A 144,179-nucleotide genomic window follows, 5' to 3' on the forward strand; every position below is an offset into this window, starting at 1 on the left:
GTAGAGAGCGCAATTGCACAGATTGTGCTAGCAATCTGGCCCCCATCTGGAACAAAAAGGTGAGTGCATAGGAAGGTGGCAGCTGCAGCAGCAAGCTGCCTCAGGTGGCAGAGGGACCAGGATTGCCCCTGGTCTCAAGGTAAAATATGTAAAAGTGCAATATTTATTAAATATATATTCTAATTTGGTAAGATTCTTTAATATTCCACTTACTATTATAAAACTATCTGTTGTATCTGTTGTATGTATTTTGGGGGTATAGTTTTCCTTTAAGGCAGGTTTTACATACCCCATAACTAAAATGTTCATACTTCTCAGGGGCCCTGACACCCCTCTCAGGTCCTAACCCCGCCACATCCCACCTGCATTCCCCCTACACCGCCCCCCCTCCACAGCTGCATCCCTCTGCTATGTCCCCCTGCCCCAGACATGTCCCCTCTCCCCTCAGGGTCCCCCATCCTGCCCATACATGTTTTTTTCCTATTACTGTACAATCGGTGCCAGTGGGGGAAGTCAATGTGTAACGCCTGGGGTCACCAGCGGAGTGCAGGTCTGGGTGCAGCAGGTTTTTTCCCAGTATCCCTCCAGCCCAGTCCGACCCAGTTTCTATGCGTGAGATTCCTATATGTTTGCTGAAGGTACACGAGATGCAACAGGTAGTCATTACTGAATGAGCCCTAAATGTTCTATGCCGTAAATTTACATACCAGGGCCCTTAGAGGTCTAGTTACACCACTGTGACTGAGACCAACTTCTAACCATTTAAATCCTCTAGCAACCTATCCTATATGTACAAATCTGCCTTTGCTACTATTATTTTGGTGAGGTCTATTTGCTTTTTCCAACTAACTTGCCAATCTTCTATTAAATATTCTACCCCATGGGTATCCCCTGCCACCAAAACTGAGGGTGCCCCTGGGGTGTCTGTCCCTAATTACAGGCAGCTTCCATGTCAACTTATATTCCTAGAAAAGACAACTAACTTTTTTGATGGTTCCACTGCTTCCCATCTGCAGTAGGGATACCAAAATGTTTTCACACTTCCAGGTGACAAAATAACTCCTTACCCACCATTGGCCTTTTTGACCCACTACTATAAAGTCAATTAGTTGACTATGCTGCTGCAACCTGATTTAACTTCCAAACACCAACAAATAAGAGTGCTACAGCACTCAGAAATGCACATGATATCACACAACCCATGGGTAAATATTTGATTACAAAATAACTACCCTGAAAGAAACAACCTGCAAATTTGAAGCTATACTGTATGTGTGTAATGGCAGCAATCGTAAATCAGAGTGTATATGGAATTTACCCATATTTTGCAACCTTGCTGTTTATTTTCACTTACAGAAAAGCTTGATCAAGTGATTAATACTATCTGCCCACAGGGTATGATAAATGCTGCATTACTCAAAGTTTACTTCTCTCTTTTTTAAATACAAACCCTAATGTGAATATCATGAAAGCTCCTACTGGGGGCTCTATTAATGGACCAACATTCTACCCAGAGAAATTTCCTTTACAGTTTTGTTTTATTCCCTTGGGGTTGTTGAATGCTGGCTTTAAAAAGTATTTAATATAATTAATTAATACATTTAGCAGTATCTCAAGATAACTGCTTAGCTAAGGATTTAACTTATCTACTTCAATTGGCTTTGGTGCCATTTTTACTTTGAAAGGAGTTACCCAGAGGTCTCTGAGGAAGTGCAGTGATACGAAACGCGTCAAACCTCATGGCGCTGGGTTTGCCAAGTGGACTCCAGGGGGAACATTTACTTAGCTCAAGTGAAGGATTAGAATGAAAAATACTTTGAATTTCAAAGTTTTTTTTTTGGCTACTTCGACCATCGAATTGGCTACTTTGACCTTTGACTACGACTTTAACTTCGAATCAAACGATTCAAACTAAAAATCGTTCGACTTTTTGACCATTCGATAGTCGAAGTACTGTCTCTTTAAAAAAAACTTTGACTACATACTTCGTCACCTAAAACCTACCGAGCACCAATGTTAGCCTCTGGGGTCCTTCCCCATAAGCTTTCTAAGCTTTTTTTGATCGAAGGAAAATCCTTCAATCGATGGATTAAAATCCTTCGAATCGTTCGATTCGAAGGATTTAATCGTTGGATCGAACGATTTTTCCTTCGAACGTTCGATTGAAGCATTTGCAGTAAATCTTTCGACTTCGATATTCAAAGTCAAAGGATTTTACTTTGAGGGTCGAATATCGAGGGTTAATTAACCCTCGATATTCGATCAATAGTAAATGTGCCCCCAAGAGTGCGCCGTCTAAACGATTGTGTAGCTGAAACGCTCTCCTTGGTGACGGACTCAGGGCTGCAGCACCTGGGTCACAGCGGAGTCCGGGTAAGCCGCTCCAGTGTAGTAGCGATAGGTCCGGGGCTGGATGCACCCGGGCCAAGAAGTTGAAACGGTGAGCGTGAGTACGAATGTTTGTATCAATTGACAAAGTATTGGAATAGGCTGCTGCGGACTCATGTTTAAGAATAGGAACCCTTGATTCAACGCTGGATGCATAATTTTGAAAAGGACTTTAATTATACAGCTTTTTATGTCAGGATACCGGTCCCCTTTAAAGGAGAAGGAAAGCTACTGAGGCATTTTATTGCCAATGCAATAGTGCAAGCTAGAATACTATATTTATTCTGTAGAATTTTTTACCATACCTGAGTAAACAGCTCTAGAAACTCTCTGTATGTTTAGGATAGGAGCTGCAGTATTAATGTGGTGTGACATCACTTCCTGCCTGAGTCTCTCCCTGCTCTGGGCTCAGATTACAGTAGAGAAGGGAGGGGTGGGGGGAGAGGAGCAAACTGAGCATGCTCGTGCCCAGGGCAATGAGGTTTAAGCTGAAGGCAGGAAGTCTGATACAGAAGCCCATGTGAACACAATATAAGGAAAGAAATGCAGTGTTTCTTTTGACAGGGGACTCAGAGCAACATTCATTTGGGTGTTTACTGGTGTATTTATAGAGACCTTTCTGATAAGGCTTACTTAGTTTTAACCTTTCCTTCTCCTTTAAGAGCTAGTAAGGGCTCAAAGTTTAGGTGGCTGTATCATTTGAAACTGTGAGTGTCATTGATATAGCAACATTATTTTAAAATGTTTCAATATCCTTTAAGCCTTCTGTAGTTAAGTAACAAATGATTTTGAGAGTTAATAAAAGCCCATCTTGACTTATGACAGGCAGAGAATAGGTTCAATTATTGACCCAGTACACTCAAGAATGAGCCTGCATGATGTCTACTGAAAGCAATTAGGGAATGCGGGATATAAATTTCAACATAAACTATAGATCAGCAAGATGGATAGATCAATAGACACAGTTCTGTATTGTGTTATTAATTAATATCAATACAAATAATGAATAAAAATATTAATACAAATCAACATTTCCACGAGCTGTTTAACAAGACTGCACAATCATGCAATTTAATTTTTTTTTTTATTATTTCAAATGAGAGGCTTGAGAAAATATTTCTTCAAACTAATGATGATATTGATTGGGACCCATCAGCTACACTCGATATTCGACTGGGAATTGAAATCCTTCGACTTCGAATATCGAAGTCTAAGGATTTAGCGCAGATAGTACGATCGAACGATCGAAGGATTAAATCCTTCGAATCGAACGATTCAAAGGATTTAAATCCAACGATCGAAGGAATATCCTTCGATCAAAAAAAGTTAGGCAAGCCTATGGGGACCTTCCCCATAGGCTAACATTGACTTCAGTAGCTTTTAGATTGCGAACTAGGGGGTCGAAGTTTTTTTTAAAGAGACAGTACTTCGACTATCGAATGGTCGAATAGTCGAACGATTTTTACTTCGAATCCTTCGATAGTCGTAGTCGAAGGTCGAAGTAGCCCATTCGATGGTCGAAGTAGCCCAAAAAAACTTCGAAATTCGAAGTTTTTTTACTTCGAATCCTTCACTCGAAGTTAGTGAATCGGCCCCTTAATGAGTCCTTAATATGCCTGATATTGTTATATATAACCAAGCATTTGCTTTTCTTTATAATTCACATGACAAGTCATCTATTACAAATAGAAATATGTTCCCTCCAAGTTGTTCTCTGCGATTCAGTTTGTTCTGCCCTCGTTGATTTACAGTGTATATCAAGTGACATGTTTTTCCTTTTTCTCTGTCAACTTTAATGTCACAATTCTACTATCTAGCTTCATTTTTAGATCAGACAAATTACAGTATATCTGGCCTTTTGTACAAATGTAACAAAAGCTTTGAAGAAACTATAAACAGCTTAAGTTTCCATTCAGCAGTCTATATCTGTTTGTTTTTGACTTTGCAGACTGTAGCTAAATCAGTTTAGCCATAAACCTTACATCACCTTGAATCAAAGATAAAGAGCACATAGGGGCCTGAAACATATTGTGCTCTATAAGTTTGCAATACATTCACTGAGCAGTATATCTGCCTTATGGTACTATCTTTATCAATGCAAGTGAATAACCTAATTACCTCATCAAGTGTATAACCTAAGGCAAATGGCTCAGCCATTTGGGGGTCAATGCACCAAGCCTGAATGCAGTAAAGCTGTGTGATTGAAGACTAGTATATGAACCAAGGAGGTTATTACCATCAATCATCTTTCTATACTACCTAAAAGGAACATTTCTTTGATGACTGGAAGTAAACTTTTAGAGGGATGTAAAGGCATGCAATATGATGTGATATATTTGTCAAGAGGAACAAGAAGGTTCTAATTGAAATTCTTATTATAGTTACACCCAAAAGTGAAGCAAATGCATGACCCCTGCTATTTTGGCTAAAGGTTGCAAATTCTTCAGGGGTCAGTAGATATCGTAATGTCACACACATATTCTGAATTCTTCTTGATGGGTGGTAGATACAAAAGGGTAGAACAGTACTGACTTCACTAGTGCTTGAAAAATGAAAAACATCAGAAATCCTTCATGACAGCCCTTTTAATGAGCCTTGGGGCAAATTTACTTACCTCCGAAATTGCGCCACAACGGCTTCGCTGACATTTGGCCAGGCGTAGATTCGCCAGGACAACGATAATTCAAGAAAATCTGAACGTTTGCGAAGTTGCGCTAGCGATAATATGATAAGCAGTTCGAAGTTACGCTATTGATGCCTAATTAGCATACAGCGTGAAGTTAAATTACAATGGAAGTATATGTTGCAGCAACTACATTACACTACAGAAGGCCAGGGAACCTTAATAAAATGTGAGGTGGCAAAGGCAAGTCTGGCGCAAGAGGTAACGTTCAGTAAAATGCGCAAGTTAGTGAATTAGTGTAGTTATGTCGTCCCTTCGCCATAGCGCAACTTCACCTGGCAAGGTGCAAAGTAGCACTAGAGTAGGTCCACTTCGCTAGCGAATTTGTGCTAGCGTTAGCCGTTTTGCGCTTTAGTAAATTTGCCCCTAGTGCTTGTCATGAGCAGTGCACAGATTGGCTTACATGAATTATATAAGGTATAGTAATATCATCCCCAGTCATTTAATCAGTAGCAACCAATAAGTCAGTCCTTAAAGTGATTCTGAGCAACAATCAACACCCTAGTATCAAATATGAGTTGCAGTTAGGGGAAACAGAAGTGTTGATTACTGACATAATATAGTAGGGTAAATGCATATAAAAAACAATTAAAGTAAAGCAATTGCAATGTATAACATACCAAAAGTTAACTTCAAGGTGAACCACACTTTTAATGTTAAAGGGGTTGTTCACGTTTGAGTTAAATTTTAGTATGATAAAAAGAGTAATATTATGAAAAAATTTGCAATTAATTTTTTAATATTTAAGGTTTTTGAGTTATTTAGCTTTTTATTCAGCAGCTCTTCAATTTGCATTATAAACAATCTGGTTGCTAGGGTCAAAATGACCCTAGTAACCATGCATTGATTTGAATAAGAGACTGGAATATGAATAGGAGAGGACCTTACTAGAAAGATGAAAAATAAAAATTACCTATTACAATACATTTGTAGCCTTACAGAGCATTTGCTTTTTAGATGGGGTCAGCGATGCCCATTTGAAAGCTGGAAAGAGTCAGAGGGAAAAGACAAATAATTATAAAACTATAAAAAATAAATAATGAAAACCAATTGAAAAGTTGCTTAGAATTGGCCATTCTATTACATATTAAAATTTTACTTAAAGGTGAACCACCCCTTTAAGTCAGATTTTGGGGTATATATATTCCACCTGTTACTTTGTAGTTTTTGGGGCAAATTTACTAAAGGGCGAAGTGACTAACGCTGGTGAAAATTCGCCAGCGTGACGTCATTTCGGTACTTCGCCGATTTACTAACGGTTGATGGCATAGCTTCGCTAGCGGAGGAGGTAGGCTCTAGCGGTACTTCGATCCCTAACGCCTGGTGAATTTGCGATTTGGCAAATGGACATAACTACACAAATTCACTAAGATGCGGATTTTACTGAATGTCACCTATTGCGCAAGACTTGCCTTCACCACCTCAGACCAGGTGAAGTGCAAGAGTAGATAGGACTTCCTCAAAATTTAGTTGAAAATTTTTCTAAGTCCCAAAAAACGCTGGCTTCTTTTCCTTTTTCAGGGTGATAGGCTGCAAAAGAGCATACCATTTTTTGGGGGTAACCGGCTTCCCCCCTACATTTCCTAACATATGGCACATAAACTATACACTGGGCTCATGTGTAGGGCAATATAACAACTCTATCTTCTTTTATTAGTTTCCAGGGCTTGTGTAGTCAGTGTAATGTATTTGCTGCAACATATACATTCATTGAACTTTAACTTTCCGCCATATGCAAATTAGGCAATGCTAACGCAACTTCGCTTTGCTTGGCACAGTAACGCTAGCGCAAATTTGCCACCGTTCGGCGACCTGGACGCAACTTTGGATTTTAGTGAATTACCGATGTCCTCGCGAATCTACGCCTGGCAAAGTGTTGCACTGTGAGTTAAGCTGTCGCTGGCGAATTTTCAGAGGTTAGTAAATTTGCTAGACAATTTAGGCATTGTCTAGCAGTCTGCTACAATAAACCTTTGTCCAGAAGTGCCGTCCATTTGTGGAGTTTGTCATATTCTAAATATTTCCAGCTTTCCAAAAAATGCTCTGTAAGGCTACACATGTATAGTTATTCCTATTTTTTATGACTCAGCTTGCTATTCAGACTTCTCCTATTCATATTTCAGTCTCAGGGGTGTAACTATTGAGGAAGCAGACCTTGCGGTTGCAGGGGGGCTAGGAGGTATAGGGGGGGCCCCACAAGGCCCTACTTAATGAGCAATTTCAATATATATTGTTAAAACAGGACAACCTCTTGATATTTTGGGGGCCCTAAAATAAATTTGCTGTGTGGCCCAGTAACATCTAGTTACACCACATACCTCCCAACTGTCCCGTTTGAGTGGGACAGTCCCTCTTTTAACAGCTCAGCCCGCAGTCCCTCATTTGTACTGAAAAGTCCCTATTTCTCTGCACTGAACAGCCAAAAAAGATACAATGTTTCTAACTTAACTGGCTCTTGGCAGAGAGCCTAGAGTACCTACTTCATATACATTTGTAACAGTTTTAGATAAGATAAGACGTTAGACCCACAGCTTAAAGGGCAATTCACTTTCATTAGTAAAACTGTAATACAATATAAAAACTACAGAAATGTATTCAAACTTTCATAAACTGCCAAATTTTGTAAAATGGGCATGGTAATTAGGGGGTGTGGTTGCAAAAAGGGGCAGGGGCAATATATTTTTGCTGCGTTGGAAATCTTTTTGTCCTTCTTTCCGTTTCCAAAATTTTGGGAGGTATGAGTCACCAGGGCCAGACTCGCAATCGGTGGGTTCTGGCAAATGCCAGAGGGGTTGCTCTATGATGCCATAGAAAGTTACTGTTCAGTGGGCTGGTGGGAGGCTGTTTGGTCCTCTGTGTACTTGGATGGCCAGGGCCGATTTTGACTCCCAGTCAGACCTGAGTTACACCACTGTCAGGGGTGCTCCAAAAATGCTGCTCCTGGTAACTAAGAATCAAATTTCCATTTGTCAACCCAGAAATTCAGCTCTTCTAGTGCAGAGAGCACAACTGCGCTCTTTGCAGTAGAGACGTGGAATGCCCCCAACCCCCTCTGGTGCGTTGTGGACCGACCCCCTCCGGTGCCACATGGACCCCCCCGACCCCCTCTGGTGCTGAAAAGGTGAGTGCCGTGGAGAGGGGTGGTGGGCAGCAAAAGGAAGGCTGTCTCAGGTTGCAAAATGCCCAGGATCGCTCCTGACCACTGTCCAATCTCATTTGCAGCCTGGTTGCTAGGGTAACTTGCTAAAATTGCTGCTGAATTAAAAGTAGGGATGCACAGAATCCAGGATCCGGGATTCGGTCAGGATTCAGGCTTTTTCAGCAGTATTCGGATTCGGCTGAATCCTTGTACCCGGCCGAACCGAATCCGAATATGCAAATTAGGATAGGGGAGGGAAATTGCGTAACTTTTTGTCAGAAAACAAGGAAGTAAAAAAATGTTTCCCCTTCCCGCACGGTTCGGATTCAGTTCGGTATTCGACTGAATCTTTCACGAAGGATTCGGGGGTTCGGCCGACTTCAAAAAAGTGGATTCAGTGCATCCCTAATAAAAAGCTAAACAACTCAAAAAACACAACGAATAAAAGTTAAAAACCAGTTACAAAATCTCTCAGAATATCACTGTCTACATCATACTTAATTCAACGTTAAAGCAACAGTAACATGAATTTGTTCTGAGGAGAGATCGAGCGCCGCCCAATGGATCGTCGCCACGTAGCCTTTTCAGAAAAGCGGAGTATCTGTAAGATATTTCTTAATAAAGTCTTTGCTAATGTAAAGTTAAATGTGTGCTGGCGTTTTTTTTTTCCGTTAGGGGCAAACAAATTTTTTATAAAAAAAATGTCATGTTAATGTTCCTTTAATTCAAGTATGGCACGATTTTGTGCGCATGCGCGCGCCGTGTCACAATTGTTAGCCTCAGCATGGCACGATTCCCTTGTGTAACATTTGTGTGAGCCACAGATTGTAGCTGTACCTGAAACATGGCAACTTGGCAAGACTCCGTATATACTGTACATTGCACAGCGCTCTGGGGAACCCCCCCCCCCCTGTAGTTTGACAGCTGTGAAAATAACAACAAAAGCCCCTGTAGGTGGCGCAGTGTGAGCTGAAATCAGGCTACAGGGAAGCGCACGATACGGACGGAAGAAACAAAAGCCAAGGGATGTGAGGCCGCGCCCCCTTAGCTCTCAAGCTGCCGCCTCCTTTCCCCCTATTACGAGGCTGCAGCGTCTACAGGGGGAGATGCATGGACGCGTAGCCCAGTGGGAACTGACAGCGGACGCCGGCTTGTTTACGTCTCCCTGAAAAGTCCGGGTGAGTGGGACACTGACAGATGCCCATTGGTGTTTGCTGGAATAGCGGGACAAGAGTAAACTGGCGAGTCAGGAGAATGGGAGAAGCTACGAACATCTGGCAGAGTTTGTTGCATGTGGCTGACGTGTTGTGTGTGTGTGTCTAACGTGTTGTGTGTGTGTGTATATGGGATCACTCACTCTGGGGGAGTTGTACGCGAGTGCCCTATAGGATCAGTGCCAGGGAATATTTTCTTTAGTGCCCACTCTGCGCTGCTGCTGCTCTTCTTGTTCTTCATGTAAAGTTCTTGGGGGTGGGAAGTGTCAGCAGGATGTTTTTCGAAGCCATAGGCTGAAGTTTCTTCTCTTTCCTTCCCAGGCAGGACACAGATTTGGCGCAGATAAGAAGAGACTTTCAGCAGCTGCAGAAGGACTTGTATACTGAGCACTATTTCCATAAGGGATCATGGCATCATCTGTTTGTATCCCGGCATGCCTCCTCCTCCTCCTCCTCAACCTGCACTTGGCATCTTTAGGTAAGTCATACTAAAGCTGCCCATAGATTTTTAAAAGATCTTTTCGTTATCGTTAGACCGAGCTTATCTTGAAACGAACGTTTAAGCGATGTTGTCTAGTTGAAAGCCAGGAAAACTGAGGGTAGCTGCCTGCTTGGCCCTGCAAACAGTTGGACAATAGATCGATTTCGCTGTGACCGATGAATATTTTCTAACCTGGCCGATCAATTTTCTGACCGATGTCTTACGAAAAATCATTAGATGCATGATCGTTTCATTCCCACTAACCTCACGATAATTTGACGGATTGCACTAAAATTGGTTGTTTAAAATCTTTGCGTCTATGGGGACCACCTGACACTTTAACAGCAACCAGAGAGCAATCTCTGCAAGGTTAGGCGGCTCCCCTTATTATCACCCTATGAGAGCTTAGATTTCTAAGGGATTGTTCACCTTAAAATTCATGTTCAGTAGGATATAGAGAATGATGTTTTGATACAGTTTGTAATTGTTTAAAATTTTTGTATGATTTATGTTTTTTCAGTTATTATTATTATTTACCTTATTATTCAGCAGCTCTCCAATTTGCAATTTCAGCAGTCTGCTTGGTAAGGTCCGGATTACACTAGTAACCATGTACTGATTTGAGTGAGAGACTGGAATATGAACAGAAAAGTCCTGAATAGAAAAATGAGTAATAAAAAGTAGCAATAACAATAAATGCGCTGCCTAACAAAGCATTTAAAAGCACAAAATGAGTGCTAATTAAAACGTTGCTTAGAATAAGCCGTTCTGTAACATACTAAGAGTTAATTTAAAGGTGAACCACCCATTTAACGCCCACAATAAAATGATTTTCCCTACTTTGATTATAATATCTCTCCTGATTTGCTGTCTTTCTGTTTTTTGTACTATTATTATGATTATTATTGCTTTGTATGTACAGTTACAACAATTTATATGTAATGCTGTGCACACAAAACTTCAGGCTGCCGTTGATGATTGTTTTATCAGACAACTGGAATATCAGTTAAGAACTATTGAGAATCATGTACTTGCACGTTTCCAGATTTAATAATATTCAAGCAGAACCCTCAACCGCTTTTCCCTTTCCCCACATAATGTTTTATGCACTATGCTATTATTTGCAATAACAATAAAATATACTTTATTCGAGCTCGAGCACCTTACTGGTGGTTTCACAATTCAAGCTGTGTTCTGATATCATCTCGTGCTAGTTGTCTGCATTACTGCTTAATATTCTTTTGCAGTTTTTTTTCTATTAATTGACAAGCTCATAGAGCTAGAATGATTAAAGTTGCCTGTTGCCTCACCTGTTTCAAAGTGGACATTCTTAGTGCTAAGGGCATCTGCTTAGTGTAATACACAGCTCGCACCAACTGCTGTTCTCATGTATATCATGATGTAATTCTCCTACCGCACACCTGTAGTTCACTAATCCTGCAATTGGTGGTGCGTTCCTTCCGTTGACCCGGCCGGGTCCCTTAGCAACCAATGTGTATAAGAAACGGATCCGCACACACACTGATTAATGCAGTCGGGATATATCCCCTTTTATAAACGTTGAATGTTTGGTGGCTGAATAAAAGGGGATATTCCCCGACTGCATTAATCAGCGTGTGTGCGGATCCGTTTCTTATACACATTGGTTACTCATGTTTATCATGGTCATCCACAGCTGCATCCAACTACTATTACAGGTATGATACCTGTTATCAAGAATGCTTAGAACCTCGGGGTTTCCAGATAACAGCTCTTTCTGTAATTTAGCTCTTCATACCTTAAGGGAGCTAGCACACGGGCAGATTCGGGGAGATTTAATCGCCTTCTGCGGGGCGACAATCTCCCGGAAGTGCCTTCCGCCTGCTATAATGCGAAAACGCCAGCGCCAATGCACTCGCGGCGCTTAGATTTCCGAAGTCGCCCTGAAACTTTGGGCGACTTTGGAAGGTCCTCATAGGCTTTCTAAGTATTTTTTGGTCGAAGAAAAATTGATCGATCGATGGATTAAAATCCTTCGAATTGAACGAATTGCTGTAAATCCTTCGACTTCGATATTCGAAGTCGAAGGATTTCCATTCGGCAGTCAAATATCGAAGGTTAATTAACCCTTGATATTTGACCATAAGTAAATTTGCCCCTAAGTCTTCAAGACAATCATGTAAATTAAATAAACCCAATAGGCTGTTTTTGCTCCCAGTAATATATCTTAGTTTGGATCAAGTGCAAGGTATTGTTTCATTATTAAAGAAAAAAAACAAATCATTTTTACAAATTTGGATTATTTGGATAAAATGTAGTCCATCGGAGACAGCCTTTTTGTGATTTGGAGCTTTCTGGATAGGTTTCCAGATAACGGATCTATATCTTCACTTCTGCTTTGTATTACCCTGTATGGATTTCAGCACAATTTATTGTTGCTTGTAAAGTAGGTTAACAACAGTATTCTGAGCAATGTCTTGGGAAGAAGTATAACTTTAGTTTTAGCTACCTGTGTCAGCAGCACTTATTGCCTGCCTGTGACATTTGTTTTTAAGAGGGAATGACAGCATGAAATAATGCTAATAAAGTCTGTAGATTGTAGATTTTTTAATTAGTCTGTAATAGTAAACATGTAGAGTTGTCATTGCACTAAACATTAAAATTGTACATGGCTAGAAATGCTATATTTTATACACTGAACTTCAGCCTAAAGGTTTAACATCTCTTTTACAGTAATGATCCAGGGCTTCACAGTTGTCACAGGAGCTCCCCATCTTGGATTCTGTTAGAAGTGTCTGTGACACACAAATACACAAAGTGTGCTTTTAGCAGCTAATCGTAGTGGTTGTTGCAAATCATCAAGCAGAAAATAATGTTTGCCTGTCATAGAAGCTGCTTTCATGCTACCTCCCAACTGTCCCATTTTGAGTGGGACAGTCCCTCTTTAATAGCTCTTTTGTACAGGAAAGTCCCTATTTCTCTGCACTGAAAAGCCAAAAAAGATACAATGTTTCTAACTGAATTGGCTCTTGGCAGAGAGCCCAGAATAGATACTGAAGATATATTTGTTACAGTTTTGTCCCTTGGGAGAAGTTAGACTCACAACTTAAAGGGCAATTCACCTTCATTAGTAAAACTGTAATACAACATAAAAAACTACAGAAATGTGTTTAAACTTTCATAACCTGGCAAATTTTGTAAAATGGGCATGATAATTAGGGGGTGTGGCCGCATAAAAGAGCGTGGTCAAAACAATTTCGTCCCTCTTTCTTTTCCAGAATGTTGGGAGGTATGTAAATTATATTGGTTTCAGAGCTGCCATGTACTAATAATCTGAATTATTTCTTAATCAGCCTTGTCATGACATTTATATCCTGTATACACTTTATATTGTGGGTCCCTAAGCAGCAGCTCAGACCACATGCAGTGATTGAGCAGAAAAGAAGATGGGGAGTTACTGGAGCAGTTTTGGGGTCATAGAGCTTCACTACTACAGGGCTGTGGTTATCTTATGCTGGTACAGAGCCCAAAACCTAATGTACAAGATTTATGCCCTACTTTAATTAAGCTTTAGTACTAGCCCAAGGCAACCACTGGCCTTGAGGAGGGAGAATTTGTGGCTACAAAGATGCCCCTGTAGCCCCCCATCTTCTTTTCTGTCGATTCACTGCAGATGCTCTGTGCTGCTGTCGGTTACTGAGTTTAGGGACCGACCGCCGGGGGGCCCTGAGGGGGTGCAGGCCCTGGCCCGCTCGCACCCCCTGCTCCCCCGGTAGTTCCCTCCCACTGTCCCCTGTAGTTCTGGAAGTTTTTTGTTTCTATTTTTGTGCAGATTCTGGGCCAGATATCCCTTCTGGTTCAAAATGATGTTACTACCTGTTTTGGGTGTCCCCAGATAGGGAGGTTAGTTTGCCTATTGCCGGTCGATTCCGGTAGCGGATCAGTGTGGGGATAATTGAGGGTTATGGTAAGCGGGTATGGGTCGGGTACAGGTATAAGAAAATAGAACCACGGAGGACTCTAACGTAAGAAAGTGTGCTCTTCTGGCAAAGTAGTGCAATTTAGACTTTAAACCCAATTTTTCACCATCCATTTATCCATATAAAGAGAGGTAAGTCACAGGTGGTAGTGAAGCGAGTGCATGGATAATGAGGCTCCTGGTTTGAAGTACATTATCGGTGCAGGGTACTGTTTTATCAAATGAAGATTCTATGCTCATCTTGTTTAAATTAGGCAGAGCATGTTTCTGGTCTAATACATATTGACAACTTTAGACTGAAAATAAGATATTTTGTATATAAAGAGCTTATGCACTGTATGTACACAACCTAAAGGAGGTGACGCCCCTGTAGTGGAGCTCTCCTGCATTCCATTGCAATGGTGGAATACAGTAGAGATCCACTGTAGGGTAAAATGCCCATGTGCAAGAACCCAGGGGGGAACATTTATTAAGGGTTGAATTTTGAGTTCATGTGAGGTTTTTTTTTTTTTTAAAACTCCCATGAAGTCCCATAAATTTGACCAATCAAAATTTATTAATAAAATCCAATATTCTCAACTCGGACGAATTAAACCAACCGAAAACTCTAATCGAATTTTATTAGAATTAGAAAAACTTGATTAGAATTTAGAAAACTCGATTTGATTTTTCTCAGAAAAAAAACTCAAATGTCGGGAAGGTTGCAAACATCACCAAATTGATCCCTGGAGCTCTCCCATTGACTTATACAGTAATTCGGCAGGCTTTAGGTGGTGAATACTAAAATTCAAGTTCTTAAAGGGCCAGAGTATGATAAATCTTGAAATTCTAATTTGAATTAAAACTCAAATTGAGCTTGGATAATTTACAAATTTGTGAGTTTTGACCAAAAAAAAAAATACTAAAATTTGAATTAGAATTTTCACTTCGACCCTTAATAAATCTGCCCATTGGAGTCTTTGACCCTCAAACTATTGTTAAAACTGTAAGTCCCACCAATCATTGTCTTTGGAAAGACAATATAACCTGTTATTATGGTTGCCACCTGGCTGGTATTTCACTAGCCTAGTCGGTAAAATACCAACCAAGGCCGGGGCCAGTATTACAAATTTACCAGCAATGTAGTTGCCGTTAAATTTGTAATCATTAGTCAATCTGCTCCTGGCAGCCTCTGATCCACCACTAGACACCTCTTCTTCCCTTTTTAGCTGCAGTACTTACCAAATCACTTCATGAAACCATGCTCCACCCCTCTATTAAATGACCTTAAGCCCCTGTGACATAACTGAACTGACAATCCTCCCACGCATGGATCGGCCCTGGCCAGTAAAGATTTGCTAAAAAGGTGGCAACCCTACCTATTACACAGCTATATAACCTATTACACAAGTCTCTTCTTTGGCTAGTGCCACACAAGTGCTGAAATCAGCCTGCTAAAATACACAGGCTGATTTCAGCCTCGAGGCGGGCAGGACCCTCCTCTTCTTTTCACATTAAGAACCGCTGTGTCATCTCTGACTCAAACACACTCGGCTGATTTCGGTGAAGACTTTGTATTTTCATCTAAGCGGTTCTGAATGTGAAAAGAAAAAGTAGGCTACTGCCTCCATAGGGGCTGAAAACAGCCTGGATATTTCATCATTCTGATTTCAGCCCTCATGTGGCACTAGCCTTTGAGCCTAATACAGACTGTATCAGTTGCATGATTGTTTTTGAAGCATAGCAAGCTTAATGGGACCTCAAATGGCACTCCCTGTAGCATTAAAGCTCCTTCACAAGGTCCCTATGGGACTAAATCCTTCAGGGATCATCTTTGGCATCCTTTGGAGTATGGGATGTTTTGGTAGCCAGTGCCAGTTTACCTTCTAGTAGAGGGAAATCTCAATGTCTTCCAAAATCCTACAGGACACAGAAATGTGGAAACTTTAGTATAAAAATACAAGCTATTCAAAATACAGGATATCCTGAGATAACACACATTTCAAATGGAAACGTGTGTCTTATGGAAGGGTGTGCTCAATCCAGCACTGCAACTTTGAAGCGGGAAAGTTCTCACATGTTATATTTTGTGAAGTCTAATTGAGCTTAATTAGACTTTGTTTCTAACAGTTTTCAGGTGAATCATGCCAACTCTTAAAGAGCCTTAATGACCTTTTGGAGCTTGTTCCAAAACAGGGCACGTCAAAAGTAATTTGATAAACCCCATTGACACTTAGCTTTCAATCTTTTTAGTGTGCTGTGTTTTTTGGTTTTTTTTTGTTTGTTTTTTTACCTATGAGCCTGCGTCAAGAAAAGGTTCTTCCAGATGTAAGTACCTGGCACCTACAATGGTAATTATTATAGAGTGAGCAGAGCTCACCATTATTGAGTCAACATACACAGTGAGTCAGAAATAGGGTGTAAAGTCTTGTCCCCCATTATTTTGGATAGTGCTGGGCTACATGTGTTGGGTAATGATACAACTCTGCCAGATATGGTGGCAATTTTGTATTATAGATGAAAAAACTCAAAACAAGAACATAATTTATTATTGACCAATATGTCGTAGGGAGCAGAAGGTTTTAAGTGTGTTTGCTTTATATGTACAACCTAGGATTTTGTCAGTTTGTAAAGTGAAAAACAATCATTGATGATCTCATGGATCAGGCAATGCTGTACAACAGTAAACTTTTCCACTGGTGTACATAATGTTCAGCCAACTTATTTTTTTGTGCAGAACTCATCCACTGACTTTTGTATACTGATGAAAAAAACAAAATTGTAAATCTGTGAAATGTGTTGTTTGGATGGCCAAAAGGCAAAATGCCCATTCTGGATTATAAACTCTACAGAATATGCTTCTATGCCCAATGTAATTATCATTTTGTGGATGGTGAAAGTGCGTCTATTTCTAGCCTTAGGCAACCTGTTGCTCTCCAGATGTTGCTGAACTCCCAACAATTCCTATTGAACTTATACTGCAGAGAGGCATCAACACATGGTTCATGAAAGGTATATTGTGTGGTGTATATGATGGTATGAAGGTGAAAAGCAAGATAACAGATAAGAATTGCAGTATAAGTATTTTAGGAGAGTGTTAGTCCTAGTCTTAGGCGACTGACACCTCTATTTAAAAAGAATGTGAATGGGAACATAGTATAGAACATAGGCATCATGAGACTGTGCAAATGAATAAATAACGTAACTATTGTTTTGTTGCATGCTTCTGTTTCCGATCCCACTGTAAGCATTTACAGTCTATATAGTTACAAGTGATTATTTTAGTATATACTGTGTGTCTTGCTGACCAAGCAAATGCAACATGAAAAAAATGTACGTCCACTACTGTGCATGGGAATGTCTTGTTTAGACTGAAATTATTGCCAAATGATTCCAAAATACTTGATTGCTTATTGACCTAAAGGAAAACACAGTCTATACAGAAGAAATGAGCTGCTGTCTTTCCCTACATTACACATTATATACATTCCTCAGCTTTGGGCTGGAAGTCACGTTAGGCACAAAAAAGAGTGTTCAGCCAGAGGAACCACTACATGCCTAGTGAATGCTGTTTTTTCCTATATCACAGTGTGATAATTCATTAAATCTTTTTCATGGAGCTGCCAGGTTGATGGAAAATAATCTTATGATTCTGTAACTCCATTGATGCCAGAAGGTTCTAGCTAATTACAAGAGACAGAACTGATGGTTTTTACTAGTACATTTTTAAGTAGAGCAAGACTTTTACAACATTAATACAGCTATTGCAACTATTTTATTACTTTTTATTTCGGTAGTTGAATTTTTCATCTGAAAGAGGCCCGAGTTATGTGCTTGGCTGGGTTGTACTGGGCCAGCAGGATACTGGGAAAAAAACCTGGTGGACCCTGCCGACCCAGACCTGATTCCCTGCCTCATAGCCCTTCCCCAATAGTAAAAGTAGGCATAAGGACGATGTGCGCCTGTGGGAGGGTTGGTAGTGGGTGGGCTGTGGGGCCCTAGGAGGGCCGGAACTAGGGGTATTCATAGTAGGCACATGCCTAGGGCACAAAGCTGGAGGGGGGGGGCGTGCCAGCAGCTGTTCGTCCGAACACGTCTGTTCGCGCATGCGCGCACGAAGTCCGCACTGCGGGCCGCCAGGTTGCCTAGGGCACCTGGCTGGCCCGGCTCTGGGCCCTAGAGTGGCTGTGGGGGTCCGGGGTAGCAGCCCTGGTGGACCTCGCACACCCCATTCTGACCCGGCTTCTTGGTCACCTCTCTGGGACATGATTACATTTAAGAAAAATGCTTTGTATTTAAAAGCTATGTACTGCATGACAAGCATTTGTTAAAAAAAAATTTCTACCAAGGTGGTTTGGCAGTTTTGCCATTAATATATTTCAGCTCGGAACGTAATAAAAGTAGCAAAGAGCAAAACAATTTGCACAAATAAGAATAAAAATGTACAGTTCACAATGTAACACTGTTCCTTAAACTGTTATTACATTGCGAATTTTAATTGCGCATTGCCAACTTTTAATAAGTGCTTAAAGGTGTCGTAATCTTTTGGAGCAAACATAACTTTTTCAGTTAGAAGTTTTACTACATTCACTGCGCACTGGTACAAACTAAAAACAAACCTTCTTCCACTGTTGGATGTGGTTTGAAAAAAATGTAAGTCTCTCTTAAATGGAATCCTAGTTTTGTTGTATTTCATGACCACGCCTCAAAATTATCAGGAACATTTACAAAATTTGGCAGGTTATGAAGATTTGAACACATTTCTAAGAGTTTTAGGGCCATGAACCAAATCTGAACCCGAAAATAATGTGCATATGCAAATCAATATTGGGAATAAAGTTGATTCAGTGCATCTCTGAGGGGTAGGACTCCACTGGCAATTTACGCGCGATCCAACGCGCTGCACAAAGATGCAGGTGTCACGTTGGATGCGAAATAAGGTATTTAATAGCATTGTTGGATGTTGTTGCATCGTTGATGCGACGCCCCAGTGGATTCCTACCCTAAAAAGAAGGAAAAGAAAAGCTGGCATATCCTTATTCACACATTTTGAAAGAATGAATTAGTTCTGATGTTGTTTGAGATCAATATGTAGTTCTTAAACTGGCCAGTAATTAACTAATTTGTTGAACTCAGCTTGATTAGAAAATTTAGTCTGTCAGTGTCTGATGATGGCTAAAGTTGATAGCTGTTTGTTCTTTTACTAGTAAGACTGACATCTGCTACAGCATCTGTGAATGTTACCTGTGTAGCTTAGCAATAGAAAACTAACAATACTAGCATGAGGGCTAACTATAAAACTTTTAACCGTTATGTTGCTTTTGGTGAAAATATGACAGCAGACAGTGGTATGTGTGCATGTGAACAGATTATCTATATAGCGCTCTAAGAAAGTATATCTTATGTTTGGATATTTTAAATTGTTCCTAAAGCATAGAAGTCAAATTATTGTGTGGGCAGCTTTCTTTGCAATTTGAACACATGAAAAATTCTCCCTAACATATGACCTAAGCAGCACTTAATAATTTAAATGTATCCCTCTCAATAACCTTTTTGTGTCATATAGAGTGAGTTCATATAGTCTTTTAGGCTGGGTTTTTGACAGCTTGGTATTCCTACTCATAAGAAATAAAAAAACAAAACTTGTAGTAAGATGTCATTCATGCCACATCAAATGGGGGCTTGTTATAAAGTGTTGTTGCTCTGCACAGGAGTTAAGCTTGTGTATAACTATAAACTATTGTGCATGACACAATCCCAGTTCCCCACACATAAGAAATAAAATAATTCTTTCAGATATTTAAGTTACTTTACACTCTCATTGTATACTTGAATTAATTTTTTTACTGTAAAGAATATTTTCTATTTATCCAACCAATAACCATATATGTTTATACTCAGGATGGCTCTTCATATGCAGTTAAGACATATTTTCAAAGTGGAAGATACTTCTTATAATTATTAAAAAGTATGCATTATATTATTAATGAGATAGAAAAGGGTTAGTGATAAACTTGCACGGGAATGTGAAAACTCTTCGTAAATGTGTTAGAGTTCATTACAGACAAATGTAATATGTATAAAACAATGGAATATGAAAATAATCATTTTGAGTGTTTAAATAAAAATATTACAGAACAAAATATTAGGGTAAGATTAATTAGTAAAACTAGAGCATTGTTCAAGGGCCTGGATGTTTTTGCAAATATTAAATATTACATTTTATATTACAAATATAAAAATGTCTGTTGTGTCATATAGTAAGTTAGTTAGGTTGAAAAAAGACACACATTTCTCTATTTGTTGTTGTTTTCTTATGCATTTGGTCACTTTATGACAAAAACACCCAACAGTTACTTCTTCTGACCCACACACTCACTGGCACCTTCTGTTATTTTACAAATATCTTCTATTAAAAAACTTAAATATCTGAGAAACTATGGATTGAAAGTAAGAACCCCCTTTTTTTCTATTAAAAACATTGGTATCAGACACCACTCAGAATGACGATGAAAGTCACCAATGCATTTCTGTGATTTTGAAATTATCAAGATTTTTAATTGTATTCCATGGCTTCCTGGATGATATATTTATTCTGATGTACTTTTTTATTTATTTATTTATTACCTGTTATATATATATATATATATATATATATATATATATATATATATATATATATATATATATATATATAACAAACAAGGGAAAGTTGTGCTCACCACTAGTTTTTAAAATCATTAGGCGGGGGTGCAATGAGGGTGTGACCACAAAATACATATAGACAAATACAAGATTCCTCTGCACTCAACCCATTATCAATATATTTAAGACAGAGACATTTTGTGCATACTGCTACTGAAAAATGCTTTACCCTTTAAACAAAACAGGGATTGTTTGTCCATATATTGCAATATGTGGTCACACCCTCATTGCACCCCCGCCTAATGATTTTAAAAACTAGTGGTGAGCACAACTTTCCCTTGTTTGTTATAGTTATACAAGAGCAGTGACCAGCTCCATGTTGTAGCTCCCACCCCTCCAACTATAGTCAGGTGATCCCACTGGTGTCTAATAAAAGGGCAGCCAAGTTTGGGAGTTTTACTTTGAAAGCAGCTAGTAAGTTGCAGGTAAAACGCATTCGTCCCTTTTATAAAATGTATAATGAAACCATAGAATTCTTAATGAATCAAATGAAAATTGAGCATAGGACTGGCCAGATATGAGATATTGCAATATATGGACAAACAATCCCTGTTTTGTTTAAAGGGTAAGGCATTTTTCAGTAGCAGTATGCACAAAATGTCTCTGTCTTAAATATATTGATAATGGGTTGAGTGCAGAGGAATCTTGTATTTGTCTATATATATATATATATATATATATATATATATATATATATATATATATACAAGGACCCTATCACATTTACACACTGTAGGCTAATTTAAAGGGATCCTGTCATTAGAAAACATGTTTTTTTCAAAACGCATCCGTTAATAGTGCTACTCCAGCAGAATTCTGCACTGAAATCCATTTCTCAAAAGAGCAAACAGATTTTTTTATATTCAGTTTTGAAATCTGACATGGGGCTAGACATTTTGTCAATTTCTGAGCTGCCCCCAGTCATGTGACTTGTGCCTGCACTTTAGGAGAGTAATGCTTTCTGGCAGGCTGCTGTTTTTCCTTCTCAATGTAACTGAATGTGTCTCAGTGGGACATGGGTTTTACTATTGAGTGCTGTTCTAGATCTACCAGGCAGCTGTTATCTTGTGTTAGGGAGCTGCTATCTGGTTACCTTCCCTTTGTTCTTTTGTTTGGCTGCTGATGGTAAAAAGGGAGGGGGGTGCTATCACTCTAAAGGTGGCCATACACGGGCCTATAAAAGCTGCTGACAGACCGTGTCGGCAGCTTATTGGCCCGTGTATGGGGCCCCACGACGGGCTTCACCGATCGAGATCCTGCCGAAAGTCGGCCAGATCTCGATCGGATGGGACAGAAAATCCCGTCGGATCGTCGCCGCATCTATTCGTAGATGCGGTCCCGCGATCCGACGCCGTTTGGGCATCGTTAGGATCCAATCCTTGGGCGCTAGGGCCCACGATCGGATCAGCCGATTTTGCCCACCTCAAGGTGGGCATATCGGAGGGAGATCCGCTCGTTTGGCGACATCGCCAAACGAGCGGATCTCTCCATGTATGGGCACCTTAACTTGCAGTACAGCAGTAAAGAGTGATTGAAGTTTATCAGAGCACAAGTCACATGACTTGGGGCAGCTGGGAAATTGACAATATGTCTAGCCCCATGTCAGATTTCAAAATTGAATATAAAAAAAATCTGTTTGCTCTTTTGAGAAATGGATTTCAGTGCAGAATGCTGCTGGAGCAGCACTATTAACTGATTCATTTTGAAAAGTATCCCTTTAAGAGGAGTCAGTTAACCTGCTTAAAGGGACCCAGATGATATTTCACCAGCTGGGCTGGTATTTACTGTAGTAGTTCAAAGAGGATGTTCACTGATTACTTTTTTTATGTTGGGGCTAAATGGGTTATGCCAGGTTTTTTTCAAGATTCTCTTTAAATTCCAGGCAGGCATGGGCAGTAAACATTCAGTAGGGAGCATCTGTGCATGCACAGGTAGTATTCAGCAGTTTCAAGTGAGCATTTGCACCAGCACCGGACCAGATTAGGCGCATGCACACGTGCAAATAGGCGGGTGCACCCGAACAGTCCTACACACAGCCGTCAGAGTGAGGAGAGAGGGGAGCGGTCTAGAGGTAGGAGGCAGAGAAGGTATGTGCGTGGCGCCCCCCCCCCGCTTTGTACCCTAGGCATGTCCCTACATCTATACTCTGCCTATCCCTAGTTCCAGCACCGATTTGCACATGCTGTGTGCGCAAAAGTGTGATGTCACTTCCGTTTTTTTACGTGCGTGGCGCCCCCACCAGCTTTGCGCCCTAGGCACGTCCCTACATCTATACTCTGCCTATCTCTAGTTCCAGCCCAGATTTGCACATGTGCATGATGTCACTGGCTGTGTGCGCAAAAGTGTGATGTCACTTCCGGTTTTTAATCTGGAGTTAACACCTCTGTAAATTACAAGCCTTTATAAATACCACAATTTAATGGATTATTTTCATTATATACTGTATATTTGGCTGCACTTTTTACACTCTTTTTTTTATATAAATCACTTTAAACACTTTTATAAATATACCCCTGTATGTGAGTCATTGATGCTAGATCATACACTGAAGGGTTAAATCTGATGGAGAGTTGTCTTTTTTTAATCTAAATTAATTATGTGACTATATAATTTTATGATCTACAATTTAAATGCCAGATAAAAATACCCATGTGGGATAGAATCATTATATGAATTATTGACTTAATTTAGTCATATCTGAGATCAATTATAATTTAAAACCCCAGCCAACTTCCAAATGACTTGTGCCAGATGATAAATTAGTTTCCATTTTAAGTTGTTTCAGATGAAAGCATAACATCTGATCTATTGAGTACTTGAGCAAATTGTCCGAAAAGTCTGCAGTGGGGCCTTATATAAATTGTTAACCATCCCTGTTGAAGAGGAGCCAGTAATGGGCTAATTATGTTACCCTGCATATACTGTGCCTATAGCCATGTTTTGTATACATTTTGTAAAAAAAGTTTCTGAAAGAGTTTTTCACTACAGGGTTAATGACAACTTCTGTTAACATTTATTAACAAAGACAAGTTTAAAACTATATCAAACACATGATATTCAAATGCAGTGATTTTTCAGATATGACAGCAAAAGAACAACTGCAGCTTGACCTTAATTGAAAATTAAATCTTAATAACAGTACTGAATATACAATAATATCAGTGAGTCTACCTAATTGCCATACTTAAAAGAATTGCTTTATTTTTCCTTTAAAGTTAAATGTGCTATATTTAACACAAGTATGTTCAGGATACACCTAATAAATTGTTTAAATTAAAAATATGTTTGCTGTGCCTTTTTTCAAAATAAAACATGCAATCATATATATATATATTTTTTAAGTACTAGCACAATTGGCAAACAACGCAGAAGAGTTGGGTTTTGATTTTGGGAAAAAGCCACACAGAAACAAATATTATTTTGTTCAATTTATTTTGAATGACAATCAATATCTGGACTGTTTTAATAAAAATTCAATTCCCATTGACTTCTATAGCAGGCAAACACCAAAAATTTATCAAGGGTCGAACTTCGAAGTGATAAATACTTCGAAATTCGACCCTCTTATTGAAATACTTCGAATATCGAAGTCGAAGTATTTTTCACTTAATTTGGCCATCGTACGATTAAAGTAAAATCGTTCGATCGAACAATTTTACTTCGATGTGTAAAGACTTAGAAAAATGGTCTAGAAGGTCCCCATAGGCTAACATAGCACTTCCGCAGGTTTAATTTGGTGAAGTATTGAAGTCGAATATTCTTACAATTTTACTTCGAATAGAAGTCGTAGTAGCCTATTCGATGGTCGAAGTATCCAAAAAATTACTTTGAAATTCAACTTTTTTCATTTCGAAAATTCACTCTAACCTTAGTAAATCTGCCCCTTATTCTTGAATTTTATTAAATATGTTGTCTGCTTGTACTTAGAAACAGGGCGTTATATACTCAGATTGCAAGCAATTGTTTTTTTTTTTGCTTTTTTAATTTGACAGCACAACTATTACAACACTGTACTGTAAAAATAATATTTCCAACATAACAGTTGACAGGGACATATGCAATTTAAGTTTTGGAGCTGTGAACTTTGTTAATTTTGTTTCTTAGGGGTAACCCAAGAAGAGATAGGTACCCACAAACAGCAGTAAATATTGGTTAAATAAATAAATACAGTTAATAAAAACCAGTGACCCATAGTGTCACTTCTATATCCCTAGAGCATATATGCTCCAAATTGCAGCAATTCAAAAATTGGTTAAACTGTAACACTTAAGGCATGTTACATTATAAATCAACTTAAATAAAGCTGCCTAGTGGTTGAGGTTTGGACACTTAATCAAGCAGTCCTCTGTTCATTTACTGGTAATGCTTCCTGTATTTCTATTTTATAAATAGTTGAAACTGAATTGAATTCAGTTTTCTGTATACTTCCACAGCCATACATTGCATTTACATTTTGTGGATTGCTTCCTTTATAACTTGTGCAACATCTGGCCCTGGTCACATTTTATGATATAGTCTATCACTGTCTTCTAAATACAAGTATAAATGTAATGTAAGAATGTTCTTATAAACATATTATATATCTGTAGGTGTATAGAAACTTGTTTGTATAAAGTCTTTGCAATTTACAAAGACCCCAAAAGCAAGTCTAGATGGGGAGCAAATATTATCCAGAACCTTATTATATTAAATTCGAAGAAGTGTGTTTGGCGTCCATCGAGTTACATGGTGGTCGAATTGAACTCGGAGCAAAGGATTGCCAATACACCTCAGCAATATTGAATCGTGTACCCCCTATTGTAAAATATTAGGATATTATAAGCCACTGAGTAGTTCCATAACCCTATAAAAAAGCACAAGGACAAAGGCTGTTTTTATACAGGTCAAGGTAAAATAGTAAGCAGACTTTGAGCTAAATTTGAGCTTTAAATGGTTATGGTTAATATATATATATATCAGAATATTCCCATCACAACTGAAGTATTTCAGATCAGTTAACCAGTTGATGGATACACTAAGTATACTAAAAAAGTATACTAAAACTTAACTTTTAATCATAATTGCTAAAAAAAAACACGCTGCCATGCAAAAAAGACTCACTACTACAATGCCTCATGGGTAGTGCTGGACTGTGTCCATAAAACAACATCTACTTTAAATTACATATAGTGGAGCAGTGGTATAATCTGATAAATTTGAAGTGAAATTACTGTTTAAATGGCTAATTACATAAATGCTGATGTTTATCACTTTTTCCTCCTTTCGCAACGTTCCCCAGTCATGCTGCCACCTAACTGCATAGTGAGCTAGTGGGAGCTAAATGCCCGCCATCTACATTTGCCACCCAAAGTAGATCAGCGGTGTAGAGTAACAGTAAGTACTTAATATAAATTATAACCGCAGCTTGAGTTGCTGAATAAGTCACTGTTGACACACTTTCCCCCCCATCCATTCCCCTGTGAAATTCTACCTGGCTACGTGAGGAGCTAGAGGGAGCTAATCACCCACCGTCCACCTATGCCGCCCAGTTTGAACAGCAGGCAGTTTTGAGGAGCGGTGGCTCATCTACACATTATAATCTGCTCATGCACCATGTACTGGGTGACATTATTCACCATAAAACCTGCTCGTTTTATGAACCAACTGATATGGGCAGTGGTGTGCACCGATATGGGCAGGGCAGTTCCCCCTCCCCCTGACACACACACACACAAGGAAAAAAAATTAGTGGGCCCAATGTCTGATGGCTGCCCCCCTGCAGGCTGAAGAGGCTAAAGAGAGGGACTACCATACAGGCAACCCCATGGCCTGAGCACACCCAGACCCCTTCATGAGGTTGCAACATTTGCTGTATAGTAGTTACACCACTCTATATGGCCTTGTATGGCCAGATTAACAGTAGTTTTAATATTACCCCGGATTGCCAGTGAGTGAATGAGAGAAGGGATGAGTGCTGCTGTGGTCTCCAGTTGAGAAGATGCAGATACAATATGCCTTAATTGCAGAGCATCATGGACTTGACAGCTGAAAAGGAGCAGTGACCCAAATAGCTCCTGTTTCGGGCGTAGCAAGATGTTGCTATTTGTACCAAATCGGTTACATGAAAATCAGCAATTAAGACTAAAGGAAGTATAGTTTAAAATACATTTATAACTGCAACTGCAGTGTGCAAAGTGCAATTTCAGATGCAAATCATGTCTTTTATTCATAATACAGTGTTATCTACATGTATCCACAACCAGTTGGAACTTGTATAACTTGCATAATATTACATCTCAATTACAACTATATACTATAGGTATACTTCAGAGAAAGAGAAAAACATTAAGTTGACAAATATTTCTAAAGGGCCAACATAGTATGTAGTGTAGGTAGCAAAGGGGCTACACATCAGGACATACAGATTACATACAAATACAGACTGGAACAGTAGGTAAAGAAGCCATGTGTATAAATAATGAGTGGACGAAAGATGGGCTTGGTAAGGTGGGTGTGATTTATGTGGCATTGTAACAGATGGCAGTGGTATAATGTGTATATTTACAATAGTTTTACTGTTATGTTCTAATCTAGATAGTTCAAACATGTATTTAGCACATTATATTTAAAAGTAATGTCTATGTTAATTTAAAAGCTAAAGCAAAAATTAGAAAACCTACGGATGAGCATTTAACAGTCTGACTTCTGTGCCTGGTCTGCTTGCAGCAGACATAATTAGAACATTTATAAATCGTGATATGTCAGTTCTTTAGTCCTTTAAGCGGGTTCCTAATTCCTATGCATGTGTGGACTTGAACTTTAACGCCTGAGGCAGCAGCAGTTGCTGCTGCCCCCCCCTCCCCCAGAAATTCGCTTTTAAAGTACCAATAGCAGCATTTTTGCTGCCCCTGGTACCTAGTGGGGCGCTGCCGCCTGAGGCGACAGCCTCAACTCGCCTCATTGGCGAAGCACCCCTGGCTATACCTACCATGCCATTTGTTGTTTGTGACTGTAACAGGGAGGCTCATTTTCAAATTTTAAATTTTCTACTGAGGGTGCTTATCTCGTTTACAACATGTTGGCCCTCTTTCCAGTATTTGAGACTTTTGGGTAAAGTAAGCTGAACCACTGATCTCTCCTTTTATGATGTAATTTCCTCTGGTTTCCACTTGACTGATGTTACATTTATCCAATGGGAATGACTTCTGTTATAATTGATTTCCTTCCTCCGCCCATTTCAACTGATATAAAGAGCATATTCAAGAGCCTGCTCTATACAGCACACCAGCACCCTTGAGAAAGTCGGGACACGACAAAACACATTGGGAAACAGATTTAACAGACTTTAAGTGAAATATGTCTTTCTTTGATTAAAGGTGCTGATACAATTTTACACGATGGGAGTGTGCCCTTTCTTTTATGTTCATTTGAATAAAACCTCTTGCTGGTAATAATATTGTATATAGGCAAACAGATACCACGACAAATAACACAAATTTTATACTGACTTCAGAGTCACCTTAAGGACCTTCTACCAGGATAACGGTAGCCTTCTGGACAAATGTAAGTAATCCATATTCATGAATATTAAATTAAATAGTCTGCATTCCCTGGGGTTGTTGATTCTTACTGCATACCTCCCAACATTTTGGAAATAGAAAGAGGGCCAAAAAGATTTGCAAAGCAGCAAAAAAAATTTGACCACAACTATTTTTGTGGCCACACCCCTGATTACCATGTCCATTTTACAAAATATGGCAGATTATGAAAGTTTGAACACATTTCAGTGTTTTTTATGTGTTATTACAGTTTTGCTAATGAAGGTGAATTGCCCTTTAAGATGCAAGTCACAGTTTCCCCAAGAGACCTGCTTATCTTAAATTGTTACAATTGTGTCTTTGCTTATCTTAAATTGTTACAAACGTATCTAAGTATCTATTCTGGACTCTCTGCCAAAAGTCTTTTAAGTTAGAAACTTTGAATTTTTTTGGCTGTTCAGTGCAGGAGATCAAAGAGAAAGTCAGGACAAGTCAGTTACAAACCCAGGACTGCGGTTTGAGCTGTCAAAATCGGGACTGTCCCGTGAAAAACGGGACAGTTGGGAAGTATGTAAATATATTAAATAGAATCTTTATAAGGCTTATTTCTGCTGCGTTTCTTATTTGTAGGGATTCTTCTAGTGCCATTATCTTGTGTTTGATGTAAAAAAAAATACTTTGTGGACTTCTATAATACATTTATTTGACAAATCTTAAATGAATATTCTTACTCACAGGGCTATTATGAAACCAGAATTTTCATATATCAGAGTGGCAGTGTCCATCCTTTTACTGCAATCAAAACAAAGTAAAAAAAAAAACTTTGATATTGTCTAGATTTGTTTTCCACCCCTGGGGTGAAATCTCTCTGAAATTCTTTTTTTCTGCAACAGAAACAAACACATAAGTAGCTGAAGAAAGCCAACTGGCTATGGCACTGTTTTTAAACTTTGGGTAACACCAGTTGTGCAAATTTGTTTGGAGTTGGAGCTGGAACATTGTCCTTGAACTTGCATTTAATTATCTGTCTGAATGATAAAAATGAGTAATTGCGACATAAGCATGGATAGATCAGACTGCAAAAATCTTCTAACACTGAGCAATGGACTGAACTTGTTTATAGTCTCTGACTAGGCTTGTGTAAAGTTTTTATATAAAGTTTAAGGTCTTTGCTTCCAAATTGGTCTGTAACACATTGAAATGCTTTGGCCTGTCTGGCAGAAAAAGACATAAGGGAAGCCATAGAGATTAATAACATTGTACAGGACCGTTATGAAAACAACATTTGTGAACCCATCTTTGCAGTTCAGTAATACTGTGGCCAAATGGGCTTGGAATGTTATGAGTTCCTGACTGCTTTTGAAACTTTTACCTTTTCCCTCATTCATATCTTTGTATCCTGTCAAATGCCTTGAAGGGAACATGCATTGCATAGTTATGCCACAAGATATATTTCATACTTCATGTGACTTTTGTGCATGATTTTTGTATGGAGGGACACAACACACAAAAACAAACATGCACAGAGTAACTGATTGGTATAGTAATTTTAGCATTTTGTCAGATCAAATTCTGGAAACGGTAGTACAGAGGACAAATATAAATGTTTCTGTCACCAAAATGCAGATGCACATTTAGGGGGTTATAGTTGTGTGTACCAAAAGCACAATGTATACTTATGCTTACTAAAGTCATACATTAGAGTTTATTGCTTATTGTGTTCATGGAAGATACTCTCCTGTGTATTTTGCTGCCCTTGGATAATATTCCAAACAAGTGCTGATCAGCTATGCCTGGGATAACAGTTCTTAATTGCAGTACCAGGAATAATAAAAGAAGAATATATAAATAAACTGAATTCAGGATAGATTTTAAGAAGATAGAAAACATACAGCTGCTAATATATATTTTTATGAATGCTACTTTTGTCACTTTTTTTTAGACTTTAAAATTAATTGTAAAGCCAATTGTCAGGCTCTGATGTCATTTTTGCATGACATCACTGTACTGTGAATGAACAACATTCAAATTCTTAGAAAACCTATAGAACAAATCTTGCGTCATTATTTAGCTATGAATAGCTATTTATTAAAATCCTATTTAGTCTTTATATTTTCTAATCTTCTCTTTATGGATAACGAATGTCAAAAATGCAGCAGTAACTTCCCTGGAGCTATGTTCCCCATTTAGACAAAGGCATTCTGTTTTTCCAAAAAAAAAAAAAAGAAGCTTACTCCCCAGAGCTGTGAAGTGTTTCTTTGTTTTATTGGTCTCCTATGGAATATAATATAATTATGGTCTTAGAATATTGATCTTGTTTTTGATTGTTCATATATTACTCCAAAGTACAATATGTTGTGAATGTCCTAAAACAATTATGCCAACAAATAATACTGCGAGAGAAGAATATATAGGGGTGATCTTTTTGAAATGGTTGAAAGCAAAATTTCCAGTGAATTGTCCGAAAAAAAATACCAAATGCCAATACATAACATCTAGCATGGTTATATTTTCTGGAATTGTGCATAACTGACTGTTTGAAAAATATGCCTGTAGCCAGACAGTTATTCCATGTTTCTAATATACCTTAATGATATTTCTGCTTTCAGCTTTGTTTTCCAGCTGTGCTTAGGACAATGTTAAATTATGTCACAAAATGAGTGTCTCTGAATTCGCTAACACATTTTTGTTAAGTTTTTGGTTGAGGGAGAAGCTGACTCTTTTACAGCTGGGATAGAACAATAAGGAACAATAGGGTGCAAAACTGGCTTGAACAGTTTCAATAAAGTAGGGATGCACCGAATCCAGAATTCGGTTCGGGATTCGGCCAGAATTCGGCTTTTTTCAGAAGGATTCGAATCCTTCTGCCTGGCTGAACCAAATCCGAATCCTAATATGCAAATTAGGTGTGGGGAGGGAAATCGCGGGACTTTTTTTTACACAAAACAAGGAGGTAAAAAAGGTTTTCCCCTTCCCACCCCTAATTTGCATATGCAAATTAGAATTCAGATTCGGTTCGGTATTCAGCCGAATCTTTCAGGAAGGATTCAGGGGCTCGGCTGAATCCAAAATAGTGGATTTGGTGCATCCCTACAATAAAGTAGGGAATGGGGTTGCAGAGGACCTAAGAAATCAACATTGTGCCCAATGGTAAAGGGGAGCTTGGTGGAGCAATGGTGTTATTAACAGGCAAATAACCATGTATTTGTGGTATTTAATAGACTGCAGGTGCACATTAACTAGTCATTGCTTCCTGACAATGATTATCTGCTCTGTAAACTTGGTTATAAACATTTGTAATGCTTTCTATCTTGCTTCAGTTCCTATTTAAACAAAACAGATAGACCATGCTTAGTACTGCACTTGCAGTTCATCCTATCTAGTTTAATTATAACTAATAGAATCGTATATTTTTTCGAGTGTTTATGGAATTTTTCATGAAAAGTGGTAAGTTATAATAGAAAATAACAATAAAAAAATCCAATATAAAAAATAAGAGGAGAGTAAATTTCAGAGGAGGAAGAATTGTATTTACAGCTGTGCTCTCACAGGTGGGTGGACTGACCCGTTACTTGAATATTTCCTGGTAATTTTTGGTATTAAAGCTGACATTTATTGCAGTCTGTTAGGGATATATGTACAGAGATGGGCCTTCAAGTCTAGTTTTGTCTCCTGTCAGCCTGTTTAGCCTTTCATATACTTCTGAGACTACTTCTGTCTGTGCACATCTTCTTTGTCTACAGTCTGATATATATATATATATATATATATATTTTTTGCAACCATGCTTCTCAGGAATTGTAGTATATTTCATTTATATACAAAATAACTTTTAGAGCTACAGCTTAGTCCAGCGATCCCCAACCCTTTTTTACCCGAGAGCAACATTCAGATGTAAAAAGAGTTGGGGAGCAATACAAGCATTAAAAATGTTCCTGGGTGGTGCCAAATAAGAGTTGGAATTGACTATTGGTAGCCCCTATGTGGACTGGCAGCCTACAGGAGCCAAGGGGTCAGGAAGCAACATGTTGCTCACGAGCTACTGGTTGGGGATCACTGGCTTAGTCCATGGATGAGACCCATATATTTAAAGGGATACTGTCATTGGAAAACAAGTGTTTTTTTCAAAATGCATCAGTTAATAGTGTGGCACAAGCAAACTTCCGCACTGAAATCCGTTTTTCAAAAGAGCAAACTGATTTTTTTTATATTTAATTTTGAAATCTGACACGAGGCTAGACGTATTGCCAGTTTCCCAGGTGCACCCAGTCATGTGACTTCTAAACTTCAGTCACTCTTTATTGCTGCACTGCATGTTGGAGTGATATCACCCCCTCTCTTCTCCCCCCCCCAGCAGAACAATGGGAAAGTAACCAGGTAACAGCTCCCTGGTAGATATAAGAACAGCTCTCAGTAGTTAAAATCCATGTCCCAATGAGGCACCTTCAGTTACATTGAGTAGGAGAAACAACAGCCTGCCTGAAAGCAGTTCCATCCTGAAGTGCTGGCTCTTTCTGAAAGCACATGACCAGGCAAAATGACCCTAGATGGCTGCCTACACACCAATATTACAGCTAAAAAAATACACTGGTTGTGTTAGGAATGACATTTTATATGGTAGAGTGAATTATTTGCAGTGTGAACAGTGTAATTTAGAAATAAAAACTACACCATAAAAATCATGACACAGTCCATTTAAAGCACCTGCTATTGCCCCAAATAATAGGCCAAAAACATTATATTTAGCAAAAATATATTGTTCTTAAAATGTTTACAGTGGGTATTGTGTGTTGTATATATTATTATCAAGAATCAAGAACTTCCTGAAAACCAGGAATAAACTTGTCTGGGATTCTGCTCGTTGGGAGGAGGAAGCAATGAAGGCCACAAATGGCCAGTGCCGTGTTAAATTCGATTTAAGCTTAATTTTGGAGTATTTTAATATCTGTGGAACTGACCCGACTGTTAAAATAACATTTTCAGCTGTCTTTTTTGTTAAAACTTACAATGAATGTTGGCTCTTTTAGTGCATGGAATGCAATTGCGCTCTCTGCACTAGCAATGTGGCCTTTCCTCATCCCTATAGGAGCACAGAAGGTAGGGGGGTGGTATTGGGAAAGAATTATGTGTTAAAGGTACTGTAATAGATATGGATGGAATCCAAGATGGCGACGGCGTCCAAGATGGCGACGGCGTCCAAGATGGCGACGGCGTCCAAAATGGCGACCCCCGCCCTCACCATGTGGATCCTGCTGGTCGCCGCTTGATGACGCCCGCTTCTTCCCGTCTGCCGATTGGTCGCCGGCGACGGAATGGTCGCCGGCGTCAGAACGTGCGTCGGCGTCAAAACGTCTTGACGCCGGAACCAGCGTGATGACGCCATTGCGCCCAAATTGGCGCCAAAATCTGCCTATATTAAGCCACAGGACATTACCATCATTGCCCAAGTATAGGTCTTACTTCGTGTATTCCTGGGTGTGATTTCTGCTTATTGATTCTTGTGTACCGACTTCTGCCTGTTTTCCTGGATTGAACCTTCGCTGCCTGAACTGAACTTTGCCTGGACTTCGACCATTCTCTTGTCTCATCCCTGTGTACTTCGATATCGGCTGGCTACCTGCCTCCTCCTTGGTCCACACTCCTACTGCGCCTTCGGGCCCTTACAGGTACACACAAATTAAATATAATAGAAAAGTAGATTTTTGTGCACACCGACAAATCAAATAAGATGGACCATTACCACACATTGCCTTACAGGGAAAAACATCAGAGCTGTCATGCATTAAAGGGGTAGTTCTCTTTCAGAACATAAAGTCTGAATTTGAATAGCCCCAGTCAGAAGAAACATTTTTGTAATTTATCTTTATTATTTTACATGGATAGTTTTGAAACTACAGACCATATAAGCTGTGGATCGCTGCTGCTAAAAGTCTCTCCTCTGCTGTCTGCTGCCTCTCTGGAAGGGAGCTGCGAAACCAAATTCCATTCGGCCCATACAGGAAGCTGACACTAGTTATTACACCTGCCTTCCCTGTTTCATTTGCATTTACTGATCCAGTTGGCTAAATCTTGCCAGCCTATCCCATCAAAGCAGGACCAGGCCAGGGCGCTCTAGGCAACCAGCCTACCCCTAGTTCCGACCTGGCATCAAAGATATGTAAATGAAAAACGAGAAGGAAGCTGGTGCAAAGCCAGTTCAGTGTGGAAACCCTGCAGCTACTACTACTTTAGCAGCCCTTAAAATGCAATTGTAGTCATAAATGATGCCCAAATACCAAATGCCAGTAATTGCCTATATTTTAGATATGAAGCAGGCAAATTAATAAATTTCTTTTTGATGAGCACTTTGTTGCTTTTCTTTCATGTTGGTACCAGATTGCTGCATATTTGCATTAACTGAGAATGACTTTTGCATAAAGGAAATACATAATAATAAAAAAATTATGTAATAGTTACAGCTGAAAGGTGGGTCGTTTTATCATATTTTCTGCCATATTCTCTCACTGCTGTTTGACAAATATTACACTGATTAGTTATAAACAAGGCTACCCAGGACTGTAGGAGATTTTCCTAGAAGTATAAGGTTATATATATTAGAGAGGAATCTGCTATATTTCCTCTTGTGGTAATATGTTTTCAAGCTTGTTTTCTGAGAACTTGATTTACTGTGCATATGGTAACCATCTGCACATACGGTATCACAGAAGTCAATAGACACTAAGTTTTAGTGGCATGATCCAGAACAATTTGTGATGTGGAAGAATTTAATGCCCTATAAATTCACTTTTGGTGCATTAGAAAGAATTCCTCTTTACCACTGAGCCACTGTAGTCATCAGTTCTAAATATTAAACTTTTTTTCGGTTATGCAATAAGACTGAAATGACAAACACCAGCTACGGTGTGTCCAAAATTCAGCAGAATTGTGTTGTGTTGGTACAAGAGAAAGCAAATGGCTGAGGCTGAGATTTTCATGTTTCTGCATTTAATTTTAGAAAAGAGTAAATATTATGTCTATAACCTGGCTGAAGAGGGTCTGGATGATTTTCCTTAGTGTCACAGCTGCTAAATAATAGAACATTGTTACATTGTGACATTCTGTCTCAGTAGGGCCAGTGCTGAAAGTGTTTGGAGATTAAATACATGGAAGGTGTAGTTGGCACTATATTGATCCCCTCCAATGGAAGCCACCCAGAGAAAATCATTGCATAGATCCCCTTCCAACTGGTTCCTATGTGGGTGTTGCCTGGTGATTACTGGCCCCCACATTATTTTTCTTTGGTGGAACACACAATTGTAACAGGGTATATTCTGTCACTTACTTAGCCTTGTAACTGGGTCAATGTATCCCTGGCTTCCTGTTCCTTAAAGGGATACTGTCATGGGAAAACATTTTTTTTTCAAAATGAATCGGTTAATAGTGCTGCTCCAGCAGAATTTTGTGCTGAAATCCATTTCTCAAAAGAGCAAACAGATTTTTTTATATTCGATTTTGAAATCTGACATGGGGCTAGACATTTTGTCAATTTCCCAGCTGCCCCTGGTCATGTGACTTGTGCCTGCACTTTAGAAGAGAAATGCTTTCTGGCAAGCTGCTGTTTTTTGTTCTCAATGTAACTGAATGTGTCTCAGTGAGCAGGGCCGGAACTAGGGGTAGACAGAGTAGGCACGTGCCTAGGGTGCAAAGCTTGAGGGGGCGCCTGGCACGTACCTTTAACTGCTGCCTACCCCTGTCCAGTCTGGCATTCTGTTCCGTGTGCGCATGCACACATTCGCCTAACTGACGGCAGGATGGTGTGCACCCTGTTCCATGTGCGCATTCCTATCTGACAGCAGGGTGTCGTGTTATGTTCCATGTGCGTATACGCGCATGTGCCTATCTGACGGCAGGGTGGTGTGTGCAGTGAGGCTGTAGCCAGCGAGCATGCGCATGCTCAAGTCTGCGTGCACAGTGAAGGGGTCGACGCAGCTGGCCAGTTGCCTGGGGCGCCCGGCCACTCTGGCCCGGCACTGTCAGTGAGACATGGGTTTTTACTATTGAGTGTTGTTCTTAGATCTACCAGGCAGCTGTTATCTTGTGTTAGGGAGCTGTTATCTGGTTACCTTCCCATTGTTCTTTTGTTTGGCTGCTGGGGAGGAAAAGGGAGGGGGTGATATCACTCCAACTTGCAGTACAGCAGTAAAGAGTGATTGAAGTTTATCAGAGCACAGCTGGGAAATTGACAATATGTCTAGCCCCATGCCAGATTTCAAAATTGAATATAAAAAAATCTGTTTGCTCTTTTGAGAAATGGATTTCAGTGCAAAATTCTCCTGGAACAGCACTATTAACTGATTCATTTTGAAAAAAATGTTTTTTCCCATGACAGTATCCCTTTAAACACTACAGAACAGAAAATGCCTTTACTACACCTAAGCAAATGGGAAGTACCTTCCTCTGTCAGGGCATGGGGGTTACTACCTAGTGACTTCTTCATTAGTAGGGGAATTTAACTATTTTACATCCTCTACATTTATTTCTTCTTTCTGTCAGTCTATCGTCCCAGAATGTAATCTGGTTTTGTTATTTAATGACACATTTGTCACAGTCACCCTCTTCTATATTCGGGTATCTCTCAAGTATCTGTCAACATAAATTGTATTCACACTTATAATTATTTGTAATTAGACTTTTGTCCTTGAGAATTTCTCCTTCACATTTGCATGGTTTGACTACATACACATGAAAAAGCTTTCAGGAGCTTGAACACACTCAAACACACATACTTAAGCATTTGTCGTATAAATATTCAACTCTTTTGTTGCGTGCTTGTGTGTGTGTATGGAAGGGGAACCTGCCAAATTGTTTAGTTTGGTTAAAGTAATTCTGTATATTGTTATATAATTCTATTATATAATTTGTGAAATTTAGGACTAAGTGCCCTAAAGGGGTGTGAAACACGTAGGGTGGATGGAGATGTAGCTATATTTTTAACTTTTCTACCAATAAAATTATTTTTTAACTGAATATCTCTGGTCCTGTGGATCCGTTCGAGTGCCAGTCAGCTCTGCTTCCATTTCCTCTGTTCTTTGAGATTTCATTTAACAATACTCCTGGCTCCCGTTGTGATCTTTGTGGCTTGACCAAGTGTTGCTGAATTCTCTCTATCTAAACACAATCTGCCTGACAGTGGACTGTGGAATCTAAACTTTTTTTTAAATCGTTTTGTAACCTTTTTACAGCCTAGTGAGCATCAATACTATTTTGGAATGTCCTCCAAAATCTCCATTGTTTAAACCATGACACACTTACACAAACCTTTGATTTTAAGATCAGACTTGGATAGTAAAGAGACAGATTTCCATTCTTATCATCCAATTAATTGAAACACTTGACTCTAATTTCCTTTTCAAGTGAATGAACAATCACAGAGAATCACAGAGGATCACATACCTTTGAGACATACCAATTTGTAACTTTGTTACAAATACACAAGTACAATGCTTCTGATTCTTTTGTTTAATTGTGTTCATATTATGCAGAAATACTGTGTTACACTTCAAAGAATTCACAAAATTTCAGGTACTACTGTAAGGGTTATTGACTAAGCCAGATTTACTTCAAACAGACAAAAAAAAAAAGATTGATCAGTACATATTTCATTCAGAAGATACTTTTCCCAGTAAATGCAACCAAACAGTCACCATATGGGATTTACCTTGGCTGGTATTGTTTTTGAACAATAACATTGAAAATGTATTTACTTGCAAAGAATTACTAACAAAACTTGGTTCCAGGAAGGTACACCAGAACTGCACATGATTGTAGCAACCCCCAAACTTGTTCCTTTAAAGTTTTAATAAATCCTAGAATTCTAGGAACCTTCCTCTGTACCATTGGCATTTGGGTATTCTTTTAAAGCCTGGTACAAAATGTGGACTGAATTCTTTGAATATATCGCTGCATTTTTGTTTCTTTTGGATTATATGAAGGTAGATTATTGATATAACTGATCACTGTGTAATCTCCAATAGACTTTACTTTGCAATATTTGCCTTTTGATAAGCCTGTGCTAGCTATATTAACTGTTACCAGAGGTTGATATATTGAAATGCCATCGGTATATATAAAGGAACTTCCTTCCTTACTCATCAGATATATTTTGTTAAATACTTAGTATTGGTTACCTACATTTCAAATAACATATTATGCTAATCAAAGCCTTATGTAACATAATGCTCAAGGACACTTGTCATTTCCCCTAAAAAACATTTATGTGAAAGCAACATTGGCAGTATAGGAATAGCTGAATAGTATGTGCATTGGTACCTTTGTAACCCAAACACTGATTCCTACAACAAACTTCTTTAGCCACTCGAACCATAAACACTTGTTTCCGATAACAACCAATCAGAACTCTGCTTTTTCTGACTTGTTATAAGCCTATTCAGAGCATATTGATAATTAATTGCTATTGGCAAATTCAGTTATGCACTTTAGCACTTATGTTTGTGAATGCACATTCTGGGTTTGCATGATTATATAACTAATATGAACATTGAAAAGGGGTGTAGTCGTCAAACCATGACGCAGGTCCTGGGTGCAGGATGTTTTTGTCAGCATACAACAGTGCTTGTTTTTTGGAATGGTACAAGAGGATGTCATTGCTACTACCATTCTTGGTGTGAAGACTGTATTCATAACAATGGATGTTCTAGGGCAACATGTGAGTCATGTTTGCTTTATCAGTACACAATTAATGTGCGAATCCAAGATTTTCATTATTGTTTTTCATATCGTAAAGAAGCATGTATCTGGCTTATTTTACAAGCAATGTTTGATCTTTGCACCTTAGGTCCTCTGCTTGATGCTCAATGTTCGCTGTCTCCTATTACTGAATACCACCCTGTCCAAGCTTTTCTTGAGAGTTTTACCGTTTTATCTGGCTGTGCAAGTAAAGGAACAGTAAGCCATCCTCAAGAGGTACACATAATCAATTTGAGATGTTTGGAGGAAGATAATTGTCGGCATGAAAACGAGGTAAACTATTTACTTTTTAAATTATTCAACAATGTTTCCTGTCAATTTAAAGCTCTGTTGCTACAGTACTATTCACTAGACAATATATTGTTCTTTGTTTCAGAATAAAATAATTATCTGCACTGAGTAAGTCATCGCATGAAGTATCAGGTTTTAAGGTTTAAGAACACATTTCTGTTTTAGTGTTACTGAATAAATTTTACCAAGGAAGTATGAATTTAAAACTTTGGAGTATATTTATTAAATAATAATCATGCTTACTTCCTCCTTCAGTCACTTCTGTTTTACTAAGTGCCTGTCCCTATTATAATACCTAACTTTTATCTGCCATTGGGTACATATTTCTAAAGTCAGGCACACACAAAAGGGCTAATCTACAAGCCCGGGGCGCACAAGTGCACTAAAGGGCGCAAGAGCATCCCTTATTTAACAGAATTTGCATTCTCCAGGGTTGTTGCTCTACACGGAGCGCTGGATTAAAAAACTGGGGTTCCATGCAGAGAACAATGTCAGGAAAGCCAACTCAATCCTGACCTTACCCCCTGCATTACCATTGTACAGCAGCACTGCTGTCTTCTTCCCTATGGACCTGAGAAAAATACAGTAGTACAAAACAGATATACCTGTATATATTTGCAAAAGACCTGTTGGGTGCTGTACTTTGGGGGATTGTTACATTATTTCTTAGCAGCACCCAGGCAGACAATATGTTTTTATGTGAGTGGTCCTTTTTTTAATCTATTTATTTATGTATACAGTTCATTTGTATTATGATCTGACTATCTGCAAGAGGTCTCAATAATCTCCTTTGTGGGTTTCCTCCAGATACTCTGCTTTTCTCCCTCACTCTTGCCGGGTTATTTGGTTCCTAATTGGTTTGTACAGGGACTAATGTAAATGTGAATAATCAACTGCATTGTGTAAAGGTGTTTGTAAAAATAATAAGAGGGGAAAACATGCTAAGCTATGAAAAGCTGGGCCAAATAGTATTATAAGCCAGCTATTGAGTTCTTTTATAAAACATTTATATTGCTTTGCTTGTTTATGCTGTACATAAATGAAGTGCTTTTGCTTCTTGCTAACAATACAATATCCATTTTCCTGTTTAACAATTTACCTTAGCAGCACAGTTTGGCAAAGAATAGGCATTTGTTTGCAGCTACTTCAGTCCAGATTTGCCTCTTCCTGGGTTCATCAGAGTATTCTTTTAGTGCTCAACTGTATCAGTCATTAAATGCTGTAAACCCCAACCTCTTCCTTTTCCTTGTAAAACAATACTTTGCAAAATGTTAAAATGTCCAGGAAACCACAGAAAGTTTGGCTAGTGACAGAAACAATGAAGATTATAAACACCAAAAGCTCAGTGAGACTTTCCAAATAATACTTTTAAAATACGAAGCAGGGTGAGTTATCTTTCTTATCATTGCAAAAGTTGATGCTCTCTGTGACCTTTTGTCTTGGAAAGAAATCAATCCCCTTCATGTTAAAAACAGCTTCATTTTCCAATGTCTGCTGGCACTTGAACCTTGGACACAAATTTGTTTACAGCAAAATACCTTGATCTGTTAGCAGACTGAAAATAGATTCCTCTTGCTTTCTGATTGTAGGGTGAGATTGTTCTTTGCAGTCTGTATGCTGCAATTTAAGTACATTTGTGTTTTAAATGTAAATATGATTTGTATTAGAAATATCACATAAAAAAAAGAAATATCACAATGAATTACTAATAATATAGTCTTGTTCTTATTAAGGTTATCAGTTATAAGATGCATGGTGATGAAAGAAAATCACTTTAAGGATTCATTTTAAAGTTACAGTCTCAATTAGCATAAACAAATAAATTCTTGTGAATTTGGCTTCTTTGAATAAGTGTGGGGATTAAACACTTACCCAAACAGCTTGTTTTAACTATGAAAACCAGAACATTAGGAAACTTACAACCTGCTCCCAAATCAGACAAAATCTGTTCCAAAGCCATTTTATTTTACTGAATGTGGGTTTGAATTGCAGGCTCCCTTCCCCTTTTTATATATTATTATAATTAATATTAACATTTATTTGTAAAGAGGTTACAATATACTACAGCACAAATACTAGTACAGAAGGAGAAGAGGAATATTTAGGTAATAATGTAAACCCCTGTTGTAAAATATAAGAATATTATAGGTCACCTTAGAGTTCCATGATCATATAAAGGTATGAGGCTATGACCGGGGCTTTTTTTTTTTAAAGGTCGTGGAACTCCTAGGTGACTTTAATGCAGTTTATCCTCTTTTTATTTTTACAACAGGGGTACATTGTTTTTTGTGTGTCATAATGCACAATGTTCACTGAGTTGTGAGACTCAAATAACACCAGTGCGCTACAATTAAAACTGTCACTAAGCACCATTTATAAGAATCTAATTTACAGGATATTCTTGTCTTTTGTATATGATATACATATGTTTATTTGTATTGCACAGTGTCAGACTGGGACACCAGGGGCCCACCCAAAAACCTTAGACCAGGGGCCCACCATAAAACCTTAGACCAGGGGCCACTCTCAGTACTATTATTCTTCATCTCCTCAATCCTCCTAGTCTGTTTTCTTTACATACTATAATCAATTATTTCCATCTATTTAGCCTCTTTTTTCTCATAGAAATAGGGAATGGTCATGAAATAGGCCAAAAGTTTAGCAGCATGATGGCCCACTGACACCTTGGTCCACCGGGAGTTTTCCTGGTATCCCCGTGGGCCAGTCCGACACTGGTATTGCATATTAACCCTCTGTACACTATTTACAAAAACCACTATACTTTGCTGTCTCATCCCACCAACAGTTTTGGATGGTGTATCGCAATGGGGGGGGGGGGTTATTTATCAAAGGTCGAATTTTGAATTGATGTGATTTTTTTTTTACTCTAATAAATTTGAATACACTCACAACTCAAATAGGAGGTTATTTATGAAACACTTGAACGTCATTCAATGGAATAGTCCTGTCCCGAAAATTTTCCTGTCCCAAGAAATTTTAATCAAATTTATAACCAGTATTCCTCAAGAAAAAAACTCGAATTTCAAGGAGGCAATTAACATATTTAAATGGTTTAACTGACCTCTGCCATTGATTTGTAAATTAACTCATCAGGTTTTAGTTGGCGAATATTCGAATTAGAACTTTTTCCATGGTCGAGGTGTGATAAATCTCACATTTGAATGCTTGGTGCTTTTAAATTCAAATTTGTGAGTTTTGACACATTTTTTTGAAATTTTCAAACCATAATAAATCTGCCCCTAGATGTAGATATTACAAAAAGCAAGGTATATAGCATAAAAACCACAAGGTACGTAATATCATACGCTTAAAATTAGTAAACTTACATATAACTATAGTTAACTAGTTACTGTCATTACATACTCTCTAATTCCATATTCCACATCCAATAAAGCAGGATCATCAGCCTTCATTAAAGTTGTTATTGTCCATTATAACAGTATAGTATATATAATTAGTATTTAATCAGCTTGAAGAAGGAGCTGGCAGAGCTCTGGAAGCTTGCAATAATTTCAGATACAGTAAGAGGCAAATTTACTTATTTTTAAGTTTGAGAAACAACATTTTTAAGTTTTGTGCCAAATAAATGAATATGAATGTGACAGGTTAATGTCGCAGCTGTCCAATCGGTTTAGGCTCTTTGCTGTTTTTGACCTGGATGAAGTCCAACTTTGTCTGTCTGGTGTGTTTCTACCTAAGTTTCTTTGCCCAGATTCCTTTTATATGGTCTTGTTTATTATGCTGGCTATATTTATTAACCCCTGTGATAAAAAAGCTGTTATTTTTCTTTCCATTGAAGTAAATAAACCACCAAAGATTATTCATGTTTGCTTTTTCCATAATTTTTTCCTGTGATTGCTGAAATAGGCGGTGTAGTGTAACAGAAAACCTTTGGAGACATTGGAGAAACGCCTTTTGCATTTTATTTATTTGCACAGGAGAAGAATCAGAGTGCCTGTAACTGTTAGGCTGACAAAAGGGCCTTATTGATCCTAAACCTTAAAGGGATACTGTCATGGGAATTTTTTTTTTTCCAAAACGCATCAGTTAATAGTGCTGCTCCAGCAGAATTCTGCACTGAAATCCATTTCCCAAAGAGCAAACAGATTTTTTTATATTCAATTTTGAAATCTGACATGGGGCTAGACATATTGTCAATTTCCCAGCTGCACCAAGTCATGTAACTTGTGCTCTGATAAACTTCAATCACTCTTTTCTGCTGTACTGCAGCAAAACAAAGGGCACTTATGGAAAATAAAGCTACAGCTGTGACAGTGAATTCTCAAGGTTGCATGTAGGATATTCCTAGAAAGCCTTTCATGAGGCAGCCTAGGAAAGAATCCTGCAAATTGCAGAGCCAACAAAATATATATATATATATATATTTATTAACATTACAGTTTTATTGAAGTAATCATCATCGTACATAACAAACCAATTCTATTATAGCAAATACTATATGAAATTGCAGAATACCCAATAAGTGGTATAGATTAATAGCAAGTGTGAAAGTCAAGGGAATGCATAACTTTTAGTCAATGTTGCCTCTAATTCCTTTTTGGCTATATGTGCAAAAAAATATTTTGTGTGCACATTTTAAATACATGTGCATAGTTTTAAAAACAGTGTACTAAGGTCAGAGTGAGTACAAAATGTTGTATTCTCACACAAAATTTTGTTGTGTGTGCTGGCCTCAGAATTGATAGACATACCATAGAAATAACTGAAGCCTTTCTGAGTAAAAATACATCCCAAAACTGCAGAGGATTAGAACTGATGTGCCATTTCAAAATATGTTTGCAATTCAAGTCACCTCCTTTAAACTTTCCAGGCTCCTAAAATATTTTTTGTGTGGTTCTGTATTTCCTATTTACATTAGTACAAGCAAGGTTGCTAGCCACTTGCTGTTTCAGACTTCACACAAGGATGTGTCTCCCATAGATTGTAGTAGCCAAGTAGTGCTTTTTGAGGTAAGTTATTGCCCTCAGCACTCCATTTGCAACTGGGCCTACTAGGCACCACTTTTTATAAATATTTTAATATTCACAAAAAATAGATATTTTGACGTTATGACAAACATGGACATAAACCCATCTGCTACTGTTTTTTGTAAGTACATTTATCAAAAATTTAATTAAGCTTCACTTAGACAGGGCCTGATAGAAATATGATCCTAAAGATAAAGTAAGCTGTGTTTAATAGATATAAAGTAAAAATATTTGTCATTATATAAGTCATACATTTATCACATATAGGACAAAAGAATTACTTTAAAGTGGACCTGTCATCCAGACACACAAATCTGTATAATAAAATTCCTTTTCAAATTAAACATGAAATCCAATTTCTATTTTTTATTAAAGAATTCATAGCTGTTGTAAACTCATTTAAAAATCTCAGCTTTCAATCAAATAGTGTCCGCCCCTCCTCTATGGCGTGGGGGGGGCAGACAATTATTTTCACTTTGCATTCAGCAATTCCTAGATGTCAATGCTCTCCACACATTCCCCGTTCTCTTCACCATTTAATTGTGTAGTCAGCGCACGGGATGGACATCGGGTCCCCCATTCTGGTGAACAAACAAGATTCTGAAATGATGCAAGGCTTGCCTTAATAACAGTGTCCACAAAATGGCTCCTGCCTGCTTGCTATAATTATGAATTTCCAGACTGAAGGAAACAAGATTCAAATAATTTATATAGTGTAATTAAAGTTAATTTTGCTTGACTAATGTGATAAAATAGGATTTTGAATAATTTTCTGGGTTGACCGGTCCCCTTTAATTGAAAATACCTTAGGCACTGCTTAAACACCATTCTTCAGTTAATTTGTATTTGCCTCTCTACTCTCCTCACAGCTATAACACTTCTGATTGTCAAGAGCAGTGGCGGAAAAGTCAACTACAGATGTTGGGCCTTCCCTTGTTTGGAAACTCTAGTACGAAGCTCATTCTTTAGGGAATATGATTCTGTGTATGGTAGACCTTGGGATTGTTTGAGAATGAGGTCCTGCTAGGGGCCTCTCTACAACTCTGGGCTATAAAGCTTTTTTCCTTGACGTTTCACAGCTGGTCCTTAGTGCTTGTAGCGTGTTTTGATATTTTTTTTTTGTAGCTTAATACTGCCATATTTAGTATAATATATTCAGATGTGCATATTGGATTACTCTGAATTGTTTCACTTAGGAGTGCTGATATATATTTTCACTGGGTCCAAAGAGTGAAATAATGAGAATGGTGGTGAAAAATCAACAGCTTTGTACAATGACGTAATGGAGTGCTAAGGGGTAAAAATTACAGTATTGGGAAATGCACAGAATTTGCCATTTTGGAAAATTGCTTGTTTGTTAGACAGTGTAGGTGTGAGTATCTCAAGCATTTGCAAAACTTTTGTATGCATGTTAAGATTTCATAGAAAGCAACTAAAGTAAGGGAAAAATTGTAATTAAAAAAAACGATCGGCAACAATTTCATGACCATGAGCAAATGACCATGCATTAGCAAAGGTCCTTGCAAATGGACTGATGTGTTGAAAAAACTTGTGGCCGGTGATGTGAAAAGAGCCTGGACTAGGGTTAGGCTACAACACCGTTGCACCCTAGGCACTTGCCTCTTCTGTCTGCCCCTAGTTCCAGCCCTGGATTGGGCAAAATCCCACCACCTTTTTGAAGGATTCTAATTCGTCTACATTCTAAATGCTTGGTCAACCCAAGTCTGTGACTATTAATGTCATGTGTATTTAGCCATTTTCCTGTGTAGAATCTACAGGCATGGCACAATCATAGATTTTTATCCAACTGGATAATGAATGGGAATTGTATATTGGGTTTCAGAGTTTTCCCAGCAGCTGGCCGGAAAGTGTTAAAGCAGTGAATAACCATTTTTTCCAATGATGCCATTATTAATTGAATTTGCTCATAATTGGATATGCAAATGAGGGTTTAAAGCATTTCCTGAAATGGCTTCCCTTCTCCAGGCTGTCATTTTCCAGCTGAAAGCAGTGGGCATTTACATGTATGCACAGAAAGCTATCTGTGTAAATAAGGCTTATTAAATGACAAGTTCCATGGAACCACTGGTGCAGGCAGCCATGCTGGGACTCATGCATGCATATAACAAACTAGTGTGCCGGCTTTCTCATTATGCACATGTGTGTGACATAAGATTTGGGGGACCAAACCTATCATACATCACGCACATAATTTACATTAACTTGGGAGCAGAGTGCAGGCTCTGATAGCCCACACCTCTAATGTGGGGGGCGGGGGTGTAAATTTTTATGTGATAGCTGACCTTTAATTTGTATTTTTTTTCTGCTTAGATACTCTCCTGTTCGACATCTAGACATGTAAACCACTGCCTTATTACTAGTTTCAGTGATGTTAAGAACTGTAAAAGGTTGTTGGCTACCAATGTTGCCAGCCACATTTTTACAAATGCAGCTTTTCACATGAACTCCTTCCATCGTCAGACATGCAATGTACGAATTGTTCTATTAAAAGAATTCAAATTGTTTAAAGTATGAAAAGTCTAGTGTCCTGATGGCCAATTGTCTGGTCACTTTTCTTATGTGTAATGTTTGTGCAGCATGTAATGCTATGAGCCTGTTTGTTTGGCAATGGCCTTGAATCTTTGGATCAGTCAAGATACAGTTGATGAATCAATAGGGTCATGAAGCGATCACATTTTCGACACTTCCCAGGGAATGAGCTTAAACATAACTTTGAAATCTGGATGATGTGTTTGTTGTGGGCTGTTACAGACCGTGTATCCCAGCCAGTTGGAACTATGCAGTACAAGCTTTATATGCTCTTCCAGAGAAAGGAGAAGAATTATGTGTAGGCAGCTCTTGTCCTGTCTGTGATGCTCACAAACTTTCTAATAAGTCTGCACTTCTACAAATTGTTCTCCAACATTTTTTTGTGTGTTTTGCTTTACACGCAACAGATTTTTAAGAGCATACAAATTCTTTTTACTACAGGGCAGCTAGGAAAATTTATATCACTGCTTGGAAAAGAGGCATGTGCCTACAGGGTGCCGAAAACAAAATCCAGACTTAACCAGCTGACATATTTCTTCTTTAATTAATTGTGTCTTAAAGAGGCATTTCTGATCTGGCAGTTTGGTAACATTTGTGTTTCTGCAGGCCAATGATTTATGGTTTATATTTTGTTTAACATGCATTGGAATGTATGTGGATTTTCTAAGTTCTAAATAGCCTTTATTTATTATTAATATATATATATGTGAAAAGGGGCAGTTAATTGTTAAGCAACATATATCTGCAGAGTCCATCAAATAATTTATTTAAACACACCTAGAACCTTGTCCAAAACAGTGACATGCTTTTCAATATTAATGTGAGCTAACCCAGCTCTGTTATGCCCATGGCTCCCTGGACTTTCCCCTAGGGATTTAACACCTTTGTATAATGCATGTCTTTATATACAGGCCTCCTGTGGTATATTACAGGTAAGTTACAATATAGGTGAGCTTACTGCTCACAGATCACAGAACTGTAAGTATTGGAATTGCACAGATTTAATTTTAGAGCTTTGGAAATAAAAGTAAAATCGGTCCATTAACAGCGTATTGAAAGAAGATAAGATAAACATCTTTTTAAAAAAGATAATATAAAATGAATATCCCTCCAACGTTTTGATAAAGCAATTTGCTATCAGACTCATAGCTGGGGTTTGAACATTTCAAATATCTTGAAGAGTTAGTGAAGCAGTATATATACATATATATATATATATATATATATATATATATATATATATATATATATATATATATATATTCATAGACTATTTACACACACAAAAAGGGTGGGGAGGCACAAAAAAGTAATGTGTTGGTATGAAAAAGTATGAACTTTTACTTTTGTGTCTGATTCTGCATTTTTGGGTTATATCCCCTGTGAAAATAGTACTACGCAAACTGACTTGGTTGATCATAATAAGACCAATGATGTGCAGACTAATTTAAAAAAAAATGCTGATAAAGGAGTTGTTCTTGATGCCAATTCTTTTGAAAATTAAGTTTTAAGGCAGCTGGATGATGTAGATTCATATAGTCGTTTGAAAAACGACTATGCCTTTCAGGAACAGGCTATGTTGATGTGGGAACTTCAACTTTGACCTGAAGTATGGTGTATTGATTGTGTAGAGTTGAGAGTTAAAAAAAAACTCAACAGGCCTAAAAAAACATGAGTTTTATACTGTGCTTGAGACGTATGGTTGGAGTGAAATGTGAAGGTATCTTGTTTAGCCCTGAGCACACAATTATTCTGTATCCCCTTTTTATTCAGCTTTGTTTTTTACAGTACTGGACACCCAGCTGACAGTATAAATGGCAATAGCTGTCAGTGTAGCTTCCATTCCCATAGCAAATAGCAATGCAGAGTACTAAAATTCATAGGATCAGGAAAATGCCTTAGCTTGCCTCGAAACAGGACATTTATCTGATAAAACTGCATCCTGAGGGCCATAAGAACAAAAGATTTCCTAATCGGTTCCTAAAACCTAAACTATTCTGTGTGGATATTCCTTCCTGTTATATAATTAAAACGATAAATAACTGGGGAAACTCTGGAGTGTAAGAAAAAACAATGATATTTAAAGGGGTTGTTCACCTTCCAAACACTTTTTTTTTAGTTCAGTTGCTTTTAGATTATTCACCATAAACAAAGACTTTTTTTCAATTGCTTTCCATCACGTTTTTTACTGTTTCCCCAAAATTTAAGTTTAAAGTGTAACGTTCGTGTCTCTGTGGTTTCAGCCTGGCAGCTCAGTGATCCAGGAGCATCTGAACTGTTACAATTTGCGACATCTAGTTGATAAAATTAGTTGATACATTTCTAGGTAGTAGCTGTGGAATATTAACAACTATTGTATCCATTCTAACAGCTGCCTTTAATGAAGTTGAGGGATTCTGGTCAGCAGGGGCAAAGATAACAAATGTATCAGTTAAAGAGCGGCGACCCCTCTCCCAGAGCTGCTTTAGGGTGGTGGCACACGAATAGATTCGTGGAGTTTAGTTGCCTAGCGACATCTCCTCTTCTTTCCGAAGTCGCCCAAAGTTTCCTCGTGGGGCAACTTGGGGGTGACTTCGGAAAACAAAGCGATCAGAGTCCCATCCTGCCAGCAATTCACATTCTAGCCGACGGGAAGGCATTTGGGGAGATTAGTATCCCCAAGAAGAGGAGATTTGTTGATGGGCCACAAATAGAAATATTGAGTAATTGGAAAAAGTCTTTATTTTTGGTGATCTATCTGAAATCAACTGAACTGAAAAAAGTGTTTGAAGGTGAACAACCCCTTTAAGCCATTAGATATAGAGTATTAAATGATATTATATATGTTAGTAGAGGCACTATTTTTTAAAATGTATGATTGTATGTTTTCTGCAATGCGAGAAAATCATAGTTTTGGAATTACATTTTTCAAGTTTTTGTAGACATTTTAAATTATAAAATTGAATGGAACAACGTAATTCTTGTTTCAGTTCTCAGCAACAAGTAGTGCACTTGAACTTGTCAGACCAAGGTTGACTGGGAATGTGGGACTAGCATACAGCAGACTCTGCAACATTAAGGCTAATGTCACAACACTGCAAATAACTAATTATATATGTATATGGATTGAATTTCTTTACTTCAACCGTAACAAATTCCCTTTATATTGGTGAAACCCCATTTTCCATCCCCTGATTTTAAGTGGTTTTTTTATCTGGACCTACAATATAGAATGCTTAATGCATATCCCTGATTTTAACAACAGTTTTTTCTGATACTCTAAAAAATGTAAAATGGGGATCTACCTCCTTGTTTTAAAGAAATAGTACTTTTAAGAGAAAACAGAAAGGTTGGAATTCCAATCTGGTGTACTGAAGTAACCTTGAAGAAATATCACATCAGAGCCTGAAACATATCATTTCATAATAACAGAGTACGGTTATGTGGCTGGAAGTTAGAAAAAGAAATTGGGACGTCAGCAGTGCTATTTGTTTTGATCATTTTTTGCCCTGGCCCTTTCTCTTCATACAAATTACTTTAACAGAGTTATGGGGCAGCAGTCCATAGAGTGTTTTCTCAGGTCTGGTTGCCATGGCAATATCCAGACTTCCATGAAAATGATCATCTCTAGGGAAAGCAGGAAAGTTTTGCAGCTGTTTTAACCTCGCTGACATTGTATGTATCTTCTGCAGACCTGTGACAGAAATGCCAGTGTTTTGTTAAATGATGAAATATAATGTGCACAACATTTGCACATTAAATCTACACAGTACTGTTATTTCACAGCCCTTCTGTCATGCCAGAGCAGTATTGCACTGGCATCATAAGGGTTAACCATACGCTGGACAACTGTGCTTTACCACAAGTATTAAATTATGCATCAATTTGGAGGATAAGATTTAGCAGAGATTGCACACCTGGGCACTAACAAGGAAACTCAGTGTTTCCCACAGACAACAAGACTCCATTGAACCATCAATGAAATAGTGTATTCCTCAAGAAATATGAAAATATGGCCGAACATTATTACATACAATTATGCAGCCATCATATTCGTGATGTACACAAAGAGTTCTTTCCATGTGTGTTCATTGTACAGGCCTTCCACATTAGGTTTAGCAGGAATGTATTGGTTGGTATGTGTTCATGGGATAGATATAATTCCTATTAAACAAACCAGATCGTTATGGGGAATAACAATAATATACTTTTATTACTGCAGCAGGCACTGGGTAATAACTATGACAGTTTAGCTGACAAGTCATAAATGAATTAACCCTGTGCTACCCCTCAGACTTCATACGTAGTAATGAGGGGATGTTCCTCAAATTCAGCATACATTCTGGGAGGAACTGTCAGTCAGGATCATGCTGTACAGGTTCCAGTTCTGCTGGGGGAGTGGTCACTATTTGCCTTTGCCTCAAGGAATACAAGACCACTGAGAACTTGGTAAAGTGTAGGGTGTCTTGATATTATAACAATTGTGTCACCTGTAAAATATATGCACTGCCCACTTTTTAGGATATTAAATATAACGTTTGATAAGTTTGTCTATGTGCGCTAAACCCATCCTGGCTGAAGATTTATGTAGAGAATGAAGGTCTCACTGGAGAGCAGATGTATTCAATTTCTTTAAATAATTTATTGAAGATGCATAGCACTACATGTTTTGGACCACATGGGTCCTTTTTCTGGTGCAGTTAACAACATACTGAGAGAACTAGGCTAGTAAAGCCAGCATTCCCAGCCCACACCAATCATGTGATCAAACAATTACAGTATATACCATATCTATAGAAATAAGTCAACTGGACTTGATGTGTTTGTTTTTTACACCCCCCTAATTTAATAACATCATTGTGGATTATGATAAATTGATTATGCTGATTGGCGCAACATGGGCAACCCTATGTACAACAAACAAAAAGTAATGTTTTAGTTGATTTTGCTTTTTGTATTTGTGCATTAACAATTTTCTTAACAGTGTGTAGATATTTAAAAATTATTATTTGCTTTTTTATTCCTCTGGATAATTATTTTTACGTTATTATTGTCTGTTTTTTAGTTAGGGGCTTCCATACAGCAGACTTACTTAGCAACTTGGTTGATGCACTTGTAACCATACAGGGCATTGTGGCACAATGGACTGATTCATAATAAATGACACGGAAGCCCCCAATTACTGGAGCATAAATTCTTGTTTAAATGAGAGAATCTAGTGCTTTGTTAGTAGAAGATTAAGAAGCTGACAGTCTAGCTGTGATGTTTGTTGCATAAGGGAATAAGAAGTGAAAAATTAGAGCCATTGCTATCTGCCTCACTAAAGAAAAGGGGAAAAAAGGGGATTTGGATTTGTAAGAAACAAGATTGGCATTGTTTTCATCAGGCGTAGATTTTCCATATATATAGTGTTTTGGTGTTGGTTGAATTCATTTTAATCTCATCAGTATCAAGTGAATGTTCACTATTTTTGATAGGCCTCTTACTGCTTTCTGGGCAGAGCACATAATACATACAACTCTCAGTTGGGCCTTAGCTTTAGTATTTGAGAAACTGGTTTCACAACCATGTGGACACCCTTGTTCTTAAAAACAAAAACTGGAACTTGATTACTGTTTTCTGCTTAGTGAACCACGCAATGGGGCAAAATTTAGTCTGTGAAGACTTCGCCACACTCTGCTCCACTTCACCGGGTGCAAATTCATTACCACTACGATAATTCTAGGGGGAATCCGGCAGAAGAGGTACCATACCTGACACCCTAGGCACATGCCTGTTGAGCTGTCAATATTGGGACTGTCCCAAAGAAAACCGGACAGTTGGTAGGTATGCATATGGCTGGTAAAAAATATGCTGAGAACCATTTAGAAGGATAGAACTTCATGTACTATTGTCTTTTAAACCGATATCAACAATTTATCTACAGTATTTCATTTAGAAAAGTATGGAGTTTTACCTCTAGGCATCTATTTTTCACTTCTCAAATTTCATTCATGACTGTATATATTTCTTTTTACATTATTCTGCATTTAATCTGTCTTTTTGGCAGATGTTCTCTTCCCTTTAACTTCACGTGATTCCTGTGTTTAAAGCATTTTGTTGCCATGCAAACACAACAGAAAGAATCTATCACACACACAAAAATGTGCCTATATATCTGTTATCAGAAGCATATGTTTTATAGGGCGGATAAACAATTTTGAGGTTGGGATTTGCAACAACTTATCAAAAAGGCAATTGGCATCGGAGTAAGCTTTAGTCCCCTTCTATTAAAGGGCACCTATCCTATGAAAATTGTTTCGCACCCCTGAGTTGTGCACTGCACTCTAGTTGAGGGAAACAATTCTTTGGTCCAAGTATGCTCCTAGTGAGTACTGAAGAGGGAGATCCTGTTGTGAGTGGCCATTTTTGGATTCTTAGAATGTGAATAATTAGGTCCTAGCTCTCTCATTGTGTGCATGCGTTTGATATCATCACACACATGGGCATAATGAGTTCAAGCAGCATATTGCACCCCTGGAAATTTCTTTTGCCAAACTAGTTTTGTTTCAGCACAAGTGTAGTGTGCCTCTATTATCATCACATGGGATTTACCTACATTACCTAACCTGCGCGGGTCCATTTTCTGGTTAAAACCCACATTCTTACCCGATTGGACCCGCTACCTGACAAGCAAGTACCTTATCAGCAACCCGGACCTGCTGACCATCAAGAATCAGGATGTGCTGTCATTGTCAACCGGAAGTTACATCATTGGAAGTAGTTGTGATCAGAAAAAAAGGAGTAAAACAGGAAGTGCTGTCATTGTAAATCGGAAGTGACGTAATCGGAAGTAGACGTGACCAGAAAAAAGGAGTAAATATTGCTATTGAGAAGACCCACAGCCCGACCGCGACCCGCAAACCTGCAGAACCGCCGACCCGCGTCTATACCCACACCCGGAACTTCTATGCGCAACCCGCAGGGTACCGCAGGTTTTTCCCGACCCACTGCAGGACTCTAACCTAACCTACACACTCCCACCCTTCTTGCCTTGTTCCTAAGTTGAGCAAATTGTTATAGAAAACATTATATTTTTCAACATCTTTTTTGTAATTGTTATGCTCAGTATTAAGGATAGCACTTTAGCTATTTCAGATTTCCTTTTTGTGGTTGCTTACACTCCCATAATGATGTGTACTATTCACATTGATTTATTATGTTTAAGGGTCTATCCACATGGGGAGATTAGTCACCAGGCGATTATCATGTGCTGAAATTGTGGCAAAGAATGCTTGGCATTTAGAAAGTGTTTTGCAATAGGTTGATTTGCCTTCCTAGTAGCCAGAGCAGTTCTAATGGTACACCTGTGGTTATTTATCCTTTCTCAGTAGGTAGTGGAGGCTTTGCCCACATATGCCAAACCACAGGGGCACAAAGCTTAGTACACCACGAATGAGCTTAAGCATAATAGTCTATGTCTGATTTTGTAACAATGCCCTGTGCGAGGGTGATTAAATACAGGCCCCTGTGCCATCCCGCTGCAAGTGAGACATCCAGTGCATCTAAAGCAACCAAGTTTGTTTAATGTACCCATCCAAGTAACGGGAGGTTTTACAGGTTTACGATCCTTTACCATAAGCAGATCCCCTAGGTTACTGGCCCGTCTGTGGGTTTGGAAAGAAGCAATAGAAACTATTGTTGAGCACTCAAACAAACTAAGAAGCAAGATTTCCCTCATTGGCAGCGCCGAACCGCGCCTTATGCCGCCTGAGGCGGCCTTCCGTTGGGGCGCTGCACGACTCTAGTGCAATTGCGCTCTCTGCACTAGAAGAGCCGAATTTCCGGGTTGAAAACCGAAAATTCGGCTCTTAGTTACCAGGAGCAGCATTTTTGCCGCCCCTGGTAACCAGGGGGGCGCTGCCGCCTGAGGCGAGTGTCTCAATTCGCCTCATTGGTGGAGCGCCCCTGCTCATTGGGTCTAATGACCTGTATACACAGATAAGGGGTACCATGTAGAAAAACAAATTAGTTCTGAGATGCTGGCCAGCTGTGGTGCATATATAAATTTGGTCAATTTTAAACTGTATAACCTGATGCGCTCGTTTGTCACGTTGTTTTTAAAGTTAAATAACACGTTGGAACTAATAGCACTTTGATCCTAAAGACTGGACACTTATTTTATAAACAATGTTGCAAACAGCACATGCTTTTAGAGGCTCACTTTTGCTACTTTATTTGCAACTTTTTTAAAATATATGCATACGTTTTCTTTTGTTACACCCAGTGTTAGCTTTTTTCCTACTCATACCACAGTGTTTTTTTGGTGCCATTCACTTCTGGTGGAGGGTATTTGGCAGTTTGTGTTAGTCATAGTCTGGTTTATTATCCTTGAGAAAGAGCACAGTTGGTGTTCGAAACGTCGGATTTACCAGCACCCGAGCAAGTTGCTAAAGAAGTTTAGGGTGTGCTCCTCCATGTTTTTCTTAAATAAAAGAATATAAAAACTCCTAAAAAAATACAAGAGATAGAAGTGGTAGATAAAAGAATAGGAGCACATTTTCCACCAGTATGATCTATGCATCAGTTACTACCATCTACACCCTTATGGTCAAATATGCCTTTTCTGATGCAAATGGCTTTATAGTAGGGGCAAGGTATTTTTTCTGTATTTTTACTCAGACTTCCCAAAATTGTGTAAGTTAGTATCCTACCATTTTGAAATCAGTAGGGTTTTGCCACGTAATAGAAAGTGGCTGAGACTCTTTGTTGGTAACAAAGAAGTAAAGTGAAGAACTGAGATATGAGAAACAACCTCTGCTTTTTGCAATTTCCAAAATTTGCTTATATTTTGTTTTAGGGTTATACCCCTTATGCTTGGCTGGTGAGATGCCACTAACAGCCCAGAAATCAGGGCCAGGTCAGACAAATTTCTTACTCATGCAGATCCAAGGAAGGAGCCACTTGCACGCAATGGCAAACCATTTTCAAAATGTTTTAGCTGTATTTTAAAATATATGACCAGTCAATGTTGAGCTATTTTATATGTGCCTTGTGTCAGATAAAATCATATGTATCACCACAATTTTGAGCAGTTTTTCATGTGTCTCTTGTTAGAGAAAATCATATGTGTATACCATATCATGTACCTATTTAACATGCTGATCTCTTATTCTAGGTCTTGTTACATTTGACACCAATATCTGCAATTTCAGTACATCAGAAGCCTCTGGTCTTTATTCTAAACTCTCCAATTCCCCTAACCTGGGAGCTTAAAACAGAGGGACTTGCAGCAGGTGTACGGAGATTTTTTTTTGTAAGTATATCAATTAACAAGATAAAAGTAAAATGTGGTTGTTGCCGTTAAGACATTTGTATTTTTTGCAAAATGCTAATTCAGAAACTAAATAAATCTGCCCATGTTGTTTTCTGGTTGCATTTTTTTCCATTCCAGGAATTAGCTTAAAGGAGAAGGAAAGTTTAAAACTAAGTAAGCCTTATTAGAAAGGGCCGCCTAAATATACCAGTAAACCCTCAAAGTAGTGCTGCTCTGAGTCCCCTGTTAAAAGAAACACTGCATTTCTTTCCTTCTGTTGTGTACACATGGGCCTCTGTATCAGACTTCTGCCTTCAGCTTAAACCTTCTTGCCCACGGGCGTGAGCATGCTCAGTTTACTCCTCTCCCCCCCCTTCTCTGCTGTAATCTGAGCCCAGAGCTATGAGTGAGCACAGAGAGACTCAGGCAGGGAGTGATGTCACACCAAGATTATACTGCAGCTGCTGTCCTTAACAAACAGAGAGAGCTTCTAGAGCTTTTTAGTCAGTTATGGCAAAACATTCTACAGAATAAATATAGCTTTCCCGTAGCTTTCCTTCTCCTTTAAATTTCCTCCTATGCTAGTTATAGAGGCACTATTCTGCCTTTTTCAGCATTAGTTCAATCATTAAGGCTGGTGCTGTACATAATTTTGCACTGTTTCAATTAGAAACAATATTAGAAATACAGGTATTCGATCCATTATCCGGAAACCATTATCCAGAATGCTCAGAATTAGAAAAGGATATCTCCTATAGGCATGTTCTGCATCCAATAAGGATTAATTATAATAAAACAAGCAAAATTTCAAAAAAATATTTTTCTCTGTAATAATAAAACAGTACCTTGTACTTGAGCCCAACATTAAATAATAATTATCCTTATTGGATGCAGAACATGTCTACTGGGTTTATTTAATGTTTACGTGATTTTCTAGTAGAGTTAGGGGCAGATTTATCAAAGGTTGTGAAAATTCTAATTAAAAAAATTCAAACTTCGAGCTAATTTTTGTGTACTTCAACTAGGGAATAGTCCCAATTCGATTTGGAAAAAAATTAGAATATGCTGAAGTGCTTTTTTTAGCCTATGGGGGACCTCCTAGAACCTATTTGGAGTCAATTGGTGGACTTTGAAAAATCAACGTTTTTTTAAAAAAAACTTCAATTTTAATTCGATCGAATATGGACTATTCACCCAAAGAGAAAATCTTCGACTTTTTTAATAAATTTCAGTTGGTCTTCTTTTATTTGAATTTCAAAGTTATGGGAGTTCGAAAAAACTCCCATTATTACGAAATTGGACCCTTGACAAATCTGGCCCTTAAGGTATGAAGATCCAAATTACGGAAAGATCAGTTATTCGTAAAACCCCAGGTCCAGAGCATTCTGGATAACAGGTCCCATACCTGTGTGTGTGTATGTGTCACTAAACTGGGAAATTCTGAAAAGCCTTTGAATAATAAGCTGCGCATTATAGCAAAAAATAAAAAAAATCTCTTAATAAAGGGAGTGCTTTGATTATTCACAGGACTTTTAATTAATTCAGTATTTAATAGTAATTAAAATGATGGTTTGGGAAACCTTCAATTACCATTTAGATTTCTTGCTCCATAAATAGAATACAACATCAAAGTTTCTGTGAAGAGCTTTAGTTGGGAACGTGTGATCCAGATATGCAACAAGGTCTGAACCTCCCATCACTTTCCTGTCTAACACATTCCCTCAAAAAAACAAAAAAACTGTGTAATTAATTTTGTTGGGTTTGCATTGGGATCTATGACCCCTGTAAAAAAAAAAATCAACTATAATGTGGCATCTACATTTTTTTCAGAGTAAAGTGCAACAGGTTAAAGTTTGTTGCAGTTCTTGAGGTTAATACACAATGCCTTGTTCTTTTGAAAATCAAAGGTTCTAGCTTGACAGGGAAGTGTAAAGGTAGTTTTCATTATAAAGATGTCAGCTGAATGACATTTTTAATTAAAGATCATATTTATCTCTCAGGCAGTGACGATCAATCTTAAGATTCCATTCACCAGTAACTTGGAATCAAAGACTTAAATATGGTCTTTGGTCTTGAACTTGTCATTGAAATGTCACATTAGCAAGTATGGGTCTTCATAAAAGTAATAAAAATGTTCAGAGTTCTCTTCTAGCAGCTCATAACAGTATCTTTTATTAAATATTTTATATGCATGCTGCTACTTATGACTGTGTTTAAGGTAATAATTATGTTGTGCTAGGGTTATTTGCCTAGGCCACACAGGCACTTAAGTTGCCTGCTTTGCCATATTGGGACACCCTCTCCTCACAGAAATATATTACTCTTGATTTGAAGGAGACCAGCATTTAGAGACTTGAATGTTGTTCCTTTTGGTAAACAAACTCACCATTGACTTTACTAGAAAGTTCTTTAATACATAAGTGCAAATTTAGAGCCAAACCATATTCAGTTACAAGTTAGACTGATGACTTAACGCATTTATTGAGGTGTATCTAAAGTCTTTAATCTATATTGAAAACTATGTTAGAGCATTAGGCTGAAATTTAAACTAGGCCCAAATGATTGGTTTACAACAGTGGAAATAGGAGCCATCAGAGCCAGAACTGAATCAACTAGCCATTGTGGTCCTCGATCAGACTGGAAAATCAAACCTGCCCATTTAACATCTCGCCTATTTTTGGCCCTATACACAGATAAGCTACCACTTTTAAAATAGATTTTTTGTTGCCTAGGGTTGCCACCTTTTGGCCCGGTTGAATCCGGGCAGGGGCAGGCCCGTGACACAATGGGGGCAGGTCTGTAATGCTTGAGGGGTGATTTGTGACATCAGGGGCGGGGCTATGATGGGGCGGTCGACGGTTGCCCGATTGCCACGTTAATCATAGGGAATCCTGCCCAGTTTTCTTGATTTGGAAAACCGGCTAGGCAGTTTTGACCCGGGCAGCCCTTCAAAAAAATGGGCTGTCCGGGTCAAAACAGGACAGGTGGCAACCCTAGTGTGGCCCAATATTTAATGACTGAAGGTAAGATGAGTAGCAGTCTACTACTTACAGATGTTCAAACAGGGACATTTCTGTTTATTTTTTGTTATGCCCATTCCTGCCTATGACTTGCTTTTGCATCTCTTTATTTTGGAATCTGCAAATCATAGTACATCAATAACTGTGACATTTCGTGGTTATACTGCAGCCATCACTACAGTGTCTTTGCTGACTATTGGTTCCTTTTGTTATCCGAGTGGTACGGTTGGAATCAAGATCTACTGTTAGATCACAATCTACCTTTTGCCACCTCTCCTTTAAGATGTTTACAAAGTCTGTCAACCCTGCTATTTTTCAACAATTGGTAAAATATTATTGCCTTTGCTGCAATCTGTATAGATATTAGAAAACCCATTGCTACATGGTTACCATTCATGGCTCTTTATCTTCTCTGTTGTGTTTTAATCTTCAATGCAGTGTACAGGTTGTGTTTTTTTATCCCATACATCACCAAGTTTCATGTTTTTTAATCCGTGTTCCGTGAAGAGTACAGTATAGAAGGACTTGTTGAAAGGCTTAAACATATTTTGGCCAGACAACTAAGTAGAGATGGTTTTTACTCTATCTTTGTGACTTTGGCAGGAACCCTATTTTACCATGTGCCAGTAGGATATATCCTTTTTCTAAATATTTTATTTAGGAAGTGTCTATGAACACTACAGAACTTTGGCCAGAAATTTAAAAAAGTGAACCATAGTTATTAGACTGAGAATAAAATAATTTATGTATCTGAGGTCAGCTTCCAGTAGCACTCAGCATGACACTGTTAAATAAATGGTATTGCAAATTTCTTCTGCTTGCTAATTTAATAGTACATTTCCCTACTGTTGCTGGTTGGTCACTGGTGTATAAACATGCAATTTACCAAACGTGGCTTTTGATTTTCTGTGTTTAATTCTTTAATATTTTTTCTTCATTTAAATGTATGGCCAAAGCTCCAAGGTGATTTTCTAATTGTTATGCATTTTTTCTAATGCTAGAATATCTAGAGGCAGCAGCATGTAAATATGACTTGAATATTAAATTTATTAAATGTGCAAAATGTTCGAGTTATGTTTTGTGCAAAGTTACAAAACAGACCTTCAGGGCCCAAGCATTCTACATACCAGATCTGATATCTGTATTCAGATATCCCATACTTATATTATCAGTCAAAAACTGCAGTTCATAAAAAATGTTTATTGCTTAAGTAGTAGCATTATTATTATTACATTATACATTCAAGCATAGCATTATTAATACTAAATCAAAACATCTGTTTTTAATGTGTATTAAGCTAAGCAAAAGTATTAACGCTAACCATCATCTCATTATAACTATTGCTAATGGCCATCATCTGACTAGTGATAGAAATAATAGTAATAATAGAAATAATAGTAATAGTTTTTCATCAGCAGTGCTTAAACATATTACAATTATAGCAGTTATACCCATTTGGAATACAGGAAAGGCACAATAGCTTTTCCACATGAAATCTCATATCTGTATCAGGCCAGCAGAACTTAGTTACATCGTTAAGTTAAGTGGAAAAATCCCAAAGTCCATCAAGTTCAAACTCTCTGAATGAAGCAGCGCCCATACATACACACAATGACCACCTCCATACACTCGCATAAACTATATATATATGATCTGTGATTTGGTGATCCATTTTATGGAAAAAATATCATCTGCTATCTGTCTATAATGCCTTCTAATCTAAACCATAATCATGCCCCTTAGCAAGGATCTTTTTTCCACAGTAAACAACCCCAACCTTGATAGTCTACCCTCATAATTTAAGTTTTCCATATCCCTCTAATTAATATTAATATCCAATATCCCATAAATGACTGAAGCCCAAAACTGCACTGCATACTCAAGGTGAGGCCCTACTGAGGACCTATAAAGAGGCAAAATTATGTTTTCATCCCTTGAGTGTATGCCCTTTTTTATGCAGTACTTTATTTGCTTTAGTAGCCACAGAATGACACTGCATTGAATCAGAAAGCTAATCTACAAAAATCCCTGATCCTTCTCGATTAAGGAAACCCCCAACACACTGTCATTTAGTGTATAACAGTGTAATGTAGGGATGCACCAAATACACTATTTGGGATTCGGCCGAATCCTTAGTGAAAGATTCGCCCAAATACCGAATCCGAATTTGCATATGCAAATTAGGGGCAGGAAAGGAAAGAGTGGAAAAATTCTTCTTTTGTGACAGTCATGTGATTTCCCTACCTGCCCCTAATTTACATATGCATAGGCACAAAGTTTCTGCCGAATCCTGCTGAAAAAGGCAGAATCCCAAACCGGATCCTGGATTCGGTGCATCCCTAGTGTAATGCAATTATTTTCAGATGTTGGCAGTTGTTGATTATATACAAATTATAAAGAAGACATAATTATAAGTAAAGTGTCAGGTATTTGGGGGGCCGTTTTTATTTTACTAGCCTAACAAAATAGGAAAATTCTTATGTTAGCCTTCCAGTGTTACCATTGGTTTTGCTTTGCTTGTATCACTGTCTTTAAAGGCAATCATAGTGCTGAGCAGGCATAGTACTGTACGTTTGACAAGTTTACTGAATTGCACAAGTCAGTCCAGTGAACGCAGGAGACAGGGTCAGGGGCCTGCCAGGGCACCGGGTCAAACCCTGTTGGGACCCACTGATTGTGCATCGGTAGAGTCCTTGGAGACTGGTATGCATGGGCAATAATCTACGCTGGCATCTAATCATCAGGCAGTTGGGGCGATGTGCAATAGCTGAAGGGGGGGGGATGGTACAACCAGAGTGGTTGGGGCCTTTGCTTGAGTTTTCCAGTGGGCCTTGCCTCCCACAGTCGGACAAAGATAGGGATACTTGTCTCTCCAGCTGTTGCAAAATTTTAACAATACAATCTAAGAGTAGTGGACATGCTGGACCTGTAGTTCTGCTATGACAAGACTTTGTCAATTCTTGTGTTTCCTCCAGCATCAACTAATGTTTATTATTGTAATACACTTGTAGTTATTGTACCTTGGGATATTCTTATAACTGTGCTAATGTGTAATGAACTTGTGTATTCATTTCATATTATAAAATCATTTATATATACCAGAGAAATGCAATTTATAAGTCATTTTGTTCCAGACTGTTAAATGGATATCTTTACCAACAAGCTCAAGGCAGGCAATGGTCAGGTCTGGTTTCTGGATCGCTGTCAAAACTGTCTGAAAAACAAGTGCCATTTGTTTTCCTGTGCTTAGCCTGTAACTGGAAATCAGGAGGATACATTTCCAGAATCACATTTTAAATACATCCAGATGTGAGGTTAGAGCCCCACCAGGAGAGGAGTGAGGCACAAGAGGAAATGCTCTGCCAGTGTTAAAACCTGTAGGAACAGCCTATTAATATTTCCACTCAAAGCCAAGCTAGGTTGGAAATAAATGCGCTGTTAGCCATTTAAAGACTAAGAGGTTTAAAAAATGAAATAACTACTAAGTACTTTTTCATGATTCTTTGTATATGATACAAAGAAGGTAATAGAAAAATGCATGAAAGATTATATATATATATATATATATATATATATATATATATATATATATATATATATGAGCCAAAACGAGTCCTGTGAGTACAGTTCATATTTTGCTTTCTTATATACATCTTAGAACTAAATAATTTTTTTTAAACTTTTCCATAAAGTCCCTCGAGTGCAACAGCTTTCTTTTTGCAATTTTATAAATATACTCTGTTGACACCAGGGCATTATCTCCATTTCAGTTGCGTGCAGCAGTCCTACAATTTGTAAATATACAAATTGAGGACTTATGTGCACCTAGATCACTTAATTCTGCTTCTGTCTGATAAACTTATTTATTTGAATCAGAATATACTGTACATTTTAATATCTATAAAAAAAAACAATCTTTATTGAAATAAATTTGACCTAATTCCTAAACGCGATCTGGCTTAATTTACTAAAAATTCAGAGCGACAATTGTATGTACTAGAAGTCGTAACAAAATTCAGCGACAATTTGAATTGCTTCTTTTTAAAAATTCAGAGCAACAATTGTATGTACTAGAAGTCATAACAAAATTCAGCGACAATTTGAATTGCTTCTTTTTAGAATTGGCACCCAAAAACCCCTTAAAAATTGGATTATCATACTAAAAATACAAATTATTGAGATTATTGAAAGAAAACCAGCTTCAAACAGCCAGAAACTATGGAGAATCCTGAACCATCTGCTATCGACTTTTGCATGACTTCGATAGGTTGTAGCTGGAGTATTTTCAGATTCTGATTTTTAGCAACTTCAGACCAAAATAAATCTAGAAAAATTCAAGTTTTTTTTCCCTCTAAAAATGAGAGTTTTTCCCTTTTAGAAACTTTACCAAAAAATATGAGGTTTAATTAATAGGCCCCTAAATCTTTATTAAAATACAGATTTACTTTGATAAATATTTGGACATTGCTAAATGTGTTATTTTAGCTTATTACCAAAACATATTGGCGGTAAATGTAAACTGAAAGTGCAGACAGTCAGCTTTAACTTGAGGGTGTTTACAAATTTAGTGAACGATTTACAAATGGCAGCACTTTTTATATATTGTCCCTTCTTTTCAAGGGCATGAAAGTAATTGGACATTTGACTGACAAGCTGTTCCATGGCCAGTTGTGGGCCATTCCATCATTGTTTCATTATCAGTTGAGTAGGTAGAGGCATGGAATAGATTCCAAGTGTCAAACTTGCTGTGAACAATCAATATGATGTCCAAAGAGCTGTCAGTAAAGCAGACTTCACTTGCACTGATAAGAAAAAAAAACAACAATCTGTCAAGAGTCAAGAGTAAGTTTATTGTCATTTCATCCATATACGTTTGTGCAGTACACAGTGAAGTGAAACAACGTTCCTCTAGGACCATGGTGCTACACACAACATAGATGTACCGGACAACAGACAAAAGTGCAAGTGCAAAAATATGCAACTCCTGCAAGACAGGACAGCATAGTGCAGGGACAGGACAAGTCAGTGCACAGTAGATGTAATATGTTAAGTAAATAATGCTAAACGTCAGGCATGATGGGTGTATAATTGTGACATGATAGTAGTAAGAACATGATAAAGAACATGATAAAGTGCAGATGTGCTCATAGAGAACATTTGTATCGAATGGCTATTTATTTATACAATGGTGTACAGTGGCTTTGTAACGTTGTGGTATATAGTAAGATCAGATGGAATGTGTATGTGGGAGAGATCTGTCCGGTCCCTGGGTATTCGGAGCCTTATGGTTTGGGGGAAGAAACTGTTACACAGTCTGGTAGTGAGGGCCCTAATGCTTCGGTACCTTTTTCCAGATGGCAGGAGTGTGAACAGTGGGTGTGAGGGGTGTGTTGGATCAGCCACAATGCTGGTGGCTTTACAGATGCAGCGAGTGGTGTAAGTGTCCGTGATAGAAGGACGAGAGACAACTATGATCTTCTCTGCTGTCTTCACTATCCTCTATAGGGTCTTGCGCTCCATGACAGTGCAGTTTCCAGCCCAGACAGTGACACAGCTGCTCAGGATGCTCTCGATAGTCCCTCTGTATAAGGTTTTGAGTATGGATGGTGGGAGATGCTGTTGTGCTTTCTTGGCTAAGTAGCGGGTGTTGTGGGACCAGGTGAGGTTCTCCGACCAGTTGGACACCAAGGAATTTGGTGCTTTTGATGATTTCCATATTAGAGTGATAGTAGAAAACATTAACATCAACAATTTGGTACATTCTTGAAAAAAAAAACATGTAAGCTCAGCAATACTAAAAGGCCTGGATGTTGACTGAAGACAAGTGTACTGAATGATCGCACAAGTCTAATTCTCAGTGGTGAAGAACAACTAAAGGAGAAAGGCAGATTATTGTGAAAGTCTACAATCAAAAGAAGACTTGATGACCGTAAATACAGTGGGCTAATCACAAGGTGCAAACCTCTGGTAAACCTAAAATCTCGCTACCCCCAGTCAAATACGCTTTGCTTGAAAGTGTGGATATTTTCAATATGTATTTTCAGGGACATCTAATCATCATCCCTCCAGCTGTTATTGCACTGCAATTCCTAGCACCCCATAACATTTGGAGGCTGCAAAATCAACACTTCTACTTTATTTATACCTCCAGATACTCTAGCCTTCCAGCTTTGTTCTGACCAAATCACCATATGCATAATATATATATATTTGCAGTAAACAAATATATATATATATATATATATATATATATATATATATATATATATATATATATATTCTGTATTGGAAAGAAATCCAAGGACCAGCACTGCCCTCAGTGTACTTTTATTATTTCACATACATCTCATGCAGTTCCTCTTTGGGACCTTTGCCAAAAGGCGCCAAAATGATGTCATAGTGCTAATAGGATTAAACCAATCAGAACACATCTAATTTACATATAATTCATTTAGGTTAACAATGATTGAAAAGTTTAAAAAGCTGGTGTCATAAATATTCCCTTATATAGCGTTGCAATAGATAATCTTAATGTCAATATAAAGTGTTTAATGTGCATAATACCCATATCCACACCAGATGCAACCCTTCAATCATCCTAAACCATCTTAAAACATATTCTTAAAAGTCCAAATGTAATTCCTCCTGCAAAACATGATACAAAATACAAAACTATTGTTACATTCTGCTGTATCTATTGTAATTGTTACATCTCTAGATAATATCACTTTAAATTAAAGCAGATAATATTATGTATCTTTTTTAAAGAGGATAGTTAGAAGTTAGAAACAAAACTACCTCTCAAGTATACCCCATACACATCAAGTTAGAAAGCAATTCATTGCTACCTGCCCATTGAGACCCTTAGGAGCTATACAATTCAATTTGTATATCCAAAAGGCTTCCTTTCGCAGTAATTCATTCTCAGTGTCACCCCCCTGAGTCGAGGCCTAACAAGATCGTTGAGTTGCCGTATGATCTTACCACAATACACTAGTCCGCACGGGCACTTAATAATATACACTACCATGGCTGTCTCACATGTCATTCTCTGCTTGATTTTATACTTTTTTCCTGTATGCAGGTGTGTGAAATGCGTGCCCAGTGTAAGACTCCCACACATCACACCCCCCCCGCATCTATATACCCCTGGGCGTGGGCTCAAGAAATGCTCACGTGCATCTTGGTCTCTTTGGTACTACAGGTGCCAACTGTTCATTGGTACTGATGATTTTCCAGTTCTCCATAATAGTTTGCTTAATCCTCCCACTATTGGCGCCGTATTGACTTACGTAATATACATCCTGACTAGTTTTACTTCTATCTCTATGGGATGTGTTATCCTTATCCTGCAACACTTGGCCTCAATCAACTTGTTGCCCACTCTATAACCTCCATGATTTGAGTTTACGGGGATAGCCTCTCTCAATGAATTTTTTACCCATCACCTGCAAATCCTCACATCTTTTAGCCATCTTACTGCAATCCGGACTACACGTAACATCTGCGACTTCGAACGTGAATCTTAATAAATGTCTAGGGTGGTGGCTTTTGTAATGTAGCAGCGTGTTCCTATCGGTGGGCTTAGAGTATATACAAGTTTGCAAACCATCCTTATTCTTATATACCGTTACGTCCAAAAAATTGATCTCCTGATCACTGTAGTTTGCCACCAATTTTACTGGGGTATCAAGAGTATTAAGCTCTTCTATTAGCTGCAATGGTTCCTCTTCCGATCCCAGCCAAATAAAGAAAATACCATCTGTATAGCGCCTATAGAAGGCGCCATATTGCATGTTTTGCAGGAGGAATTACATATGGACTTTTAAAGAATAAGTTTTAAGATAATTTAGGATGATTGAAGGGATGCATCTGGTGTGGATATGGGTATTATGCACATTACGCACTTTATATTGACCTTTATATTATTTATTGCAATGCTATATGAGTGAATATTTATTGACACAACACACTTTTATCCCTTTTTAACTTTTTCAATCATTGTTAACCTAAATGAATTAGATGTAAATTAGATGTGTTCTGATTGGTTGAATCATGTTAGCACTATGACGGCATTTTGGAGCCTTTTGGCACGGTTATAGTATTTCAATGTTTTTTGCACATAACACAGAATCCTTAAAAAAGGTTGCAAAGAGGACTGAAACGTTGGAACTGCATGAGATGTTTGTGAAATAATAAAAGTACACTGAGGGCAGTGCTGGTCCTTGGATTTCTTTTCAATACAGACTACATGAATTGACCGTGCACCCCACTAATAGAGACAACAGAGTGCAGGTATTATATGATATATATATATATATATATATATATATATATATATATATATATATATCATACAAAAATAATACAGGAAAAGTTGTTACATACATTTTTTGTTAATGGTATTCTATTCTACATCAAAAACAGATGCTTTGTTTTGATAACTCTAATAACTCTTCCCCTAATAACGCTAATAGAGTAGAGCATCACATAAAATGAGATACAGTAGATGGACTTTTCCCAGGAAAACTATCGAAATACAATGTTGAACTTTGGCCTACTCACTGATACAGGGCAGGCAAAACAGAGCAAGCTGCATTACATCACTCAGTCACCAAGGAAATTGAAGGCTATGAGTAAAATAAAGATAGATCCAGTCAGGTACAAAATTGTTACAGCAAACGTTAAAATGTTTTGTATTCTCTAATCTAAGAAATGTGTACTGCATTTCCAGACTTTATAGCTGCTTTAAAAAGTATGCAAAAACAACTCTGATGCAGCATGTGAAATGTATTAAGTGACGTAAAACAGTTATTTATATTTCTGTTGGGGATTAGACTGCAGATGTTTGCTGTTATATAGTTTTAAGCATGTATTCAGATACATTTTTAATAAGCTGCACTAATGTCTGTGGCAAGATTACAACAAATAGTACGGGGAATGTAAAATTAAATGTTTTAATTCTATGATTCATTGTTTGTACATGTCAAGTATGAGTAGGTTGGTAAGAAAAGAACCGCTAAATTTAACGGAACATGGGTAAGTTGCCTATCATAAAGAGGGGGCAATCATAGCTAAATGTCAATCTAGTAAAAAATATCAACCTTCTTATGCCAGGAGAATGGAACAATGAAAGACCATCAACTGCCAGACAAAAGTTCATTTTAATATCCAAAAGGACAAAAAGTACTACAATGTAAACAATCACCATTACTCTGGCACATAACACATCAATACTTGCCAAAAAAAGTCAAATCGGGGAATGTAATATGTTTTGTTAGTGCGGAAAAAACACTTAGGAAACACTTTTACGAATGTTAGCGACCATGTTTGCGTCCTTTTTGACCAGTTACAGACCTCAACAAGTTTCTCGCAATGTTTTACTGTAAGACTTCCATCCCATCTCTTGCTTGACCAGAAAAGCATTTAAATACTACCAAAAGCAGTTTGAAAAGCCAGCAATGTAAATAACAAAAAGATAAGGTAAAAAATATTATAAGCACGTGGCTGGCAATTAATAATGGATGAGGTTTAAGGTATCCACATTTTTCCATTTGGGAATATTTGGAGATAACTTTTTATAAAGAAATCTATATCATTGTAATGAGTTTTAACAGAAATATCTTATCTTTGCTTGTTTTGGTTTGTGAAATAGAACAGAAATAGGGAAACCTTTTTGCCAGGACCGGAATAAAGGGAGATAGTGTCAATGGGACTGAGCTCCACCACTAGTAAATCAATATGATGTTGAGTGCCCTTATGGAAAATAAGTATGCAGTTCATCTCTGGGAATTATTATTAGTCTACTGTAAAATTAGTTGGCAGCCTTGTTGTAGTCGCACTTGTCTGTAAAATCCTTAGAGCGCACACGTGACAGGGAGGATCAAATGGGTAAATCTTATTGCCGTGCCACCTTTAGCGGTTCAGAGTAGAGAGTGTGGAGTTTAAGGAGCATTAGCTAGACATAAGAGTTGCTCTTGGAGCATATGCTATAATGCCTACACTGAGCTTTTGGCCTAGATCTCTGTTCTCCTAGTATAATCTCCCCTTCATTACTGTAAGATTTCTTTTTTCACACTTTTTACTGTTTACAAATCTTAAAATACTCCCTGAAGACACATATGTTTATGGATGCATTTGTGTCACATCCAGGTTTCTCAGTATACTGTAAACTACATGTGCCATTTGATCCACCAAAAATCTACAGAATAATCTAAAAAGCATTTAATGGCACATTAATTGTGAAAAAAGAGTTTAAATCAGATATATCAATTTATATAGAACTTTTTTATCCACACCTTGCTAAAGAGCTCTTACAGTAAATGAAAAGTACAGGTCTGCTGTTTCTAAAAGGTGCCTTGTTCTTGCATCTGAAAGATATAACTGTTAGACTGATTTACTTTCTGTACCTGATTTTTATAGGCTGCAAAAGAACATGGCCTCAGCTATGAAAAAGCTATGTTTGATATGCAGTCAGTATGCTTTACTTTTAATGTCTATAAATTAAATATAATTGTAAGATCCATTCCCAAAACACTGCCTCCTCTATAATCTACAATATCATCTAACACTTCAGCTGCTGGTTTAGCTTCATTCTTTACCCTTCATTCTTTACCCTGCATCCCAAAAAATGTGTATACCACATTTTTGCCTATGTGCATCTGTTCCTGGTTTAGAGGATATGCCCATGTAGTGGACTATAGGGATAAATAAATACCCTAAAGTTTGGCCACTAGTTTTTCTAGTTAGCCACAAAGTAGCAGTCTGCTATGATATTTGAGAGCTATTCAGCTCAAAGGGCTTTTTTGCCAGGGACTCCCCTAGGTGGAAGGGAATCATAGTAGTGCCCATGTTAGTGCAGGATTTAGCAAGGGTTAACCACCCCCATTGGTCTCTCTATGAGAGATAATCAGGCTCAGGGCTAGTTATTTGAGCAGTTTTTGGTTCCAACAAGGTGTGAAAATGGATCAGATCCCCACTGGCATTGTTGCCTAGAAAGGGAACCAGTGTACAGGGTCTAGGGACTAGATAGTTTCCCCCCTCGGTTCTGCTCAAAGAGGAGTCTCCTGAGGAAGCAGGAAATCTCTGTGTGGACTGGACGATATCACTTTTGCATGCTCTATTGAAGAGAATGCTCTGCTCATAGTGCTATTTTTGAGTATGTACTGACTATTCAATGATTGTTCCCTATGTTGTTTAAACAATCTCCTCCTGTGGATTGTTCTCAATAAAAGAAGTTCTGCTTAAGTTTCAAGAACCATTGGCGCCAATACTAAATATTACAGTTCCATTACACCCTGCCTCCACACTATTGCAAGGGCCCACACCTGAGAGTATTAAGTCTCATCTGGAGCAAATATAGTGGTAAAGCTGATAGTTATGGTGGTGTAGGTAGGTTTTATGAACTCCAGTGATCTAATTTTACCATATTTGCTAATATGGATTTACCCAGTTTAGAATAAAGGCTTATTTTACAGAATTTATAGATTATGTATTTGTATTGTGGTAGCTGTCATGTTGCTTCTGCAAAGCTGTTCCCCATTGTAATATGTGGAGTAACTGTGCTGACATCTCAGGAAAGTTTATCAGTGAAGCAAGTGTGAACCCCCACATTAGAATATACAGTTACTTGCCTGTATGGGTTATTTGTATATTGAACATGATGAGCACATGAAAATTTGTTGCTGAAGGAACAACAGCTGTAAAGCAGAAACAGTAGCAAGGTCTGTCTGCACAGCAGACAAATAAACTTTAGAAGCAATGTTGGGTATTGTGTGTTGCAGCCAACAGAAAGCAGTATCTCCATTCTTGTACATTTCTCAATTTTCTTAAGCACATCTGAAAATATTTCATTTTGTGGTTACACAATGGGATAAGAAAACAGTTACATCTATGAATATTCTTCATAATTTCATATGACATATTTCAGCATCTGGGAAATCAAGGCTATTAAAATTGTGCCAATAATCTGCCCTGGCATGTCTCACTCCACCCTAAACTCTGTCCAGTTATGAATAAATCTTCTCCTTTTGCTCTGTGAAGTGGGATTGTCCTGCCAAAAGGGATTGGGGGAGGGGTATGTTTTGGTGGAATATTTGCCTACGCCACCACAAGAAACTTGTCCTCATCCTCTTTAAAACTAAATTCAAGCCTGCTTCTTGGAGCTTTTGTTCAGGTTCATTTTTAGTCTTGATACCTCTAAGCCAAGTTCACAGTAACTATGAATGGAAGGTCATTGTTAGCCCTGTTATTAACGTTTAACTTACTACACATTTTCATATAATGCTAAGCCCTACATTTATAGTTTACACTCTAACCTTCCTGCAACATGGTTGGATAACCTCTCAATTTTTTGACTGTGGGAAAGGGGGATCATACAAACAACTTACATATGGTACTCCATGTGTAGTCAAAGTGAATCAAGGCAGAAATTATGACCTGTATACAGACATAGTATAATAACACACAGGGGCATATTTACTAAGGTCTGAATGGTAAATTTAAAAAAATGTTTGCTCAATACTCACAAATTTGAATTTAAAACCACCAACTCAAATTTGAATGTGAGAATTTTTCACACTTGGATGCTGGAAACAGTTCTAATTAGAATATTCTTCACCTAAAACCTGCCGAGTTTATGTATAAGTCAATGGCAGAGGTCCCTTGTACTATCTGAAGATGTTAGTAGTAAAGTAGTGAAGTTTCTCTTCGAAAATGATGCCCCATAGACTCCAATGGGAGAAAAAAAATGTTGAACGTCGAAAAAAGTTTGACGTGCAAAAGTCTAGGTTTTGTATGCAAGAAAACTTGATTTTTAATTTGATTCAAGTTTTCTGGTTGGGACTATTCGATGGAAGTTTAGACATTTATAAATAACATACCATTTGAATTGAGAATAAAATCAGGTTTATTAAAGTTTTAAAAAATCAACATTATTCTAACATTCAACCTTTGATAAGAACTCCCGACATCTTACAACAAAAGAGAGTGTTTCAAAGAAAAATATTTGTTTAGATTCACTCTGCTGCCAGCACTCCTCAGTGATTTTGCCCACTCACTTTCTACCCCACTCCATTTCTTCAAAAAATGCTCCGAATTGGTGCACTTTTCCATGCCACCATGGTGTTCCCTTATCCCTTTCATTCCCTGTGCCTATTGAAGCTAGGAGCATGTGCAGTACAGAAGTCACTGAAAAAGTTACAAAAGTATTTGCCACTCTGGCCATGTACAAATCCACTATTATGAACTCTACAATGCATTGACCATCTTGATTCTCTAGAAATATTAATCTATAGTCTAGTCTGTAGATTAGTCTATATGTTTAAGACAGGATGTGATACTCTCTGTTTACATAGCATTGGAATGGAGGTAGCAACATGTTTTGTCCTGACAGTATAGCTTTATACTGTAGGTTCTTGTGAGCAGGGCCTTCTGATCCAATTTCCAATTTTATGTCTGTGTCCCTTGTTTGTTAAATTATTGTGGCCCCTTGTCATTATAAATATGTGTAAAGTAGGGATACACCAAATCCAGGATTCTGCCTTTTTCAATCCTTCTGCCCGGCTGAACCAAATCCTATTTTGCATATGCAAATTTGGGACAGGGAGGGAAATCTCAGTTTTTGTCATGAAACAAGGAAGTAAAAAAATTTCCCCCTTCCACCCCTAATTTGCATATGCATATTCGGGTTCGGTATTCGGCTGAATCATTCGCAAAGGTTTCGGGGGTTTGGCAGAATCCAAAAAAGTAAATTTGGTGCATCCCTAGTGTAAAGTGCTGTGAAACTTTGTGGCGATATAAAGAAATGAATGATGATACCTCTAATATATGTAATATAGATTTATTCTGCAGTATAGATTTTTTGTTCTCAATCTTTTTTTTTAATTCTCAAGATATCATTTTGAGAAAATGTGTAACATTTCATGTAAAGACCCTATATTATGCATAATAGGTGCTAGCACTCTTTCATGTACCATGATTGTATCAACACTGTCGGTTTTTAATCCTATTATAATTATTATATTATTAATATTACATTTTTACGCTTATTTCCGGTGTGGTGATATTTAGCACATTGCTATCGATAGATTTTTTTTGTTAAAAGAATAATTATCCCATAGTGGCAGGTGTGGAAACTGTTTTCAATTCTTTTGCTACTTTGAGCCAAACGTTGACTCATCCAATAAAAATAGGCTTTGGTATTTTGCCATCACCTTAAGCTGCTGTAATAAAAACTCAGAATTGACAGATGCAGCAGTACTGTGTTCTTCTATTACTATAAGAAAAAACGGAGTATTTTAAGGAGAAAAAGGAAAGCCTTGTAAAAAACAATCAAACCTTACTCAATTCAAAACAATGCTATTTTTGGATAACGGGCCTACAATTTGGCTAAAAAGTTTTGCCGACATGTTTTACTGGCTGTGCTTGGCCATTTGCTTTGTCTGCCTTTTGTATTTGTCAAATGAAAAGGAAAACGTGAGCCAGTTTTTGAACAGTTTTCAATGTTTTGACAGATTTTTTAGGCTTTTGTTTTAATCTGTGTACTACTGGATATTAGATACCAAGATCTAAATACAAAAGATGCAGAACTAATGAAGTCTCTTTCTGTAATGAAGTCTCTTTCTGACACAGGAGGTATATGTATTAGAGAGGATTCCTTTGTGCAACCAGGCCCTAATAGGCCACCATCTGGGTTATTTACCACCAACACTTTCTTATTCAAATGATAGTTCTATATAAACTTTATAGTATTTAGTGTTTGATTGTGGGTCTTAAACTTTAGCTTGATGCACCTTGGGAGGCCCATTCTGGCATTTTGTTTGTTGCAAACTGTTTGTTGTATATACAGAATTTCAAATTGGCAATCAGTCACCGCTTATATAGCATTAAAACATCTACTGGGCAGACATAAACCTGATTAATATTGCATTTTCCTTTTGTGAAACCATTTACAGTATTTTCCTTCTGTTATGTTCTGTTTCTTTTTGTGAAATATTGCTATTAAAAAATGTATTATTTGAAAACTGTTGCACATTCTAAACAGTTTAGGTACTTCTAAATGGTAGTAAAATATAATAATCAGAATTATAATGATTAATTAATTGATATGAGGCCACTTAACATGAAAATGAACTTGAAGGACAATTAAACATCCATATAAATGTTTGTTTTTTTAACTCGGCACATGGCATAGGGATACTAAAGTGAGGCAATGTGCATGAAGAAGGATGGATTTGGTGTAATTTACTTTCAAATAGTACAACACATAATGACTTGGTTTTTGAATTTTATTTTTACCATTTTTTTAAAATTTACATTTGACAATTTGATTAGTTTTGTTTCCAAAGTTATTACAGTTGAAATAAGGTTCCCATCTTTCTCTTAGGGGCATATTTATCAAGGGTCGAATTTCAAGTTTATGGGTGTTATTTTAAACTCCCATGAACTCGAATTTGACCAATGGAAATTTATTTTAAAAAAAATCACATCTTTCATAGTCGGGTTAATAGGATCGACCTACAAACTTGAATGGAATTGGAATCGAATTTGATTAGAATCTTAAAAACTTGATTTGAGTTTTTTTTCCGAAAAAAATCGAGAATTCAAAATTACGAATTTTCACTTCAAACCTTGATAAATCTGCCCCTTAATGTCAGGGACTGAACCTATTTCTGGGTCACTTTGCCTGGCTGGCATTTATACTGCTTTGTTTTCTTGGAGTATTAAACATGAATTTGGATGTGCGTTGATACAGCTATGGGGCAAATTCACTAACCTCCTGAAAATTCAGCAGCGATGGCGTTGCTCACATCGCAACACTTCGCCAGGCGTAGATTCGCCAGGACAACACTAATTCACTAAAATCCAAAGTTGCTTCCAGGGCACCGAACGTTGCGAAGTTGCGTTAGCGTTACTGCACCAAGCGAAGCGTTGCTCTAGCGTTGGCTAATTTTTATACGGCGGGAAGTTAAAGTTCAATGGATGTATATTTTGCAGCAAATACATTACACTACACAAGCCCAGGGAACCTTAATAAAATAAAATAATTGTTGTTATATTGCCCCTATATGTTCTGGGCCATTGGTTGTTCTTGGGCATTAAATGTAAAGTTGCCACTTCATTTAGATTTTTTGATTTAGTTAACTGGCACTGTATTTATTACACCTATGTGTTCTGGCACTCTATTATACTTATGTGTGAAGGATGAAGCTGTCACTAAATTTTTACTGTTATGAGATTTATGAGTTAATTTTAGGTGAACCAAACTTGCACTTCAGAAGTGCCGTCATAGCACCCCCCCCCCCAAGTATATGTTCTGAAGCTGCAGATTTCTACTCCCACATGCATACTTTGTCCAAAAGACATCCTGAATACTTACTGTGCATGCACAGTCGGATTTTAAAGAGAACCTGCAAGAAAAATGGGGGAAGTGTTTGAAATCCGGGAGAACGCAGTAGGATGACCGGGCGTGATAGGTAGGAATGGGCGGGGGGGGGGGGACAGCTCTGCTAACATTCATTTGCACTTATTTAGGGCCTTAAGGTGGTCATACATTATAAGATCTCGCCAAATGAGTAGATCTTTTTCCTGATATGTCAGCCAAAAGTAGGGCAATATCAGCCTAATCTGATCGTTCAGCCCTAGGGCCAAACAATTGGAAAGGGCAACTGCCATTTGATTTTACCCGCAATCGAGGACTGCATCGGCTAGTTGATGCAGTCCTCGATTGCGGGGAAAATCATACCTGCGCTATCGACACCTGGCCAAATTTTGGACAGATATCAGAGGGGGTAGGCCCAACATGAGAAGGCCCCATGCTGATGGCCACCGATTTTTAGTTAGTAAGTTGGTGCAGCCATTACTACAAATATTTAATTTGGCCAAACAAAAGGAAATTAACATAGCAGAGTAAAACACATGTTGGCAATATGCATGTAGTAAGTATGTCATATCATTTATATTTCCTCCAGGTTTCTCAAGGCTCTTCTGTTAAATATGAGGCTGGGAATTTTTCCTTGTTTTCAGAAACTGTCGAAAAACATCTTCCTCAAGGAAATGAACATCTGTTACAGTGGGCCCAAAACAGTTATGGAGCAGTGACATCGTTCACCGAAGCAAAACTGTCCAAAAATATTTACATCAGAATTGGTGAAGGTATGTTTTTCCAGGTGGATACAGTTTTACTATATGTGCATATATGTGTGTCTAGATATAATAATTAATTGACTCCACCTTGACATTTAGGGGCACATTTACTAAGGGTTGAATTTCAAAGTGCTAAAACTACGAAATGCGACCATCGAATTGAAAAAATTTGATAGTCGAAGTTTTTTTTTTTGTTTAAAACAATTAAAATTGTTCGATCAATTGTAGAAATCGTTTGAATCGAACGATTTAATCGATCGAACGTTTTTAAAAAAAGAAAAACTTTGACTTCTAAAAACTTAGCCAAATACTGGCTATAGGTTCTGGGAGGTCCCCATAGGCTAACATAGCAATTCGGCAAGTTTAAGGTGGTGAAGTGTCGAATTCGACGTTTTTTTTAAAGAGACCGTACTTAGATTTTCGAATGGTCGAATATTCAAAGTTTTTTAAATTCGAATGAATTTTGGCCTATTCGATGGTCGAAGTACCCAAAAATTACTTCTAAATTCAACGTTTTTGAATTCGAAAATTCACTTCGAATTCACTTCGACCCATAGTAAATGTGCCCATTATTATTATCCTATAGCTCAAAAGTTGCTTAAAAGTCTGTGGATTCTATTAAGTGATGATTATTGCATGTCAGATACCAGAATACAATGTGTATCCCATATCTATATTGACTTTGATCAATAGGCCCCTAAAAATCCTACACATATGCCATAGAGTTGGCGGTAAATACAGGACCCCATTGCAGCCTGTTGTCACTCCCTAATTTCCACATCTTAATACAAGCAATTTAGGGGTTGTAAGGGGGGAAAGCCTAAATGCATCCCCTCATCAGCCTCTCTCAGTGCTGTCGAAACGTACTGTATATGCGTTATTGTCCAAGATATAAGAAATCCCTGTCTACAGTAAAGTTTTTTTTATTCTTACGCTGTCTATATGAATCCTGTTGTTCAGGCCTGGCTGGAGGCACCTTTTATAATGTGTTTTGTTGGTGAGTGCTGACTTCTTATCATCTATACAATGCTGCCAAGAACAGGAAGTGTTGTATTCATAAGGGCAACTGCAGGTCTCTACTCTCTCAGTCTTCCATGATGGAAATACTATTAGCAGTATTAAAGCAGTATTAGCTAGCATTTATTTAGATAGCTTTCACTACATTGCTGCTTGGTATGTCTACGGCAATAGAAATGGTTGCATTGACTTATAAATTGATTAAAAACATGTGTTAAAATAATCTTGGATAATAACATGATGCTAGCATCCCAGTCATGTCCTTGCAAAATTAACAGTTATCAGAAAAATAACATTTTAGTAAACATATTACATTTTGTGTATATTAATTGCATTGCACTCTTTGTTTTATATAGATCCAGTTTTTCCTCTGACATGTAAAATAGAAAAGAATTTTCTTTCTCTGAATTATCTTGCTCGTTATCTTCAGCCTCAGCCTGCTCAGGGTTGCAAATTAACATCTAATGAAGAAAGGGAAGTTCACATAATTGAATTAGATGCTCCAAGCTCCAAACAATACAGGTAATATAGGTGTATATATAATATATATATGAGGTTTTCACTATTAAGTTAACATTTAGTGGCAGATTTATCTAAGTGTGAATTTTGGAAGGAAGGACCAGATCTGTAGATAAGACTATCAATGAATGACAAGCTAGCTTTTTCTTGCCCTCTATACAATTATGAATATTGAATGTCATAAGCAAACATGAAAATGTCCTTGAAACTGTGGCATTGATACCTTTACATACTGCATACTGTATGTCCTCAATTGACAGAACACTTGGGGTTTTTGCTAAAACTTGACTTTTTCTCACTTTGTTAAAAAAAATCGACCCAAACCAAAATACGCTTAATTTACCGATAATACTTCTCGGAAAAATTGGTGCAACTTTTTCCAATTGTCGCTCCAAAAACACGAGTTTATAAAATTTTCGCCTGGAAACTTGAATTTATCAGATTATTGAAAGAAATCCCTTGCAAACAACCGAAAACTATAAAGAAGCCTGAAGGTTGAAAACATGTTCCAATTGTTAAAGGGATCATCTGCCATTGACTTCTACATGATTTCAGATTCAAATTGTTAGCATCTTCAGAGCATAATAAATCTCGAAAAAAAAAATTCTCTAAAAGTTGTAGTTTATACTGGAAGATCCACTTATGAGCTGGAGTTGTGGGGGCACATTTACTAAGCTTAAGTGAAGGATTCGAAGTAAAATAACTTCGAATTTCAAAGTATTTTTTTGGGTACATCGACCATCGAATAGGCTACTACGACCTTCGACTTCGATTCGAACGATTCGAACTAAAAATCGTTTGACTATTCGACCATTCGATAGTTGACTACATACTTTTTTTCTGAACAAAGAAAAATCCTTCGATCGATCTATTAAAATCCTTCAAATCGTTCGATTTTTCCTTTGATCGTAGGATTTGTGGTAAATCCTTCGAATTCGATATTAAAATTCGTAGGATTTTACTTCGAGGGTCGAATTCGAGGGTTTATTAACCCTCGATATTCGACCCTTAGTAAATGTGCCCCGTGGTGTTACTATGGGTATAAAAAAGCATTTTTTCCAATTAAAATATTTTTAACACATTACTGGCCAGTTAATTGCAAAGATCTTTATTTTTATCTTCTCATAGTCTATACCCATAATTGCTAACTCTAATCATTCCAAATGCCAAATTCCATGCCAAATCTGATAATTGCCAACAACTGATTTCCAGGGCTCTCCCTGTTTCAGCTGCCAGTTGCTGGGCATTCGCTTCCCTTGCTTTGTTCTGGTATTTTGATTGACCAACTGTACAGGGGTACAGAGCCTTATAAGCAGCCTACCCCTAGTCCGCCACTGAAAAAGGTTAAGTGGGTGCTGCTCTCTGACGGCCAAGCATGCTGAGGCAAGCGCATCCACGCTCATTTGCACACGCACGTCTTCATTTGCGCCCCGTTTGTGCATGGGCGCGCACGTGCATCCTCACTTGCGCATGGTACGCACTGGGCGCATAGTGGCTGGTCGGGATGCCTGGGGCGCTGGCCCAGCATTGCCTGTCATTGGAACTCTATTTTATGTTTTTTTCTCACTGACCAATGTATAATAAATCAGATTAACAATGGAATCATTATGCCACTTGTGACCAATTTTTATACCACGTCAGTTATAGTAGGCATGAAATAGTAATATCCCTCCAAAAGCAATAATGAAAAGAGGCACTAGAGGAAGTCCTACCCAGGTCCATTTTTTGAAAGCAGACCCAACCTGAACCTGCGAACCAAATTCAAATTTTTACCCATTTGGACTCACTTGGACTCAAAACCGACTCGCAACTGTCTTATCTGCAATAACTGACCACCATTAAACAGGAAGTGCAGACCGAAATGACCCCATTACTAAACTGTTTAAAATTGTATTAATGAGTAAAACTTGCTATAGATAAGACCCGCAAACCCACTGACTCGCTAATTCACATCTATATCCGCATCACAAAGTCCTACCCACAACCTGCAAGCTACCTGCTTTTCTGTGGGTAACCTGCAGGTACCGGAACTGCTGCAGGACTCTACACCAGATTAGCAAATGTTTGCAATTATGTTGTCACACACAGCTATGACAATAAGCTGGCTATCCAGGCACTGTGCAGTAAGGGATCACAGGAAAGCTGGAGGAACATTGGTTTTAATGAGGTGATCTTGTCCCTAATTGTATAAAATTGTAGTAGCCTCTGATCCCAAGGTCAGCACAATGGACAGTATATTTGGCCATTTTCCAATGTAACTCTTTGTAATGAACAAGCATATAAGAACCCTGTTTGCTTATTTTGCAAATTTAGTCTGGGTTGTTTTCTCCATCATGAGTTTCTTAAAAATAGCTTTGACTAAAGATGTTGGGGGGGGGGGGCTTATGCTTTTTTTTGTGTGAAAACATGATATACTCTGTAATGGAAATTTAAATTAACTGGAGGAATTATTGTTTTTTTACTCGCATGAATTTGATTTTACTCAAATATTTGACTAGTTATTAATAAAGTCGAATATGTAAAATTCTGACTAATTTTACTGACTTGAAAACTTGAAATCAAATCGAACTCAACCAAACTCGATTCGAGTTTTTTATTTTATCTGAAAAAAACTTGAATGTCAGGAAGGCTACAAACAACTCCAAATTGGTCACTGCACCTCTCCCATTGACTTATACTGTAATTCTGCAGGTTTTAGGTGGCGAATAGTCGAATTTGAATTCTTAAAGGACCAGAGTATGATAAATCCTAGACGAATTTGACAGTTTTGACCAATTCGACCCTTCATAAATCTGCCCCTATATGGGAAACTTTTACCTAATTGTAACCATACAACAAGGGTGTTGAGTGAACCTAAAACCTTTCTTTAATTTAGGTGTTGTTACTTGGAGATGGGCCAAGGCTCACTCTGTGATAGAGAAATAACCAAAAAGACCCATGTAGAAATGATCGAATTATCCATTTCATCATGTTGTACATTGTACCCTTACTGGATATTTAAACCTCAGTTTATGGTCAAACAACTGCTGTTTCCAACAGTCTGCAAAACACGTGCTTTACTAAAGCGCCAACGTTTTAATTATTTGGCAACAAGGTGGAACACGATGAACTCCAACAAGTATGCTAACAAAATATACTTGGAATTCTCTTCTTACTTTTAATTCTCTATTCACAGTTCATTCCAGGTGGACATAATAATTGACATCAGGCCACTTCATCCAGGTTCTAAGCTTGCCAGAAATCTTGTTCTTATCCTCAAGTGCAGAAATGCTGTCAACTGGGTTATCAAGACACATGATGTTGAGGGAAAGCTGGAAGTACTGGTAAGTTTCTCTGGGTCTCTTGTGAGTAGAACTATGTCCCAACTAGAGAAGTATTGTCTTGGCCTTCTTTTAAATGTAGTAACCCAAGTACTATATCTTTATACAATAAAGTCAATGCAAACGTTTATCACCATAAACTTGATGAATTCTTTAAGCCTTCAGTCCTTAGACTATTGACTGACTGCTCATACATTCTCTTGCTGTTACATTTCTGTAGTTCTTGTGGAAGTCCAATTTTACCATTCAGTCTGACAGCAAATTCAGTCAGCAGCTTTGAATTGATTCAACTGATAGCAAGTTATCAGATATGCAAATAGGTTTACATTAGACTGGTCTTCAGTGCCTACTCCAGTCTCCAGTGCCTATTAACTGTAGTTGCAGGCCTGTGCCTCTTGTCCTTTGAGAATCTAGTAAAATCCATGGCAGTATACATACATTACCACTCCTTGGTATTAATACAGTCCATATGTTTCAAATATGATGCTTAGTTGGGCTAATGCCTTGAAACAAAACGCTTAAATAAACAGGGCATTGTCTGTACATTTGGAACATGCAGCCTGTTTCCGATGACAGATTTTTATCAATTCACTTGCAATAACACACATTCTAACACCTTTCTGAGCTAAAGTTATCTTGAGTGTTGTAGTATCGTTAGGCTTAATGTATTTATAGGATACTAAATATAGTTTATGCTATGTTATTCTTATCGGCCGCTAATTTTTAGAATGTTATGCTTTGCTGTTTCAATGAATAACTTTCTTTTGTGCCACATTTTCCAATATATTTGTAAAAATATGGAAAAAATGGCAATGTTTACAATATTGTGATGTTAAGATTTTCAGTAGGTATTAATATCTTGATTACTTTTAACATTGCAAATTCATTAGTCTAACATCAAAATCTTTGAGTCTAGTAAAGTGGAGAGCACATATCAAAGATTAAGTTATAGCTATTTGGGTTATGGTACAATTGGCTTGTAATGACCTTGTATTTTACATAATACCATTGTTTGGGTAATAGAAATAGCTTTGTTAGAAGTTAATATTAGAGCTAGACCATAGTAAACCTTGTGAAACCGCTTATGTGTATCTATACACACAGAAAAAAAAAGCTGTTGCACTCTAGGGACTTCTTTCAAATAAAAAAACTTTTATGTAGATCAACGTTTCAACTCTCACTGGAGTCTTTATCAAGATAAAGACTCCAGTGAGAGTCGGAAAATAGCAAAAAATATAGGAAACAGGTGACTCGCGCTATATCCGAAGGTGTACTCCTCCTTTGCCGGTACCCAGTTAATTCTCCATGTTTAGCATGCAGTGATATGTGCATTTGGTGGATACGGTGCAGATGCAATTTAATATATAGTATGTATCACTAGTACATTGAAGCACAGTACGGGCTGAGCCCGCGGGGGATAACTCTTAATTCAATTGGGTCACTGAGAGGGTCAGATCCATGAGGCGTTATTGTTAAGTACCATAAGTGAAGCAAGTGTGTTAAACCAGCGGTGCTGCAATACTAAGCATGCATAGGTTACAATGCTGGTGGTATCCGTGGTTCTGAATTAAATATATTAAAAGATTGATGCAGGCAGAAACAGCGGTGCTATAATAAAAGAACATGTACCACTGACCTCACCCTACCACACGACTCAACCACAAATTGACTTAGTAGTGATTATATTAATTATATTGATTATTAATCCAGCTATAATCTTACTCTCTATATACCATTTATAAGATGATGACCTCGAGTCAGAACAGCTTTTCTCTCCTAATCTTTCTTTTCTCAATCATTTTTTGGCTTATTATTTTAAATGACTAAAAAAAATTACTAAAAGTAAAAGTTAAGTTTTATTTCATGATGGGATTTCAGACTGACACAGTGGGAAGATGAAACTTGTGGGTCATACTCTTTCTCCACTAACCTATTGTCAATATTGCTCTCTGTTGCACTGTAGTAAATGGGCACATGCTTCATTTTGATGATGCCTGACCTTGCAGTAATTGCTTAGTAGTTTGCTAGAGATACAGTATGCTTATCAAAGAGTGGGTTTCTTAAGGCAACAGGAATACTATCTCACAGTGTAAGGCACGGGAATTTCTTAAGTTTCATATCTGAGGATTTAGGTGCAGCATGACTGACCTAAATGTTTCTTGACCATCATGTTTCTTGATTAGGTTCTGCTAAAAGAAAGATATAAGAGATGTGTAAACATGTGCTTTTTAATGTTTAGTTTCTCTGTCAACCCCTACAATGCTTAACCAGACAAGGGAAATCCCAATATTGTGAGCTCTTGCTGTGTTTTACTTAAAATATATTTTTATATGGAGGGATCCAACAAATGTTTTTCTTAATGCGCAACTTAGCATAATACTTTGGCAAATTACAGGAATGCCATCTCCCATATACTGGATTTAATTAAATACCTTGTACTTGATCCTAATGAAGATCTAGTAATTCATCATTGGAAGCAAAATAATCCAGTTGAGTTTAATTAATGTCTAAATGTTTTTTTAGAAGACAAGTTATGGAAATCCATATTATGGAAAGATTCCATATCTGGAAACCTCCAGGTCTCAAGCTTTCAGGATAACAGGTTCCATACCTGTATATTTTTTATATCATGATTTACATGAGAATTTTCACACAGTTTGGCTATACCAGAAACTGCATATATTGTACATTTCTCAATGTGCAGCCTCTAGACCAGTGATCCCCAACCAGTAGCAACATTTTGCTCACCAACTCCTTGTTGCTCTCAGTAGCCTTAAAGCAGGTGCTTATTTCTGAATTCCAGGCGTGAATGCAACTTTTGGTTGTATTAAATCCAGGTATATTGGCAAATAAAGCTTTCTGTAGGCTGCCAGTCCACATATCGGCTATCAAATAGCCAATCACAGTCCTTGATTTGGCATCTCCCACAGACTTTTTTCATGATTGTGTTGCCGCTTAACTCTTTTTAGATTTGAGTGTGGCTCATGGGTAAAAACGTTTGGGGACGCCTGCTCTAAGCAGTACTCACAGTCCAGCTAATATTCCTGCTTGAAACAAATGCATAAACCTTCTATAGTAATAACCCTAATTATAATTCTTTCATCATATATATATATATATATATATATATATATATATATATATATATATATATATATATATATATATATATATTGTAAAAATTGTTCTCAATAGATATTTTGTTTCTAGAGATTAAATAAACCTGACTTTTTAGAAAGAAAGTGTTTAAAAAAGACTTTCATTACTCTTCATTATGCAGAGCCTTTCATCTCTGGCTAGTTTATTGATTCAAAGAAATGTTTTTACTAGTTGTAATGATCAACACTGTTTCTATTAATTTAATGCTATGAATGAAACTAGTTTTTACCTACAGTATGTGTCCCACCATTATTGATTTTCTGTGGTTTTACAGGCTGGAAACTGGGGTGTTGGGGCATTAGGTTCTTATTTGTTTACCTATGCCACATGAGGAATTTTAATCAGCAGTAATCAAATTGCTCAGTATATGTCACAAGTTATTTTCTTTCTGCTCAATTCACTAGGATTTGCACACATGGGTAAATTGTTCTCAGGCAAAAAATAGTAAAACAAATAAAATTAAATGAAAAAAAAAAAAATATATATATATATACACATACACACAAAGTACTGTATATGGGAGATGAGGTGCGTTTTTATTCAGACAGAAAACAGTGAGCTTAGAAGTGAGATGCGTTCATTTGTGTACCTGATGATCTAATTCTGCAGGGCTTGGCAGTGACCACGCTCCAGCAGACTTGAAATCTGATTCCACTTTGGTCTCTTAATCCGAAACAGATGAAAAAGGTCATAAATATTGTTACAGATGTTAGTAATTGAGGGATATTTATTCATTTGAAAGAAGTGTACATAATCAGATGCTTCACACTGTATCTAATCACAGTCTGCTAGTCGAGGGCAATAGGCACATGTAATGCTCCTGTAATATACTGAAATTAAAGGTTGATTGAAGGATGAAAGTAACCCTCTACAGTGTACCACAGTGATTTTAATAAAGAAAGATTTTCAAGAACAAGACTATATTTTTTCTTCTTGTTAATGAGAAACTTTGTAAGTTCCTAATATTAGTATTTTCATTCCAATATTTGTATTTGCAACAAGGCATTTAGGGTTTTTGTTGCTCTGTATGCTGAAGTTGCTGCTTTGTCACAGTCACAACCCCCTGTTGTAAAATATAAGGATATTATAAGTTACCGAGGATTTCTGTGACCTTATGTTTTTATACAGGTCATGAAACTCCTAAGGGACGTCTAATATCCTCATATTTTACAACAGGAGGTACTTTATTTATTATAATACACAAATTTCAGTGAGTCATGTGACAGAAATGACATCACTAAGCTCCGATTATAAGGAGATAATTTACAGGATATTCATGGCTCTTGTGTATTATAAGACATTGCCCACTCTTTCGGGCTCAGATACATAGTCATGACAATAAAATGAAAGCAAAATTGCTTTAAATTAAGAAGATAAATTATTTATTCCATAATACTGTTTTAATGTAATGGCTCCTCGTCGGTTTTATAGAGAAGATTCTGTTGGCAGCTCTTGAGCCTTTGGATATAGATTTTGATTTGTATATTACAGTAAATGGCTAATTTACAAACATATCTCCTCTGATCCTAAATATGCCTTAATGTGTTTTACATTTTTTGAGAAAGGTAATCTTGTAAAATACCTTCTTCGCCTTCAAGCATTTGAAGAACCACATAGGTGGTGATGTTAAGTGTAACATTAATGTGACCTTGAAATATTTCATATAATATCCCATATATGTGTTGGGGCTGTCTTACTGCATTCCTCAAATAAAGCATTCTCAATATAGGGTATCAAATCATTTCATGGGCTTTAAAGTTGCATCTTTGGAAATTGCCTCAGGTGAGAAAGCACTTTTGATTCATGTGCTTAAATGTAAATGGGTATTTTGTACACACAATAAACCTTACCGTTGCACTTCTAAAATACACAAAATGTAAATTGGAAGCATATTTCATTTAATCAGCAATACTGTAGGATAAAACATTAGCTCCATTTGAATAATTTAATTTTTAATTTAAATACTGTATATTCTGTTTTATGTGCAGGGTGGTAACACAGTCAGCTTTGGAAAAGAGGCCGACAAGTCATTGTTCACAAGCAAATCAGTGATCCCTGACATGCCATCGACAAAAGCAAGTTTAATGAAATGGGCATTTGACAGGGGATTTAGCCCTGTAACTTCCTACACATATGCACCAGTTGCAAATCAATTTCAAATCAGGCTCTTTGATGACATAGGTGAGTGCTAAATACTGGCCAGCATCTCTTTTTAAAATAAACAGTGTGTCACTGCTCTGAAAGAAAGGTTGTGAAAGAATTGCCCCTGTTGGGAATGTGGAATGACAAGGTAGAAAAGTTGAAAAGCAGAATGGTAGCTAAAATTGTGTCTGTAGAGTGCTGGTAAGTTACCTTAGAGTCTCTCTGGGTATGCATTGTGCAGTTTGCATTAGATTCTACTTTCTGCTCCTAATACATTACATCATTTACCACCTCATAATTTTAAGCTACAGTTTTATCATAGTTGATATTCACTGTTAATTTAATTTATTTGTGATATAAGGTTTGCAGCTACACAAACATTATTTTGTTAGTGTTTTGAAATGTAACTCTATAAATCTGTAAAGTGTAAGATTTATAGCTAATATGGGCTTCTATGGATTACTCTTCAGTATATGAATGTTTTTCTTGATGTTTGTACATTTTTATTTTTACAGAATTGAATGATGAAGATGAACATTTAATTCCTCCAGAGCTAATAATGCTTCTAGATACAGATAAACCATTTGTGCCTGAAAAATTTAGCCCAATAGACAGAAAGAATAGTAAGGAGGGGGAGGCTGTACATTCCTCAGACATGTTGGATAAAATAATTCACAATCTTGGAATTGAAGAACTTTCTCAAGAACATAAAGAACCGGAAGAAGTTCAGGGGAATATAAACATAGCCCTATCGGTGAAATGTGATAACCAGAAGATGGAGGCTTCAATAGAAAAGGAAAGTCTACAGGTATTTAACCTTTAATTTACTGTATCTCAATAGAAATATAGCCAGGGTACAATCACAAAAGTCCATTGGCTTCACTTTCTGACAGTTATTATTGCACATATTTTTCCATAATTCCATAATTGTTGTTTATGAAAAATTTGAATAACGTGTTATTTTACAGCTTGACTGTGACAGCAGCAGCTTCTTTATATTTAAACTTGCTTTAGTATATGACTGTGTCTCTTTAAGTATCTTAAACACAGACTTTGCCTACTGTTAGTAAGAAAAATCAGCCTCCATTTTTAGACAGTCTATTAGGCAAAAAAAAGTCTGTCTTTGCAACCTTATTTTTTACTTTGGGTATGGATTTTCAAGCATAACGGTGATCAACACATAAACATGTGTACTGTGCCTTTAACTACCCCGGAGAAAGGAAATTCCAGCTATTATTTATAGTCCCCAGTTGGCCTTCTTGCTTTTCAGGTACAAATCATTATAACTGCCAAGAAGTTGGAGTGAAGCCCATTGCAACCCTAGAGGAATAAACCTGTACTTTTTCTTTTATTGTCTTATGAACTAAAATATAATCATTATGTTTTCCTTTGCTGTGCATTCTTTCATTGAAAGTCACACATATACTAAAATATAAAGCTACAACACCTTGGAAAAGTATTCATATCCTTAACCAATTTTCAATTATTGCTGACATAAAAATCCTACCCAAAGATTTTATTTGGATATTTTTTATTTCATAAATTTGAAACTCATATGTCATTGCTTATTTTTAGAAAAAATTGAAGGAAAAAACAATAAAACAATACATTATGTTGTTTGTAAAAGTGTTCAATTTTAAAGCCTCCTTTTGTGTCATTAATATGAAAAAATTATTTAAGGTCAGTATTCCGGGAAGAATTTGGTCCATTCCTCTAAACAACTTATTTAGGTTAATTGTATGAACTTTGTGCTCCTCGGTTGTTAAAGTGTGCTACAGATTCTTTATTGTATTGAGAGCATAACTTTGACTGAGCCATTGTAGGACACAAAGATTTTAGGTTGCGACTAACATAAATGATATTTGGCCTTACATTTGGTTCATTGTCCTAATATTTTAGTAGAATGAAACACATTCTTTTGAGTATTTCCCTGTATGTTGTGTCATCTATTCTACCTTTCTTTATTAACAAGATGCCTAGTTCATGCTGATAAAATGCAGCCCCACAGCATGAGCCTACCAGCACCATGTTGTTTAGTGGTGCAGACATGTTTAGATTTGCATCAGACATATTTCTTTGAACATTGCCTTGAAAGCAATATCTTGAACTCATATGACCTCAAAAGTTTAACCCCCTCACATCACTCTGTCACATGGTCCACTTTTTCATAGCTTCTTTTGTGCCACAATCTTAAATAGGTCACTGTTATGCCAAACTTTTGATATGACTGATCCATACGTATTTTGAAATATGGTAGGACCATGTGAAAGTGGTAGCATTATGTTGTTGGGTTGTTAAAGCGTACCATTATGGTATTATATTCAACTGCAGTTTAATTTCTTTTCTCAGTAAGTGGTAGGCACTGTATCCAAAGAATTCTAAATAAAAGTAATTTATTTATGTTTCTTCAGTAGTTATCCTAGTTGCCAACATTTGGAAATATTTTTCTAGGTAGATTGTGGCTAGGTTAATGCCTTACACAAGGTGTGCTCTTAATGGGTCATTTTGTCTACAGTATACACAACCATATAGCGTGGTTATTGCATTTCTGTTATTATTATTATCTGACCCTCATTGAGTGATAAGACACAGAGTAATGCGTTCTAGATGTAAACAGGCAACATGACTTACCCCACTGGGATCTGAAGGATAATGGCTCTGTTGAAGAAAACATTTCTTTGATCTCATTGCTTACTGTGAAGCACAAAATGGGTAATAAGGACATATCTACTCCTTTTATGGTTTATCATGCAAATGCAATGATTATTTTGATTGCTATCATCCATGGTAACACTAAATATATTAAGACTGTGCTTCTAAATGGTGTTATAGCTGTTTACTTATATCATTTTTAAGGCATATGGATACATAGAGACTGAGCTTTCTCTCCTCGATCCAACATGCCGTGCATCAGAAAATGCCACTCATTTTATCTTAAAGTCCTCTTTGACTGGATGTGGAACACAGCATAACATTGACGACTTAAAAAACATTGTTTACTACAATACTGTAAGTAGCTTAACCAGACATTAGTATCATCATCAATATAGTCATACATGATTCAGTTATCAAATCTCTTAATCAGGTGGACAAAGTGTAAAAAGTCAAGTTTCTCTTTGTCTCTGCTTGGTATAAAATTAGTTTTTGGTTGATTATATTTTTAAAATTTTGTGAGATAATTTCAGGAAATATTTTTTAAATTAAAATCAGAGATGTGAGCTCTGATCCTAGAATAATAGAAAAACCTGGCGTTTTGGGTAAAATAGTTGGTAAAAGTTCTCAGCTTTGGGTAAAAGAGTTGGTAAAAGAGTAGAGTGGCAGCTGGCAGTTTAAGGGTTTTTCGGGCCGTGTCTGTTTTGAGTAAAGTGTTGTTTTGAGGAGAGATTATAAACACAATAGGAGTCATGTGAGAGGTGAAGGTATAGCAAATGGAAAATGAATACATATTCAGATTGTAATATCTAAGACAAATTCAATAGCATCGTAATAAATGAAATAATTATGACCGTCTAGTATGGTATATAGTCAAAGTATATGTAATCCCAATGCCAAAAATACAGTTTTCTACACTATTAGAATTATAATATCCTTACAATTCTTATAATGTACAAATATTATCAGAGTATTAACAGGCAAATGTTCTCATGTAGAAGCCATAAAAAACAATGCATAATAATTTCAAGTAAGAACATAGCCCAAAGTTTTCTAACTGTGCATGGAGCCGACTCCTCACTGCTCAGTATCTTGTTTACTTTTTTATTTTTATTGTTAGCTCCCAAATATCTGCTTTTCAATAGTATGGATGTTTTTTCTGTTGCCCAATGGTTTTGTTTTTTTATTTTGTTGGATTTTTAGTTACTTTCTGCAAATGTATATCCTCAAAGGAAAAGCGATCAGGTCACTGCAACTGATTTATCAGAAGACCTCAGTTCCAAGCAGTAACACTGACAGCTTTTCCTGTGGTGTTCTAGATTGTTATACAGCTGTCACCACCCACTGAGGGAAGTGGCTGGTCTAGCGATTACGTGGATTTGGAATCTGGAGATAACGGTTTTCCGGGAGACACAGATGAAATTGAAATAGGTCTTCCCTACTTGAAGAGGCCTGAAATTGTGGTGGTATGTCCATTTCAGGAAACAAGAACTGTTCATGCTTGCAGATGATTTATATTGTCTGTCATTCAGTAACAAAGGATTTACCAAAGAATTTAGTTTTGGAAATAATTCAACTCAAAAAGTTAAATATTTTGTTCAGTAATAAGCCACAATTTGCAAACAAAATATAGGGTGTGCTTAAAACAGCTGATGCCTTTTGAGTTGTCATTGTTGCACTGTGTTCATCATCCCATCCAAAAAGTTCTAATGGTGGCTGCCATTTTTTAGTATTCTTTTAGAAATGGCATATGGTACGCAACGTCTTCAGTATACACAATGTCATTTTTAAAAACTTTTATAAACTCTTCAGTTAAACAAGTTCGTAGGCTGGAATAGATTTTGACTCTTTTCCAGAATCATTCTTATCGCACATGTGGAGGTATACAAAGAGCAGAATATTGCTGGTGAAATAACTCTTTGGTTTTACAGATTAAAGGGTTAGTAAACCTTGAACACATTGCATTATAAACTGTGGTACAAATAAATCTTATGTACAGATACTTGTATACTGTAAGCTGCAACACAGTTCATAATCTAGTCATGATCCGTATTCTCGCTTTCTTTTTACTTCCTTCCATCTTTACTTAATCACTTTAGCTGTCGCTTAAGTTTTTTTTTTTCATATAATTTCTGTGTTTTATCTTCTCCTTTTCATATAATTGTCTCTATTTACTACCCCAAATTTCCTCTTTTTTTCTTTTCTTTCTTACATTTCTCTTATTCTTGTAAATGCTTCCCTTTGTTTTTCCCTCTTAGTGTTCTGCTATCCTCAACTAAACCCATCAGTTATTTAATCCTGCTTCAGGGTATGGTGTTTAGATTCAAAATGCCTTTCAGAATTCTACTGGATAAAGTTTGTGACTTTTCGCAATGCATCACATCAGATAAAGAGATGTAAATAATATACTGTACTGATTTTGATATTTTTTTCTTTTTAACTTCAATCTTTTGCGCCTTTTAGTTCAACTGCACAATTCCACAAGAGACCAGGTCTTCTGAAGATCTTGTAATGTTTGTACGTCCAGAATCAACTATAAACAATGTTACATTTAACATGGATCTCTATAAAACAGATTTGTTCCTTACTCCCTCGCAGAAGCTCTTCTCTGTTGCTGAAAATGGACAAGTATATGTGGAGGTATACAAAGAGCAGAATATTTTTTCTAAACTACAAAGCTAAGCTAAGCCCCACATTTTTCCATCTTTTCTCTGTTGTACATAGCTTTATGTCATCCCATTTTTAAAACTATCAAACATTTATGAACAATTGATTTTTAAATAAGCAGGGTTTTACTTCTATATATTAATCATTAAAGGGATTGTGTCATGTTCCTTTTTTTTTTAAAAAAAAAAAAACAATATTAATTTCAAAAGTGTAAAAAGATATTTTCATATTTATTTTTGAAATTTGACATGAGGCTAGACATGTTCTTTTTTTCCCTGGTGCCCTCAGTCATGTGACCGATAAAATGTGATAAAATTCAGTGATTCTTTAGAGTTGTGGCAGACGAGGCTACTGGTGGAGATTAGTCGCCCAGTGACAAATCGCTTCTTCTTCAGGTGACTAATCTCCCCTAAATGCCTTCCTGCCGGCTAGAATGTAAATCGCCTGCGGGATGGCACTCAGAACATTTTTTGTTTTCCAAAGTCGCCTCACGAGAAAACTTTGGATGACTTCGGAAATTGGAAGGCATTTAGGGGAGATTAGTCGCCCAAAGAAGAGGCGATTTGTCAGTGGACAACTAATCTCACCCAGTAGCCTCATCTGCCACCACCCTTACTGCTGTGCTGCAAGTTAGAATGACATTACCCCCCTCCCCCCAGCAGTTGCATCTCCCCATGACTCATCTTATCTGAAAGCAGTTCCATTGTGAAGTGCTGGCTCTTTCTAAAAGCACAGGATCAGATACAATGACTTTAGATGGCTGCCTACATTTCAATATTGCAACAAAAATTTTTTTTTATTGGTTCAAGAATTACATTTTAAATGGTAGAATGAATTAATTGCAATGCACACAGTGTAATTTAGTAATAAAAACGACACCATAACAATTATGACATTATTCCTTTAAATAAACCAAATAACTTATTTATGAATTTATTTTCTATTTGCATTACTCTGCAACGGCAGTTATTCTTGACCATATTGACCAATATTTGACTGGCCTTAAGGTTTCTCCTGACTGCAGTAATATAATGTAAACAGCAAGTTTTCTGACAACGATAATATTTAACTTAGACAGCGTCACACTATTACTCCAATTCTACTGTATATCTAGAATCCTACTCCTGATACATGACAGGACGTCTAATATTATTCATATTATTATTTTCCTTTTAAAAATAGAACAATTGTTTGTTTTGCAGGTTTCTGTAACAAAGGCAGAAAAAGACTTGGGGTTCACTATACAAACATGCTTTATTTCACCCCACTCCAATCCAGACATCATGTCAGAATATACTATAATAGAAAATATATGTCCAAAAGATGAATCCGTGAAATTTTACAATGTGAAGAGAATGAACTTCCCTGTTCTTTCGGAACAAATGGATAAAAAGAGATTCAGCTTCATGTTTAAATCTGTGTTTAATAACTCACTGCTGTTCCTCCACTGTGAGTTAACATTGTGCACCACTAATGGCAAAGAGATGGAAGGGCTGCCAAAGGTAACTCTTTAGTCCCATCTGCCTTTTCAACTCTTATTATCTTCTAAACAACAATACTTTAAAAAACAGCAATCTCCACTATAGACTAGCCACTGCCAGTTACTGTGAGGAAATTTGGCAATGTGGCTAAATTTCTTTGGCATGGTGAACCTTTCTTACTGTTTGCAAATGTAGTGATTACTTCAAATAGGCTTCCTTTATGGGCCTGTGCCGCTGGCCTCAAAGAATTAAACTATGACTTATGTTACTCTAAATTCTAAATACTGTAATATCTTAAAACATGAAATATTTTACCAGGATAAAGGCAAAATGTTAATTTTCCTGTTTCAAACTGTTGCTTTCATAGTAATGAAATACTTTAAAGCTTGTGCCATCTATCTAATCAGACAGCTTTGTTATACCGTTCTCTTCATATCTTTCTGATTACATGCAGTGCACCAACATTTTCTGTGTGTGTGGGGGGAGGAATTATTCAGGGAAGATTTCAGTTGCATATGTGATGTTCCATCAAGTATAAGTTGTTGGGTGACTAATTCTGCTCCAGCTGATACTGTCATGCCAAGTCTGTGAATGGCATTATTAGTCTGTATGTTTTGCTGAAAATGCAATAAGGTTCAAATGGAAACCTTTACATTTAAAGGGTTGTTGTAGGGGCTTCTTTGAGGAGAAGAACAGATGGCCCATAACAACTGTAATCTTGCTGTAGTGTCTCAGAGAGTCGTTTGATAACAGTGTTCTTCTTTAGAGGTTCTCCGTGATCTAAACATTGGCATTGTCCTATTTTAGTTCACCAAAGTCAAATAGGCCAACTCTAAAAAGGTTGTTTTATGCAAACTATAATGCCAAAGACTTGACTTTGGAGTTATAGTTTGCTGTACTAATGGCTATGATGATCAGGCCCTGTCGTGCCTAGCTCTGTTTTGAAGCATGATACAGAAGGGAGGAGATTGCATTAATCTTTGACTTAGAGGGGCTAAAAGTCTGTCAGTAAGCTAGGCACCCATGAGAACATATCTGATACACTTGCTTACCTTCAAAAAAAGGGAACTTCATGGATGGTTGCAGAGGTGTACAAACACCTGGCCAAGCCCCCCCCTTCCCCCACAGGGAAAAATCTTTACAGGGGCTTGGCCAATACATAACTCTACTTCCTTAGCTCTCACCTCCCTGCAAGTGCTCCTGAGCATAAAGCAACTTCCCCGGGCCCAGGCTCTCCCTGTCCAAGCGCATGCCTGCCATTGCTGGCAGCTGGTGCTCGAATCTTCAGTGGCTAAAGAGGAAGTTGACCCCACATTCCAGGCTCCCCTTTTCTCCGGGCCCCACTGCGAAGTCTGCTTTCTCTATAGTTATGCCACTGGACGATTTTCTTTTTTTCAACCCAAATTAACTGTGTATATTGAACCCTATTACTGAGTCTGACACTACCATCACTAATGGGGATCAGCAGCTGTGCATTTTCCTACACAAGCAGTTAAAGGAACACAACATGCAGTATTTATCTCATTGACAAAATGAGGACAATGTGTTTTTATTCAAGAACCTTATAGTGTAGCATAGGCTGTTGGGTTAATCTCAAATTGCCTGAAATGTTGACATCCAATGCACACATGAAACAGTACCCTTCAGCTGTGTGTATAGAGGGAGTTTGGTTAAAATGATTCAGAAGTTTGGTATCCAGAAGATACTAAAATGAATACATATTAAAAGAATAAAATTTGCTCCTCTGCCTAACATTAATGCTTAACTGTGCTGAATCTATTTAAATTCCATCTCTCTGCATTGATGATTTAGCTCATGCCTCTTTAAAGTGTGATCTGATTTTGTGCAAACTAAACTGACACTTTTGTATTTTTTGTCCTCTCTGGTATTTATGAGAAACTAAAACACCTTCACCACCGAAAGGTTTAATTGTTAATCCTCAATTAACCCATTGTGATTTCATTCTTAATCTCTGTGTGCTTTGTCTGTATATACTTTGATGTACACCTACTGATTTCTGTCTTAGTGTATTCCTCCCGATGAAGCCTGCACTTCTCTCAATGTTGAGATGATTGTGGCAATGATGCAGAACAAGAAGACATTCACTAAACCATTGGCTGTTATTAGTCCCATAGTAAAAACTCCAGGTAATGTTTTATATTTCAAAAACAGCATGGTTATTTTATCAGTTTATCATTTTATTTATTGCATTTATTTTACTGGAATGATACAAATCCTGTATGTTTGATTAAACCTTAAACAGGATATTCATATTCTATGATTTCACCATAGTGTTTTTTGTGTGCAAAACAGAAGTAGCTTGAACATATCATAAAGCAGTTGCAGCCACATATATACATCTGTTCTGAAGTTACAGCATGGCATAGCAGCCTGCTTAAAATATTTGGGCCATAGGATTTAGCATGGTATAAACATTTCAATACCAAAGATATCCTTAAATGGGGATGTTAAAATTTTACATAGAACTGTGAGCATCTGCGTTGTGTTGTTACCTCATGATAAAGGGAGGACCAGTGTATAGTTTAAAGAAACACCAGAGAAGTGATTAGGCAATCTGATACCTATGAAATCAACAATATTTATTTTCAAAATAAAGAAATTTTAAAAGCAGCTGTTTGTTTGTTTTGTGACCTTTTTATATGAGCTGCAGGTAATATTTGGTGAAAGTTCCATTTAGCTGCTTCCTTGTGAAGAACAGATTAAAGGAGAAGGAAAGGTACCAAAGCAGTTTATTGTTAATAGATTAGCCACAATAGTGCAAGCTATAACACTAGTTATTCTGCCGAATGCTTTACCATACCTGAGTAAACGGCTCTAGAAGCTCTCTCTGTTTGTTTAGGATAGCAGCTGCCATATTCACTTGGTGTGACATCACTTCCTGCCTGAGTTTCCCTGCTCAGTCATAGCTCTGGGCTCAGATTACAGCAGGGAGGGGGAGAGGAGCAAACTGAGCATACTCAGGAAGTCTGATACAGAAGTTCATGTGTATACAATAAAAGGAAAGAAATGCAGTTTTTCTTTTGACAGAGGGCTCAGAGCAGCATTACTTTGAGGGTTTACTGGTTTATTTATATAGACCAGGGGTGTCCAAACTTTTTGTAACAAGGGCCAGATTTGGTGAGGTGAAAATGTGTGGGGGCCGACCATTCAGCCTGACATCAATTCCGAGGTAACTAGCTTGCGATCAGGATCATTCACTCCTGGAGATGGACGTGTACACGACATTTCAGAAGTGAAGAAGTGGAGTCAGTTTGGACTTATTCTCTGCGCCTCATTTAAACAAGGAATTGCGTAGTAGTAGCAGTAATATTTGGGCACATGATTAATGAAATGATAGTCTATACTGCTGCCTGTGTGCTGAAGGTGTTAGCAATAGACACGTACTGGCACATAATGTTGCACCGCTCTCGCATACTTCTTTATTTTACTGTACTGGCACATCAGTACGTCTATTGCACCTTCAGCCCTAAAGAATTATGTGAGAGCAGCGCATCACTTTGTGCCAATACGTGTCTATTGCTAACACCTTCAGCACATCCTGACTTTGGACATCCCTGATATAGACCTTTCTGATAAAGCTTACTTAATTTTAGCCTTTCCTTCTCCTTTAATTTATGTAATACTGTGTGTCTGCATTTTTGTATATCCCTATAAGCCTTTACGTGCAAACAGTCAAATAACTCTGCTGGGGGGCTTGAGATTAGCCGTGTTGCTGATCAGAGGCTGACAAGCACTGACAGCACTGGGCAGAAAAGAATGTACAAGATAGTCAAGGCATTAAGAATCTAATTGTCTTTGGCTGAAACAATTTTATTTAGTTAAATGGAAACACATTTTGGGTCTCAAGTTGACCTAAATCATAATTTGCCATTAATTACTAATTTTTGTGTATCCCTTTATGCAGGCCCCTCCTTGAATACAAACAGGCTAAATGTTACTCAAGGTGAGTTCCATAATAATTATTTTCTACTAGTATTTTATTTGTTTTCAATACCAGTAAAGCTCAAACATCTTTGCATTGAAATGAATTCTTTGTTTTGTAAACCATACATCTTGCATCCACCCACCAATACTGTTCTGCTGTTTAATGTTTTTTATATGCCCTTCGTTAGGGCTGTTTCCTTAGTAAAATGTCAGCTGTACTGTTATGTCTGATCCTTAAGAATCAGGGTGAAAGTATATCCTATGATCTGAAATCTGGGTATTCTAAAGATAAAAAAAAGTTAGTCAGTCTGTTTTGCTATCAGCGTAGCAGCGTTATGCTGGCTCAGTTACCATCAATTAGAAAGAAGCAAAAGAAAAACAAATCAATCAAAAATTAAGACGTTTCAGAACGTTTTGGATATGTTTCCACATAATGGATCCCATACTTGCTTGTGTATATCCATACTTAAATGCACTTTCCTTTTAAACATTTCTATGCTTTGGATGTCAATAAAGGGAGTCTCTGACTTTTTTTTGTAAAGGAAGTAGTGTTTTTCTGGATTTCATTTCAATTGTGCATATACATGCCAGATTTTAAGAACAATGGATTCTATTTCTGTGATTTCTGTCCTTTTCCTGACATCACTTATTTTACAAGCAGTTCCGCTCTCCACCTACAAATGGGAACAAAGCCAAGTAGGTTTTGTAGCTTACAGAATGGAGTTGGCTTGCATGGCAGACATAAGTGATATTTCCTTAAATCATAGTATTGCTGTTAGTGCAGTATTTATAGGCCATTGCTATTAGGTTCTTCCGCTAGAATGAATTCTTCTTATAAATGTATGAGACCAACGATTTCTAAGAGCTATAGGTATACCCATAAAAACAAAAGAACTGCAAGTACAGCAGATGTTATTTACTGAATTCCACGTAAAATGCTTAGTAAACAATGTTATTGGTTTTCTTGAAAACAGAGATGAAATCTTAAAAATCTTTGAAACGTTTATTTTTTATTGTTTTTTTAAAGCAGTTTTCTATGGCCTGGATACTCCAACAGTTGTAGGGATTGCATTTGCTGCATTTATTATAGGAGCACTATTAACTGGAGCGTTATGGTTCATCTATTCTCACACAGGTATGTAAAGAAATGGTTCTACTCTTTTTTTTTCTGGACCAGTAACAACATTGTGTTTTTTTTTTATATATCTGATAAAAGTTTGCCATGGTGCAGTAATGCATAAGTTGTTTGCTTTTAAACAGGTAGTTAGTAAATTATACCTATTGATTGGTTGCTATGGGTTACTGTTGTTTGGGCAGACAAAGGGACATATAACGGGAAAAAAAATAATCACATAAAAATCTCAATAATTTGCGGTATAGAATTATCTCACATGTATAGTCATATGCCATTTTGTATAGTGTATGTTTAACTTTCGTTTATATTACCTTATATTCTTAAAAGATTTCCACACTTGCAGTAACAGAAAATGCAGTAGAAACAGGAAAGACAATTTCAGAATTATAATGCACATAACACATTGTATATAAAATAAGAAGAACTTTTTATCCAAGTTATTGTATAATTTTGGCTCTGAATTGCATCTGGAAATTGCTAAAAAAAAGGAGCCAATATCAAGCTTCTATTTTTCCGAGACAGAACACTTTGTGATTTTATAGTTGCATTTGTGCTTTGGGCTCACTTCATTGCAGATAAAAGCTAAGCCTAAATATTTTGTTTTCTAATCTGGTTTTCTAAAACAGCTGCAAATAATATTTACAACAAAATGCCTTCTTTCACTTTTTTCCACTCTAGCCACGTAGCCTCACATGAACGGATTAATTCATATTTACTCATATCTGAAACATTACACTGTAATGAAACGTAATCTGTTAATCCAAATTGACATTTGCATCCTTTCATATTGCACCTACTGCATACACTGTTATACTGTAGATTAAGAAAAATCTGCTGCCTGCTCTTTAGCTTTTGATGCTGTGCAATCTTCAGTAAATCGTACAGCCAGCTCTGATTCTTCAATGCCAAGAAAACCAACATACGCAGACTTCCAAGCTGACCAAAATAAACAGTTGAATAGAAACATGTATATTATACATTCTTGAGCCAACTTACAAAATGAGTTCCACCCTTGTGGTTTATGGGTGTGCATCCCTCATAAAGCAGTTGAATTATCTTGCAATGCAAATTGCTTCCTTCTGCTTTATTGTTGAAGTTTTTTAATGGTTCAGGCATTATTCCCAAAATAGTGAAAAATATTACTGGTGTATTTGTTTTTAACTCTTATTAAGTGTTACAGTATACATTTAGAAAACTGTTTAAATGAACACCAAAAATGCAGCTTCCTAATATCTATTTATACCTTTATATCTGTTACATGCAGAATAACATTAACTCACTGTTTTCACCAAGCTGTAGTATTGCACTGTGTTTTGATACTTCTTGGCACTCAGGGTGCACCTAATGTGTAACCTAATGTGTAACAAATGCAACTTAACAATTTCAAAATTGTAAACAAAACAATTTCATTCAAAAGAATGAAAAATACATTGGGTGATCAGGGCACTTTTAACTTAAAATGTAACGTTCATTAATTTTCATTAACATAACACTTAAAACTTTGCCCTGTACCATAGCCCTGCCATAGCATGAGCAAAGACCTTAAGACGGTTAGGATGTGCTTGGGGAATGTGTATTGAGTAACTTGCCCTGGATACTATCAATGTTTTGTGTATCCTGCATTGAGGGATGAGCACTGTGCTTAATTTAAAACCTACAGTAAAAATTGGGGAATTTACTAGAGTGTTTGGTAGGCACCTGGGGTGCAGAGGTGTTAAGGGTATATCAAGCAATTTGAATACATCCCTTGGTTTACTGTGTTGAAGTAAAGGTATTTGGTAATAGGGACTAGAAAGTACACACATAAGTGTGCTAAAAAATGTAAGAGATTGCAGTAATTAGGGACAAGCGTGAGCACTTGGAAGGTTGAAGTAACGGGGAACCAATGAAAATCTGCAGTGTAGACCTTTGGCTATATCAATGAAGAAAGAGCAGATTTTTTTAACATTACAACTAAAGTTATTGTCTTACCATTTCCAGGGAAAAGTCACATCAATCTGAATGCCACACATAAGCCAGTTTGTCAGCCACCAACAAAGTACAAAAGCTTCAGGGCAGGCACTTAGTTTACTTTACTAGTTTATTTTTAAACTGTGGCTTTGAATTCTTGCACTTAAATATTCAGCTGTAAGCAGGAGCAGAAGATGATCATGTCACCTCGAATCCCAGGTCTGCTTAATCATTCACAACAAGTCACTCTGCTTTGTTTCCAAGCCTCACACAGAACACAGCACCAAAGTAGTGAATTTGTGGTTTGTGATGTCAGTGGTGTATGTGAGGCGGAAATTTTATACATCTTCATTTCATTTGTTTCTTCTGAAAAAGAAAACTTGGAAGAAAATATAAAATTGTATAAGTTTGTAATATATGGTTGATCGCTGGGGGGCTGCACAAAGGTAACTGGAAAATGTTTTTTTCGTGTTACTTATCTGCCAAATTTAGGAATTTCACTCACTGTTTTTTATTATATTATTACTAGTAAATATTGCATGGAATTGCATTTTCTGTTATTACCATGTCCACAGTATTTCATATTTACCCTTTCAGTCTCCAGAACCACATTGTTTTTAAGAAGATAGGTTCTCCATTGCAGAAGAATAAAAAATCATGCATGGTAAATGCATGGCTTTTGCATAATAAGTACTATTAGAAAATTCTAATTGATAGCCCTACATGCAGAGGACATGTGATATTGTGAAAAGATTTTTTAAAAAAAGGAAAAATGTAAGAGAAATGCAAATGAAAACTATAAGCAAATTATCATTCCCTTAGATGAACCTTTGCACCTCTCTGCTACGTTAAACCCCCTTCTCCCAACCCCCTCATCTAAACTGATTCACATCTGTTAAGAAGGGCTTATTTGGAACTAGTGCAGATGTTACTGGAATACAGTTTGAGTCTGGGCAATACATGTGAGTTTCATCCTTCCATTTCATTACACCACAGCTCAGGGACTGGAGAAGCTGGTGACTCTGTTAATTGTGCTGAGTGCTGGATCCTAGTTTGAAGGGCACTGCAGGATATGAAGTGGTTTACAGTAATCTCTCTGCCAAGTGTGGCTGTGCCAATAAAGACATGAAATATATTACTGTAAATGTTTTCCTTTACCAGACAAAAATGTTTAATAACCGAAGGTCTTCTGTTTTAACCAGTGTAAATAAAAAATTAGCCTTTTTTGTATGTATGTATTTATTGTTATAATATTTATTATTATAAAATTAGTGAAAATAAACAAATCTATGCTTAAGTGCTTAATGCACAGTTGGGATGAGTTCCCTGTCCCGAACAGCTTATGATCTAATTTTGTTTTATATTTTAATTACTTACATAACAGAATTCATAGGGGGCTGAGTTAGCTTGTTCACTGCCATGGCTTCAGTCAAACCTCCACTTCCTTAACTCGTAGCATATTGTAAACACATGCTGCGTTCCTCCTGTGTTCAGCACTTACATGCACCTATGTCAGTAGGTGACCCTTTAAATGCACATGATGCGTTACTTCCTGCGTTCCCCTTCGACTGATTGCTATAAAACGGAGCACAGGTTTAAAGGGGAAGGAAACCTAGTCGGCGCAAACCCCCCCACCCCCCCTCCCGTTTCTTGCCCACTCTCCCTCCTCCCCCCTGGCCTACCCGTCCCACTGGGCAAATGCCCCTAACTTGTTACTTACCCTTCTGCGCAGGTCCAGTCCAGGGAGTTCACAGACGACATCTTCTTCCACGCGATCTTCTTCCTGCTGTGATCGGCGCATGCGCAGTAGGATCATTTCGCCGGTACGATCTACTGCGCATGCGCGTGACTTTTGGCGCATGCGCAGTAGATCCGTACCGGCGAAATGATCCTACTGCGCATGTGCCAAAACGCCCTTCACAGCAGGAAGAAGATCGCGTGGAAGAAGATGTCGTCTGTGAACTCCCTGGACTGGACCTGCGCAGAAGGGTAAGTAACAAGTTAGGGGCATTTGCCCAGCGGGACGGGTAGGCCAGGGGGGAAGAGGGAGGGTGGGCAACACACGGGAGGGGGGTGGGGGGTTTGCGCCGACTAGGTTTCCTTCCCCTTTAAGAGATTGTATGTACGAGCCCAAAATCAGGATGTGAAGGACAGTGTTGATCAAAGGGCCCCAATTTAGTATGAGATTTGTAAACTACAGTAGAACCCCAATTTTACATTTTTCAGTGGACCAATGTAAAATTCAGGAAAATGTAACATCAGGGAAATTTGTTAAAACAACTTATTCTTTTATATATAAACACATGAGTCAGTTTGACTATGAAATACAATATTTACTGTGTTAATAATAAGGGTTAATCATTGCAGCATTTATGTTACACTATGGGGAGGTGTTTGCAATGCCTCTTTCATAGTCAGATGCATTGCTTAAAGCATAATTGATTTGTGCATGACTGTATGAGGTGCAGACTAATTGCTTGACTCCCAACATTCAAAAAACTGAAAAAAGAGGGCCAAAAAGTTGTCCTGAGGGGTGAAAATTTTTGACCATGCCTACTTTATGGTCACGCCCCCTAATTACCATGTCCTTTTTGCAAAATTTGGCACTTTCTAAAAATGTAAACACATTTCTTGGAATTTTAGAACAACGATTTATGTGTTATAACAGTTTTGTTAATGAAGCTGAAATTCCCCTTTAAGCTGTGAGTCAGTTTCCCCAAGAGACTTGCTTATCTTAAATTGTTACAATTTTATCTTTGCTTGTTGTAATTGTTACAAATGTATCTAAGAACAGGTGTTTAGTGTTCTGGGCTTTCTGCCAAAAAGCTTCTTATTTTAATTAAGTTTCAGAAACTTTTTTTTGGAGTCAGTGCAGGAGATAAAGTCGGGACATTCCAGTAACAAACCTGGGACTGCAGGTTAACCTGTCAAAATAGGACAGTTGGGAGGTTTGTAATTGGAATTGACTATTTACAAACATAACCATGCCAAAATATGCATCTGGTTAGCATTTTAAGCCTCTTTATTTCACTAATAACATTTATAGGACAAACAGCAATTTTTGGGAACATCTGGACAATTGTTTTTTTTACTTTAAAATCTGGGAAAACATTTTGTAAAATCAGAGAAAAGCACCCATTGCAATGAATTTATCAATTGGTAGGACCACAAAAGCACAAATTTAAAATATAGGTATTAATCAGGGTATGTAAAACTGAGGTTATACTGTATTTTGAATTATGACCAATAAACCAAGATATTTTGATGTTGGTATTTGATAGGTGAGATGTAAAGAGATATAGCTGCTATTGTTTTGAGTTTATAAAATGATTTAGTAAATGGAGGTGAGATTATGGTAAGAAAATAATACTCTTCACTAGAGTATATTCACATAGAAAGCAGGATTCACAAAAGATAGCAAGATTAACAAAAAGGCAGGGATTAAAATGAAATAGCTGCTTTATGTATTATTGCATACTTGCCAGTAGGATTACCTTCCTTTGGAGCAGGGGAGCAGTGAATGGGGCTACAGCATGAACATCGGTATGGGACTTGGGTTGAAAGTGAACTATTCTGGATGCTGTATATAGCAGTATAACTGTTATGGCATTATTTCATTTATAGTTAACTTTGGTAGGAGTTTTAAGGCTATTTATGCGGATGGCATGCTCTGAGTGTTTTAAATCAAAATAAATGGTGGGGAAAGTTGTGCTTGATTCCCACTGTTTAGTAATGGTCATAGCTTCCTTGAAAGGGAAAAAACAACATCATGAATCTGCATGATGTATTACAGTGTTTATAAGCACAGTTTTAAGTTTGAAATCATGGTGATGTTTTTTTCTTTCTTAATTGTTTGTTGTCATCTTATGAATTGGCAGTGCTATATTGCCAGACTGTGGAGTTTCAGGAAAACAACTGGATTCTTCTCAAAGCATAAGACTGTTTGGTAATGTCTAAATGTTCTAAATAGGCCTATGAGGTGGTGGGTGGATATGTTAAATGCCATCAGAATTAGCATGAAACACTGTTCATGCAACTGGCATTTTTAAAATTAACCGATTGCATGCTAGATAGCCAGGATAGACTTTTTATAAAAATTATTGGGTTATTCAGATGTTTGTCTTTTTTGACTATACTTTTGTGTGTATGTGTGTACAGGTATGGGATCCATTATCCGGAAACCCAATATCCAGAAAGCTCCAAATTATGGAAAGGCTGTCTCCCGTAGACTCCAATATTATCAAATAATCTAAATTTAAAAAAATATATATTTTTCTCTGTAATTATAAAACATTACCTTGTACTTGATTCAAACTAAGATATAATGAATCCTTCTATTAAATCAGAACCAGCCTATTAGGTTTATTTCATGTTTACATGATTTTCTTGTAGACTTAAGGCATGAAGATCCAAATTACAGAAAGATCCATTATCCGGAAAACCCCAGGTCCCGAGCATTCTGGATAACCGGTTGCATACCTCTATATATAGATATATATATATATATATATATATAGATATATATATATATATATATATATCTCTATCTATATATATATATATATATATATATATATATAGATGTATAGATATATAGATATATAGATATATATATATAGATATATAGATATATCTATATATATATATATACAAAGAGATTAACAGCATTTAGCGGATATAGTCTTATGGCCCTGAGTTTGTAGGATGTCACCCTCAAGCTGAACATGAACAAAGAACGAGGATCCTTAAATACTAGTAGCAACCATAATATGTTATTCACATTAACAGATGGCATATGAGTCATGACATGACTCGGAACTATCTGTTAATTAAAGTAATGGGTGGTGTTTCCTTAAACATGTGGAGATGGTGTCTGTGTGACTCACTTGATTCATTTGACAGAATCTGGCCGAAAGGGACACATGTTAAAAGACTTGTTTCTCTTGTATAGAAACACTAATATCCAAAATAAAAAATAAACACAACTGGCAGACTCTAATTTTGCTTGTCGAGACACTAAGGTATGCTGTTAGGCACTAAGGATTAACCCAGTGTTATTGTCATATCTACTGTCCTAGGCAGTGGCAAACGTACAACTGAGGGCACCCATGGCTAATCCCCACCCCCGCAAGGGGTGGGCTGGGGGACAGCTTGCCTGCTCTTGTGCCCCAAATCCCCCTGCAGTGGCCGCATCAGTGAGTGGGGAGATTCAGTGCACCAGTCTCGGTGGGGGGAAGAAGATATATGTATCCAGTGCCCCTACTCTTGTGCCCTAAACATGCACCTCTTCTGCCTACCCCTAGCTCCAGCCCTGGTGCAATGTCACATAATATTATCTATACAGGTTGCTGTGTTTTAGGCAAATATTCTGTCATTTCTCTTAAATATTCTCCCATATTATTATGAGGTTCTGTATGTTGATGATACAGTGGTGACAGTTGGGTACCTTTTTGGATTTTAAGCTGTGTTCTTGTGCATGGGTCCACAATGCCAGTGCATATAAACTAGAGAATTTTTTGTAAAAGCAGAACTTTTTACAATTATTTTGACCCACGAATCTGCTCACAAAGTATTTCTTTAAAGTCGTACAAGAGATTGTTTCTGTGCATATTGCTACTGAGACATTTGGGGTAACATTGGTTTCTGCACTTCTGTTCCACTTTATTGTTACCTAAAATAAACCAACAAATGGCTTGTCTCAAATGCCTGCTATACAAAGTATCTTTCCATTTTCTAGTGGTTATCTGTTTAAAACAGTATATAAAGCAGATTTGCCCAGTGGTTGCTCTCAAACCACATATTTACAAAGCAGCTTAGAAAAAAATGATGAATAGGGTATATGTTTCTCCTTATTCTTTGTGTAACTTACTGGAAAAATAGATGCATACAACGGATTATTTTATACAACTACCACACCTGTACATACTGTATTACTAACTTTGATCTCTAAACTTTGTGCGTAGCATGCTCAGAATGCGGTTCTATTCCTACATATACTAGATCATAAATCAGTAAGTGATGATATGGTCAGTGTAAGGTTATGAATGTTTTATTTGTTCTAAGAGAATCATTTTAACCTTCTTTAGTCAATTACCCTCCCTTTTTCCTCCCAAGGCCCTCCTGTTATTCTTCATTGTGTGCTTTTATAATCCTCATTAACTAGGACATGGATAATGGACTTATCCACGGGGGGTTGTCTCATGTCATTGAGGCATCATCAGTAGTAAGTGGCCAAAAATAAAAAAAGATCATTTATGGGGAAATACCTCAATTTAGCCTTACCATTTGCTCGAATCAGAACTCTTCTGTGCCTGCCCCTGGAACCACTGTGTCGGGCCTGATGCAGGCCCACACTAAAATGGAGGCGTATGCATATTAGCACCAATATCTTCTCCATGTGCACAGAAGAGTGCTGATTTAAGTGTAGGAGCTGATCCTCTGTCTGAGGCAATGTGGAAATGGGTAATGAGAAAGACAGAGAGGAAAGGGCATTTTTCAAAAAGAGATTTGGTTTAAGGAAAATATATAAAAATGATGCACTAAGAATGTATTCTTCAATTTTTTATGGCAGCTAACCTTCTGTTTTTAATGCTATTGGGGCAGTGCCTGCTGTCTAAAAGAGGCTAGATATCAGGTTTGCAAGTAATATTTCAAAATAACTACCTTGGAAGTCTGCTGTTGTTTTGTGAGACAGCCACATGGGGTTGTGACAGTTGGGAAACCTATTTGTGAGTTTTGCTGTCTGGAACTTCTAATTGACACATGCCACAAGAATGTCTCCTATCTGGTCCCAGTCTCAAGGATACAGTGTTGTAAACAATGGGATACAAGTTGGATCCATGACATCTGTGACAAAATGTTCTGTTCTCAGCTGTAAACATGACTAGATTTTTGCCATTTTGAGGGGGAAAAAAATAGTTGTTTACAAATTAATTTTTGTTTTTGCCCCGAGGCAAATGTCATTTTTGGTTCTTTTCATTGTACTCATGTTGAACAAGAGGTTTACTGTCATTTAAAGGAGTCTTCAACCCAAACACTTAGGGGCATATTTATCAAGGGTCGAATTTCGAATTGAAAATACTTTGAAATTCGAATATTTAAAGCGAATCAAGTTTTTTTTGGGTCGAATAGGTCCGTATTTGGCCGAATTCATATAGTTCGAATCGAAGAAATAACGCATTCGATCAAATTCAATTTGAAGTTTTAACAAAAAAAATTTTGATTTTTCAAAGTCCACCAATTGACTCCAAATGGGTTCTAGGAGGTCCCCCATAGGCTAAAACAGCAATTCGGCAGGTTTTAGATGGCAAATGGTCAAAGTCAAAAGAGACAGTACATGATAAATTTTAATATTCAAATTTTTTTGACTTTGGACTATTCCCTAGTCGAAGTATACAAAAAAAGCGAAAAATTCGACCTTTGATAAGTCTGCCCCCTTAATTCTCAGAGTCATTTAGTGTGAGAGCAAAGTTGTGCTCTCAGTTGTTATTATTATCCTTTATATAGGGCTGACATATTCTTTAGTGCTTTACACTAGCAACACCAGTTGTGCTTCTTCAGTCATTAGCAGACCCAGCAATGCCCCTGGCAGAAGAGTCTGTTTTACTCCAGGCCTGTTAGTCACCTGCTTCTGCCTAGGCAAAAAACGTGTTTTGAAAAGAATCAAATGTAGCCTTGGCTATGTCATTGGCTTTGCAAAGTGTTGCTGGCTAATTCCCCTTCTGAATAAAATAGATATATTGTTAGAAAGAAAACTTAATGAATCTCCACACTTGTTTTTCTCTCATGTAGTCCAGACACTCATTTCTATCATAGTGTCTGAAGTGCAAACTGGACGCTGTACTCTAAAGCAAGTCAACTTGTGGACTTTATCCAAGTCACAAAAGGTTCATATGATAACAAAACAAATAACCTAGCATCCTTTAAACTTCCTGCAACCAATATATACTTTAAATAGGCAAGAGGTAAAATGTCATCATGTCTTGACAGTCCAAAACTAAGATTTGCCTACAGAAAAAAAGTCCACATTTCAAAATATGTTTACTGTGAGAGCAAGAATAAAACCATCATCAGAACCATGGTCAAATGACCTCTACATCCATCTTAAGCGTGACAGCCAGATTACTTTAGCATCCAGTTATTTAGCCAGATTACTTTAGCATCCAGTTATGCATTGGCCGGACACTTTTCCAGCTGTGCACTTCACAGTTATAAGATCATTTTTATAAATAACCTTAACTTGGTAGGACATATTTTCAGTTTAACAGTTGATAAAAACTTTTGTAAGGAACTGATGGTGACTAAACGGCAGTATACATCATTATATACACATTTGTTAAACATGAGCACAATAAATAAAACTTGTATTTTCATAGTTTTTTTTTTTTAACGTTTCTTGCTTAGTTCACAAAATAACTAAAACATAGATTGTCGTGTGAACATTATTCAGTATGCCAATGTTGAAAGGGGGTAAATTCCCTTTAAGATTTGTAAAGTCCCTTTATAGTGAAGGGGTCGGTTTTGAGGGAATGTATGAAACTGCAGGGTAGGGGCATATTTGACATTACCTCACTTTTTATTCATTCCTATGGTAGAAAGTGAGAGAGTTTTTCTGTGGTCCTAATGTCACATTTTTATAAATCTGCCCCTATATGTAACTAAATTCTAGGGAGGACAACAAAGCAGTGAATTCATCATTAATTAAGGTTTGCAATATTATGTTGGGTATTGCTGTAGATGGCTTTATTGGTTAGAGTCATAGGAGAACGGATTTAAGAGGGAGCTGAGATGCAAATAAATGGTAGTCAAGTAAAAAGAAAATTGGAAGTAAATCAAGTGATATGAAATTACTCAACGATATTTCTAATACTTCTCAAATTCCTTTATTTCTGTAGGAAAGACCATATTTGGGCATCTAAAAGGGGGGTGGCTTACTGGGAGATATATTTGCTTTGAGGTATGACTGGGTGTATAATTTGATAGCATTTATTTAAAAATACAGAGCAGATGGTTATGGGAATATTGATTTCCTATACATATTAGGGGGCCGATTCACTAAGGGTCGAGTATCGAGGGTTAATTAACCCTCGGTATTCGACTAGGAATTAAAATCCTTCAACTTTGAATATCGTAGTCGAAGGATTTAGCGCAAATAGTACGATCGAACGATCTAAGGATTATTCCTTCGATCGAACGATTAAATCCTTTGAATCGAACGATTCGAAGGATTTTAATCCAACGATTGAGGAATATCCTTCGATCAAAAAAAGTTAGCCAAGCCTATGGGGACCTTCCCCATAGGCTAACATTGAGTTCGGTAGCTTTTAGATGGCGAACTAGGGGGTTGAAGTTTTTTTTAAAGAGACAGTACTTCGACTATCGAATGGTCGAATAGTCAAACGATTTCTAGTTCGAATCGTTTCGTAGTCGTAGTCATAGTCGAAGGTCGAAGTAGCCCAAAAAAAACTTCGAAATTCGAAGTTTTTTTAACTTCGAGTCTTTCACTCGAAGTTAGTGAATCGGCCCCTATGACTTCATAGAGGTTCCATATTAGTGTGTTATTCTTAGGGGGTTATTTATCAAAATTCAAATTTTTTGGATTTTTTAAATAATAAAAGTCAGACCAAACTAGAATCCAAGAATTGGCCTTATTTAATAATAAAAAAATCTGATTTGGAAAAGCTTGGATATATCTTACAAAATGATATTGAGACATATGATAAAATTTGGCTTCCATGGTTAATATATGAAAATGAACCATTACTACATCTGGCACTACATGTATGAGGAAACCTATGGTGAAGGGGGGAGCAGAATAATTAAAATGACTGCCGTAGTAATTAATAGTAGCATAACAGAACAACCCTGGTTGCCAAAGGGGTAGGGGTTTGTTTTTTTAATGGGAATTATTGTAAAAGTTACTTTTCTTTTCCCTTTTTGTATGTCAAAAATTGAAATAAAAAATAAATAAATAAACAAAAAAAAATCTGATTGGGAAAAATCGCATTGTTTTGCGAAAAACCTTAATTTTTCAAGTTTCATGCCTGAAAACTACGAAAAATTCAAGTTTTCGTGGAAAAACCAACGTCAAACCCTGAAAACTCAGGAACATTTCATGAGGGTTAAAACATCTTCAAATGGTTAAGGGGACATCTACCTTTGACTTTTACATGAATTCTGCAGGTTTTAGATGGAGTATTTTCAGATTTCGGCTTTGAACAGATTCAAACCATAATAAATGGTAACTTTTTCGGGGTTTCGGCGTCAAAACTGGTGCACCCTTATAAATAAGCCCCTTAATCTAATACAGTTGTCAGGAAATGAAATACAGAACCTTACGAAACAATTGGCAGTCCCTGTGGAATGTTGTCTTCTATACAAGGGGTCCATAGTATATACTCCTCATGTATATTTCAATGTCACTATATCCAATTGCTGTATTGCCATGGAGAATATAAAATCTTTTTAGCAAATCAGCAACGGTACCGGGCAAACTGGATCATTCAGAGCATTTTTTAGGATTCAAAGACCGGTTTACTTTTTTGAAAATCTGGGCCAGAATGGTGCACACGCAGGTTGTTTTCTCTTGAAAACAAGACAGAAATGTGAAATATAATGTGGAATTTGATTTTTGGAACAATGAAATAATAATAATAATAACAGAGTCATTTGTGGTTTATTTTCCTAGCAAATGGTGATTTTCCATAAAATAAATTAGTGTTTTTCTTAATCCCCATGGGTATAGATAAAATTGCAATTATATTCAAAGGTGAAAAAAATCTGCCTTTTTCCCCCCCTCAGAAACTATTTAAAAAATGTAAATGATCTAGGGGCCTGTTTCTTAACCTTGGGTTCCCAGATGTTGCTTGCTGGGATTTAGTCCGCTAACATCTGAGGACCCAGGATTAAGGAACAGGGATCTAGGGGGACTGACATTTCCTTTTTTTGACATCAAAAATTCAAACAAAAGAGAGGCATGAATATCTCAGATATATGATCCTTGTTACATTAGATTATGTTTGAATGCATATTGCAGGAAGCTGGGTGTTGCAGTTATTATTGTGCAATAAGAACATCTCATAAAAAAACTCATGAATGTTTATTCTTAAATAAAAGGGAGGTTTGAAAACTATTGGCTATAAGCAGTTGTCAGCCTCTTGCAACCCTTTGGCAGCTGGTTGTGTATATTGATCTATCACTTCTATAGCTGCACCGTAGTAAAGGTATTAGTAACAAATTGTAAAATTGTCGTGCAAAGTGGGTCACCTTCTATTAGCAATGCCATTTCTCCTTAAACCAAAGGAACCCTTAAGGTCCTAATGAGATTTATTCACTACAGTGCATCCAGATGTCCAATGCGCCTTTGTACTTAAGTGATATTTTCCAGAAGTCCACATCGACTAAGAGAGTTTGTATAATTACTGATTAAATATACTCATGGCATGAGACTGTGTTTGGCAAATGGAAAAGCAAACGCTCAGACTTCCTGGACGGGGAGTAACATCAGGAAAGTGCCAAAGGATGAATAATAAAGTACACACAGTTGCATCCAGCTTGTTTACAGCGCCTATACATCTCATATTTGTTTTTTACTTGGGCTTTATTATGCTTTCAGTACTTTAAATGTAGTGCAGCTAATTGGGCTTAATTAAGTCTTATCAAAGACCTTAGATACGGTTCTAGTATGGTTTGAATTAATTATGTGATAAGAATATTCCTTGTTCCTTTTTAACACTTTTTACATGGAAGCTCCAGGGGTGTTGCACTGACACAATATTGTGATGGTTTTTGTTGCAGCAACATTAAGGGGGTTATTTACTAAAACTCAAACGTTTCTCATTATTTTCGACCAAACTCCCATGCACAATTTTGCCTTACTTAACAATAAAATAACTTGAAAAATTTGGTGTGGGATAAGACTCGATAAAATCAAGAAAAAAAATGGTTCTGATTTGACTCCTGAAAACTCCAAATTATTCTAATACCACAAATTCGGATTATCGTATGTACCCAGCTCAGATCATATCATCTTCCAACTTTAAAAGGGACATCTGCCATTGAATTGTACATGACTTCGGCAGGTTTGAGATGGGGTATTTTCAGATTTGGACTTTTATCAACCTCGGGGTATTTTGGGTTTTAGTAAATAACCCCAATCCATATTAGCTCCATGCTTGCTTATGTAAGTATCATACATACTAATGCCTGATTCTAGCTGCAGAGGCCTCATAATCCTAATTTTGAGTCTGAATTGCTTGTGAATTGGGTGATCTTTGAATAAAATAACGCTGCCCAAGACATTCATGCAGCCTGTGACTGTAAAAGTGTAAGTCCATCTAGTTCAACCCATGCTAAATTTGAATCATGCTAATATAGTCTTTCTTACAGTAGCTTTCTGTTTCAAGTATTGTTATTCCTAAATATGGTTCAGTCTGTTATAGTATACCTGCATCTTCTGCAGCCTTGATGACTGTAATACACTACACTGATTATTTATGTTGTAACAAAAGTTTTTCTATCTCCCAGATCAGATAATTGTTTTTTCCATCTAACTGTGCCTTTTCTCATTTTTCAGCCTTGAATGCCCCCATGGCTAACCAGCAGCTTGTTTAGATAAACTATAGTTGTGTTTCTGAGGGAAACAAAGCAGTTGTGCCAGTGTAGGGCAACAGTATGTTACATTTTTATTACTTTAAATCACTTTCATTTGTTGGTGTTACTGTACTTAAAGCTGTTTTTTTGCCATGTTAAGTGAAAGGAATATTAAAAACCATAGACTGTTCCTAATGAAAACAGTAGGTAAAAAGTAAGATTAGCACAAGCAATTACGACCTTTGAAAAATAGTACAGCAACCAACAATCATCAAATGTTTTATTTTTTTTGAAAGACACTGTACATGTTATAAACAAACAATGGGTTTCAGTTAGGTTTTTAGGGCTATTATGTTTGAATGTACTGTTATGACTTTTTAAAAGTAATTTTCAAAAGGAATCTACATTATTAAACATATTTAAAGGCACAATTTTTTTTGCATTTTAAATAATAATTAGGCTGTTATACAGTGGAAACATGCAAGGCCCTAAGTCTGGCTGCATACTTCCAAAAAAACTAAGATGAAACAGGTACATATCGCCCTATAACTTCTCAGAATTCCCTTATGTTTAATAAATGTATCTAATATACTGCTGCCTATTTTTTGTAGACATTCTATACATTTATGTTGGAGAGACCCTAAAGCAGTGTTTCTGGCTTAAGATACGTTTTGCTGGAGGGGATATAATGTTTTCACTCTACATGATTTGCTTGTATTTGTCCTTAATGTTTCTGCGTAAGTCATATCTACAACAAATCAATCAGTACTTATTACTACACAATTACAAAAGTGTATTGATTGCAATTTAAGTTTTAATCAGCAGCACCCTTTTTTACTAACTGTTTTAAATGCTCTCCCAGCTTTATAGCCAGGAGCCCTGCATAGAGGAATGTTAAGGCAAGCGTTATTGTTGGTTTAGTGATAGGAGGCAGTGGACATAAAACAAGCAGAGAGGATAAGAAAAATACACTATTTGTTGCCTTCAGCTCAGCAGGAGAATGTTGGGTCCGTTCTCAAGTTGCAGTACATTTGTGATTAATGGGATCCACTTAGCTGAGACTCCTCTGTTATAGCTAAGGTTTCACTGACCGCCTCCATCCCCCCCTCCAAAAAAAGAAATTAACAGTGGTGACTAAGTGTCAAACATTTCTGGAAAGCACTGAATACATTATATTAGATTATCTATCCTTCAAACCCACGCTCGTTATGTTATAATGTTGCAGCCTGGTATCTATTGTGTATATTTAATATTTTGTGCGGGTCTTGAACCATTAACAGAGTTTGCCTGGTTTGTACAATGGTTGACAGTAATGTTGTAACAAACCCGACATGCAAATAATCTTAGCCAGTTCCTACGTTCTGCTTTCTTGGCACAGATGTTTCAGGGGCCCTGGAAGGGGATTGAAATTCAGAGTGGTTACTGTATTTAGATAGTTGTTCTGTCCTCTTTTGTATATCTGCATAGAGCAGAAGGATTCTACCACTGACAGGTCTAATGGAGAAGAACTTGGTGTTGTTATTACATATCTGTAAGTGTCCCAGTACAGGGAGAGATCTCTTGTTTATTAGTAAATGGGCACTGTTGTCTTATCTACTGCATTTATGACATTTCCCAAACAATTTGAGTAAACTTCACTCCAGAAAGGGAAAAAATATGTTCTAGGGGGAAAAAAAGCTGAAGTAAGATATTAAATGTCCCAGTTGTTATAAAATATGTAAATATTTAATTCAGGCCACATGCCTGGAGCACATAATGTATACTTCCTATGTGTGGGTTTAGGGTTTGAGATTTCAAGCATTAGACTTTGCCAGCGTCCACTTAGTTGTATGTTACACAAGGGTCAGTATCAGCCTCTGAATAACATTTGGTTTGTGTATATCTACCAAACAATATTGATACAGTAAATGTAAGTCATATTGCCCATCCCTATTGTACCAAAAAAAAATAAAAAAAAACATTTCACGTATAAAACCAAAGGGTTAATAGAAACACTCATTTAAAAGCTGTATTATGTGCAAAATTGTTGCATGCTTTTAGCAAAACATTTTACGTAGACCGTAATGGCACAGCACCATCTCTACTGATCAAAACTAGATAGTGATGTTGTATTCTATATAGATAATGGCAGACATTGCAACTGTTGGGTTGGGTGATTGTAGGATTTACACATCAATGAGAGTCTGATGGAGGTTGGAGGCCCTGTTTATATAGACTGTCGTATGAATATAATTATGGTCATATTATAAATGATAGTAAAAGGCAATTCTGGCTACATTGTAGCATTTTTGCTTTTTCTTATGCTTTGACCAAAGATCACATTTATATCGGTATTATACATTAATGGGCAGATTTATCAAAGGTTGAATTTTGAATTGATGTGAATTTTTTTTTACTCTAATAAATTCAAATGTACTCACAACTTAAAATAGGATGTTAGTTATGAAAAAATTTGAAAGTCTAAAATTCGATCGAATGGGAACAATCCGAAAATTTGATTCGTTTTCAAATCAAATACGAACGAAACTCGAATCGAACTCTCCTACGAAAAACTCAAATGTCAGGAAGGCTATTAACATATTCAAATGGATCAATGGACCTGACTTGTAAATTAATTTGGCAGGTTTTAGGTGGCGAATATTCTAATTAGAACTGTTTCCATGGTTGAGGTTTGATATATCTTGCATTTCAATTTACATTCGATATGGGGGATGAACATTCGAATGAGTGAATTTTGACACCAAAGTTAAATTCAAATTTACTATTCGACCCTTAATAAATCTGTCCCTAAGTTGTATGAGTGGCACCTGGCATGCAACAATGTCATCCATGAATTGCATTAACCATTCTTAAATGGAACATATTTTGAATAAAGCACCCCTTACACATGTGCCCTTGTTCTACCCAGCTTGGAAACTGTAAATAAATAATGATATACAGTAAATGGTCGGAACAAAGTCGGATTTTTATAAATTCAGGCCACTATTTTTAAATCCTTGCTCATAACTACTTCTGCATAAAATGCAAAACAGGAGGAGAACCTGAGCAGGCCCTGAAGCATTTCTTAACTGCTACATTTATGAAAGAAAAAATGTATTATATGCCATGAAAATCACTAAATACTGGAAAGTGATTGTAGCTATTAGGGGAAGCTTGAAGTCTATTACACAACAGGCGATTGAAAAATGATTCATTTAGGTTCTTATCCATAGTAAGCAGTTTATCCGTTTTATTAAGGAGCACATCGCTTTTATTGAGCAAATGGTCAGTAAATACCTGATGTATGTCTTGCTCCAGTTGAAAATAGCACAACTTTGATAAAACCTTTCCCAGCCAAATATTTGAGCGGACATAGAAACGGGAATAGATGTTTGCTTGTTAACTTTCATTTGCACATATTTCATGGAAACGTTGGAATAACCAGCAGTTTGCCTCCCACCACGTTATAAACAACCTGTTGTGTTCTTTTCTGAGTCATCTGAAGTCAGCATGTGAAATCTGATCAAAAATCTTTGTACTTTTCTTTTGGACTCAGGTGAAACAGCAGAAAGGCAGCAAGTCCCTACGACCCCACCAGCTTCAGAGAACAGCAGTGCAGCACACAGCATTGGCAGCACACAAAGCACTCCCTGTTCCAGTAACAGCACTGCCTAACCCAACTGAAGGGAACACTCAAGATCAACCAACGTGAAGGGCAGGAGTTCAAAGTCACTGTTTGTTGATATTAGATTTCTAAGCTGAAAAGATTTATTTGGCTTCTTTCTTAAAGGGAAGAGAGAAATCTCAGTGTAACATCGCCTGATTTTTGTTTTCTCCCTGGTTGGATGCAGTCTTTGGACCTTTCCGAAGCTTTTCACGCCAAAGAGTGGTTATACTACTAATTATGCAGTGTGAAAACCTGCAACATGGGTTCCTTGGCTCTCAATGTGAAGTGTGTGCCAGTTTAAATAATGCTGCTTCTATCCTTTCAACCTGCATCTGAGCACCATGGCCTTGTATACCGCTGAAAAAAAGCCATATGCCTATTTGGTATATTTTGAAATTGCCATGGACTCTCTCATGCAGTATCAATATTTAGCCACTATAAAGCAGCACTTTCTCTAATGGTCCATTATTGATGTTTTGTTGCTCTACGTGCAACTTTCTGGGTCTACTTTGACTTCGTCAACTCTGTGCATTTCTTCATGGACCAATATTGCCCAAAGTTCTGTCTCAGTAAGCATCTGTTTATATAGAGTATGGGCAACAGCTTGTCTTAATGTGACTGTAGAGACAGGGCCGCATAGATACAGCTTTAATGAGTCTGCCTGCTGCACTTGGAAAAACACTTTACTCTCCAAGTGCTTTTTCATGAGAGAGCTTTTCCAGGTCTCTGTAGTTTTTGTTGTTGTGAAACAATAGCGAGGCAAGGCTCTAAAAATCCCCTGCTGATTCTATTGCATGTGACTGCAGTCTATTGCTGAGCGACAGACATTAGCCACCATGCCTTGTTGTGTTACCTGATGAGGGGTTTTTAACACTACCTGTGAGAAAGATTGATTGAATGTATACAGGAACCTGGAACATTGGGATAAAAATATTTTGCTTATAGCATTTAAAATAAAAAAATAAAAATAGGGAATAGTGGAATATATTTTATTAAAGTATTCTGGCTTCTAAGCTTAAGTAAAAGAGGGAAAAATATCTTATACGTGTTTCATTCCAAAGGTTTAGCTTTTATACAAGAACTTTTAGAAGCCTAACAACAAGCAATAACACTTTTTCACTGATGATATAGTCGTCTTTGTGACACTAAGGAAAGTAATGTAATAAAAGTACCAGTTTGATATCTAAAATAAGAGCTTGGTAGCTTTTAATGTCCGAATTTCTAAGGATCCTTTATAGTTATCTCACTATATACCTTTTACAGAGAGATTTAAAGAGTGATGTTTATCTCGCTGATGACAATCAGTAATTGGCAGGAATATGCTTCTGTGGCACTTTGCAGAGGATTTTCTAGCACAGTGATTTAGTTTGTAAATCGGAGATGTTACTTAACCAGACAAAGAAAAAAAAACAGTACTTGGCTGATGGGTCCGTGTGCTGATCTATATGGCATCTGTATTCCTGCAACCCCTGCACTCCCTTCTTCACTATCTCTTCATGAAACCATGCACTCAAAGCCCAAAGACTGATTTTATGTGTATTTCATCTGTTCCTTATTCTATAAACCCCATAATACGTACATAATATCTTGTTAATAATATATTATAGCTGTGATTCCCAGTTACAGTATTATAACTGAATAATAGTTATTTATGTTTGTGGTATCACTTGCATTATAGGCTACACTGTTTCACCAACTAAAACTCATTTGTTTGAGTTATACGGCCAAACTGCAATAATACACATCACAGCATTCCAATGGAGACTCCAGAATTGTCCAAAATCTCCGTCCATGTATTATAATGTGGCCAATGGTGGAATTTGGAGTATAAATCTTAAACATGTATAGTTTCCTTATGTTTTTACATAGTTGTAAATCTCCTTGGAGGCTTTTAATATCCTGATTTACAGAATGGGTTACACAGTTCCATTTAATATGAGCGTTATTTGGTTTCAGAAAGAAATATGTGATAATGGAGTAGGAGAACGTGTGGTCAGTGACGTTTACTGTGAACTAGGCACCCCAGTTGCCATTGCTAAGGCTACTAATATACACTAGTTGTTTTCATGTGACCTATGCTACCAACAGCATAAAGGAATATAAATTGTTAGAATGGCACCTGATACTGTGCTACAACTCAGACTGGATGCAAACTGCATATCGGGGTTGCTCATTCAATAATATTGAAATATGAAGGATGATGGAGCTGCATCTGTATTTTCTCTATAGCATAGATCATTGGAGGCTTCCAGTGGTGGTAGATGTGGGTATTGCAGTACTCCTTCATATAGTGGGGGCAAATCATGATAAGCCTTTGTACTTGTTTCATTCACTTGCATGAGTGGAACTAGTATGTTGTAGTATAGTATTGTAGAGTTGTGTGCCACCACAACTTTGCTGCTCAACAGCATTTTGTTCTCAGCTTGTGCTCAGCGTTAGGAAAGCAAACTCTCTTCTATCAGAGACATTAACAGCCCATTGTTCTCCTAGAGGCCTTGCAGTAAATCTCACAGTGCTCACAAATACAACTGAATCTGAACCCGCTGTAGTCCCAGCTCATTCCCCTGTATCTAGTGTAGAGAGGCTGAAAAGGTCACAGTCCCAGGAGGATTATGATTGACATCTGATAGGTGGAGCAGAGTTGGCCCCTATGCTAGAATACTACAGCAGTGCCCGATGGGTTGTGCTATGCTAATGTTTCTATTAGTACCTCTGACAGGCTAAGGAATAATATAAGCTACAGATCCTTATTGTTGGACAATCGTGCGCTTTGCCTAACCTGCAGCTGAATGTATTTTACAAGCGTATTCTTTGTACAAAAAAAAATCTTTAAAATGTCTTCAAAGAAGACAAGAGTCTTTACTATTCATATAGCTATATTTTACTACATTATATATAAAGATTATATTTAAATGTTTAAGATAAATGTAAGTTACTCTATAAGTTTTTAATTATAATGTCAGTTACTGTGAATTTTAACATCCCCTTGTAAATGCCCTCTGCCTTAAAGTCCATCTCATAGTTGGCATTCCCCAAAATCCTGAATCCAAATATGGGCTGGACTACAAATGTTTGTAAACACTTTAAATGTATATGTTTGAGGGAAAAAATAAGTATTTGTATAATCAATGTACTTTATAAAAATATATGTCTATATTTACAGACTTAAAAAAAACACATTTCTTTATACAGAATGTCACTTTCAGTTTATTGGCATATAATGTATGCAAAGTATTTGTCTGTTTGTCTGAAACCTATGCAAAGAGAAATGCAGTTATTCTTCAGTACATCAATATATGTTTGGAATATGTGTGTTTGTGTGTATTGCTTAACTGCCAGCTATTAGTGATTAATGACTAGTCAGTCAGCTATTACTGAGTCTTTTATACATCTCATTATTTGATTTTATATCTGTTAGTTGGGTTGTTCTCATAACTCAAGTACCAAAGGAAATTCATTGTAAAGCATTGAATACAGGTAACCCTGTGCTAATTGCAATTCCCGAAAAATTCGGAAAAAAAAGATTTTGACGCCGGCGTCAAAGTTTAGCTGCTGGCGACGATAAACGGATGCCCATTGACTTTAATGGGCATCCGTTTATCGTCGCCGGCGGCTAAATTGGAGCCGGCATCGGAAACCGTCAACGCCGTCAAAAAACCTTAAACGCCAGCGGCAAAATTGTGCCGCAGACTAATTTTTGCTGCAAATTCACCGTGAATTCGCACCTGGCGAATAAATTCACCCATCAATAATCATAAAATTAAAGTGTTTTTAAGTACTGAATAAATAATGTACTGCTGCCCTGCACTGGTAAAACTGGTGAGTTTGCGTCAGAAAGACCACTATAGTTTATATAAACAGGCTGCTGCCTAGCTATGGGGACACAAGACAAATAGTAGATAACAGATAAGCTATGAAGAATCCCATTGTATACTACAGAGCTTATCTGTTATCAGCTGTGTAACCTGTGCCTTTTCTACTTTTTCATTTTTGAATGGCTGCCCCCACAGCTACACAGCAGCTTGTTTATATAAACTATAGTAGAGTTGCTGAAGAAAGCACACCAGTTTAACCAGTGCAGGCCAACAGTACATTATATTTGAATTGATTTAATACACTTTTATTTGTGGGTGTTACTGTTCCTTTAAGCTGCTGATTTGAGTCCTTTAGATCAATTCTTCAGCTTATCTGCCCATGTATGTGGCTCTCCAACAAACCTTCCCAACTGATATCTGGACAAAAATCAGACAGATATTGATCGGGCAGGTTTGATTTTTCTGTCCAATCGAGGACCACATTGGCTAGTTAATGCAGCCCGTGTCCCATCTGCAACTATTCCCGTCATTGTAATTAAATCATTTGACCCTAGGGACAAACAGTTGGATTAGCCCGAAATCTCCCATCGTCAGTGGGTATATTGGGGGAAAGAGCTGCTTGTTTGGTGACCTTGCCAAATAAGCGGATCTTATAATGTATGGCCACCTTAACAAAGGTTGTCTGTCTCAATGGTTCATAGTTCCCAACATTACCGCTTCAAACAATGGGACATTTAAAGGCACATCCCAGTTCAACAAAAGCGCATGTTACAAAGGTCTGATACATCTAAACTCTGCCCATCCGAACTTTGCATTTCATTTGGATTCCCAGTATGGAGTGGTCCTGCCTAAACAGAGACAATAGGGAGGTACAGTAGGCAAGAGCTCTCCTTGTCATAGTTTATCAATATAAATGACTACAAACCTGAATCTGGATCAGATGTGGCCAGCTGTAAGCCTTCTAATGTGCACAAGTATTAATGTATGTCATCACAAGATTCAGGCCACTGCTTATTATTGGAATGCACTTTTTTTTGTAATAACCCCACTCAACAAGAAAACTAGTTTACCTTTTAAGTTAACTTTTAGTATGTTTTAGATTGTTCCATTCTTTCCATTGGTCTTCATTTTTTTATTATTTGCCTTTCTCAGTTTTCCCTGACCCCTTCAGCCACAAGCCTATTACTCTGTGAGGCTACACTTTTATTGTTATTGGAACTTTTTATGACTTATCTTTATGTTCAGGCCCTCTGCTTTTCATTTTCCCACTCTCATTCAATCCAATGCTTGGTTGCCAGGGTAAATTGACCCCTAGCCACCAAGTCACTGTTTAAATGCCAGACTAGAGAGCAGCTGAACAAAAATCTATATAATTCCAAAACCATATACAATTAAGACCAATTACAAAAATGTTCAGAATATAATTCTCTGCTTCATACTAAAAGTTATTTTAAAGGTGAACAACATATTGTCCCCAAAGCCCTAATTTATATTGTCCCCATGCTTGTACGGTATGCAGTTTTCATTGATTGTTTAATTTCTCCTGTATGGAATTTTTATTCAAGCATATCTTAAATACCCTTGTTTTTCCAACAAATGTTATCGAATGTGATAAATTGCACCAAAGAAAACAACTAAATATTCCCGTGTGACATAATCCTGAATCTGTCGCCTCCAGATTTACCAGCTGCATATGGTTTATAGGTGTGGTGAGTTTCTCAAATGTTAATGTGATGTATTTTCTATACCCAGCCATTTTTATGCCTAGTCTTAGTGGTGACATTTACCAATAAATGGAGCAGAGAATGGAGATGGGCACTGGCAAGCAAAACATTGGCAAACTGCATCATTTCATTCTAAAAACAATAAGGTTTCTTTTGTTGTTTTCTCCTGATCTGGTTCCAGTCAATACAAAATCTGATGCATTATAGCAAAATCGTAATAAATGCAACTGTGGCAGCAAGTTTAAAATACTAAAGCCCTTTAGGCTGTTACACCCTGGAGATAAACAGCCATCTCTGAGACCAAGCAATTTCACTAAGCAGGTCCCAGAAGACAAATATTTTGCTGATCTTTTTCTCCCTTGCCAACTTTCCCCAAGGGTTTTTTACATTTGGCCTTATGGGGCATATTTATTAAGGGGCAGATTTATCAAAGGTTGAGGTAAATTTTGCAATAAAAAAAATCGAATTTCCAACTATTTTTTGTGTACTTCGACTAGGGAATAGTCCAAATTCGATTTGAATTTGGAAAATAAATTGAAAATAAGAATATCAAAATTTATCATATACTGTCTCTTTAAAAATTCTACTTCAACCATTTGCCATCTAAAACCTGCTGTTGCTGTTTTAGCCTATGGGGGACCTCCTAGAATTGTTTTTTTCTGGGAATCAAATTTGATTGATTGATCAAAAACGGACCTATTGACCAAAAAAAAAAACTTCAACCTAATTACGGTTGGTCTTTTTGAATTCGAATTTCGAAGTTTTTTTCAATTCAGAATTCAACCCTTGATAAATATTCCCCTAAGGGTCGAATTTAGAGTTTATGGGAGTTTATAAAAACTCTCATTAACTCAGAATTTTAAAAAAAGACCAATCAAAATTTATTAAAAATGTTTTCATTTTTTAATTTCGGGTGAATAGGATTGACCTGCAAACTCGAATCAAATTTGAATCTAAGTTTTTTCACCAAAGTGTATATATATATATATATATATATATATATATTTTTTTTTTTTTTTTTTATTTATTTATTTTTTTTAAATTCATAGTAGTAGTAGGTCCCCCATAGGCTAAAACACCAATTTGGCAGGTTTTAGATGGCGAATAGTCGAATTTGAATTCTCTAAGGCACAGTACATGATAAATTTTTTATATTTTTTAAACTTGAATCGAATCTGGACTATTCCCTAGTCGAATTACACTAAAATAACCTCAAAATTCATTCATAAATCTGCCCCTAAGTGTTAAATACATTAAGGGGCATATTTATCAAGGGTTGAATAGTAAATTCAAATTTTCGAGAGTCAAATTTCACATATTCTTATTTAAATCCCCATGATCAAATGCAAATTTTAATGTAACATTTATCACACCTTAACCCTTGAAACAGTCCTAATCACCAAGTAACACCTGCCAGGTTCATTTACAAGTGAATGGCAGAGGTACGTTGAGGCTTTTGGAGATGTTAATAGCTTCCCGACATTCAAGGTTTTTTTTTTGGGAGAAAAACTCGATTCGTATGAATCGAATATGATTAGAATTTTCAGGTCGGAATCATTCGATCCAATTTTAGACATTCAAATTTTTTCTTAAATTACCTCCCAGTCGAATTAGGAGTATATTAAAGTTTTAAAAAACTTCTTCTTCAGCAATGGGAACATTCAAACAGTTTAAACCTGAGTATGTGTGCCAGAATATGCACTCTTGCCTTTCTCAAACTTAGGGCCTGTCTGCGGTGTATATTTATGCTTTCTGCAATATATCTACCTCATTGTGAGAAAGGAATATTTAAAGGTCTGATGATGATCATGATTAATTCCTACTTACAATTAACATTATTTCATAGGGAAAAAAGTGATAGAAATATATACGGTGTAGTTCCGTCCACAATTCACCATTTGTTAGACACTTTATTGTTGGCAAAAAAAAAACTTGTTACAATAATCCTATAAAATGAAATGCAAGGTATCATCGCTGGCCAGTTAAAGCACAATATATTTGTATTGTAACCCACTCCTGTTTTGTGCAAGTTGGATGTGTCATGTTTTATCTTCTCTATTTGTGCATAATAAAGATATATAAATATTTAAACCTTGTCAGTTTCTTGTTTTTTTAGCCTTTGATGGCACAAGGCATTATTATCACATATGCTTGTGGTTTTGTTGGAAACACTGGTACCTGCCCAAAACTGCCTCCCATTTCCTTCAGTAGGAAACACCATGGGGCACTACAGCCCTTACATGTCAGGTGTTGGTTGAAAGGTGGCAATAATGATATGCTTTTTTATTTCTGTCTCAGTAATGAGCATCAAGGAACTCAAAAGGCCCTGGAAGAGCACAAGTCTAGTTGACCTTATTGATGCCAAACACATTTCATAATAGTCCAATCAAATAATGCAATTATGGTGAGCATTTGTGATTGTCACCTTTTTCTGTGGCATCAGTCATGGAGGAAAGCGCAACAAACGGGTCCTTGCGGCTCAACCTCCATTACTAAAAATATAAAAGGTTGGTGCACACAGACAATACAGACATAGAGAAGAACATTTATGAGCTACAGGGGGTTCGGCTGAGTGAGGGAAGAAATCCAAATTCAACAAGAGTCTCATCTCGCAGAAGAAGTTTTTACTTGTGACAAAGACTAGACAAGTCTTGTCTATCCTGGTTTTATTAAAATATACAAATCTGCATTTGCCATTTATTCCTTATACATGGCAGAATAGTATATTTAATATTACACCATAAAAAGGTCAGTAAACATGGTGTTTTCTTTTCAAGTTTCATTAAAATATTAAGGGGCTGATTTATCAAGGGTTGAATTTCGAATTGAAAAAATTTCAAAATTCTTATTCAAAATGACCAGCCGAAATTAAGTCGAAGTTCTTTTGGGTTGAATAGGTCCATTTTCGATTGAATAGGTCCGTGTTCGAATCTAAGTAATAACACATTCAATCGAAGTCAAAGTGCACCAATTGACTCCAAATTGCTTCTAGGAGGTCCCCCATAGGCTAAAACAGCAATTCTGCAGGATTTAGATGGCGGATGGTCGAAGTCGAATTTTTAAAGAGACAGTACATGATAAATTTCAATATTCTAATTTTTTTCAAATTCGAATCGAATTTGCACTATTCCCTAGTCAAAGTACACAAACAATAGCTCGAAATTAAAAAATTTTCAATTCGAAAATTCACCTCGACCTATGATAAATCTGCCCCTAAATGTAATGACTGGCGTTTCATTAAAATACTGTATTACAGTTAAACACTGGTGCCCGACAATTGCTGTAACGCTGTATTATATGGCTGTTTATGTATTGCACCTCCTTCTCTGCATTAGCTACAAAACTTAACATAGTAACATAGTGAAAAAAGACACATGTCCATCAAGTTCAACCTTTTAAAGCTATAACCTAAATCTGCCTAACTGCCAGTTGATCCAAGTGAAGGCAAACAACCCATTTAAAGCCTCTCCAATTTGCTTTAGAGGGGGAAATTGTAGAGACTTCAAATGGGGTTTTTGTAGAGTGATTTGAACTACTGTATATTGCTTTTTCTCTCCCGTACCAAACACACAGGGAAACTAAATAGCAGTGTCCAATGGAGCAGTCCACCAAGGAGAAAAGCAAAATAATGATTTATTGCACAAAATCTGCAGAGAAAACCTTGTGCAAATACTTAAACTAGGTTCAAGATAGATTGCATTAACTCAAATCTATTTTCCATCATTCTTCATTCTAAATTTGACATAATGTGCTTTTTTGTGTTTATCTGCTCTTCTCAGCATAATTGCAAGCTTTCAAACATTCCTTCCATAGGTTTGTAGCAGCCATTACTCTGAAGGTCGTTCACCCTGTATTTGACTTATGAATCTTGGAATTAAGAAACAGGCAGCATATGGCCAGTACCACACTCACTGCAGTCTCATTTATTTTTCTTATGGAATACATGGAAGCCAAGTTCTCCTGCAAGAACCAAAAATCTCCCACTTAATAACGTAAAAAGCTGTATTTCCATTATTAAAGAGAATGCGTTTGGCAAGTTACTTGCTTTAAATTCCCCCATAAAACACTCTGAGCTTTAGCAAATATATGTATTTTCTTCTGCGGGACACAAATATTAGTAACTGCACCCAGAGCACCCTGTTTCAGTCTATACAGATTTTATCCTTTTAAATTGTACAGGTATGGGACCTGTTATGCAGAATGCTCGGGACCTGGGCTTTTCCAGATAACAGATCTTTCCATAATTTGGATCTTCCTACCTTAATTATATCTCAGTTGGGATCAAGTACAAGGTTCTATTTTATTATTACAGAGAAAAAGGAAATCATTTTTAAGAATTTAGATTATTTGATTATAACGGAGTCTGTGGGAGACGGCCTTTCCGTAATTCAGATCTTATAACGAATCCCATACCTGTATTTCAATCAATGACAATTGACCAACCAAATGTCCTGTTTTTTCAATACAAACACAAAGAGGCCTATTTATCAAAGGTTGCATTTTAGTGGTTTTAGACATTTTTGAAACTACGAATGTCATGAAAGTTATTAAAGGGGACCTGTCATCCAGACATAAAAATCTGAATAATAAAAGTCCTTTCCAAATTAGACACAACACCCAAATATTTTTTTTCAGTAAAATATCCATATCTGTAATAAATGCATTTAAAGATTTCAGCTGTCAATCATATATTGCCTGCCCCTCCTCTATGCCTTAGGCCCCCAAAATGTCGAGTTTACCAATATTTTTTGATATTGTGTATGAGTTAAGGGCTCAGGGGCCCCTATAGCTCCTGGGCAGCCGCAGGGTCTGCTTACTCTGTACTTATGCCCCTGGGCACGACAGACTTTTAAGGCTTAGTTTTGACCGCAAGTGCAGCTGATTAGCAAAAACACACAAATGTCATTTTGCATGTTTTAACAGATCGGATTAAAATAAGGTCAAACTCCCTGCCTCCAGGACCGGATTTGTGGCGAGGCCAGAAAGGTTCGGGCCTAGGGCAGTAAAATATTAGGGGTGGCATGCTGCCCAGCCGCTTTCCGGCACAGCTCCCAGTTCTCCAGTGCAGGTGAGTATGCGTGCTTGCAGGGAGGGGTGTATGCGTGCCACGGGGTGCCCACCAACACAAAATGCAGAGCTGAATCAGGGAAAAAATATGCCTTGTGGGTAAAAAAAAGCGATAGATTGCAATTTGCACATTCTATATTCCTAAATGACCCCTCTGTATTAATTAGCAATGAGTTTTCTCAAGGAGCAAACACTCCTATCTAATCTAGTCCATCTACCACCAGGCGTGTATGTGTGTGAATAAACAGAACTTGTGGTGTGAATGGCAGAAATATGAATACTTCCAGTGGTGCTTGGGGCACATAATCACAAGCACATCATAAGACATTCCACACTTCATGCTCTATTTGCTCATTCGTAGGAACATGTTGCCAGCGGCAACAAAATCAGAAAGGTAATTTTTCTTCAAAATTGCCACCAGTTTTGCAGCCACTAAGATTCCATAATAATAGTTTTTCCAGAGAAACAGAAAAAAACTTTCCGCGCAACATATAATTCAATCCAAGGCATGCAAAGAAATTTAAAAGAAACAATAGCTAATCTCATATGGTATGAAAGAAGCCAAAGCCTGAAATTCATAAAGCCAATAATGTGGTGGGACATCTCAGCTGAACTGAACGGAATATTTAGTCCTTGGCCAGACATTGGATTTTGCAGGAGTCCGTGCAGTACAGTTCAGCTCACAGTGGTCCAAGGCCAAATGAAATCCCTTCCTGAGTCGATTGATATCTGAACATCCCAAATAAGATAATAAATGGAAGACGGGTTCATCTTGTACGAAACGTAAGCCAAATGTCAGAACAATAAATGCAGTGACAACAAGGGTTGTCATAAATGCAATACTTTTTACACATTGTGGGACAATTATTTGCCATAATGGCGTTGTCTTTGCTATTCCAGCACTTTTTTTTAGTCCTCACTGGACCTACACAGATTATCAAAGGGACATATTAAACAAAGGTTGAAGATTTTAGGACATCAGCTTCCCTTTACTTCATCTGCTGTATTTTCTTAGATCATTTTCATATTTATGGTGGTGGTTAATTTGCTGAGGATGCTTGAAAAATGTTTTAGCCTGAAAACGATCTCTTAAAAGACACCCAATGCCTCAGCAATCCTTCTCATTATGTTTTGTATTCACTTTACTAGTGGAAACCCCCACGCTCTTGCACAAATACCACTTTATGCATTTCTCATAATAACTTGATTCTCTGTTATAAGATTTAGGACAATATAAACAATAGTAATAACACAAAAGTATGCCCTTGTTAGGGGACAGCAAAACAATAGAGAGAACCCTCAACTGAGTAGTTAAAGTGCCAGTTGCAAATTATATTTGCTATGGCTGGGATACCTATAACCTATCTTTTAGAGGTCTCTCTATCTAGAGCAGGGATCCCCAACCTTTTGAACCAGTGAGCAACATTCAGTAGTAAAAGGTGTTGGGGAGCAACAATAGCATGGAAAATGTTCGTGGGGTGCCAAATAAGTACTGTGATTGGCTATTTGGTAGCCCCTATGGATTGTCAACCTACATTAAGGCTCTGGTTGGCAGTACACCTGGTTTTATGCCGCCAAAACTTGCCTACAAGCCTGGAATTCAAAAATAAGCACCTGCTTTGAGGTCACTGGGAGCAACATCCAAGGGGGTTGGAGAGCAACATGTTGCTCAAGAGCTACTGGTTGGGGATCACTGATCTAGAACATTTGTGAGTGCTATTGTACAGTATAAAGATTAGTTGAGGGCACCGAATTCAGCAACAAAGGGTTACCAGCAAAACATAAATAACACCAGCACTGAGTGTGGTTTAACTTTCATGACTGTGGCACAAATGGTATGAGTGCAACTAAATAATGACTGTTGCTTGTGTAGCAATTACCATGGACAGCAGCCCTTTATCCAGCTCTTTCCAGATCTCTCATTCCTGGTTCCTGATCTTTTCCTCATCTTTTGCACCATGTTGTATGTACAGTGTATGTGTAGGGCACATTGTGCATGTGTCATGGCTAGATCAGGAACATGACAAGAACTCCCAAGCATTGAGATTCGAGAATGTTGTGTGTGTGTAGGAATAACTACATTCAACTATTAAAAGACTTGTAACAATTTCCATGCAATATTCTGGTGGATTTTTAAGATCTGTCCCATCACAGCTAACCTTGTAATAGGCTATTAGTAAATACAGGTATGGGAACTGTTATCCAGAATGCTTAGGACCTGGGGTTTTCCAGATAACGGATCTTTCTGTAATTTGGATCTTCATACATTAAGGGGGTTATTTACTAAACTCTGAATGTAAAAGTAGCGAAAAATTTGTGGTTTTTTTATACAAAATCACATTTTTTTCTGAATTTATTAAACCCAGAGGATGGAAAAGTCCGAAATAGAAAATCCGGCATGTCAGACCTGATGAGGTTGCATATAAGTCAATGGGAGAAGTCCCATTGATTTTTTGATGTGCGCTGGGTTTCATGCAATACCCCGAAGTTTTCTGAGTTTTCATGCAAAAAGCATAGGAAATCTGAGTTTTCGGGTGTATAATCTAAAAAAAACTAGAAAATTGGATTTTTTTTCCCGCAAAGATAATTTTCGGGAAAATGTAATATTAAATAAGTGTAAAAAACCTGAGCGGATTTGATCGGAGTTTGCAGCAGAGAATGTTGAGATAAAATCTGACTTTGATAAATAACCCTCTAAATCTACCAATATTAAAGGAACAGTAACACCAAAAAATGAAAGTGTTTTAAAGTAATGAAAATATCATATAGTGTTGTCCTGCACTGGTAAAACTGATCTGTTTGCTTCAGAAACACTACTATAGTTCATATAAACAAGCTGCTGTGGAGCAATGGCGGAAATTGAAAAAACGGCTATATGGCACAGGTTAACTAATGGATAACAGATAACACCATTAGACAGACAGAGCTTATCTGCTATCTGCTGTGTAACTTGAGCTTTTTCTCCTTTGAATGGATGCCCCCATTGCTACACAGCAGCTTATTTATATAAACAATAGTAGTGTTTCTTTAGCACACACATCAGTTTTACCAGTGAAGGGCAACACTGCATTATATTTTCATTACTTTAAAACACTTTTATTTTTTGACGTTACTCTTCCTTTAAATAGACCCAATAGGCTGGTTTTGCTTCCAATAAGGATTAATTATATCATAGTTTGGATCAAGTACAAGTTACTGTTTTATTATTACAGAGAAAAAGGAAATCATTTTTAAAAATGTGGATTATTTAGATAAAATGGAGTGTATGGGAGATGGCCTTTCTGTAATACAGAGCTTTCTAGATAATGAGTTTCCAGATAACGTAACCCATACCTGTGTTATTTTGCAGTTTTGCAACATTGGAGATATTAAATTTAGAAAATTCTTGTTCCCAGTACAGGTATGGGATCTGTTATCCAGAAGGTTGTCTATTGATTACACAAGACCGAAGAAAACAACTTCCCACAGATTTCATTTAACTATTGGAGATTATTTCATTCATATAACAAAACTGTCCAGTTTATTTTTATTTTGGATCCACTTTCCTGTTTATAGGAGAATTTTAATTGAAGGGAAGCAAATTTATAGCATTTTCCAAAGTTTAGAACATCAGGCTGGTAAAATTAATTAGGTCTGTGGACAAACTCAGTCATAATACAGATGTGGAGAGAAGAGACAGGAAAACAAGTCTTTCATTTGTATATATTTGTTTTTGTGGAGGATATCTCAGACTTATTATATCTAACTCTCTTGTAATATAAACTGACTTACTCAGCTTCCCCCAATGTTTAAGTTATCTTGGCTTTGAAGGTCATTTGCTTGACCCAGTGGTTTTGCTCATGTCAGCTGGGTGCAGAATAAAATCTCTGTATAAAGTGTTAATTTCTATTATGCCGGTATTAGTAATGTTTTTCCAATTTACCACTATTCCTGTTAGAAGAAGACCCATATGTTCTCCTTAAAAGAGAACTAATGCTTAACTAAAGAAGTAGCTAGAAATGTTGTACATTATGTTTTGGGTTTCTATACCAGCCCAAGGCAACCACAACCATTTAGCAGTAAAGATCTGTGTCTCCAAAGATGCCCCAGTAGCTCCTCATCTTCTTTTCTGTTGATTCACTGCACATGCTCTGTGCTGCTGTCACTTACTGAGCTTAGGGACTGACTCACAATATACAGTACACATAGAAATGTCACAATATAAATTTATATAATATAAATATCACAATATAAGGATGATTAGTAATGCATGCAGATAATTAATAAATGGCATCACAGAAACCAGTGCAACTAGCATCAGACTTTAATAATCAGCCCTGTAGCATCAGCTTATATTACAGACAAACCTCATTTTCTGCTTGATAATTAGCGACAACCGAAGTTTAGCTTCTCAACAGCTGCTCAGAGCTCACTGAGCATGTGAGAGTCGCAGACACTTTCCAAGATGGTGACCCCCTGTGACAAGTTTGAAGTCCTGGATCATTGCTGCTATTGACAAGCTGGATCTTTAGGCCGGTGCAATAAGTTCAGTATATAAAATATGGCACTTTTAGCCACATTCATTTTTAGGGTTTAGTTCTCCTTAAAGGGAGTAGCATTGTTCCTGGTCAAAACACAATTAAAATATTACAAGTTGCAGGACCCCCTTTCAGTTAATATTGAAACCTTCAATATAAGCATCTCCACCTAGTTTTTTTTGTAAAGAAAGACACATTTGCTCTTCACTAATTTTGAAACGTTGTGTTCAGTGGGCACAGAAACATAAAGTTCTCTGACCTGTAGCCTTGAGCTATTCCATTCATTCTTACCATTTTCGCCTCTTACAGGTTTCTGTTTTTCTTTCTTTTTTTTCCATGTTCAGTTAATACACAGACTCATCAAACTAAAGGAATGGGTGCTTGGTATATTACAGGCACCGGGACCTCATCACAGGGTTTAATAATAATTAATAAAAAATACATAAGTTATTACATAAATTAAAGGTGAATCACCTGCTTTCTTGCAACTTCTAAAATGTGCCACTAATTTTGTCCATTACAATTTAGGGTTTCTGTCTATTATAAGATTTATTTTCCAACTTTTATATTTCTCCACGGCAAACAAAAGAAAACACCATATTATTTCTGTGTGTAGAAATTCTTTTGCAGAACCATTGCATCTGAATAAAGCATAAAGGTGACAATATTTTGGCCAACATTGTATAATACAGCAAGGAAAGCAGAAGACAGAGGGAGAAGAATTGGAAGAAGCTGCTATGACAAATGTAATATGTAGGAGCAGCCGTGAAATTATATGAAAAAAACAGCTGTGAAGTTATGTGAAAAAAACAACAGCCAGGAGGAAGATTAAAGGAGAATTTCAACTTTGGAAGCACTGAACTGACAAACAGTTGGAGTTTTGGAACAGGCCGGGGAGTATAACTTTTAAACAGGAGTATAAAATTGAATTTATCTATAAATCAGATTTCAGGCTTCTCGATTGTGTCTCTCATTGTTACTCTTCTAATTGAACCTCTTCAATAACCAGGCAAAGACACTCAAAGTATATGATCAGTAAATAACATTCATATTTTAAATGCTTAAACACAATCAAAATCCATAGTCAAAGTCCTTGGTATTCATTTATGAAGCTGAACTCAGCATGTAAAGTACAAAAAAAAAGCTATTCTTTTGCACTTTGCATTAAGCTGTCTACATTTGGCAGCAGTCCTAGGTGATCCATTTCTGAGCACAGAGACCTGGGACATTGCCTTTGTTTCTTGCACTGACTAACACAGTCAGTGCTCCCCTGCCAACCCAAAAATTACTGTTGCAATGTTTTATTGATATTGTTACTTAATATTGTCTTTCTTTTCAGGCTCTCTCCTGTTAATCCTGCAGTTTGCCATTCAAACCACTGCCTGGTGACTAAACCCCTATAATTGGACCCCATGAACCAAATCACCACTGTATTTCCAAATTGGAAAGATGAACAAAAAAGTGAAGTCATTACAAAAATAACAACAGTAAGAAATGAAAACCAATTGCAACTTGTCCATAAATATAACTGTGGCAAGGGATGGGTGAATTTAAACCATTTGCCTTTGCTACAAATTCACCTGTGGCGAAAATTCGCTGAATTGCATTAAAGTCTATGGGCAAAATTTTATTTTTTAACGCTACAATTTTTTTTTATTTTTATTCTCCCATTGAGCGTCATTTCCACTGCAAAATACGGTAAAAAAATTTGCTCATCCCTAAGTGCCTACGTCATAATTTAAAGTTAACTAAAGGCACACTTCCCCTTTCAGAAATAGAAAGATGGGTTTTGAAGTCCTGGCAAGTCTGATGCTGATATCAGTAGTAGGCCTCTTTTATTGAGTAATGGGAGAATAGCCAGGCTCTACAATTCAACATTTAGCATACGTAACATTGTTTATATATATTAAACAATAAGGGTTATGTAATAAAAGGCACTAAGTTTGCCCAGGAGCAGTAACGTATAGCAACCAATCAGCAGGTAGCATTTACTGATCACCTGTTTAAAATCAAACATATTATTGGTTGCTATGGGTTACTGCTCCTGCGCAAACTTTGTGACTTTTATTAAATATGTGGGTGACTCTTCTAAATCATTCTAGGTGCATCATCCCTTTAATACAATGTATGAGTCATCTGTTTAAATCCCCCAGTCCTTAGTGAGAGGCTGGAGTTGCTAAGATAACACTGGTTTAGATTCTTTTATAATTTGATTATCATGAAAGTTTCTCCCAGCTTTAATAAAGTAAGCATTTACAGGTCCCTTTTGTTTGTACAAGGCACTTTCATTTAACTGTTGCTCAGAGGGAAGCCAGGCTTTCATGCAGGCTTATCATAACTACAGCTTTGATGAAACATTCAGATGTAGGGGAAACAGATGTATATCACTAAACAGTCTAAACTGTCACCACGGAGGTGATGTTAAATTGTGCATATATTCCAAGATTAAGAACAAGTAACGCTTAGGGATTATTCAGAGGATCTCCAGGTATGTACTGTATAACAAATGACCTATAAAATTCAGAGAATTCACGAATATCCAATCAAGGCCCTCCACCAGTGAGATCAAGAAGCAAACAAAAAAGAAGAGAAGAATAAGAAGACAAAATTGAAACAGATTGTATTATGGAAACCTGCCAGTTCTATCGGGTCATGAAAAGTCCATAGTCAACACTAAGATTTGAAGAAACCAATTAAAGTTAAAAAATCACACCCTTTCAATTATTACAATCCATATGTCAAACATGGACCTCTCCAATCTAGGCTTTTGCTGGACAAACCTACCAGTGCCTATTAATGCTTTACCACCCACCTTCCCTTCAGCAGAGCAGTGCCCAAGGCCAGTGCTTCAGACCCTTTATCCATTTTAATAGAATATTCTCTGTTTGTTAGAAAAACCTGATCCTTTTTTCTGGGAAAATAATCTTCCGATTATGTAGATGTCAAGACCTTATGTACTGTGATTGATGGTGCTGATGGAATTGCAGCTGTAAAGTACTTTCTATTTAGTACTTTATTCTAATGAGGTATTGTGCAACCAGTGATTTTGGTCTTGAAAGTGGGCATATTGTGTCCTATTTATCCCTCCCATTGAAAGTATATTGTGTGAAGTAATATATATTATTTATGGGCAGTGGCGTAACTATAGAGGGAGCAGACCCCACAGCAGTCACGGAGGTGGGGCCTGGGAATAGGGGGCCCGGACAGTGGAGTCTGCTTTAACTATAGCTACAAAGAATACAGCCAATCTCCTACTTGCAGGTGGGCAGGAGACTCCAGTGTGAAGCAGGGACTGGGCAGGAGGCTGGGTAGGGATCATTGTGCCCCACCGAAGATTTTTTCCAGGGTGGGTCCTGTGCACTGTATATTGGCACATGCCTGGGACATCAGATTAAGAGGGGTAGCTATATACAAGGGAAAAAATGCTTTTTTTTCTAAAATACCCCAGTGTGATGCTGGACAGTTTGCACTAACTACTCATGTGCCTATTAGCAGGAGAGTCAGAGGTTATAAGTGATTTAAATTATAACACAAGATATTATAAATATATATTCTATACAGCAAAACAGGAGGCCATGGAAACACGGCTCGCTTTCTGGAGAGAGGCTATAAGTCTGATTTCCTAAACACGGACATGGAGAGAGCCTTGAGGATGTTGGGGGCCAAGCAAATCCCTGGAGATAAAAAACAAGCTAATCCAGTAAATATGGTGTTTGTCTCTGATTATACACTGGTGAGACAAAATAAATACTTGGATTAAGAAGCACTGGCCAATATTTCAGATGGACTCTAATTTAACTTTCACCAATATGCCACCGCCCATTTGTGCTTACCATAAAGGTCGGTCTCTGAGAGACCTGTTGATGACATACGGACTGAAAGTGCTAGTACCTGGCTAACGAGGAACAAGTCAGGCGGCTATAGGTGTGTGGGCTGTAAAACATGTGGGTGTTTACTGACTGGAGAGACCTTAGTGGTAAAGGTATCAGGTCCAATATAGGGGCAGATTCACTAAAGGATGAAGTGGCTAACGCTGGCGACAATTGGCCAGCGCTACCATCCGCAGGGACATCGCCTGTTCACTAACAGGCACAGGCGTCAATTTGCTAGTGGAAGAGACCGTAGCTATCGTTCATTCGCACTATTTCGCCAGATTTGACTTCACCACCTCAGACCAGGCGAAGTGCTAAAAAGAGGTTAGATGTTCCTCAATCTTCTGTCACTTACATCATATCCTGTGTGCCGAAAATGCATTAAAGTTCAAAAAACGCTGGCGACATTTCCTTTTTTTAAGCTGAATTGCCTGCAAAAGTCCTGACAAACTTTTTTGGGTAACTGGGTTTCCAGTAGGCTCATGTGTAGGGCATTATATTAACTCTCTTGTCTTTATTAAAGGGATACTGTCATGGGAAAACATGTTTTTTTCAAAATGCATCAGTTAATAGTGCTGCTCCAGCAGAATTCTGCACTGAAAGTCATTTTTCAAAAGAGCAAACAGATTTTGTTATATTCAATTTTGATATCTGACATGGGGCTAGACATATTGTGAATTTCCCAGCTGCCCCCAGTCATGTGACTTGTGCTCTGATAAACTTCAATCACTCTTTACCGCTGTACTGCAAGTTGGAGTGATATCACCCCCTCCCGCCCCCCAGCAGCCTAACAACAGAACAATGGGATGGTAACCAGATAACAGCTCCCTAACACAAGATAACAGCTCCCTATAAGATCTAAGAACAGACTTAATAGTAAAAGCCAAGTCCCACTGAGACTGATTCAGTTACATTAAGTAGGAGAAATAACAGCCTGCCAGAAAGTAATTCCATCCTAAAGTGCAGGCACAAGTCACATGACTGGGGCAGCTGGGAAACTGACAAAATGTCTAGCCCCATGTCAAATTTCAAAATTGAATATAAAAAAATCAGAATTCTGCTGGAGCAGCACTATTAACTGATGTGTTTTGGAAAAAACATGTTTTTCCATGACAGTATCCCTTTAAGGTTCCTTGGACATTTGTAATAAAAAGTGGTAACTTTAAACATTTGCACCACCAATTATAATAAAGACGTCCATACAACTTTAAATTGCCAGCCCTATGCAAATTGACCTAAACGCAAGATCACTAGCAAATTTTCATTAGGCACAAACGAACGCACTGCCGAAGTAACGCTAGCTAAAATTCGCCAACGTTCAGGACAAAACCTCGCATGTTAGTGAATTGGCGTAGTCGTAGCACATTTGTGCCTGGTCAAGTGGTGCAAGTTGTGTGAAGCTGATGCTGGCGAAAATTTGCCCGTTAGTGAATCTATTCCATCGACTGACTTGCACCTCAGACCATGTTATCTATTGCATATTGTGGCCTTTATTACGTGGGCAAATGTGTGACTTCTTTCCGCATGCAGATGAACAATCATAGATCCGTAATACGTGCGGCTTTATCTTCAGGAAGAGCAGATACTCTCTTGGCCAAACATTTCTTATTGTGCACGCACCCACTGCTGACTTTAAGTGAAATCCTGATTGACCATATGCCCCTCCGCTTGAGGGGGGTGATAGAGCCAAGCTTCTATTGCAATGGGAAGCAAGATGGATACCAACTCTGGATACAATTGCTCATAGAGTGCTTAAAGGAGAACTAAACCCCTTCAGCGCTAAAATCCCTCCCTTTCGTGACTTTCGGCGCATGCGCAGTAGAGCTTAACCAGCAAATGCTCCTACTGCGCATGCGCCTCCAAACGGTGGACAATCCAGGAAGAAGACCGCACGGGAGAAGATGGAGCCTGTGAACTCCGTGGACAGGACCTGCGTCGAAGGGTAAGTAGCAACTTAGGGGCATTTGCCCGGGGGGGGGTAGGCCAGGGGGGAGGAGGGGGGCAACACAGGGGAGGGGTGAGGGATTTTAGCGCCAAAGGGGTTGACTTCTCCTTTAATGAAATGTACTCTCTATCTAGCTATTTATAATGGAGCTTTAGTGATAACTTATAGAACTTACCACAATGGGAAATTAATTAGACCCGACTTTGGATTATAGATTGCTCATAGAGGGCTTTATGTGAGATATGTGTGCTTAAATCACTAATGAATTGATCAATTTTAAATACAGTTTACAATGCTTGATGCCACTTATGAATTTATTGGCTTTGATGAATTAAGTTCTCCACAAGGTATTTGGAATGGTTTCTTGCATCATGTTTATAGATATTGTATTGAGTGTTTTAACACTATTTGCACATATTTTTGCATGTTTCAGCTCTATATTAAGGTTGGAATGTATTATTATAGATTCCTGACACATTTTTGATATTGAAATATACAGACCTATATGGCCTTAAGAATCAAGTAAAATGGGTACTATGTGATGTCCTGACCTTAGGGGGTGGGGCACACTTGGTGCTGACTATATGATAATATGAAGTTTTTTTACATATGTGATGCACTAACTAGTTTTGTATTTTGATTGGTCATGGGGGGTATTTAATTTAATTGTTTGGCTCACTTCCTGTTTAATATCCTGACGATGGCCCAATGTGGACTGAAATGCGTTGATACAAAATTAAAGATGCACTGAAACACGTTATTCTTTGTTGCCGTGAGCGCTTTTTGTGGATTGCTATTTATATTTATGGGACTGTGCAGATTGAACTATATATATATATATATATAACAAACAAGGGAAAGTTGTGCTCACCACTATTTTTTAAAACCATTAGGCGGGGGTGCAATGAGAGTGTGACCACAAAATACATATAGTCAACTACAAGAATCCTCTGCACTCAACCCATTATCAATATATTTAAGACAGCGACATTTTGTGCATACTGCTACTAAAAAATGCCTTACCCTTTAAACAACACAGGGATTGTTTGTCCATATATTGCAATATATTTAAGCTGGCCAACTACGTCAAAGTCATCCCATATCTGGCCAGTCCTACGCTTAATTTTCATCTGATTCATTAAGAATTCAATTGCTTAATTGCTTTCCCTTGTTTGTTATAGTTATACAGGAGCAGTGACCAGCTCCATGTTGTAGCTCCCACCCTTCCCAACTATAGTCAGGTGATCCCACTGGTGTCTAATAAAAGGGCAACCAAGTATGGAGGTTTACTTTGAAAGCAGCTAGTAAGTTGCAGGTAAAACTTAGTCCCTTTGTAAAATGTATAATGAAGCAATAGAATTCTTAATGAATCAGATGAAAATTAAGCGTAGGACTGGCCAGATATGGGAGACTTTGACGTAGTTGGCTAGCTTAAATATATTGCAATATATGGACAAACAATCCCTGTGTTGTTTAAAGGGTAAGGCATTTTTTAGTAGCAGTATGCACAAAATGTCGCTGTCTTAAATATATTGATAATGGGTTGAGTGCAGAGGACCTCTTGTAGTTGACTATATATATATATATATATATATATATATATATATATATATATATATATATATATATATATAAAAAACAAAATGAATTACCGGCACTCACGAAAATGTGGTTTTGGATGCTGGGTGCAGATCACAGGAATAATTGAACTCAATTAGACGAATGAAAGCCGCACTCGCAGGACTTATGAAAATAACAAAAGTTTTGTTGAAAGGAACAAACTAACGTTTTGGCTGTGGCACTGAAACCACAGAAGTTGACAGAAGCTTACATGATCCTATCTACCATTATGGCACTATCCCCAAAGAAAAAAAAGCAGCAATACTTTTGAAAGTGATGAACATCTAATTATTTTAAATATTTATTTGTACTTTGGATCTATATCTTAACTTAGCAAAACAATTTTTAATGTGATGTTTGTGCTTTTATTTATTAATGTCATCCAAGATTAGTTTGGCTCTTCTGAGCACAGGTTTTCTTTTTCCACAAACAATTATAGACTGGGGTAAGAAAATGTAAGGAAAACATAAAGATATTGATTATGCTGCAGATGAAGACCTCCTTCTTTGTATATATAGCCTTCCCCATATAATTATATGGGCCATATTGTTTATCCTGATGAAATATAATGCCTCATCCATTGTATCTAAAGAAAGTGACCAAATAATTTTTAAAAATTGTGGTGGCTTGCTTGATTTACAAGGAACAACTAACATGGTAATGTAATTAAAGGTCTAAATTTGCCCTCATCTAGTAAGCCATGCAACCAATCCCATGTATGTGTGTTTTCAAACAATATATATATTTTTTTTTCACGGAAAGAAACTTGCATATATATAGAATCACATTGTTCCATTTGTTTTCAGTGGGCGGACAATCTTGAATATTTAAATAAACTGGTGGAAAACCAACTGTTTGTTTCTATTTCTAAAACAATCTACTCTTCATTCTTACTTTTTCAACAGTCTGCCTCTCTACATGCAGCCCTGAGTTGGAGTCAGTTATTTTGAAAGTCAGCTCTAATACAATGTCTAGGCCAATGGAGCACTCACCAATGTATTTAGCTATCAATCAAAATATGACTCCTGCATGTAGAAAGATCTCATGGGCGGGGATAACGAATAAAAAAAAAAAAAAGATTAAGATACATTGCATTGTTACTTGGATCATAACTGCCTTAATCATACCAAATGTTAACTTCAGTAACTAACTGAAGTTAGTTGAACCTAAAGTTCATTTATAAACCATATTAGTTTGAAAAAATATCTTTGAGTTGGTGTTATAGAAGCAACATACATTAATAAGTATTTTAGGCCAATAAACACAGAGTTGTCTGCTTTTGGCAGAATTCCTTTCCACAGATATTTATTAGGTTATGCAGTTCCAAAGATCAAATATATAAGAAATCAAAAAATACAGAATGTAAAATTTGATCTCTGTTCTAAACTTCCAATTGCAGTTTCCCAGTTTGGCCTTAGCATTAACCCCTTCCTGAACAGGTGACAGATTAATTATCCCACAACATATAATAACTCTTAGAGGCAGAATTATCAAGGGTCGAATTTCGAAGTGTAAAATACTTCGAAATTCGACCATCGAATTAAAATACTTTGAATTTGAATATTGAAGTCGAAGTATTTTTCACTGAATTTGGCCATCTAACGATCGAAGTAAAATCGAACGATTCGAACTATTTTAACATACGATCAAACAAATTTACTTTGATGTGTAAAGACTTAGAAAATGGTTGTAGAAGGTCCCCATAGGCTAACATAGCACTTCGGCAGGTTTCATTTGGCGAAGAATTGAAGTCTAAGTTTTTTTAAAGAGACAGTAATTCGAACTATTTTTACTTCGAATCGAAGTCGAAGTAAATTCAAAGTCGTAGTATCCTATTTGATTTTCGAAGTATCCAAAAGATTACTTTGAATTTCAAATTTTTTTACTTCGAAAATTCCTTCAAATTCACTTCGACCCTTGATAAATCTGCCCCTTAGGGGCACATTTACTAAGGGTCGAATTTCGAAGTGCTAAAACATCGAAATTCGACCATCGAATTGAAAAAATTCGATAGTTAAAGTTTTTTTTAAAATTAAATTTAGCAGTTTTCAATCGAATTAAAATCGTTCGATCAATCGTAGAAATAGTTTGAATCAAACGAATCTAACGATCGAACGATTTTCAAAAAATACATTTGACTTCTAAAAACATAGCCAAATGTTGGCTATAGGTTCTAGGAGGTCCCCATAGGCTAACAAAGCAATTCGGCAGGTTTAAGGTGGCGAAGTGTCGAAGTCGAAGTTTTTTTAAAGAGACAGTACTTCAATTTTTGAATGGTCCAATATTCAAAGTTTTTCCAATTCGAATTGAAGTCAAAGTAGAATTTGGCCTAGTCGATGGTCGAAGTTCCCAAAAATTACTTCAAAATTCGAAGTTTTTGAATTAGAAAATTCACTTTGACCCTTAGGAAATGTGCCCCTAAGACTGATTCATATGTAGCAAGCTATTATAGAACACAGCATAAAGCCATTCTAATTTATTTTAATCAGACTGCATTTATTTCAGTAGCAGAATATAGAAACAAAATAATTAGGATGTCGGCTTGTCATAAGCATCAGTATGTATAAATAACATTACATTATTCATTTTGCTTTTTGAAGAATTTCAATGGAAATTCTAACCTTGTAATGGCCAATGCAAAGAATATAAGCTTCTGTTTTCTGAGACTGCTCACTAGAAATAATGACTTTTTTCATGCTTCCCTGTTTTATTTTTGATGGTTTTCCAGAATTGAAGATAAAAGTTCCTGCGTCTGGTGTGTGTTTGGAAGCTCAGTAATCCAGATCTGGAATCTGAACTGTTACAATTTACTACATTAGTTGATACATTTCTCAGCTGTATCTGTGGGATAATAGCAACTTTTGTATCAGCTATAAGAACTACCTTTAATGAAAATCAGGGATTCTGCTCAGCAGAGCCAAAGATAAGAAACATATCAACTAAATGTATCAATTTAGAACAGTTGTGACAGAGATGCTTTTTAGAAAGTTATAAGGTGAAAAATTCAACTTCATTATTAGAAAAACAGTCACAAGTAGAAAATAGAAAGTAATTTAAAAAAGTCTTTATTTCTGAGGAACCAACTGAGCTCAAAAAAGTGTTGACGGTGAACAACCCCTTTAAAGGTCAAGAAGAAACACACTCAGCAATAGAATATATATATTTGAATAGTAACATGTTCTGCTTCCTACTAGGATACTCTTGCTTTTTTATTGATAATCCTGTCTGATTACCCAGTGGAGGCTTTTGGAGCTCAAGGGGAGTCCGCAACGTGTCTGTAACACTCACTCACTCACTCAGTGGGCTTTGAGCAGCTGTTGATAAATTAAGTTTAGGGGTCGTCACAAATTATCCAGCAGAATATGAGGTTCATCTGCAATATACGCTGATGCTACAGGACTGATTATTAAATTCTGATGCTAGTTGCACTGGTTTCTGTGATGCCATGAAGTTATTATCTGTATTAATTACTAATAAGACTTATATTGTGAAATTTATATTCTATGTGTACTGTATATTGTGAGTGGGTCCCTAAGTGACAGCAGCACAGAGCATGTGCAGTGAATCAGCAGAAAAGAAGATGGGGAGCTACTAGGGCAAATTTGGAGTCACAGATCTTTACTGCTAAAAGGCTGTGGTTGCCTCGGGCTGGTATAGAAGCAAAACATGTGTACAACTTTTTTACTTATTTCTTTAGTTAAGCTTTATTTCTCCTTTAAGCTCTGATTAGGAGAATGAGGTGCATTCTCTAAGGCATCACACTGGACTGGTGTCGGGTCAGTGGTAACAGTGGCTTTGGGATAACATGAACCATGGCCTAGAAGAACCTTTGATTATAGGTATAGCGTTTCATTTGGCAGAATTCAAAGTTATATTTTGGGTGTGGTGCAAAAACTTGCATCTGTTACAGATATTCTTGCAGTGAAAAGAGTTTTTATAATAATTTGCTAAACTTTCATATGAATCTGACAAAGATTACAACTGCCGTGTCCAGTCAGTGGATTCCATGTCCAATGGCTTCAAGATAAACAATATATATTAATAAGGTTCAGACACTGTACTGTGAAAAATACTATTTACCGCAGCATTTGTTTTTTAATTTGGTCCCTTGGAAATAACAGATTACAGCTCCCAGCTCCACTACTCTGGCAGTAAATAAATTAAACCATGCGTGCACCAGAGCTTCCAGTGAATGAATAAACTATAAAGTTGGGAATTGTTGTTTTAGTCAGGTTTTTTTTTTATTCCTTTTTGTAGAAATTCCTCTTCTGTCTGCATTCAGCCTGTAACGCCTACCAACAAAAATATGCAAGGCATGCATCTGGCAAACGGATCTTTAAAACTCATTGCTTAAAAATGTTCTCATTTATATGCTGTTAACTTCAGTCACATTACCATTTATAATACCTTCTGCTTAAAGGAGAAGGAAAGCTACGGAGCCATTTTATTGCCAATAGATTAGCTGCAATAGTGCAAACTAGAATGCTATATTTATTCTGTAGAATGTTTTACCATACCTGAGTAAAAAGCTCTAGAAACTCTCTGTTTAGGATAGGAGCTGCAGTATTAACGTGGTGTGACATCACTTCCTGCCTGAGTCTCTCCCTGCTCTGGGCTCAGATTACAGCAGAGAAGGGAGGGGGCGGGGGAAGAGGAGCAAACTGAGCATGCTCTTGCCCAGGGCAATGAAGTTTAAGCTGAAGGCAGGAAGTCTGATACAGAAGCCCATGTGTACACAATAGAAGGAAAGAAATGCAGTGTTTCTTTTGATAGGGGACTCAGAGCAGCATTGCTTTGGGGGTTTACTGGTATATGTAGATGGACCTTTCTGATAAGGCTTACTTAGTTTTAACCTTTCCTTCTCCTTTAAAGATGTATCATTCTGAATGGGCAGATAATAAATTAGCCAGTTGTAATATATTGGCAGTAGACAAAATACACATTAAAGAAACTGACTTTATTGTTGGGGGTGCCAGCTAGACTGTTAGCTCTCAAAGCAAGAGTTGTCAGATTTCATGTTTTGATTTATGCTTGCTCAATCATTATTATTTCTTTTATGTTTGTGGAGATTTATAGAAGTGTGCATCTCCCTAGCCCTTAGGAAAATTTGAGTGGCTTCAAATGGGTTTTTTGCCTTCCTCTGGATCAACTAGCAGTTAGGCAGATTATATATAGACCTAAAAGATTGAACTTGATGGATGTGTGTCTTTTTCAGCTTAATTTACCATGTTACTATGTTACTACGTAAGGTATAGTTATTAGGGGAGTAGAGATGGGAAGCCTATGATGACTGATG

The 144,179-nt window shown here is 37.2% G+C and overlaps 1 protein-coding gene across 3 annotated transcripts; it reads left to right on the forward strand.

Moving 5' to 3' along the window:
- The first annotated feature begins 9,228 nt into the window (after positions 1–9,228).
- tgfbr3.S (transforming growth factor beta receptor III S homeolog) lies at positions 9,229–118,105 on the forward strand. Of its 3 annotated transcripts, none has more exons than XM_018261023.2 (17): positions 9,229–9,388; positions 9,746–9,902; positions 38,899–39,083; positions 55,797–55,934; positions 75,925–76,108; positions 77,473–77,638; positions 80,811–80,958; positions 86,103–86,295; positions 86,772–87,064; positions 89,113–89,265; positions 90,228–90,374; positions 91,372–91,548; positions 92,778–93,077; positions 95,083–95,203; positions 96,982–97,020; positions 98,029–98,136; positions 116,213–118,105. In XM_018261023.2, exons 2-17 carry the CDS (start codon positions 9,833–9,835, stop codon positions 116,329–116,331), a joined length of 2,541 nt encoding a protein of 846 aa, XP_018116512.1. In that variant the 5' UTR covers positions 9,229–9,388; positions 9,746–9,832; the 3' UTR covers positions 116,332–118,105. The 3 variants fall into 3 exon arrangements, with proteins under 3 accessions (XP_018116512.1, XP_018116513.1, XP_018116515.1); XM_018261024.2 differs by having other exon boundaries at positions 98,032–98,136; XM_018261026.2 differs by lacking the exons at positions 89,113–89,265; positions 90,228–90,374.
- The last annotated feature ends 26,074 nt before the right edge of the window (positions 118,106–144,179 follow it).

Source organism: Xenopus laevis, chromosome 4S (assembly GCF_017654675.1).
Source record: "Xenopus laevis strain J_2021 chromosome 4S, Xenopus_laevis_v10.1, whole genome shotgun sequence".
NCBI lineage: Eukaryota > Metazoa > Chordata > Amphibia > Anura > Pipidae > Xenopus > Xenopus laevis.

Bases quoted from the DNA above. Each gene is read 5' to 3' on its own strand.
- tgfbr3.S (XM_018261023.2), top strand. From the start codon at position 9,833: ATGGCATCATCTGTTTGTATCCCGGCATGCCTCCTCCTCCTCCTCCTC. The intron at 55,935-75,924 runs GTAAGTATATCA...TATTTCCTCCAG, and splicing joins GTGTACGGAGATTTTTTTTT to GTTTCTCAAGGCTCTTCTGT. The intron at 77,639-80,810 runs GTAATATAGGTG...CTCTATTCACAG, and splicing joins CCAAGCTCCAAACAATACAG to TTCATTCCAGGTGGACATAA.